Source organism: Anomalospiza imberbis, chromosome 7, assembly GCF_031753505.1.
Source record: "Anomalospiza imberbis isolate Cuckoo-Finch-1a 21T00152 chromosome 7, ASM3175350v1, whole genome shotgun sequence".
Classification (NCBI taxonomy): domain Eukaryota; kingdom Metazoa; phylum Chordata; class Aves; order Passeriformes; family Viduidae; genus Anomalospiza; species Anomalospiza imberbis.
Genome location: NC_089687.1, coordinates 21,450,091 through 21,571,986, shown reverse-complemented (window position 1 = coordinate 21,571,986; position 121,896 = coordinate 21,450,091). Strand labels below are relative to the sequence as shown.

General features: G+C 41.3%; 5 protein-coding genes across 12 annotated transcripts; 3 read left to right on the top strand and 2 right to left on the bottom strand.

Annotated features, from left to right (window-relative positions):
* Nucleotides 1-746: 746 nt before the first annotated feature.
* WIPF1 (WAS/WASL interacting protein family member 1) lies at nt 747-39,456 on the top strand. Its single transcript, XM_068195921.1, is given in 11 exon segments — nt 747-879; nt 4,181-4,292; nt 12,960-13,142; nt 22,534-22,622; nt 24,046-24,175; nt 26,761-26,934; nt 28,143-28,441; nt 28,443-28,902; nt 31,385-31,594; nt 33,240-33,353; nt 34,630-39,456. Coding segments are annotated over 8 exon segments (1,494 nt in total). The 5' UTR covers nt 747-879; nt 4,181-4,292; nt 12,960-13,142; nt 22,534-22,571; the 3' UTR covers nt 34,686-39,456.
* Nucleotides 39,457-40,165: 709 nt separating this feature from the next.
* GPR155 (G protein-coupled receptor 155) lies at nt 40,166-76,645 on the top strand. 6 transcript variants are annotated; one of them, XM_068195918.1, is made up of 17 exons: nt 40,166-40,381; nt 41,735-41,876; nt 54,255-54,760; nt 58,203-58,602; nt 59,942-60,107; nt 61,329-61,484; nt 62,521-62,604; nt 63,899-64,019; nt 65,295-65,379; nt 65,461-65,551; nt 66,521-66,794; nt 67,441-67,542; nt 69,140-69,273; nt 70,760-70,855; nt 71,720-71,784; nt 72,474-72,611; nt 74,637-76,645. In XM_068195918.1, exons 3-17 carry the CDS (start codon nt 54,301-54,303, stop codon nt 74,857-74,859), a joined length of 2,595 nt encoding a protein of 864 aa, XP_068052019.1. In that variant the 5' UTR covers nt 40,166-40,381; nt 41,735-41,876; nt 54,255-54,300; the 3' UTR covers nt 74,860-76,645. The 6 variants fall into 6 exon arrangements, 5 of the variants coding, with proteins under 5 accessions (XP_068052019.1, XP_068052017.1, XP_068052021.1 ...); XM_068195916.1 differs by lacking the exon at nt 40,166-40,381 and having other exon boundaries at nt 41,732-41,876; XR_011000853.1 differs by lacking the exons at nt 40,166-40,381; nt 41,735-41,876 and adding an exon at nt 49,754-50,042 and having other exon boundaries at nt 69,140-69,308.
* Nucleotides 76,646-79,360: 2,715 nt separating this feature from the next.
* SCRN3 (secernin 3) lies at nt 79,361-86,747 on the bottom strand. Of its 2 annotated transcripts, none has more exons than XM_068195923.1 (7): nt 86,510-86,747; nt 86,193-86,374; nt 85,223-85,422; nt 84,323-84,535; nt 81,637-81,799; nt 81,114-81,294; nt 79,361-80,266 (listed from the first exon to the last, which is right to left on the bottom strand). In XM_068195923.1, exons 1-7 carry the CDS (start codon nt 86,675-86,677, stop codon nt 80,111-80,113), a joined length of 1,263 nt encoding a protein of 420 aa, XP_068052024.1. In that variant the 5' UTR covers nt 86,678-86,747; the 3' UTR covers nt 79,361-80,110. The 2 variants fall into 2 exon arrangements, with proteins under 2 accessions (XP_068052024.1, XP_068052023.1); XM_068195922.1 differs by having other exon boundaries at nt 84,323-84,526; nt 85,211-85,422; nt 86,510-86,735.
* Nucleotides 86,748-86,781: 34 nt separating this feature from the next.
* CIR1 (corepressor interacting with RBPJ, CIR1) lies at nt 86,782-108,527 on the top strand. 2 transcript variants are annotated; one of them, XM_068195925.1, is made up of 7 exons: nt 86,782-86,943; nt 87,648-87,742; nt 88,348-88,421; nt 89,604-89,617; nt 89,711-89,766; nt 90,091-90,429; nt 90,600-102,949. In XM_068195925.1, the coding sequence occupies exons 1-6, from the start codon at nt 86,872-86,874 to the stop codon at nt 90,149-90,151; spliced, it is 372 nt and encodes a 123-aa protein (XP_068052026.1). In that variant the 5' UTR covers nt 86,782-86,871; the 3' UTR covers nt 90,152-90,429; nt 90,600-102,949. The 2 variants fall into 2 exon arrangements, with proteins under 2 accessions (XP_068052026.1, XP_068052025.1); XM_068195924.1 differs by lacking the exons at nt 86,782-86,943; nt 87,648-87,742; nt 88,348-88,421; ... (1 more) ...; nt 89,711-89,766; nt 90,600-102,949 and adding exons at nt 103,719-103,825; nt 105,275-105,360; nt 106,991-108,527 and having other exon boundaries at nt 90,287-90,429.
* A 5,737-nt stretch (nt 108,528-114,264) lies between these two features.
* SP9 (Sp9 transcription factor) lies at nt 114,265-118,329 on the bottom strand. Its single transcript, XM_068195909.1, has 2 exons — nt 116,987-118,329; nt 114,265-116,266 (listed from the first exon to the last, which is right to left on the bottom strand). Exons 1-2 carry the CDS (start codon nt 117,005-117,007, stop codon nt 114,911-114,913), a joined length of 1,377 nt encoding a protein of 458 aa, XP_068052010.1. The 5' UTR covers nt 117,008-118,329; the 3' UTR covers nt 114,265-114,910.
* Between the last annotated feature and the right edge of the window lie 3,567 nt (nt 118,330-121,896).

Genomic DNA, 121,896 nt, shown 5'->3' with positions numbered 1-121,896 from the left:
CAGCAGAGCAGTATCTCCTTGCTGACTCTGGTGTGACCATTCTGCCTCTACTGTGATGTGGTAGTCTTCAAACTTTATCTCCAGACTGTGTCAGGGCACCTGGTGGTGCACTCAGGGTTAGATTGCCTTTCCAAAATTTATGTGTCTTTAAAAATTTTTTTTTTATAAAGCACCACCTATTGACTAATCCTGTAAACATAGTACTCTAATAGAGGACTTTACTGTTCTTCTCTTTGTGACATATGTTCAGACCTGTTTGCCCAGTGCTAGATAACAGTATGTGGATGCACACTGATACAACTGAGAAAATCTCTACTCTTCTGAAGACATAAACTACTTTTAATAGGACTCAAACTTCTGTTTACTGTATTCAAATGAAAGTATTTCTGAAAATTGCTGATGACTGCATCTGTTTGAATTCATCAATTCACTACCACTCTGAACATTTGATAAACAAATACCCTTGAACTGAAATTTCCCACGCTTGCAGTGTAATTACATTCTCCACTACTGCATTTGTTTCCCCTTTAAAACAAGGGGGGGGAGGCACACTGAGTAGACTGTGGCAGAATCACATTTGGCATTTGGTATTAATATACAGTACAAAAAGGTCCATTGAATCATGGAGTGACTCAGAAGGCAGAGAGAAGGGCTTTTTGGCTATGCAGAAATGTCAGTGGTTCAACATTAGATCAGAAATTTCTTTAACATATTGTGAGGGACAGTTAGTTGTTTCATCTGATGTTAAAACGTAAGCAAAGCGAGTCTAGCAAGGTGCGGTGAGGAAGTGTGTGTCACATGCTCCTCCACAGGAAACGAGACTGGAGCTGCTGGGGAAGTTCAGAACTGGATGACCTCCAACAGATTCAAATAGCACAGGTTAGTTCTCTTAAAATATCTCTTTAGCTGTCCTGCAGGGGTTCTGCACATGTATTTTCACTGACTTTTGGCAGCAGTGGATGAGGAGTGCTCTGTATGGCAGTTGTGGTAGCGGGCAGTAAGCAGTGTGGGATTTCCGAGCAGAACTCTACAGCGCAAAAATAGGAAGCTCATCTGTGGGTTAGCTTGGCTGGTGCAAATCTTGGAGCCTGCCTTGCAGTACAACAGAAGTGTAGCCTGAGTCACAGCAGAAGTGTGGATGAAGTCTTCTCCATCTTGTTAAGACTTTCATAAAGTAAGTTCAAGGTCTGGATTTTCAATAGATGTGTTCAGTTTTAAATACTAGAAAGCACTTTTCCAAGTAGAGGTTAAAATCATTGACTATAGTGAAAACTTACGTTAGTTTGTTTTGGCTGTACCAAGTATGTAGCTCTTCTCTTTGATTTTACAGGCACAGTTTCTTGTTAAGGTGTTCTCTCATTCCTGGTGATTTCTGTTGAGAAATTGCATCACGGCTTTTCTGTGCTGGAGAGTTTCAACTCGGGAGCACATTGCATCAGGAACGAAATAAAGCTAGGTTGGTGCTGGAGAATTTGTGCACCAAATGAGACTCCTATTAAAGAGTCTCAGAGGGAGACTCTTTAATGGGATGTATGTTTTTTACCCCAGGACAAATACAGATTTGTTACTTTTAACATACTAGGCAATTGTGATTAATTACTAATCTTAAATGCAAAGTTGGAGTGAAAGTTACAAAGAAAACAACCTTCAGGATGATAAAATGTATAATACAATAGTAAGTGCACAGGATCTGAACAAAAACGAAATCCCAGTGTGGAGTCCACGTGGTGCTGGGAGAGCATGGGGAAGAGGAGGTGATGGCCCCACAGCCAGCTCCAGCTGGGGTGGCTGGAGGCCAAGGTGCTCGCTCTGCACAGAGAGCCCCCTGCTTGCCCAGCGTCACAACTTGTGAGGCAGAGGGGCTTGGACAGGGATGGTGGCAGCAATTTCACAAGAAATGCAGCTGCTGCTGGGGATGACAGTGCTGTAACAAGGCCATGCCAGGCAATAAAATCAGAGATCTGAGTGTCGGGCAGGACGCTAAAGCTGCCCATACTTCTTCCCAAATAGTAAAAAAAAATATATTTCTGGTCATGTAGAAAACCAGACTAAGTTTCACAGCTCTTTCCCCCTCCTTGTACCACCCAATGCCCTCATCCTGAGATCAGTGTAGAAACATCCGCATAAGATGAACGCAGCGGCTCATGGCGGGCCAGGCTGCTGCCGCCTCCTGCACGTGGAGTTGGATGCTGCACCTGGCCCTGCTGCAGGGCATGGAGGGTCTTGGCAAGCTGGGAATAGCAGGGCCCTGTTCCTGGGCCGTTAAACAGCTCTGTGGCTCAGCCTTGCAGAGCTTTGCTCTCGTATTTTGGGCTTTGGAGCTTTATATGCAGAGAAGGCTTTGGCCTTAGCTGGGCTCCTCTGCTTCTGTAAAACCAGCAAGTTTTCAGAGAGCCAAAGTTCTGCCCCAAATCAGCCTTGCTGATGTATTAGGGTTTATAGTCTTCACTGGAGCACTGTTTAACTAGGAATGTGATTTAAAAGCAATTTAGTAAAATCCCACTACAGACATTTTCATTTCAGCCTAATCCTGTCTTATAGCGGCTCATCTCAAATAGATTAGAAGTTGTTTTAAGCTAAATGTAATGGCTCGTAAATAATATATTTGAGCCTCCATGCAGTGGTTTGTGCTAGGTATTTTAAATGGAATTTAAAAATAAACTGATACACATTCCTAAACAAATAAACCATAACAGTTTTACGCTGCTACCAGGAGTGAACATAGGCAACCAGGATTGAAAGAGCAGGAGAGTTGTTGAAGGTGGGGATTTCTGAATGGGCCTTTTCCAGCAGCTTGTGTTATGAAAACCAGGGAAAGAATGTTTCTTCCTCTAACAAATTAAAAAGGAAATCTGTATAAAGAGGAAAGGAAATAAAAAGTACAGACTAAACAAAATGAATTAAAATTGCATTGGAATGAGAGAGAAGGAAACCAAAAAGAGAAAATAATAAAAAATGGAACCAGATGGGGACAAATGCTGTGCTTAGGAAACAAAGGGTACTCTTCTGCTGCACTTCAGAAAGAGGAGAGACTGTGTACATGTGTTTGGGCATATATTATCTGTGGAAGAAAAATTAATTTTTCTGTATTTTTTTTTAATTGTTTGCTTTTTTCTTTCCCTTCAGCAATGCTAATATAGCAGTTTATTGAGTTGAGGGAGCTTCAAATTTAGATTAAACCATCATTAATGAATCTTTAATTCTGCAAATAAATAGAATAAACCACTCAATATCACCTTAATCACTGGCCGGTTTTACTCCCCAAAAACAACATGGCTGCATTGCACTGTTGAACTTGTGTCCACTTGGATCCATAGCACAGGGTTATTCTACTCTCTGCAAGGGAAAAAGTAGGAGTTAAGATGTGCAGCATCAGCTAATGCAAACTGGAACTGCACAGGCCAGCTTCAGAGAGTTCACAGCAGAATACCCTTGTGGGTTGCATTTCGCCACATAGCGTATGCAAAGGTTGCATGGCTGTGAGGGACTGGGGTCTTGAGACTGATTTCTAAATAGAAGTAAATCTGTAAAATGCTGAATGGCTGCTGTTCTTATATTTTATTTTAAAATTACTGATTATTTAAAAATTTTATTTTGTTGGTTCTAATACTAAATACATCAAATGATCAAGTGTATTTTTTGCGGGGGCATTATTTGCAGCACATCTGTCACATCTTCCAGGCTGTTGCCTCTCCTTTTCTTCCTCCCACACATTTGTTTCAGCTTTTGCACGTGTTTTTCTCTAGCCCAAACTACAGAAACCTCCTAGTTACAAAGCTAGTTGTTGAACCATATCTCTTACTAGGAGCAGCTGTTGTAGTGGAGAACTCTGTTCAGTCATACCATCACATCCATGCCTTTTTATGCCTTTCTGTTTTCCTTCCACCATTTATATTGGCTTTTACTATAGTATGTATGCTATGCTGAAGTTGGAAGAATGGTCTTAAATTTGTTTGAGAATAAACTGGGTCCTCTGGCCTCAGTGGGCAATAAGGAGAACACAGTGTGTTTTCCTGTTCGGATTCCTCTTTAGAAGGAGAGAGGCTCTTCTTCACAGTACGCTGCCACTTTCTCATGCAGAATTTCTACTTACTCAAGGAAATACGTAATGGACACATGCTCAGGCTCTGTGATCCCCAGCAGTTCACAATTAATATTTATTTTCCTTTCTTCCTTGCAGGATTGTGCAACCTGGGAAATGTTATTGCAATTTAATTAACTTCAGAAGGTGTATTCTGGACTGAATTGACCAGATCTCCTATTCTATGCAAGCATCTCCTGCTGGTGACCAGGTACAGAGCCTGTGGGGTTTGCACTGATGGGTGGGAGTCATGGGGTGAGCAGCAGCACAGGAAGCTCCTCTGATGTGTGTCATTCCTGGCCTGTAAGAGTTGGAAGCCCCAGAGCCATCTCATGTCTTAGGTTGCAGTGTGACAGTACGGGAGTCATTCTCCTCCAGGGCAGGATTAATGGCAGTGCCAGTTGCGGGCATGCTCTGATGTGCCACACCTTTCCTAATGTCAGATTTAGGTGCCTTAGGTCACATCAGATTTTGTGCTAAATCCATAAGCTTTTAACATGTGCAGTGAGTTATTTCCTGTAGTTTTTTTTTTTTTTTCCATTCCAGTAGTACAAAGCTAACAGTGAAGGGATTTAAGGTTTATCGGGAGACCTAAGGTATGATATGACCAGGCACAATGAATCTGTAGTTGTCCTGACTTAGAGCAGATGACATTACACTTGAAAACTGCACAGTGAAGCCTGTAATGTTTACAGTTTGATATTAATGAGCAGGTATGGTATGAAAAGGTTCACTGAAACACATGGTCAGTAAGAAAGAAAGAACAGTGTGTTTACTTCTTTAAAAATTTTAGTTTAATTAATATTAATTGGATTTTTGGTTTAATTTTCTTCTCATTGCAGCAGAGGCTCCATCAGAAAGCATGGGCTATAGATAGGCTGCAGTGTACTGATCTAGAGCTGGTGCAGTCCAGCAGATCAAGTATTTCCTGGCTCAAAATGCTCTGGGTTGTAAACCCCAACTGTGGCTTCCTTATGGTTAGTGGGCCATGTAGAAACTGATGCTGGGAGAGTCCCAGAATGGTTTGGGATTTTGGGTCTCTGTAGACATGAGCACAAAACCATTCAGAGTTTCTTCTAGATTAAGTCTGTAGCTGGTCCAAGTGGGTTGATGCTTTGGTGTAGTTTCAGCAGTGCACTTGCTTTGGAAACCACAGTCTGGAGAAATCTGGGTGCTAGGCTTGGGAGATGAGAGAGGGAAGAGCTAGCCCCAGGAACAGACAAATGTCTCCCTTCATTTGTGGATCCACAGCTCTTACCAGGCATGATGGACTGCTGCTGGATGAGGGTTGGTGCAAAGACTATTATTTGGAGAGTTATTCCACAGGACTGAAAAAGGTGGTACTACTGTGTGGTCAGGAGTCAAACCTACCTGCTTGGGTAGGAAGGGATGGCCTGTTCAAAGAAGGGAGACAAGCAGATAAGGAAGATACCAGTATTTTTAAACTGGCATTTATAAACTTACAATGCAATACTGACATAAAGACGATGCATTGTCACTCTCACCCACTTCACATATGATGTGTGATTACGGAAGGCCCCAGGAGCAGCTGTAATGATGACAGCACAAATACCACCTGCGAGGAAAGACTGGGGGAAATATGATTTCTTAGCCTAAAGAGGAGAAGTTGAAAAAGACATGTAACCAGTTTTCAAATAACCATGAAGAGAAAAGGAATAAATTCTTTTATGCATCACTTGTAAATAGTGTGAAAAATAGTAAATGAAATTGCAGCAAAGTGAGGTCTAAATAAAGTACTAGGAAAAGCTTCATTAGCTGTTAGGATAACAAGATAGATGACAGGGATATTGCAGACTTTCCATCAGTGGAGATTTTTAGAGAAAAAAAGAGATGAGTACTGCCAGGAATGATATAATCTATGGTGACTCAGGGGAAGGAAGGGTAGATGCCCTCTTCGAGCCCTGCTGTCTGTTGTTCTGTATTTCAGTCTCCTTGTTGACAGTGACTTTGAATTTTTATGGTTATTGATGAAAGCTGAATAGTTATTTTAAAGGCAATAAACATTTCCACATGGATGGTACAGTGTATTTCATACTCCACTTTTCAGGGAGGGAATGGAAAATGCTGTTTCTGAGTTTCCTGAGGAGATCTTTCTCTTGGAAGTAAACAGATAAAATGAGTGCATTATACTCTGCACTGTGGGAAAGTATTGAGTTATCGTTAGCAGCTGGCAGGGTAATGACCAGGTCTGCTCCTGGTGTAAGAGGGGCACATGGAAAGGCAGGCCCTGCTGCTTTCTCAGGTGAACAGTTGTGGGAAGCCAGAAAACTGCTTCTTTATATCATAGATCTCAGAAGTCTGGTACTAATGGCAAACTTCGGATTCACGCTGGCTGCGTTGAGCCTAACAGCAAGTTTTGATGGATCAAGGCTCACCCGAAGAAGTGTCTGGCTGCAGAGTTGAGGCTTTGTTCATGCAGCAGCCCTGGTGCTGCTGTAGCCTCTCTCTGTGCAGAAGCAGGGCTTTTCTCTGTGTGGTGGTGCCTGGACTGGCTCTCCCTGCGACCCAGTCTCCTGTGAGCGTGCCTGCTCACAAGGGCCTTGGCAGATGTGGAAGAAAACAATGATCCCTGCATCATCATTTCTTGAGGACTGGCAGTCATCAGGGCTGCAGTTTAAAAGAGAAAGTAGACTTCATGAGAGTAATAATGTCTTATGACCTGATAAAACCAATCCAAAGCTTCCTTTCAGCTGTGAGTTTGATCCAGATACTACAGGTCTCTGAGTTTAGAAAAAAATTGCTTTTTATCTGGAAGCTTGTGACCTCAGATTTGAAGTAGCTCTTAACTCTCCATCTAATTACAAATTCTGGTTTTGAAAGCAAAGATGTTAGGAGTTGTAGGTCAGTCTGCCATATGCTGAATTTAGCCTTCAAATTTACTTAAAATAAAGTTTGGTTTTACCCCTGCAAGCTAACCAAATTGTTCAGCCAGTTTGATCAGGGGTATGGCTATATTTACAGGATTCAGCAGATGTGATGATAACTTTAGCTGGGTTCAACAACTGTGACAGCCACTCTTATTACAGATAAGGGGAAATGGGTTGCCACCCTCCAATACTTGCTGTTGCAGGGCACCTGCACTGAGCACTACAACCTGCAGTTACCAGTCTGTTTTCGCTTCTGAACTGCTGGTAGACTGGCACTAGCAAGGACAAATTACAGCAGTTCTCTGGAGTAAGAGGATTTGTTGAATGTTCTGAAGAGGAAGTGTAAGTGCTGAAAGATGGTATGTGGCTGCTTTTGGTTTTGTGGGTATGTTTTCATGGCAGTGGTATGTCACACATATTTTTTTTTTTAAGATTGAACTACACTAAATTACTACTTTCATGCAATAAACCTGCATTTGGAATACCAGCAGGAGCTCAGCTAGACCTGCTAGCCTGAATGGAGGCCAATAACCTTCAAACCGTACTGTTCCCTGCATCCCGGTGAGTTCCTGTGCCACCTGTGTGGTGCCACCTGTGTGGCAGGCTGCCTCAGAGCTGCCAGCTAACACAGAGGTGCCATGCTGGCTGGGCACCACTTCCAAAACACTGGCAAGAGCCAGGAGGCACTGCTGACCCTGGAGCAGCTGGATGAGGCACCTTGTCTCTCCTCAAGCAATGCTTGTGGCTCCTGCTGAGTTCAAGCAAAATGTGGATTTGTCCCTCTTGGCATATTCACCTTCCTGGCACATCTGCCTGGGCCTGAGCTGTGCAGTCCCTAGATGTGGCCTCACATGGGCTGTCACTACAGTGGCCTGAGCCCCCTGGTAAACCCATGCCCTCCAGGCAGGCACCCACATGGCACACTGCCTTTGGCTACACTTGCTTCACGGAAATGTTTTGTTGTTGAAGGTCATAGGAAACAGAGAAATAAATATTTAAAATAAAATGCAGATAACTGAGTGGAACCTCTTGGTTTTTACTCACCATGACTTGGGAAACACTCTCTTTTGACATGTGTTGACTGAACCAGCTTTATAAGCATAAAGTGGAGGGTTGCTGTATGTTTCCAGCCTGGGTGGCTGCAGTAGGCAGTGCAGCTGTGCTGTTTTCCCTCTCAGGAAGGCAGTCCAGGACGTGCCTTTGTGTAGGGGGAGATCGACTAGTTTGTGTCCTGAGCTGTGAAAGACTTTGCCCTCACTATTTTTTTTTTTTTGGCAGAATCCATTAATAATCATTCTTTCCAGCTTCTCCCCTTTGCTTACTAGCTAGAGTACTTGCCATGTGCAGCTGTAAAAAGTTGTTTCCAAAGAGAAATAAACTGGAGCAAAAACTTCTGTAATTGGAGATGGGGAGGAAAGCAGATGGGCGTTTCCAATTTGTTGTCCTTGGATGCTTTTTGTTTCATTTGTGCCATGCTTTAAACCAGAGCCCTTTACAGAACTGTGTGCTCTCTTGCTTCTGCAATCTGTGTCCTTCCAGTCCTAGCTGGAGCAGCACCAATTTGTCCATGTCCCTCGTGGGACCAGGGGGTAACTGGGGCAGTCCGCATCAGTCAGAGAGCCCTGCGCTTCATCAGCAGTGCCATGGCAGTGCATCAAGATAGAAATCTCTTAAAGTCTCAGACTTTGACAAGACATAAAATTACTTTCCCTCTCTTTTTTTTTTTAACCCAAACCCCATATTATTAAACACACACAAATTTTAGTGCCTCTCCAGGTAGATCTGGGAATTTAAATTCCTGCATGGTCTTTAATGTAACATTAGAATTGCTTTGAGTTTGAAGGAACCACAGACTGATGAAAAACAGAACTGGTACCTTGCCATCTATTAGATAATTGCCAAAACAAGTAGAGAAGCCTATTTCATAAATGAAATCTTCAGAAGCTATCTTTACTTATAGGGCTTCTAACTGAATTATGAAACCTTGGATTAGTCACAGACAACTGTGTGCCCTTACTGTAGGTGTTTAAATTGACATCACCTGCTGCAGATGTGTGCTGTGTACTCGGATGCATACATGCACATTTCACGGTCCCAGTATAGTTAAGTATTCCTCTAAAGGCCCAGGTGTCTAATCTGAAACCTCTAATTCAATGTTACCTCACCTATATTTCATGAACGTATGTATTACATAAATATCAAGTCCTGCTGCAAAAGCAGATGGAAGAATTTATGTAAAAATGGCTTTACAAAGCTATCGTGAGTAAAATTTTTATTGTGGCTCTGTTCTAGTAAATGAAACAAAGTGTAATTGTGGTTGGTCAATACTTTAATCTCAGCTTGGCTTATAATGATATAAATATGAAGAATATTAGTATTGCCTGGATTTTGTTCTTTGCATTTTGTCAGCTTATTTATGAAATAATTGAAACGTCTCTTAGCTGTACATTTCTTTTCCAAGTGACTTTTGACATTTTTTTCTTGCCAAAAGGCAGCGTTGGAAATACTTAACAGAAAAATTCATCCTCGTATTACTCAGGATGTTTTCCAGATTGGACCAAATGGAAATTGCTGGTGATAGGAACAGCACATGAGTATTGCTGGTGATTGCACACATGCAAACTCAGATGCTGAAGGCTAAGGTCTCGCCTGTAACCTGTGGAGAGGTGTTCAGTGTGCTGTGGGTTAGATTTTGACTGCTTTGCAAAGAGACAAACTAAATGCAAACAATGGAGGAAGAATTTCAGGTTTGTCCTTCCACTGCTTCAGCTGTGGAAGGGAATCTGAGTGAGCAGCCACCAAGGGCATCAGACTTCTTGCCTGGGGATATCTCTAAACACCAGTCCACAGGTTCCAAAAGCCCCTGGGCTGGAGCTGACCTTCTGCAGGGCACTAATTTGCTTTGAAGCTGCCCTTCCCAGGGACTGAGTTTAGAGCAGGAGCTCCTCTGCAGGGTTTCTGTACATTATTTCCATTAGGTAGCAGGCTTTTTTGTCCAGTAACTGGTGTTGGAGGCGGGAAGTGCTGGTCAGCTCAGAATAGGGCATGGATGGATTCAGCATGATGGATTCAGCCAAGTCAGTACTCAAGAGGAAAACATGAGTCTTTATTGTCCCTGCTGCTTGCCTGCTTTAGCCCTAGAATTTCAACTGGCAGCCCTCATCATTTATCATACAGATTCTCATTACTACTTTTGGATTGTATATTCCACTAAGTCTAAGAAGACATCTTAGGTCTGGAATGAAACCAGAACAGTTCCTATCAGCTAAGGACAGGTGGTACTTTTTTTTAAATGAAAAAATTAGACTCTTAAAACGAAGCTTTTCTTGTAGATGCAACACAATTAATATCAGTTTAAAATCAATGTTTTTTAAAAGAGATAAAATGATGGTCAGATTTAGTAGGTTTTTATATCAGCCAATGCAGAGGTAACGATAACCTTCAGTCTGCTTTACTTAATGGTTCCTTAATGGTTATCTGATCTGTTAGTTTTGTACAATCCATCTAAAGGTAGTTTTAAAGTTGTCTTATTGAACATTTTTTAATAGCAGTAATGTATTGCTTCCTCTGTCTATATCTCTGAAGTTGCAGGAGATATTTACTGCTGGATTCCAACCAGGCAGATAATTGGGTGGTGCAGGAACATAATATTTTGGCTTTGTTTTTAATATGGATTAGAGCAAGGCATCATTTACCAGTACTGCCAGGATATTAGATGATCATGTAATTTCAAATGTGCAATAATGTGTTTTCAGTGACATTGTTTTTCTTTGTTATTTTTAAATTAATCCTTTTCAAACCAAATTGTGTATAGTAAAATATTTAAGATTAAAATTCATCTCTTATCCTTGACTTACCTTCTGGTTGGGTTTTTTTTATTGCTTTGGATGCAATTTCTAAAGTTTTGTAGACCATTTAGAACAGATTATGAACTTTTGGCCACAGTACCTTGAGTAGTTTGGGATGAGTTAAGATTGGCTCCAGTGTGAAGAAGGGGCAGTTGAAGTCCCAGAGTTTGGGGAGGGGTTGTTTGCTCAAGAAAACCCTCTCTTTGCTTCAGATTACTTTTTGTCCCCTCTTTCCCCTCCCCTTTATTATTTCCATCCTGATTTTAAAGTCTCTTCGACAAATTTGTTTTTATATTGCCCAGAACCTTTAAAAATAATTCCTGAAACCATAGCAGCCCGTGTGAAAGCTTTCCGAGACACAGTATGAACTACAGAGCAGGCCAAACCTCAGAGTGCAGAGACTCTTTTCCAAACAAAGAAGAATGGATACTGAGAGTTTCTTTGGATGTTTGTGCAAATGGGTGCTTTGTTGTCCAGCTTCTGTGTGTGCAGATGCCCAGCATACATTGCCCAGCTTCACATATATCTGCATTTTGGGGGGTTGAAAGTGAGAGTCATTTATTACTGTAAGCTGTCATGTAAAATTCAAAGAGAGTTTCATTTTGTAGCTATTCTCAGAGGCGGATTATGATAAAATACCTACCTTAGTAAATACTAAAAGTACACAAAGTAATGGTATATTTTGTGTATATTCATTTTTAACTCGGTAAACTGAAAATTTTCATTTGCTTTATTGCAAACTTGTACTAATTCCTTACTCAATGTAAATTGTAAAAAAGTAACTGTTTTGTAGCAGCCCAGAGGTGTCTACAAAGAACTTTTCCTGGCCACATTACTGAAATAACCCATTAAATGGCAGATCAAATGCTGTTAATACAGCTTTTTGAAGTGGAGGTCAGAGAAGATTTGTGAACACAGGGGATACAAGGGATATGCAGAATGAGTTTTCCTTTAGTACCTAGTCAGTTAGTAAGATGTGGCGTGAGTTTCTGTTCAGTTTGTGGTTTGTGAGCAGGGCACGGAGAGTAAGTTACGGGGAGTTTGTTGATAGGTTGTGGTCCTTGCAGACAGATGACAGCGTATCTTGCTGGTTGTTCTCCCCAAGTTCATGGAGCAAGGTACCAGCAGTGCTGAACACAAGGGATGGCATCTCTGTGCAAACTGTGGCTGTGGTACTTGCTCCACCAGCCTTCCTGATCCAGAGGATGGTGTTGTGGGAGTCAGTGCCAGCCTTGCTTGCTGACTGTGGCACTTTTCAAATGTGCAAATGTGATTTGGTGCCTCACAAATGATCTGGTTTAATGACTAACCCCGAGCTACAAGGCAAATCCCTCCACAGGAGAAAACATCAAGGGACTTCATGGGATGCACTCTTCTTAATCTCCAAGTCTAATCTCAAAAAGTTTAAATGCTTCAGCAAAGTCAGAAGGTACAATGAGTCTCATACAGTAGCCTCTGAAAACTGGCCTGAGCCTTTCCATGACCTCTAATGAGAATAAATTCAGGCTCTCCATCTCTACCCAATCTAGTGGAGGTTTCTCACCATTTTCTGGCCTCAAATCATTCAAAATTAACTTCAAGAATGAAAAATTAGTTTTTTTTTTTTAATTAAAATCTCTACCAGGCCTGGTTGCCTGTTTCTCACAAAACTGATTTATGGGTCTTGCTGCATTGAACTGAGGCTTTTATTGACAGCAACCTGGCTCTGAGGTGGTGGTTTTTCTTCACTGTCTATGGTGGAGCAGGCTCTCTTACATTATGCAGATCTGGGGCTGGCTTTTGTTTTGTTTTTCCCACACTCCAGGCAGATCAATCTTTGATTGCTCCTCTAATGACAGGTATTCAAGTTACTCTAATTTACGTCAACACCTGGGCTGTAAAAACTCTGATGTTGTACTCTTGCTTGTGCAGTTGGTCTTTCCCTAATGACTGCCCAGACCACTTAGCTTTTTGTTTGGGCTTTTGATGTGAAATCTGAGCTGATCTCTGTGCACTGTAGTTTTTCAAGATTCTCATAGGAATATTGTATTATTTATAAGAGGGATTGGAAAACGAAGCTTTAAATTCATTCCACATGTCTTGCTCTTATATGCCTCAGATTTCCCCTTTAGAGGCACTAACTATTTTAATATCATTTTATAGATGCTGCCTTTAGTACAACAGCCACAATTCACTGCATGTTTAGTAAGACTTAGTTAATTGTGATGAAGAAAATGCTTTATATTAAAAAAGCCTATTTGAATGCTGAAGCCAATTGAATTCTAAACCTACATCTACTGAGAAATAAAATAATCTGATGGTGTGGGAGGTCCTTGATCCTTTTCTGTAAGTATCCATTATTGTTAAATCTTTTCGACTGCCACTTCATGTCTTCCTGTTGATAAGAGAAAGATGAATGAAGGCACCATCAGCAATGGTGTCGTGCAGGTCACATCATTATTCATTTAGTGCCCTGGGCATGGAGAGGATGTGGTGTGTGGTATCTCATAGCTCCCACGATGTCATCTGCAGCTCCAGACTGGCTCTTTTCATCCCAAGCTCAGGACTTGCAGAGATTTGCCCCTCTCATTATAACTACTGCTGTGAAGGGGACTGCAGCACACCTGTGGGTAGTTGTGGGCAGCAGAAGTCCACCAGCAAAATCCCAGAGCTTGCTCTCCATATTTGATTACTTTCTTGACTTTTTTTCTGTGTGTACTAAAAGTTGCAGCAGCTCAAATGTCCAAAAAAAAACCCCCTCCATTTGGACTAATTTACGGTACTTTTGGCCTGTTATGCTACAAAAAACATGGATAGAAGGGGAAAAATGCTCCAGGTTTCTGTCTATTCGATTCAAATAGCGGAATTGCTGTTGTGTTACACAAAGCAAACAAGTGGTCAGAGCTGTAACAACCTAGAAATAAAAGTGGAGCAATAGGTGGAAAGGCAAAAGGTGGATATGCTCATGTAAACAAAAGCTGTTTTCCCATGGTAACAAGCTGGGGATTCCAAAAGCCAGGCCATGCCTTTATGCTTCTGGGTCACCAGGTGTGGCTTGTGGGAAACATCCCTTCCTGCACCTCGCTGTTTGCTGCCTGCCACTGCCAGGCCATGAGTGACCCTGCCTGGTCAGAGATGAGTGGTGCCATGCTGTGAGTTTAAGATGGTGGAAAATGTCCTGGTCTTTAGTGCAATTATTTTTGTTCTGATTTAGGACTGAATAATCTGGAGGCAATACTCAGAAATCCCTAATTTCTGGACTAGCCTGTTCACCCTACCAACAACTCCTTGAGTTTAAGATGTTTTAGGGGAGAAAGCTGTGCTGTGCTGAGCAGCTACATGACACTGAGTGATCACTACTACAGTGATGAGACACTGGAAAAAGTAGCCCCATTGCAGAGAAGCTCTTGGGCTATATGTTAGGAACACTTCTTTGTGAACACAAAATGCTCACAAGGAGGAACAGATGAGAGAATAAGCTGGAGAGAGACATCAGGTCCTTTCTTGCCCTAAGTATGTTGTCGCTGTGTGGAGAGGTTGTCTCTGTGCCCTCTCCAGAGCACTGGGAATCTAGTGTCCCTTTCAAGGTCACCTCCAGCCTGTGTGAATCCTCCTTGGCTGTGCTGGGGCAGTGCCTGGATAACAGCCTCGTAGGTTGGTTCCAACACTCGCCTTGACGAGAGGCTGTGGTGGGTGGTAGATGGTGAAGTGTTGCAGGCAGCTCTGCTCTGGACAGCTGAAGGAGAGTTCTCAAACAGCTCATCCTTAACCATCACTTCTGTCTGGGAGAGGGGGTGAAGCCTTTTGCCCTAGGGCTTTCTGCAGAGTGGTTGGGGGAAGGGCCTTTCATTTTTTGGTGTGGGGGCACCGGTGGGGATGGGGATGGAGCTTTCAGAGGTTGCAGTGTCTGAGCATGTGTCCTCCTGTTCTGAGTACTGGGATGCAGCCCAGTAATTAGATTTTTCTGCTGAATTTGGCCCTGGCCTCCTGCTGAGGAATGACATGTGCCTGTTTTAAGAAGTATGGGCTCCCTCCCGAGGTGCCCAGTGCAGCAGGGGCTTTGCTCCATGTGTCCTTTTCAGGACTGAGGTCCTGTTCCCCAGGACCAGGTTGCTGTGGTGGGGAATGTGACCTGATCTTGGTTGTCTGAGCAGACAGGAGTATTTTTGTACAGCTCCTCTGGGCACACTGGCTGAAAAAAAGATAGGAGTATGGATTAGCAATGTGAGCAATTTCTGTTTTCGGTGAGTCAGATACTTTCTGCTATAGTGTGTTTGCTCTTACATTATCAGTTTTTCTCAAGTCAACATCTAAACATGTAAACTGACCAAAAGCTTAGCTGTTCTTTCCAAACAGGGACTATATTGGTTACTAGAGGCAGTCCTCCAAAGTTAGCCATTGCCTCTGATCCTGTGCATGTCTTGAAAAGTATTTCACTGAAAAAAAAAAAATCTTTTTTAAAATACTTGGTTTAAAACCATGTTCTGTCACCATAGCAGCCTATTTCTTAGCTGTAAGTTTCCATGGATGCAGCACCGCTGGCTTTTCTCCATATAACTCTTGATTGTGTTTGACAGATGAGGTTTGCTGGATGCAGCTTGCTGTGGACCATAGGTACATCTGGCTGTTACTGCTCTCAGCACCTGTGGTCATGTGCTGGCTCAGGGGTTTGTTGACTCACTTGTCACTGACACACACAGTAACCTGCTCTGTTACTGTATTCCTGGGGTGGTAGGAAGTAGATGCAAAGTGTTTTTTGGGGGTTTTAGGTCTCTGGGAAATTACCCAGTGTGAGTTGCAGATCATGCTGACTGGAGGATCACTGCACTTGGCTAGATGCTCTGGGATGAGGGAGTGAGCATGAGGCCTGTAGAGGAAGATGGAGATGCTGTAGGGTTGACAGAGCACAGGGGCATAATGTACATAGAGATGTGAAAGCACCTGACAGCATCCTCACTTTTTTCCCCCCTAACTAGTCATGTCTTTTGTTTGTTCTTATTATTTATCTTTACTGGTCCTCACTAGCTCCCCAACACCTGCACCTTTCACATACCTCTTACAACAGCATAACTGAGCTAAACTAACTCTGCAATTTCTTGAAAAGACTGTGTCCAAAACAAACCAAAAAATATCCTCTCTCTGCACCCTAAGTAGGGCAGGAAAAATGCTCACTGTGATACTGGCTTGACATGTTTCTTTCCCAAGAGCTACCCTATACACTTCTGGTAGAGATCCTTCAGGCTCTTGCCTTCCACTTCTCCCCTTTTTGGTCCCTGCCTGCAGCAGGATGGTGTTGCATCCCCCACATCAATCACTGCTGAATTGGAAAAGGTGCACTTCCCTATGGGAGATCCTGCTGTGTGTTGTTCAGCTTGGGCCAAATCCTATTTCAGGGCACATGTGCCTGTGAATAAAGCTTGTCATCCATCACCCCTCCAATGGATCTGGGCAAGAGCTCTCCATCACTGACTGGTATACCTCCTCTGCCCTCTCATTTGTGTAAGAGGTGGCATTTTTCAGTGTGGTGGAAAGTCATACTCAAACCACTCATTTCGGGTACTGTGGAGAGTTTCCTTGAAATGCCAGAAGTCCCCAGTAAAGTAGGCTTCCTCTCTCTGGCAGCAGCAGCTCCCCAGAATTTCCCTGCGTCTCAAACATCCAGAGTAACTTCTCCTCTGTTGGTCTCTCTTTTGGCTGTCCAGATCTCTGCAAGTGGTTTTAAGGGTGAAAAGTTAGTGCCTCCTTTTGCCACCACAGCTTCCTCCAGAGAGGATAGGACAACTTATATTTTCACACCCTTGTTATGTCCTGTCTCAGGCCACAAAGTCTTGTAATCCCTGCACCAGAAGGATTGTCTTCTCAGCCAAAAACTTTTCTTAAAAGACCATCACTGATGTTAAAGGACCCAAAAATACTGATAGTAACATTTTAGATGTCACTTTGTTCCTGTGGAGCTAGTGAGCTTCAGAAGTTTTATCCCAGTTAGGAGAATGAAAATCCAGGCTCTCCTTCTGAGAATAGGCTTGTTATGCAGCAGTCCCCAGTGTCTCAATTAAAACTTGTACCAGGTTACTTCAGTGCCAGATAGGCTTTTCACACCTCCATGTGCAAGTGATTGAGGCCAGAGAGTCTCCTAAATATTTTTTCTTTACCCTATAAGGGAATTCTTCAGTATCTTCCAGTAGCTTCATGGCCAACTGAATTTGGTTTGGTACCCTTGTTGAACTCTTTAGGGACTTAAACTCCTCTCTCTGTATATTTATGTACACTTTTCTGTATATTTAGAAACTTTAATAAAAAGAGAAGAAGAAAAACACCTGATTTTTTTCAAGAGGGGATTTACCAGCATGGTGTTGCATGGGAGGAGCACCTTCAGCATCCTCTGAAGTTCTCATTCACACTGTGCCACACTCTTGGACTGTGACACTTGGTGCAGGCCCCCTCTGGCCTTGGGAGACTGTGGTGGTGGAATATGGGACATGTAGGCTTACTAATGACTCAGGTCTCCCAAGGAAAGTGGGAGCAGGGGGGTTCAAATTTCAGGACATCACTGTAACTTTTTGGCAAAAAAAGTTTAATAGCTCAGTACTCTGTTAAAAAATGATTAATGAAAAAATATTGTGGTCTATATAAAACTGATTGTAAGTGATTTTCCAACTACTTTGTAATGTGTTTAGAGTTAGCTGTCCTCTTTGTTTTGAGAGCTACCTTACTAAAGTACTTGGTAATGTAGCCCAATTTCATCAAATTCAAATTTTAAAACAAAAAAATATTCCCTTCTTTCATTTGGAGAAAGTAATGGATTTTGAAAGAACTAAATGCACATTGATTTGGAAGTTGGATCCTTTTGCATAGAGGAGCAATCAGCATTTTAATTGGCAACTTCAGGGGTTTTTCCCCCTTAAATTTATACATTCTGGTTTATTTCTACAGTTGTTTGTTCCTTCCTCTTTTTTTTGCTTGGAAATTAATCATGCAGGAAATGATTAACCACAGTGAGCTTGTCTGTCTGCTTCTGACTCAATGTTTAAGAGGGAGGGCCTTCAAGCAGCTCAAAATGTCTGACCAGATACAAGCCATGCACTTGCAGTGTGGCTGTTCACACTGTCTATCCCACAATAAAGGTCATGTTTCTTTTTGTTTCTTTTTAGCATTTGTAATGCTCCTGAAATGATTTCTGAAATACCAAATTAAGTCTGAAGTGCCCAAAATGTGTGTTTCACTGATTCAGTGTAGTGCCATTTTTGCCCATTGCTCTTTATGTTACTCGGCAGAGCAAGGGGCTCTTTGCAGAATGCGATGTGTACCTCCTCTCTCCTCTGGTTTGGTTTTTAAATGAAAGGAGTCTTTATTGTGATGCATTGCATAACATAGGATTTTAATATCTTTCCTGGTGGCGGCTGCTGCATGTGCCTGGTAGTTTGCAGAAGTGGGAGTTTTCTTATGCAGGTATTCTTGGGCACTGGTGGAGCATCTCATTTGTTAGCGGCGCGGGCGGCTTTCTCCAGAGGCCGCACACGCGGGCTCTGTGCACTCCACTCCCGGGAAGGCTGCAGGGAGGCTGCCCCAGCCCCAGGGCTGTGGCCAGGGCAGGGCAGGGAGTGTGAGGATTGCAGTGGTGGGTTCCTGCTCCCGGCACGGGCAGCCCGGAGCGAGCGGGCTGCTGCTGTGGCCAGCTGTGCGGATCCTTCTCTCTTGCTGACACTCCAGGCCTCTGTGCTTGGGGCTCTCTGGCTGATGCTGCGCTTACTGCAATCCTTTCTGCCGCCCCACCAGCACTCACCTAGACATAACGCTCCTATATAGCTCCTTAAAAGATGTGATCATTTGCACTGGTGCCTAGAGAATACATTAGGACATGTGTCCTAGGTTTTCAAGTACCAATACACCTTCAGCCTTGGTCTTTTGGAATCAGTTCCTTTTCAACAACCCTGCAGCACCAAGCATTATAAGAAACTTGGTTGTTAACAATTCGGTGGGTAAAATTTATTACTAGGTGGATCGGTTACTATTTCAGGTATTTTATAGTGTCAGTCGTTAGCAATTTAATATAATAGCCTTTTCTTAAATTCAGCTCTTTCCCACTGACCAAGAGCAAATAATGACGTGAATCCATTGCAGAAATGTAGGACAGTAACCAAAGCTTTCCTCTAATGGCAGAGTTGCACTTAACATCTCGGGACATCTCTATGCTCTATGAGAAACAGTCATCCTGTGAATTGGTGATGAACAAAGCAGCTGCAGAGTTGAGATCACCATTGTGCTGACTCAGCTGTTTTGGTTCTGCAGCCCAAGAGGTACTCTCCTCCCAAGGGCTACTCCCAGCACTGCCCTATGCTGTAAGAGCAAGTCACCAGGTCACTGCATCTCTTCAAACCATTGTTTTTCTTCATATAGGCTTATATTGATCAAATTTTAAAATCCAGAGAGCACTTCTTTTATTTTTGCTTACAGCGAGTCAGACAAAGAAACAGATTGTACAAAATCTAACAACCAAATAGCAAGGATGAATTAGAGCTTCAAAGACAGAGGTGCTGTTTCTTCCTGCAAAGTTTCAGCTTGAGTTTCTAAAACTCTCTTTTTCATCAGCAGAAGCAGAGTGAGAAAAGAGTGAAGCAGTATTTCAGCTTAGGTTTTAAACTGAAATTTGACAATCTAGGATATTTTATGGGCTCTGTAAGTGTATGCATGATACGTTTTTGTGTGGGCACACAGGTTTCTCAGTCGTGCCATGTGATCTCCTGAAGTGTGTGCTCCAGAGCACCATGAGTAAACAACCTGCAGGATGCTCATGTTAAACTTCAGGCCAGTTTTGCTAGAGTTTGGTTTAATACAGAAGCTTGTCCTGTGCTTGAAAATGCTATTTTCCAGCCTGTCTCTGAGGGCTATAGGGCTTGTTCAACAGCAGCAAAATGCAAGTTCACCAGTGTGTACCTAATTTTGATGGCAGTTCAGTTGAGAGAACCCTTCAGTACCAGAAATACCAGCTAGTGTGCAGTGGTTGAGTACAGCTACATGTAATGTACATGGGATACAGAAGGAGGGAACACCTAGTGCCTTTCTCCCCACTGCCTCCTTGCAAATCATGTGGACAGAGAGGGTTTTGGAGAATCTGGATGGGTCTGTGGGTAGAGGCTTCCCCTTCGAGAACTCAGGCTTCAAGCATCACCTTACTTCCTCTTTATGCCTTAAGAAGGCATAGAAGAATTCCTTAAGAAGCTGATCTAAACCAATCCAGTTAAAAGGGAAAAAAAGAAGAACAGAGCAGCCCAAGAGGGAACCAATCTCTGACAGGGAGGTAGAGAAGTTATGGTATTTTACAGGAAGTACTTCACAGACCACCTGGCTCACTTGCTGCATTCAGGTCTGAGCTGCCTTAAGGGATTCATTTAAAAGTCGGATATCAAACCAAACTGTGTTCTGCCTGCTCCAGAAACTTTCATGTGACACATGGAGTGCCAAAGAGACTGATAGTACATTATCTACACTGCTTTGACTTCTTAGCAAAGCAGTGCAGAGAGAAGAATTTCTCTTTTTAATCTGATGAAGCAGTTAAAGGCTTGGTGAAATACCCTCATGGCAGAGTTAAGCTAGAGACAACTGCAGCTGTGAAAAGACTGTGTTAAGAAACAGGATGGTTGTGGTCTGCTGTAAGAAATAATTTTCCTGTTGACTCTTTTTTTAAACAGGAAGCTGAAGAACAAAGCAGCATTAGTCTTGTTGCTTTTAATAGGTTTCAGATTTCAAATATTGCATGTAGAATATGCTGATTGGGAAAGGATTGGTCTTTGTGCAGAGTTTTATATAACAACTGAAAGCTGCAAATTTGGAAGATGGGAATATCGCTAAATTCAAGTGGATGCTCTGAACATGAAGCTGTTGTTTCTCTGGAAGAGCTTAAGGTTCTCAGTAATGCAGCAGAGGACTGATGAGAGCAGGCTGGTCTGTTTGCAGGACTCTGAACGCGTGCATTTGCACAGCACTCTGTAGGCTTGGCTTCACACAGTTTCCTCTTTGTCAGTCACTCTGTCTATCCGCCAGCTTCCCCTCTGCTTTGCTCACTCTTTTGCAGTAACTGGAAGCAGTTTCTGCAGTATGGGAGAAGAAAACCTGCAGGCACTCAGGACAGCACTAATGCCTCACACCACTTTGAACTCGATGACTTTTCTAGATGGTCAGCCAGAGCGATGGGTGATGCATCTGACTCCTTCCTCCCTAAGATTTTTACACAAAATCCATTAAAGTCTTATTTCAGAAAATATTTCTTCTGAGGAAGGTAACTCAGCAATTTGAGGGGGAGAGGAGGGAGGGAAGGGGGGTTACAGCTGTATTCTAATTCTTTTGAAGCATGAGCATCTGATGAGATAAATCTGTACTTCTAAACAGTTTTTTCTGACACACATACCATGGATCGTGTCAGAGCCATTACAGACTTCGTAGGTGGTGACTCACTGCAAATGCCATTTTTTGTTTCATTCAGCACATTTTCCTAATGTTCATTTTAACTGTAAAGGGTACTGTACCTGGCATGATGTTGATTTGACAGATACTGTGCTATTGCACTTCCCCTTGGTTTCATCTAAAACAATTAAGTTACTTTAGAAAGTAAGAGCTGTGTATTCATGTAAATGACTGCCCTTGGGACCTCAGCCATCAGCCTGGGGTTGTCTGGAGAATTGCCCTTGTTCCTGTTCCCACTGTGTTTACCTGTCTTATGCAAACATTATATAAGTTGTGGGCAAATCATTGTTACCAAAGGTGGCTCAGGTGAATGGCCAGCATGAGTGAAAGCTCAGATAAAAAAAAGCACATGCTGAAATGCCATAGCACTATTAGAAATGCTCCAAAGTCCCTGATAGGCACAGTTCCAGTAAGCTGTGTGCCAAAATGCCACAAGAAGCCCTTGTGATTTGAAAATATAGTCCTTCACACTTTGGACTTTTTTTTTTTTGGTTGTTGTTCCATAGTTTGGCTACAATAAATCTCTGTATCTCAGGTGTGACCCTCCTAGGATTGCCCAAGGCTGAAAGCTTAGCTTAGGGTGGGGAAAAGTGGGAGTGTGGTCCTTGGCAGGGAAGATTGTGAAAAGCTGAGCTTTAGCAGCCAGGCTTTTCTGTCTAGAGCTGAGAGGCCAGTCTGCCTGCTTGCTCTTCCCCCTCAGGGAGAATATCTGGAACATGTTTGTGTGTGCTGTTTCTGAGGAGGAAGAAGGTGCATTCAGACATAATGATGGAACTTGGGATCTTCAGAGCAAGCAGTTCCACTCTACCTTTAACAGTGGAGGTGGAGGAATCTTTTAGCAACTAAAGGGATTTAACAAGTCAGCATCTCTTTCCGAGTATGATCCTAAATTATGATGCCTTCTTAAAGTACGGGCTGATAGTATAGCTATGAGGCTATCCTGAAGCACTTCCATGGAACAAGCTTGTTGGATTTAACAGAGTTCAATTTGGTTACTGCATTTTGTGCAGTGCCATAGCAATGCATGGATTGTGTAAGTGTTCAAAACTGGATGTGTATCTATGAATTTGTATGGCAGTGGGGATCACGTAGGGAGCCCCTGTTTAGAGATGCAGCTTGTTTCCATACAATTAAAGTGCTTTTTACCAATTATTTAGAATTCAGGAATGTAAAAGATAAACCTGATAGCTGCAAGGATGTTTTTTAGCTGAGTAGAAATGTATTTATTAAGATGTATTAATCTCTGGACTTTTTGTGTTTGTGTTTTGCTGTGCAGGTTTCTTAGCAAGAGCAGACAAAACTCAGCCTTCCACCATGCCTGTGCCTCCCCCTCCAGCTCCCCCTCCACCCCCAACACTGGCCTTGGTAAGTTATACAGGAGATAAACATGTGCTCTGCTGCTGCTTGTCACTTTGAATAGGATGTCCAGAGATACTGAGATGTGGATGAGGGTATCCATGATACTTGGGGAAAGCTGTCCAGCATATTGTTTATGGTTGATCATTGATCCTGCGAGAACGACCGTCACTTTTGCTGCCTCCCAGTTCTCACGATCCACTCTAAGTCTCCATCCTTTTATTCCTCCCATATGGTGGCTGATCTGGTGGAGAGACAACAGCTTGTCTAATGGGAGTTGAAGTCTTGTCTTTCTCCAAACCTGTACTCCCACATTCTCCCTGGTTCTACTCCAGTACTTCTGTGACTTGAGTTGGAAAAAAATAAATCCTATTGTTTAAATTTGGTAATGCTAGCTCTTAGCTAGCATAGTTCCCTCAGCCAGCCTGTGGTATCAGAGCACAGGATCCACTGCTGGCACAACATGGTGGGTGAAACTACATCGGACCTGGCTTAAACTGGGATAGAGCTTGTGCTGTGCTTGCCCTCCCAACAGTCAGTCACCTCACTGACAAGAAGCAAGGCTTCTTGAAATGGCATTTTGAAGTACCTAGATATTTTCAGATCAAAACCCTAACTGATTGCACAGAATGGGCTGTCTCTCAAGAGACTTTCCTTCATTTTCCACCTCAAGTAAGATACAGACTCAGCTTGGTCCCTCCATAACAACTCTTCCCACCTTTCAGGAAATCTCCATAACACTGATCTGATAAATTAGAAAATGTTTCAGGAACCGTTTCCTAGAAGAAAGAGACATATATATGTGCATATAAGTGTATTGTTTGGAGTTTTTTTGTTTTTTCTTGAAAAATGTCACCAAAACATAAAGTGAAAAGAGAGGCCTGTTGAGACAAACCTCTTATGTCCAAAGGTTTTATTTGGTCTATATGAAGAGGTTAATATTATTGAAGTGACAATTGCCATTTTTAAGTATTTCTATCTAAGCTAAAATAGTAGACAAATGTCCATCTTTGCTCTGATTTATCTAGAAATTGTATTTCACCACAACTTTCAAGAATGTCCACCTTCCTGTATAATCAAGTTATGAAGTCTGCTCTTGTTCTGTCTCCAAAATGGCACAGATAACCTTAGCTTTAAAAAATGAGAGATTCTAAATCATGTGTTTAAAAAAGTGAATTCACATAGAAGTGTTCTGTTTCTAATGAATAATGTGTGTTAGAATAGCAGTAGTGTTAGGGACTTTGAGTCAGTAACAAGGCCAGCTACCTTTAATATCATTCACAAAAGTAGACATGGCATGCTTCTTACCCACTCCAGTGCTGCTAAAACAGCCACTGAAGTCTCAAGTAACTGCCATATTTGAGCAGAACTTTGTATTTAGAAGTTGCAGTTTATTTTGCCTCCTCTTTTTTTTTTTTTTTTTTTTTTGTAGGCAAATACTGAAAAGCCATCCCTAAGCAGGTCAGAACAGGCAGGGCGAAATGCTCTATTATCTGATATTACCAAAGGAAAAAAGCTCAAGAAGACTGTTACTAATGACAGAAGTGCTCCAATTCTAGACAGTAAGTATGACTCTACATGTTGGAATTTTTGTGTGCATTAATGGTTCTACAGATCTGAAAGCAGAAAATTATTTTATATATCGGATTAAATGCCATGAGAGCAGATAAAAGAAAGTGCCAGAAATTGGCATGCAAAAAATAAATTCTGTTCATCATGAATGACCAGTCAGCTGAGAAATCAAGTACTGCCTATGAAATGTGAATGCTAATTTGTTTGCTAATTCTCAAAAAGTGATTTATTTTCCTGTTTGCTTATATCAGAAAAATATGCAAGTCCTACCAGGCGCTCTGCTGAGGACCTGCAGCAGATCAGGCAAACAAAACCCCATAAGGACTGAGGAGAGGACAGGGAATAAAGTGGAATTTCAGACTCTACTTTTGCATAAACAGTATAAGAATAAATGCATGCCTGGCATGACACCATTGGCTCCAGTACCACTTAGAGCAAAAACAGAGCCAGAAGTGACAGCTCTACCTGTGTGTCACTGCTGCGCGCAGTTTTGCCACTCCTGGAGTGACTCAGGGGTGTTATCTTTTTAGATAGCCCAGCAGTACTGTACAAGGCAGTGACTCTACTTACCTGAATGGAAATAAGGTCTCTATCCTGCTGTGCTGCTGCTGTGTCTCACAGCACATCTTGGTAGGTGCCAAGAGGAGGCTGGAGAAGCCCATGTAGCAAAAGTATTGGGAAGGCAGAACAAGAGAAGAGTGAGGACCACAGGCTTGTGCTGACAGAGGAACAGCATTCTTTTCCTAAGGAGAAAAGACACTTCTACAGACTGATTAGCAAATGTGATACACCTCAGTCTAGGTTTGGCTATGCAATTAAAGGCTGGACTGTGATAGGAACATGATGACAAAAGAAGGAAATGTCCAGAGGAGTGTGACCAAATAAAAATAATTTTTAAAAAATTAGATACAATCCTGCAGTCAGCCAGCTACAGTTTTTAAAGATTATCTCTGAATATGAAGTTACATGTCCTAGCTATAGTAATGAGCTGGAGGGGATTAAAGGAAGGGGGTAAACAGTAAGATAAAAATGATGCAGCCTATTATCTTATTTACATGAATTAACAAATCATGATGAAAGACTAAACCATGGTAGCAGCATTTCTCCAGAGGTTCACACCCTATCTGAGTCAGAGCTGAACTGAGCTGACATGCTTAAGAAAGAGAAGGATAATGTGAAACATTCCCCCATGGATACACTCTTCCTTTTTTCTTGGGGAAATTTTTAAAAGTGCTTTTCATCCACAGGTTTTAATTACTTTGAAGTCTGTGAAATTTTTACCCACCCAAACTTGTGGAAATCAGGATTCCAAGAAATTAAGCAAGTGATCTTAGCCTATGTGGCCTGGCCTAGCATCTGAGAGCTGATCTCCACAGATATTCCAACCTGTGCACCTGCTGATTTTGCAGTGATGCTGTGAATAAGGCTCTTCTGCGTATTGTAGTTGTGGAAACACTTTCATTTTACTTTTGGCAACTCAGTTGTCACAGCAGAAATATTGACATTGGAGAGAAAAGGGGGAGGGCTGATAAAATAATTCCTGCATGCTGGAAACGTTCACAGCTAGTGATCCTGTCACTGCACTTCCGAACCTACAGAAATGGCATCTCCTTTGTTACTAGGCTTTGTTTAAATAAGTAGATATGTTGCAATATCATAAATAATGAGAGAATTCTGTGCATCTCCAGCAGTGATTCCCAGAGACACCTTCAAGAAGAGGGACTTCCCTTCCCTTCCCTTCCCTTCCCTTCCCTTCCCTTCCCTTCCCTTCCCTTCCCTTCCCTTCCCTTCCCTTCCCTTCCCTTCCCTTCCCTTCCCTTCCCTTCCCTTCCCTTCCCTTCCCTTCCCTTCCCTTCCCTTCCCTTCCCTTCCCTTCCCTTCCCTTCCCTTCCCTTCCCTTCCCTTCCCTTCCCTTCCCTTCCCTTCCCTTCCCTTCCCTTCCCTTCCCTTCCCTTCCCTTCCCTTCCCTTCCCTTCCCTTCCCTTCCCTTCCCTTCCCTTCCCTTCCCTTCCCTTCCCTTCCCTTCCCTTCCCTTCCCTTCCCTTCCCTTCCCTTCCCTTCCCTTCCCTTCCCTTCCCTTCCCTTCCCTTCCCTTCCCTTCCCTTCCCTTCCCTTCCCTTCCCTTCCCTTCCCTTCCCTTCCCTTCCCTTCCCTTCCCTTCCCTTCCCTTCCCTTCCCTTCCGCCCTGTCTCTGCTTATGGAGAAGTGGAAGGGAAGGATAAGAGAGCAAAAGTACAAAGAAACAGGAAGAAGCAACTAAGGTGCTAACAAAGACTACATTATGTTCTCAGAGGTCCCATCCATGCCCAGTTCCAAATTCTCTGCAGCAATTTGCTCTTCTTTCCAGTCTAGAGCCTCTATAGTAAAACACAGAGGCTATGGTTATTGTGGTTATTGCACCAGCTCCTCCACAGTGCAGTGGTGGCGGTGATGATGTTAGCTGTGATGATCCAAACCTTGTGTGTTTTAAAAGTTCATCCATTTTTCCCCAGCTACAAGCATTACTCTAATAAAAAAGGTGACTTTGCAGGATTAATCCTGCTTCACTAATATGGGGGATCTTTTTTCCCAACAGAACCCAAAGGATCTGGTGGAGGCGGTGGCTTTGGAGGAGGTGGCAGTGGCAGCGGCGGGGGTTTTGGTGGTGGCAGTGGTGGCGGTGGCTTTGGTGGTGGTGGACCACCTGGCCTTGGAGGCCTTTTTCAAGCAGGAATGCCAAAGCTCAGATGTACTGCAAATCGAGATGCTGGTAAGAAAGACCCTGAATTCCAGTATGAAAAAATGACATTGCTTAAAGCCTTCATAGCACTGCAGTAAATTACCTGCTGTGATTGAGAAAGCCATCAAATATTGTAGGCTCTTAGGAAATGTAATTTTCAGCTTGAACCTTGTTTTATTCTTACTATTAGGTTTTAGGAGGGAGAAACCAGACTCCCTTTCCACTCATCCTCCTCGTTGTTGATGAAAGCTAAAGATCTTGGTAGTGTTGAATGGCTACCTGCAAGGTACAGTCAGGCAGACTACATCCTGCCTTAGCTGTTGGGTGTGCAGGACAAGAGGGGAACAGAGGAGGATCCAGGCTAATTCTTTCTTGTGCACCAGGAAAAAGATCTACTTTCCAAATGGAAAGTACTTGTGTCAGCTCCACAACAGCATGATTTGCTACTTAGGGAGTGCATGAGGCATCCCAGCTGGCTGGTACATACACTGCAGATGGAAGCTTGTCTGGAGTGTGCTTCTGGCTGACAAAACAGCTGCCCCAAGCCTCATGCCCCTTTAAACGAAGGGCATCTGAGGCCACTGAGTTTTTTAAGTTCAAGGACATAGGATTTCATACATGTTGAAGAAGGACTATGCTATGGGGGTTGTAGAGTGTTACAAATATTACATATTTTATAGCCTAACATAATTTTCCAGCACATGTACAAAACAGTCTCTCAGAGCTGGTATTTTCTATTGTGTCACAGTCTATTTTCGGGAACTTGTATTAATACAGAAGTTCCTGGCATCGCAGAATAGTACTTGTGAACTGCAGGGCCAGCTGTCTTCTTCCTGATGTGCACAACTACATCCTTAGATCACAGCTACTAGAAAGTACTGAAAAGAGCTTTTTGCTGAACTTTTGTTGTTAAATGTAATTTAAAAGTTAAGATTTTTTTGTTCTCAGGTTGATGGTGTTCAGTACTTGTTCTTCACCATTTCTTCCCTCCTTGTTTTATTGTTTGCTGTATGGTGGTTGCATCACTTGTGTTACTTTGTGGCCACTTAACTCGTGCCTCATAGGCATTATCAGGATGTCACCTGGTACTCTGGAGTGGTTTCCCAGCGGTACTGGGGTTGGGGCCGAGCCTCAAGGCAGGGGTGCCCCGTGCCGGGCTGCGGCCTAGCCGCTCGCAGGCCCTCGGGAACCGCAGCCCCGGTGCGACGGCGCTGATGCTCCCTCTCCTGTGTCCGCAGACGCCGGGGGAGGCCGGCCGCCCGTCCTGCCGCCCGGAGGCCGCTCCGCCGCCGCCAAGCCCTTCTCCCCGCCGAGCGGCCCGCCGCGCTTCCCGGGGCCGCCCTCGGGGCCGCGCACCGCCGGCCCGGACCCGCAGAGGAGCCGCGTGCCGCCGCCGAGGCCCGACGCCGGCTCGAAGCCCGAGGCGGCGCCGCCGCCGCCGGTGCCCAGCACGCCCCGGCCCATCGCCTCCAGCCTGCACAACCGGGGGTCGCCGCCGGTGCCGGGGCTGAGCCGGCAGCCCAGCTTGGGGCCCTCGCCCCCCGCCCTTCCCGGGCAGCCGGGGCGCGGGGTCGGCCGTGCCCCTCCGGCAGCCGGGCCCCGGCGCGGCGCCCCCCTTCTCGGGCCGGCCGCCGCTGCCGCCCACCCCGGGCCGGCCGGCGGAGGACAAGCCGCCGCCCCCGCCGCCGCCCCCCGCCGGGCACCGGCCGCCCGCCGCCCGGGAGGCGTCTCTGCCGCCGCCGCAGAACAGCAAACCGCCCGTGCCCGCCGCCCCCCGGCCCGCCCTCGGCGCCCCGGCGCCCCCGCTGCCCCCCAGCAGGCCGGGGCCGCCCCCGGTCCCGCCTGCCCCCGCCGGCGGCGACGAGATGCCGAGGCTGCCGCAGAGGAACATCTCGCTGGGGTCGTGCCCGGCGCCCGGCGGGGGCCGCTCCGGACCGCTGCCCCCGCCGCCCGGAGAGAGGCCGCCGCCGCCCGTCAGAGACCCGCCCGGCCGCTCAGGTAGGGAGCGGGGACAGGTGGCACGGGAGAGGATGCTTTGGCCGGCGCAGGTGGCATGGGGAGAGCGTGCTTTGGCTATGCCTGCGCCGGCTTCTCATGTACAACAAACACATCCCAGGATGACATCCCTGTTAGGCACTAAGAATTCTGCAATTGGAAGCGAGGGCTTGTGAGCGTCAGGGTGGCTTAAAGAAAGTCAAAGTGCATCACCAGTGTGCTCACGTGTACTTTACAGATCTTGGTAACTTTCATTATAGTCACTGTAATTGAAGACGGTTGCAAAGGGATTTCCCCATTATGTTCTTTGATGCAAAGAAGCTTCTGGTAAAGTGACAGCATCTGACTTCCTGAGTCAACCAGCATGAGTTAATGGTCGCGTTCTCGCAAGTGGAGGTTTGTGGAATCTGACCTTCTACGTGTTCAGAGACACAAACACAGTCAAATACAATAGCTTTAATAAAAGACCTAGCCAACAGTTGTTAAATGTAATAGCACTTGTTACAGCGTGACTAAGTGTTATTCTTACTGTATGTAGATATCAAATTAGACTTAAAGTAGAATTGTCTCCTTTGATCAATTTCATAATGTACTTTGTCCTCTGTGAACACTGTTCATAACTTCTGAGAATTGCACATCATAACTCAGTTCTCTGATACCTAATGGTTGTCCCTTTGGAGATGAGAGAATTTAGGCACAATCAAGCCCTCTAACATCAGGTGGAGAAAAGCATTGCACAGAAGATACCGCTGGGAAACTCCATGGAATTACCTTTAATTTCCTCCTTTGGAATAAACTCAGAAATCATCTCTAGCCTGCCCAGTCCTAGACAATAGAAATGCATGTCATGGGAGCTCCCACAGACAGCTATGTTGCTTTCCAGCTCTTTTAAACAGTCTGGAGCTCCAACACCTACAGCAGTTGTACAGAAAATAGTGGCCCTATAACTGTGCTTTGTGGAGCTGGTTGCCAGCCCAAAGGATGGCACAATGCTAGTGCAGTCTGCAGTAAATAAATCAGAAAAATTCCATTACAATTGACCAAATTGATGGATCAAAGTTGCTGAGATTGTCTGCAATTATTCAGTCACTTCCAAGAGTTTGTTCTGTGGTGGCCTTAGCTTCCACCAGTGCTTTCCTAGTTGACCCTTTTCTTTGGCAGATGGTTTCAGCAAACCTGCACTAACTTTCTTCTGGCTCAGGTCTGGCTCAGTAAGTAGAACCAAGTTGTAGCAATACATTCTAAACATGAATACATCTATTCTGCAGCAGTTCAGTATAGACAATGGAGTTTAGCTAGGTTTAGAGAGAGCAAGCAAAACTGTTCTGAAAGTTGCTGAATGCTTCTCATTCTTTGAAACCATTCCCTGAAGGCAAGCTTCAGTAATTTGTAAAATAAGAAGGGGAGCAAAAATACACAAAGTACAGCATATTTCTTGAAATGTTTCAATGCTTATTGCTGGAGGCACAATATCTACTGCTCTCTTTTTCAAAGTGCGTGTCTGTAGATAGATTTCATCAAGACGGGGAAGCATTTATTGAAAATTAACATAATTGTCAATTGCCCAACTGCACCAAACAGAGGTAGTGAGACTTTTGAATATGCGTAACTCTCCACGCCCTCTGCTTCACCTTCTTGTGTCCTAACCATGGGTGCTTCTCTCCCTGGCAGAAGCAGCTTTCCTGTCTTTATTTACTTTTTTTTGTAGAAGCACCCTTCCCTTGCCCTCAGGACAGCCCTGGGTCTGTATTATGTAGGCTGTGCCTTTGTATTTGACCTGTCACGTCCGTGCCAGTTACAGATGCACAAATGCTGGAAATGCCAGTCTATGTGTGAGGTCTGTTTCCAGTTTACAGGGAGATGGATATGTTCCAGCTACTGTAAAACCTGTCATGCAGCTCATTTGTTTATAAATGAGTGAGCTGATGAGCTGCTGCGTAACGCGGCCACTCCTGGGCAGAGCTCCCCTGTGCGCCATCACGCACCCAGAGGGAATCACCCTCATGGACAAAGAGCCTCTGAAGGTAGCAGGTGTCTTCTGCTACACTACCTCTTGCCTTGCAATGGTCCATAAAAAGGAAATGTGTTACAGTTTGGACCTCCACAGCACCCTGAATTCCAGCTGTGACTTCTGATTGTTGTGGCCACTGTTAATTTAGAGTGGTTTAAAAGTAGCTTCAAGGACCAGGACCTTTACAGAGGCTTCTGTAGCTGAGGGGAATAGGAACGTGGACACTGCAGTATGTTTATATTTAGATATATCCTGCTCCTCTGAGCTGTACTCTCCAAGTCAGCACTAAATCCCTAGAGAGCCCTGGAGAGCAGGGAAGTGGGTGCTGAGGGCTGTTACCCCTTGGGGCCAAGGGTGCTGAAACAGCCCTTTTTGTTAGCGGGCGGCCTTGGGATGCCAGCAGTGGCTTTCCACTGGCAGAGTAACCCCCTGGTATTAACAGCATTTGTGTGTTTGCTTCTTGCCTTGCTCTAGGCCCGCTCCCACCGCCTCCTCCCATAAGCAGGAATGGAAGCACTTCGAGGGCTTTGCCCAGCACTCCCCAGCTGCCTTCCCGGGCAGGGCTGGACAGCCAGAGAGGCGGAGCACGACCCCCGCTCCCCCCCGACCGGCCGGGCTCGGCAGCGCCGCCGCCGCCACCACCTTCGGCGGCTGTCAGAAACGGCTTCCAGGATCCAGGTGATGGTGAGCCCTCCTCCCAGCTGTTTGCCCTCCATAGAGACGGTGTAGTGGCTTTTGGCCCTAATACCTCACAAAAGGTTTGGGATAGAGACTTTGTTTCTAGTGCCAACCTTTGGTTTCTGACCAACAGAGGTGTCACTTGGGTCTCAATTGACCCCAGCAAGTAGGAACAGAATAAATATGCCATACATAGAGCAGAATTGCAAAGTCATCAATATAGTCTCCAAAATAACCCTTTGAAAAATACCCTGAAAAAAGGAAAGGAATTGTTCTAATATGAATTCAAACCACAGCTACACCGACACTTCAGAAATCGGAACAAGTTAGATGACTCAAAAGCTGAAAGCTGAAAAACAGATGAGGGAAGAGATTATCAGAACATTGCTGAAAATGTCAAGTATCTATTTCTGCTAGTGTTTATTAAAAAGATGAGGTCCAAGATTGCTGTGTTTTAAAGATTTGTCGTGCTTTTCCTTTTAATTGTTTTCTATTTGCATAGAACAGATAAATCCTTCAGTTAATTACGGGAGGCCAAAATTGGTATTCCTGACATTTATAAGGTTAGAAAAAAGCAAACAGAAAATGAAACTATAACTCATGCTTTTGAAACATCTTCACACATCAGGTAAGACAGAAGGATCACAGGCATATTTCTTCCTACTCAAGGGATTTGCAGGGCTCAGAAGATGCAGCTTCTTTACACACTGGCTTCTGATTGCAACCATTGGAAGTAAACAGAGAAAAACTGAATCCAGCAAATAATCACATGTAAAAATGCCAGGTAGAACTTACTCAGCTGTTCATTACATTATGCAGTAAAATACAGCAATATCTCGAGAAAGCTATGGTTGCAAAGTCCTAAAGCAAGCAAGTGAAGAAATGACAAAGTTTAAATTAGCCCACACTTTCTTCTTTAGGCTTTCAAAATCAGGTGCAGAACAGAGCTCTTGGAACATTTCCTATTATTTCAATGAAGAAACAGGTATGCTTGCTTTATTTAGAATTCTATAGACTGAGTAAGTACATCAAAAGGGCCCCTGTAGTCTAAAGAGATATAGCTTCAAGTGATATATTTTTCCATTTTTGACACTAGTTATATTCAGGAGTCTCTGTCATAAATTTTAGCATAATGGTTATTTTTTTTCTTCCAGTATAAATATTAAGAGAGAAAAAACAGTGTTTATAGGAGTGTGCTTTTAATGATGCTTCTGAGCTTGGTATATCAATGACACTTGAATATTGAATTCTATACCAGGAGCAAAATACTGTTCTGAATTAGGGGAAACAAGGCAGTTCTGGTAGCACATATATATATATGTATGTATGTGTGTGTGTTAAAAAAGCAGATCTATTATTATTATACATGGAAGGGAGAGTAGGACTTATTTTAGTGGAATTATGGCTGTTTTCCCAATCTGTAGTTTTGCATTAAATTGGCTATATGATCAGTTTCAGTTGATAGAAATTTTCATTCCCAAATTAACCTAAAGCATCATCTTCCCTGACTTCCTAAGAGAATGCTGCTTCAGTATGCAACTGTGTAAGCATTTTGCAATTTAAAACATGCATTAAACATGATGTCAATGTCAATTGAGTTTCCTAAGCTATGTCAGAAAACTAATGAGTAAATTTAATGGGATTTTTTCAGATGAATGGGAAAGCAGATTTTCTTTTCATCCAATATCTGATTTGCCACCTCCAGAACCATATGTACCCATGAACAGAAGTTATCCCAGTAAACTAGCAAGAAATGACAGTAGAGGTAAGTTGGAATTTCAGTGTATTGTCCTAAAACCAATGTGCATGGGGAAGAGTCTTGATGCTGAAGTTTCCAGACTTCTCAGGCTAGCAGTCTGGTCATCCTTCCTCACACAGAGGAAAAGCTAAATGCAAGTTCATAGGTACACGCCCTCTGAAACTTTTTGAATGGGGAATTGTTTGTTTTTTGTACTGTAAGTGACCAACTCTGCCATTACAGTCAGCTCTTCTGCTCTAGGCAGCTGGAACCACAAAATCCCTCAGGACTTTCACCTCATTTCCCATCTAAATTCGTGCACAACTCATTTATTTTTGTGCCAGCATCATCCTTGAGTTTAGTTTTCCTCTCTTCTTGTGTGTTAAACTCTCGATGTTTTTTAAGACAACAGTTGTATCCTACTCTCAGTTTTTGTTTTGCTGGGCTGATTAAATCTGGACGTACTACGCTCTGCTTCCAACCATGTTCTCTGATCATCAGAGCTGCTTAGGTATACACTTCTGTTTGTCTTTTCCAATCACTGTTACATGCTGTTCCAGCTCAGGTTACAAACATGTCTTCTACAGCAGCATGGATGTTTCCTATATTTTTTAGTGGTATTTTGCCTGATACACCCTAGGATCAATTACTTCTCTCACAACCAGTGACATTGGTGGCTCATAGTTATCCTATAATCATCTGTATATGCAGATGTTTCTCTCCTGTTTCCAGATGATGAAGTTTTTGTTTGAAGCAGAGATTCCTGTTGGTCTCTGACCGTTTACTTTGCCCTGGTAGCTTTCATCCCATTTGTATTCATCCGCAAAGGAAGGCAAAGTAACATACACATTTTTTTTGTGTTTCCTTTTATGAGTTTGCTATGAAAATTTTCATATAGGGAAAACATTAAGAGCTTTGACATTTACTGTGTTTAGAGCTTGCCACTTCGTTGAGATTTGCATGTATTGCAAGTAGCACTGAGAAGTTGTGTATTCACATGAATCAGTAAGGCTAGCAAGAGCTATAAGTCTGTTTTAGGAAGGGGAAAATGGACCAAAATATATGTGCTTTCCAGGCATTAGGGATTCCAGCATTAGTTAAAAATGTTATTTTACAGTGTTTGAAGTTCTGATATTCTTTAATAAAGTAACCAGAAACTCTACAAAGGTTTTTTTTTTCATGGCCACGCATAAAAATTAGATCTTCACCAGTTACTGAATTATTTGCTTGAATGTAAACTCTCCCTTCAAATGAAGGAGTATTCCAGGAGGAGTGACACAAAAAAACTTTCTTTCTCTTTTAGGTGGTTCTGTCCGAAAAGAAAGAGGTGCCCCCCCGCTCCCGCCTATACCAAGGTGAAATGGGTTCTGGCCCATCTTTGGGTGACATCTGTTCTCAAGTTTCCTTCGAGTCAGCTCTCCTGTCCCCATGACTGGAAAGTTGTCTGTCGTGATTGATTCCACTTTTGGCTTGTCAGCTGGAACAAACTTCAGTCTCTATTACAGAAGTAATAGATGTGGCTTATGGACTATAGTTGCTCAAAGCTCTGAATTTTATTCGCTTAAACTGCAGGCATTTTGTGGACCCTACAGAACATACGTGCATCATGCTTACCGTGTCCAACCCTGTCCCCTGGAGAGCTCCGTGGGAGGTCTGGCTTTGAATTTGATAGAGCTTGAACAAAGCAGTTTCATTCACTTTGGGTACAGTAGCTGTATTATTTTAATGATAAAGTATTTGATGTTTAAAAAAACAGTTGCTGGGTAAAAAGTGTAGCCAGGAGTCCCATGGATCCTTCTTTGCATGCCTAACTCAGCCTATCTGCTTCTGCAAGCCACAGACCTACTACATGGTGACAAAGAGTTCATCTTTAGCATTTTCGCTTCAGCTTAGTCAAGCAAATCTTAAACAATACACAACACATCCTGCCTCAAGAATAGTGTCCCTGGCCTTGTTTTTATCTGCAGAGAATCTTCCAAAGAAAAGCACAAGTGAAGAATTCATCAGCATAAAAATACATATATATTTTTAACCCTCTTTCCTATTTTTTTAATAGTGTTATGTGTTCTGTGATCTAATTCTCTCCTACTCTTTTGTGGACCAACCCACATCATGTCATCCGTGCCTTGGATTACTGTAGCACCCTCTGCCTGATACTGCATGTGAAGAGTCCTCAGAAGGTAGTCTGAGTGCAAACACAGCAATTATTGTAGTTGCAGGCTCCTCCTGTAAAGCATCACTAATGCCGGCGCTCCACAGAATGCTTTCCAGTTGTTCCTTTGGTACAACTAAATGATGGGGTTTGATTTAAAAAGCTTCTTGGCACTTAGGTCACAAGTCTCAGAGAGCTTGTGTTTGACTTCCATTATGGTAGAGCAGCTGAGGTCAAAAATGTTCCTCAGTGAAAGCCCTTCGATGTTGTGAGGGGGGTCCAGGGTTTGTACATTCAAGCGGGAGCATCCAAAATTTGCTGTCTGCACTGGTTCAAGAGAAATGGAAAGATTTGGTCTCCTGAGTTGGCCATGAAGTTTGTCTTTTCAAACTTTGTGAAAGAAGTCTCTATGGAGAGCTGCAAGGCTTACACTGATAGAAGAAAGAGTAAAGTATTCTAACATTGTGGCAAGTGGTTAATATGTTTAATGGCTTTTCAATTGTGTATGAGAAAAGAGCTCATTGTATGAGTGAATTTTACAAGTGGATCTAAATGCGTATAAAATGCCTTTGGAAATTAGAGGACAATTATAATTCTGGATTTGAAATATTGGTGAATGATAGTTCTTTGTTAATTGGACCTCTGAAAAATGTCCCCTCAGTCTCATGAGCAGTACATTTCTTCAGTGTTTTCCTTGGGATCCCTACCAAGCCTGTGTCGGCAGCTGTGCTTCACAGGGTGTTGCTGAAAAAAACCCAGAATAAAACATAGAAACTAGTCATGTAGGTTAAGAAAATATTTCTCTAGCATGGGAGATATCATCCTGAGTACACTCTGCGGCTAGAATGAGGTCAGTCCTTGAAAATCTAGGGAATTCAGCCAAAGAGAGTCTGGACCCTGCTGAAATGTCTGTGAATAGGGCTTTTTGCTCACTCTGTGAGCAGGGAGGGGCAGATCTGCTTTCTGCCTGGCAGCCTGGACATCACACTGAAGGGGATGAGACTAGAGTTGGATTTGGCCAGATAAAATTTAGTTTGGTCTTTTCAGTGTTTGTTTACAAAATCTTGTTAGCTGTGACAGCATTTGATTATTTACTTGTTTTTTACATTTTTGTATCTAATGACCTATTTTCAGTTACTGTTTATGGTCTCGAACCTGCAATTGAATGCGCAGGCGCAGGGATGTATCTACATCCAGTTGCAGGATCGTGGCTGTAAAGTATCTTAAACAGATACTGGTGGGACCTCCATGTGACAGGTGTACCTTGGCATCAAACCTGGCACAATGCTGAATTTGTATATGTATTTTATGGATGTCACTTAAAGTGCCTGTCTCTTTGGGATATTATTTTGTGAATAGAAGTCCAAATAAGATTTTTAGGCTAATAACTTAAAGGTTAAATTATTGTATTCATATTTTAAAACTGAAGCACTTAATACCTTTCTAAGGGACAATAGTTTGAATTTAAGAATACAATATTTTCAGTACCTTGACTTGCCAAATCCTTATTAATATCCAAATAGCTGTGCAGCCACAAAAAAAAAAACCAACCCTCCAGAAGTGATATCTTTTCTATAACTTACCTGCTTCCAACATAACTTATATTTTGGTAAGTCGATGAAAATGCTGCCCAGTGTTCTTCCGATACTCTGTATCGTGCAAAATATCTTGTATTTGATCGTTTCAGCAAGGTTTTCTGACCAGAAATCTGGACCACTACCAAAGACTTGGAAAACCAGCTTCAGTTTCACTTTAAATGTGGTGTGTAAAAGGCCCCCGGTTAACAAGCCAAGAATCCTGAGCTGCTTAGGTTTTAGCAATTATTTTTTACTCTAGAAACCTCCTCAGAAATAGATGTTTGGCATACATATAAATCAGCTTAATACTGCAGAAAGGGGCATTTTTGTTCACACAACAACAGCATTTCCATTTATATGTTTTGCTGTAAAAGTCCCTAGATATATTCCAGAACAATGCAGCATTTTATCATTCAATATATTGCTTCATGTAGCAGTAGCTATTTACAATAGGATCAGTATTAAAGTATTTATTTCACTATGAAGTGTTAAAAAAGAATAATACAAACCAGGTTGAATCAATGGTGCCTTATGACTTTTTTTAGTCAACTTTTCTGTGTCTCAACAGAAGAATTAATAGACATTGCTCTTCCAGGTCCTAACTAAATAGTGCCGATAGTAGCATTTTACAGTGTTTGAGCCAAGCCCTTCCGTTGTTGTGTGCTCAGTCTGCTAAGTCCAGGTGGAGCTCAGAGTATGGAGAGGCCACTGGGTCAGTGTGAGGGTGACATACGTGTATGTGGGCACTGGTTGGCTTCACAATCAATTGCTGGTATTGCTCTCAAAATTCAGACCTGTCCCAAAACCAGTGTCTGCTGCTGTCCACACAGCCCAGCTGACTTCAGTCAGTGTAGTTGCATAGGTTGCAGAAGTAAATTTGATTCACTGCTTGCATATAAGATTTGCTGGCTTTGTTTCAATGGCATTGTATTGTAAACCCTCACACCTCAACCTTCTTACGTTACCACTGAGGCTCACACTGCGTGACAGCGGCTATGGATGTTTGTTTTTGTTTAAGTCAACTCCATAAATAAGATGAGAATAACTTTTGTACCATGTAAAAATAATTTCTCCTCTGTATTTTTGGAAGAAAAGCACGTGTTATGTTTGTTATGACTTTCTGCACCAGCCATTGGGAAAAGAGGTCACAGTGATGAATGTTCAGAGTTGTTAAAGGAAACTCAGCTTGTGATTCAGGAAGTGTATATTTCTATAAATGAAATAAATAACATGGCAAAGTTCTTGTTTAAAAGCCAGCATTTCCCAACACTAAAAGAATCATAAAGTTTGTTTTTTCTTTTCTGCAAGACAGCACTGTGAAAGAAGTTCCTTACATTGTCAGTTAAAAACTGGGCAGTAGTTTCTCCTTGCAGCATCAGCTGTTTGCATGACACTTGTAGAAGTAGATCTGTCTTGGAGCAGGGGATAAAGGAGCTAAACTGCTATCATGCATCACATGTATTGTAACACAACAATCTTCTGTACAGAAGTATGGAAGTAGAAAGGGTACTTTTTGCCTTGGAGGTAAAGAATGGAATTGAGTGATCGAACAGATTATTTTAAGCAGAATGTCAAATATTGAGAGAGCTGGAGAGGGCCCCTTGGCCACAGAACACTGGAAAAGAGAAGATTGCTCAAGGAAATAAAAGCCAATTGGCTGAATGTTGTTACCAGTACTGGAGTAAAAAGTACGGTATAAAATGTGCATTTTGGAGTTCCACGTGGCAGTGGTGTGAACACCTTCGTCTCACAGCTCGGTGCAACAACCTGTTACAGCGGTACATGGACTCCATGTAACACAGATTGTGTGAGCTTTCATCTTTCAAACAGTATTCATCAGAAAGCAAGGAGAATCTCTCACCTAAGATACTCAGGAGCACTTTTAAGTGCAAATTCATGGAATGGTTCTTCATGTACTCAGGAAGAAAACAGGGATCTTGTAGCCTATAAGATGGATGTGTTTGGACCATTCAGTTAAAATCTAAACTGGAGCATTGGCAAAGAGGGGAGGAGTGGAATAACTCAGGCAGAAGCAGGGCATGTGTATATGGTCTCAGTGAGTATGCAGCAGGTGGGTATGCAGATTTAAAAAGCAAAAATGGAAACCGCTTGTCTTAAGGGAGTATCCTTTTATGTATGTTGCCATTTTGGAATAGTTTGTGGTAAATATTCCTTAGTGTAAACTAATGCATGCAGAGGAAGACTTTGGACTTCCACGCAAGAGGGAGGGAAACGTAAAACAGGCTGAGCAAAAAGTAACATTTCTATCAGATGCTTAAAGTTTGAGCTTTTTATAAAATATTAATCTAGTTCTGTGAATTTTTTTGCTTAACATTTATTTTGTAAGTGATTTTGTTCTTATTTTTCTGTCCTATACCAAATAAATTTTACTTTTATTTAATTGGTGGTGCAGACTGTTACATTGAGGACAAACACAGTTACTTCTTTGACAAAAGCACATGCTGGCTTTAGCAGGAGCATAGCAGTGAGCCTGGCAGGAGCTGGGGTGAGCTGTTCCCCTCCTCTCCTGTCTACCATTGGACAGCAGCACAGCAGTAATTTTCAGAGGACTTCGGTCCTGCATGCAATGAAGGACATCTGCAGATACGGAGAAATAATGAGTTTACTTTGGGATAAAGAATGACTGAAAACCAGTGCTTTGTGATGCTGTACTTGTAGGTGGCTGTTGGGTGAGCTGTGGCCATTGGCTTTTAGCAGGGCATTTGCCAGGGGAAGATGACATGGAAAATCACTCTAGTTAAGTGTAGATTTTTATTTGTTGTGTCTCCACTCACAAGGCAGAAAGCTGCCAGGGAATAAGAAGCAAATGAAACCCTCCTTTTGTCTTTGGAGCCCTGTTCTCTATCATAGGTGTTAAGCTTTTCTGATAGTTTGGACAAGGTTCATTAAGAAGGACCCTTTGGTAAAAGTCCACAGGAGGTTCAAATTCAGGCTGCACTTGCAGCTTCTCCTCAGAATTAGAAGGGTCATTTAGAAAGCTAAAATGCTCTGTACTATAACTCATCTATCTTGCAAAGAGTTTAGCATCAGGTTTACTCTCATGCAGGTTGTGGATCCTTTGACATCTGTGAGGACTGCTTGTTGACACCTTCATTTTACAGACTGACTGAGACAAAGACCACTCTCTTAGAAGATCACCAACTCTTGTGTAGCCTGCAGACCCAGCAATCCTGGTGCCTGGGCTATAGAAACAGAGAAACCATGATGGAGAGTGAGGGGAAGCTGGTGAGCTGTAAAGGAGCTGGCTCAGCAGGCTAAGACCTTTGCAGATCTCAGTGGCAATAGCCTTGAATGAGAACACAGAGGTATGAATCTAATCTTCAGCTAGTAGGACTGTCTATTGCATGTTTTACCAAAGAAATCATGCTATTTTCTGGTTTTCAAGAAATCAAATCACTTGCTTGGCTTCACAAAGAGGGAACTGAGCTGAGCATTCTGTGACCTTGTCATAACCACAATATAGTCCTTTCTTCATTTAACTCAAGAAATGCTGTTGATTTAAAAGAAACCCGTGGGCTACCCTGTAAAACAGTTCTGACTGCTCCCTGCAGTTGCAGGAAGGCTCATGTGTTGCACACAGCACACACATAAATGTGCAACTCCTTTGATCGTGGTTCAGCAGTTCCCAATGACCTTCCTGCCTCCTCTGCCTTCTCACCCAGTCTGACTCCATTTTACACTGAACATAGTAACTTGGTTCCAGCAAATGACTGATTTCAGAACTAAATATTGGCCCATACATCTCTGTAAAACACTTAATATATTATTTAGGTTAGCTAATGAAATAGGTAATTGGCAATCAAGCTCTTAACCTATCTAAAGATTTCAACAGCAGTCCAGGTACAGACACAATGATGAGAAAAGCATGACTGGTGCAAAAATATTTTGATTAAACACAGAGAATAAATTGGGTGGTTGCTGCTAACATTACCTTGTGTCCAATATCTGTCTACTGAACAACACCACCAGATGATCTCTTCTTTAATCCTGAAACATATTTGTGGTGTAAGATATATGACTTCAGCAAAAGCTACATTCAAAATGTAAAATAGCAATCTATCATGAAAGCTGTCTATATGTTACTTCAGTAAAGCTTTTATCATTCCCATCATTTTTCTTCTTTGTTATTACCACTCTTCCTGCAGATAAAAGAAGTTTTTTCTTCAAGAATGCTGAGATTTAGCCTACATAAATACATTTCCCATTTTCAAAATGGGATTCTTCTTGTTATTTATTTTCTCTTTTTTTCCCCCTTTTTTTTGCTAGCATACAGGAGATATCTCTGCCTAAGCACCTATAAGTTAAAGGTGGATAGGCAGGGCTGTTGGTTGCTGTCCATCCTTTCTCCCTGCAAAACAGGAACTGGTGATCTCTCCCTGTAGTTGGGGCAGGGCTTTATCATTGTGCAATGCCCTTCCCAAAGGGGAACACTGGCTACCTTTTGCATGTGCCTGTGTGCAAAAAAAATTTGGCTCCAACCTGGTGTGAACACTGTACAAGATAAGGCCTGTAACCAGTTCCCTTCTGAAAATGTTTTTGTGTTCATGCAAAGATGGCTGTTTAAGCAGTGGGTGTTGGGTGTAACCCAACTTGAAGGAAGCATTGATGTATACAGGGATGTGAAAATGAGTCATTCCTGTCCTTCTCCTTTCTAGCAGAAATTTTAGTAAATTCAGAGTTACTGGTGAGCCCTCGTGTGCCCTGTGGAGCAGCAGAGCCCCTGCATCTGAAGGCTGAGCACTACCGAGCCACGAGAGCCAAAGGCAGCTGAAGCAATCGGAGCACTTTGAAGAGAGCAAGGTAAAGGCTGTGGGTGAAAGTCCAGGCTGAAAACCCAGCCTCTGTCATAGGTATTTTGATACTGGGACTAGTGTACCTTGTAGATAACATCAGTGTTCTGTTTGTGAGAGATTGCAGAGCCCATCAGTACTTTCTGTGCTGTCTCAAAACCAGCCCTCACTGCAAACCGCTGAAATCCTTCTGTTGAAGTTTTTTCCCCCTCCTTAAAACAGAAACTTTCACTTCTGCTATTTGACCAGGAGTTTGGGTGCCTTATGAAACCTGAGAGCCTTTTTTTGAAAACATACAGCTACACGATCCTTTCCTCTAAATATATACTTTCATCTCCTGAGCTGTGCCTGCAGGACTACTGCTGTGCTTTCATCCAAGTGCCAGTCAACTGGGGGGCTGGTGTGTTTGCTCCAGTTTAGTTCTGTTTTAGACACAATACCCTGCTGTGTGCTTTAAGAGAATTACCCTCTCTGCCAGGACCTTCATTCCTCCCTCTCTTATGCGTATGGCCACTTGTGAGCAAGGGGAAGAATTGAAAATATATTTTTTAACTGGAAACGTGTCTAGTCCACGTCCAAGCATGCATCAGAAAATGAGAAGCCTTGTGTGTTTGTTTGTTTTTAACCAAGCAGGTGGGCACAGGTGTGAAGCACCCCAGGCTGGCAGCTCTCTCTCTCTGCAGTTGCTGCTGCCGGCGCGGCGTGGGGGAGCTCCCGGCCGCCGCCGCTCCGCTCCCGCGGCCGCGCGGTGTCGCCGTGGCCGCGCGGTGCCTCCCGCCCGTCCCGGCGGGAGAGGGTCCCGGGCGGCGCCGGGACCTGGGCACGGCCAGCCCTGCTCCTCGAGCCTAGCTACCCGCAGCTGTCCCTGGGTGGAACTACGTGATCTTTAAGCTCCCTTCAACCCAAACCGTCCTGTGAGGCTACGCACATTTCAGCATTTTAGGAATAAACGCGCTGTTTCACCACGGCGATTTCACTCCAGATGCATCCGGCCTGACTCTTCATGCAATTGCACAGTTCTTAGGCAAGTCAAGATTGGCATTTAAATGGTGCAACAGAATAATACACCTAACTGCTTCATTGCAGTTCAACAGAAAGCAGCATGCTATTAGACCTAAATAAATCAAGTCTTTAGCTAATAATGTTTAACTGCAGCTGGAGAAGGAGCTAAGAATTAAAACAAAACACCTCTTTAAATTGAAAATGCCAAGTGGAAGTAACAGAGAGCTGTAAGGAAGCTACTCTGTTAACATTGCAGTTTTAAAATCAGTACTTACTCAAATAGTTAAGAAAAGTAGTTCTTTGTATTGTTGTTGGCCATTAATTTAAATGTAGTGACAAACTGCTGGACATAATGAGGAAAAGGTACAGTAGCTTTCTGCCGGAGAATTCAGGAAGAGAGTTTGTTAATACAGTCCTGTGACACAGTAGCACAAAGGATTTAGTGGGGTAGTTAGTAGTGGTGAAATGAATATGAAATAAATAAACAGAAAACTATTGGATTTCTATCACAAGAGGCAATGCACTTCAATCTATACATTTGATGGACAACATTTAAGCTGTATTTGTGTAAGTAATAAATAGTGGCTTGCAAAATGGTGGGATATGGTGTGACCACAAATGGAAACTTAGTTTATGGAGAGACCTTATGGACATGTGGGTCACATTCTGAAAATATTTCCAAAGCTTTTAATTTGTGACACCAAAATAGGTTTTGTGGGTTGTTTGGGTTGGTTTGCTGGGGTTTTTTAAGGGGGGTATGGTATATTTGGTGGGATTTCTTTACTAATCAGTTGCTTGCTGAATAAGCAACAGCTGCAGCAGGTCACACACCAGAAGCAGTTTATTTAAGCACTGCAGCTTGCTTTAAAATGGTTTTCCTGAGCAAATCAGCATCTGCTAACTTGTGTGTAGCACTGATAGCTCTCCTGGTTTTGTTTGGTTTTTTTGGTTGGGGCATTGGGTTTTTGGGGTTTTTGAGGATTCAGGTCAAATTTGAGAAGTCTTTCAGTGACTGAGCACCCAGAGTACTGAGAACATTTAAGTAATAAGCTGCCTATGCCAAAATGAGTGAATAGGTTTTCTTAGGTCAAGGAAGAGCTGTAACTCTTATGCCCTGTTCTTAATAATTTCACCACATACTGTTAGTGTGTTAGTATGTGAAAATACTATAATATAAATATTATAAAAGTACTTAATATTTGAAGTGTCTACATACAGTAGGTACAGCTCTAATCATAATATGAGGCAAATGGACAAAACTTGATAATGATTTTCCAGATAAAGCATTTGTAATCTCTAAGTTAAAATAATGATTTTTTGTTTGACTTTTACATATTTTTCTCCAGTTGGACAGGTTAACTATGTAACTAATTTTTGAGTACTTGCATCTGAGTTTAGCACACTTACCTTCTTGCTGAGCCAAGTAAAATGTTGATGCCCTAGCATTAAGGATAGAATTTGTACATTTAGGAGGTCTCTTCCACTTTGTTTTGTCTTCCCTGAAAGCAGTTTCAGAAAAAAACTTCCAGTGTTAAAATCACATGGGGTAATTTTGAACTTTATTTACTTCCATGTAATTTAATTTGAACTTTTCTTTATTTTTTGCTTTAGAGAGGTGAATTTCACCATGCACAATGTTTACTGGGCCTGATTTCTAGAGCAGCCTATTTCAACACACCTGAACATACATAATTATTGCTAAAGTCTTAGTTTGACTTTCTGCAATTTGTCTGTACTAGCTTCATGTATTTTCTTTTGGCAGATACAGTGTTTTGAAGACTATAATTGCACCTTCAATTCTGTGGAATTGTCTCAGCCACAGAACAAAGTGGAAGTGAATGAGTGCAGTATGGTAAACATGGTTTCAAAACCAGCTTGGACATACACACTGTCTTACAAAAGATGCTATATGAAAATACCAATTAAGTTCCCGTAACCAACGCAGATAATGAGGTGGACTACTGTGAAATTATAGATGAGCTGATAAATTGCTTTCTTAAGAAGGAAGATCTTTTACAAAAGTGTTCCAAGGTAACTGAGGCGAATGTAAACATCTACTGCATCCCTCATCATTTCTGTGCTAACAAGCTTTAAGCTTATGAGTAACAGTATCTGGCATTCTCCTGATCTCTGTGTTATATTGTTTTAAGGACACTCAGAATTTCTTTCAGGTGTTGGATTTTTCTATCTAGGCCTCAGAAGTTTTAGAAATGCTTTTTGTTTGACACCACCCCCCAGAGACATAATCCAGGGGCCTGTTTCCTGTTTACAGGTTAATTTTCCTCAGGTTTCCCTTGTTGCCTAACTGCCTCATCAGCCATGTGTGTATTGTACACTGTAGTTTATTTGTCAGTAACCATGTGAGTCAGTGTAAGTGACCAGACACATCTAGGTATTGATAAGCACTTCACGTTCTTCCTGCACGCCCTACGCACAACTCTAGGAGAGCAGACATCACAAACCAACAAACTTTCTGAACCCTGAACTACAGTTTTAGGTAACCAAAGTTAGACATACATTTTTGGATGGAGTCAGCTAAGAAAATTTAACAGAGGTCGAGCACGGGTCCCTGCCACGTGCATTATATAATCCATTTATTTGTTAAGCAATGAGCAGTGCGAAAAGGGTATTTTTTCCAGTACTGGAGTTACAAAGCCACATTGTCTGTAGGTGTCAATCCAATGTTCATAAAATGTGTGGCTCATTGGCAATAACCAAGGAGCACTGAGGAAGTATTTTTACTGTGATTGATAAGGAGATTACCTAGGAAGTGCTAATGTCTCTATCCATTGTGCAATTACTGTGTTGGTAAGATACTTGGATTTTTCCATGCTGTTGAAAACTAGGTGCGCAGCTATCTGGAAAATGCACTGATATTATACCTGTAAATTTCCAGACAGATTTCATCCTGATGCATTTGCTGACATTCTTCTTGTCTTCTCATATTCTGTTGTTTTTTTTTTTGGTTTTTTTTTTGTCTATTCTTGGAAAATATGTTTTTCTAATACCCTACAGAAAGGTTATTTAGAGAAATTTTCCACATTTTTTAATCAATAATGCTGTTTTGAAGCTCACCTGACACTTGCTACTGTAAGGCAAGGCTGTCTTTCAGTTATCACTACACCCGAACAATTTGACTACAACTTCTATGCTAGTTCTCTAGAAAAAAAAATTAAAAATCCAATTTTAGTATTTTCAGAAACAAACTGGAGAAATGTACTTGCTTACAGTAAATTCTTGAGTGTTTATCTTCAGAATACCCCATCATTTCATGTTTTGCAACCCGTGCTTGAGTTTAGCAGTGAAGTAGCCTTCACACCTTGCTATGTTTACCAGTGAAGTAGCCTTCACACTGAGCACAAAGATACATTTGTGACTTCCCAGAAACCCTTCCAAACTGGCTCAGTTGTATGCCTTTGTAAAATGGCTTCATGGGGTCACTGCCAGTTCTTGAAAGGGACATTGTCCGAAACCTGCTCTCACTGAGAGTGAACAAGACTCTTGCAGCTCCTGTGTGGGCCCAGCCTGCACACAAATAATTGTGGCAGGGAAATGAGTATGATGAAGGCCACAGGATGACTCATGTAATGGTTGCTCCAGATGCTTTTCATTGGTTAAGCTGCTGCCCAGATCAAGAAGCAGAAATTGTCTCCCATATCATCTGTTGACTACTTTGGTGGCACATAAGTGCATGGAAACATCCAATTTGAGTGAAAAACAACAAAAATCAAGGGCAAGGGTAGTTAATGATTATACAATGTTATGTTGTTAAGGGAATGCTCAAGAGGACTGAATTAAAATTTTGGGGACAACTTTTAGCTTTGTGTTTGTTGAGTGGCTTTTGGAAAGCTTGGCTTTGCAATGGCAGTAACTATGTTTTCTGATCCACAGTTCAACTGCCAAAGCTGAGTTGCCAGTGGTAGAGGGTAGCTGTGATCAAGAGCTGATGGACTCTATAAACCTGTCCTCCCAGGAGTTTGTATACAAAAAACTTCCCTTTCCCATGCATTAGTCACACTGTTATAGCTGTGAGTATAGTTATGTTTGGGGGTTTAATTAATGCATGGGGGCTTTTTGATACTTCTGTGGGTTGGGTGAAACTCCATGAGAATTGATGTCCATGGCTGTCACCCTTAGTTTACAGAGATCTTAAAAGGAAAAAGAAATTAAACTCTATAATAAAGGCAGGATGTTGGAACAGAAAGATGCTCCATGGAACACAAGGGGATGTTCAAGGCCAGAGAACAAAGAAAGTGCCTATGGAGCTTTGATTAAGTGTCGAGGGAACAGAGAGGAGGTGTCAAACAGTGAGAAAATACTGTCCTTTGCTGTTCTGGGAAGCAGGACTTTGTATAGTCTTTGGATATGGTCAGGAGTATCCTGTGTATTGAATACTGCATTAGAAAGATTTCTTGACTTCAACATTAAGTTATCATTGCTAATTATCCAGACTGAAAAAAGCCAGAAAACCATGTTCCTAACATTTCCCAGCCAAGTGGAGAACTGGTCCTGTAATCTGGTGCTTGAGTTATTCACACTGCTGTTCTGGTGGTACAGTCTGGTTAATAATGATTTCATGTTTCTTAACAGGGCAAGGGATAAGACCCTAGTGTTCTTCTCTGTTCATCTCAGAAGAGGCTGCATGTCAATGAGAGATAGTTGCTAGGCTGCTTATAATATGCTTTAAAAGATTAAAATCTGCAAGAGGAAATATGCTATATTAAGTCCAATTTATATACTTTTGCTTCATTTATTTAGACCTCAGCTATAATAATTTTATTGTATTTTTTTATATGCCTTTGATACTACATTTTCATTCTTTCAAGTATTTTACTTTTTCAGGGGTTTGAGGTTCTTTACTATTTACTTTTTTTGAGTATTACACTTTTAATTTGTTTGTGTTCCCCAGAAGAAGACACAAGACTTGGGTCAAGTGTGCTTACCTGATTTAGCACACTGTGTATACCAGAGCTGAGGTGGATACACATCTCTGTCCTGTTACTGCTGATCCCTTGGGAAATCAGGCTGGTGGTCTGTGGATATCAATAGCATCAACGAGCAGCCTATCCAGCCAAATGTATGCTCTTTTCAAACAGCTGAAGGATTCTTGTATTTTAAATACTTTATTAAATGCTAAATCACAAATTATCTTTTCAAAGGGAAAAAATGCATTCAAGAGAAGGGAAGGCATACATTTTTACCAAGAGTTCTTAGTATGGTCTGATATACCTCCCTTGCTAGTCCCCAAAGCATGTCCCTCTAAGGTGTCATTTCTATAGGAAAGAATGAACAACAGAAAGCCAAAAAATCAGAAAGACCTTATTACACTGTATTTCCAAAACCAAATCCCAATCAGTCTGAAAGTGCTCTTTGTCAGGTGCCAAACAGAGAAACTTCAGGAGTGAAAAAATTAACAAAAGAGTCTTCTTTATTAAGAAGAAGACTTTTGTCTTTTGTCTTCTTTTGTGTTTGCATCAAAACAAAATCTCACCCTAACGTTACCAGTGGGTGAGTGTTACCCAACAGGCTGCACCACCTTCCAGCAGTAAACATACATAATAAACCCTGGCACAGCTTTGGAATAATCCCTTGCTGATCTTTTGCTTGGGCTGTGTTGGCCTAGAGCTGGGACACGATGTAGGCAGAAATGAGAGGCAGTGAGGAGTCAAGCACTGACACTGCTGCTTCATGTCAGGTTCTAGTAAGTGTATACACTTCTAGTGCAGAAAGTTAAAATTTAACTATCTTTAAATTAAACTTAAAAGCAGACATACGATATCAACAAGGTAGCACCTTCTAAAAGTTTCTAACATCCATGCTTATCCTTACAATTTTCTGTCCCTGTCTGCATTCTTTACAGGATTTTCTTAACTGTACTTCCAATTTATTCCCTTAAGTGTTATTTCTGTTATATTGCTACCCTTGCTATATAAGTTTCTGGTAAGCATTTCAACAGTAGACCTCGCGAACAGAAGTGACTATGGAAAAAATTCTTATCTGACACAACGCTTCATAAATTGTCAATCACATACTTTTTTGGTTGAGATAATTCTCCATTCTGTTTTGGTCTTTTTTGGGTGTTACCTGAAAGGGAAAGAGGTTTTGGGTTTTGTTTGTTTGCTTGCTTGCTTGCTTCCTGGAAGTTCCTTGGAAGTTGTTTTTTTTTTTGGGTACCTTTGAGGTTTTTTGCTGGAAGCTTGGAACGGGAAGCTATTGAGCGCACAGACTGGTCGACATTGCACCAGTCGGGAAAACTGCCTTACTCCCAGTGGGGCACCTATTGCCACTGCTTAACAAGTAAGGCAGGCTGGTTTGAGTCTGACCGGGAGGGGAGAATCAGGTACACTGAATTCACACTTGCTGTCTTTGCAGCAGCAATATCTGTCTTGGTTCCTAGGAAAAGGGCAGCTGGAACTGCTGTGCCCTCAATTGCATTACAAAGGGAAAGCCTTGAGAAAGCTGTGTCCTCGTTTTCTGCAAGAGAATCTTTGGTCATTACCAGTTTTTTCCTTTTTACCGGGGAAAGTACTGACTGGCCAAATCTGTTGAACCGATGGCACGTGGAAAATACGGGGGTTTATTTCTAAGCGCTCTGACTGCTAGGGAAATTTGGAATGGGTGTAGGAGGTTCGGGGACAGGCTGCTGCCGGGAGCCAGCGCCGCTATCGGGCCCGCCGAGCTGCAGGTGACGCTGGCTCGGGCCGATAAGGGGGGTGACCCTGCCCGGCCTCCCGCCCCGCGGGGCGCAGCTGGCGGCAGCCACGAGGGGCGCCCCGGGAGCGGCCGGAGCTCGTTCCGCTCTCGTACTGCACGGGAGGCGGCTCCCGAGCGCGGGGAGCCCCTCGGGGCCAAGGCGGCGGCGGAGACCCGTGCCGCCCCCCGCGCGGCGGCCGCCGAGCCGCCATCTTGCGGCGGCTCCCTCCCCCGGCCGCGCCGCCGCGCGGCCCCGGCCTGCCCGGGGGCCGCCCGCAGCCCGCCCGCAGCCCGCCCGCCCGGGGCGCTCAGCCGCCCGCGGGAGCGGGGCTGTCGCTGCCGGGGCGGGCCGGGGCGGGCCAGACCTCCCCTCCCTGGCCTCGGTACCGGCGGCCTCGGCCTTAGAGGGGTTCTCAGTTTGGCAGAGCACAAACCCTCTCCACGCACCCTTGTGCGGAGGCGCCTACCGAAAGCTAAGTAGGTAAGCTGCCCGCTCATTTCCCCGGCTTCTGGCGCTATTTTCTGAGGCAGCTGTCACGCAGGGCAGTGCTGCTGGCTTTTTTTCTTTGACTGGAAATGCGGTGTGCTCCTAGCTGGGGTGACCGTGGGAAGGAGAGCAGTGATGGGCCGGGAAGGGGCAGGCGAGAGGCGTTGGTTTTGTTGTAGCTCTCTGGCTGCAAGGCAAAGGATTTTACATCCCAATTTGGCAAGTGATGCAAGTGAGGTGCTTTTTAAGTGGTGCTGGCAAGAAAATGTTCTCTGCCTTTTGAAGAATGTTTTGCTGTTTACTTCAGAAGTATGTATCTATTTGTTGACAAGCCAAAAGATCAGCTTAAGTGAGAATTAAGGGGAGGTATGTTTTTCATTCATTTTCTGAGTTGACATTCGGTGCCGCTGGCAGCTGTTGCTTCATTTGCTGTTGTCTGAGCTCCTGCACTGCCAAAGGTTTATGGAGCTTGAAGTGTTGCTGTGTGAGCTGTGCCAGCTGTGTGCTCAGGGCAGGCCTCAGCTTCCCCAGGTGCCCAGGGCGTGCAGCTTCCCCTGCCGCTCCACAGCCAGGGGCTTTCTTGGAATGGCATCGTGGGAGAAGGATGGCAAAGGAAATGTGATCTTGAAAAACAACTGCTCAGAGACACATAAGGTGTGTGATGTTTCTTGTGGCATTGTCTAGGTTTCCAGATACAGGTGGCCCATTTCTTGTGCAAATTGCTGTTGCGATATTGTTCTCTCTCTGTTTTCTTAGCCCAGTAAAGAAAAAAGTAAAAATTGTGGTTAATTTGCAAAAATAGGAACTGCAGTAATCACTTCTTCACACTTACTTTTATCATTTTATCTCCCTAAAGTTGCTTCCTCTTTGACTTACTTCACAAATTTTTACATGAAAATGCGTGTAGTATACACTTGTTTTAGCTGAGAACGGGGTAGTAGAGCTGCTGTGAGCGGTAACTCTTCTTACCCCAGTTCCATTTTAGTCTTCTTGAGTAAAATAATGTGTCATCCTTACATTAAAGTAGGAGAGTTTCTGCATTGCATTAAAATAGGTCATGTTGTGGGTTATAATTTATGAGCAATGTGCATGGTCTTGCCAGTGTCACCATGTTATCCTGAGAGTGATTATCAGTTGAAAGCTTAAAAGTGAGAGACCAGAGGGGAGGTATACATTGAAGTTTTCTCTTTTATTCACTCATGCTGTCTTTGACATTCATTAGAAAAAGAAGATGAAAGGGATTTTTCCCTTCCTTTGGTGAAGGAGACAGTTTTTCTGTTTCTATACTTGGAGAGGAACCTGATATTGCTTAACTCACAGTTGCTGGAGAATTGAGTTTCTGGTCTGGTGAATTTTAAGACTTTACAAATATTGACAATCTACTAGAGAAATGTTTCACGGGGAGTTTAAACTGCACTTGTTACTTGCTCTGTGTCTGTTGTTGGTCTTCATACAAGGCTTCCTCTCATGCAAGCTGACAGTGTGGCTGCAAGCAGCTATGCTTGGCACAATCGACAGCAGATGAGGAAGAATTATTCCTAAAAGCTGTGTCTGTATTGGCCTGCAGTTCCCAAAAATGCAGCTGTGGCTGAGTTCTCAAGGATTCAAATCTCAATTCTCAATCCCTGAAGGGATAACTACAAATTGTATCTTCTATGGAGTCAAAGCTAAGTGCTTTCCCTTGCAACTGTATTAAATTTCCTTATTTTAGTGTCATTTGTCTGGTTAATTTGCTACATCTACTATAAGAACAAGCTAATTTCTGTGTAGAATATCCCAGGTTTTGGGTTTGCATGAGATCATTACCTCTGATTTCATTAAGAACTGTGAATTGAAAATAATTTCACTCTTGGGAGACGCTAGTTTGGGGTAAGCCTGAGGTGAAACAAGGCTGTATATTAAATCTGCGATTCGTCGTTACATAATCTCACAATAGTTATATAAATGTCTGTATCCTATAGAGCAAAAAGTGCTGAGATGGACTCAACTGTACTAAGCAGAACACAAAAGCTTGCGTTTCTGGAAAACACTGCTTGGCAAGAGATACTCTGTGTTAAGTAAGAAGGGTTTGGGATGTGCATGTCTCTCGAGCTGAAGAGATGATTCACTCTCAAAGCCCTCTGAGGAGTGCCAGTAGCAGCTTTTTACTGTAATGGAGTTCTTCTCTTTGAAACTCATGTGGTTTGCCAAAAATTTGTCTTGTATGACTTGACGGGGTCCCTTGTAATGAAGTTGAAGGTAGGCTGAAGGAAGGCTGCAGGAATCTATCTATTTGTCTGTCTCTTACAAAAGATGGTTTGGGATGTGGGGGTGTGTATCCATGTCAGTTTTGATCTAGTGAGGAAGATAGGGGATTTAGTATGTGCTATTGACTGATACAACATAAGAGTTAGTCATATTTGTTTAAGTCCTGAATTATGAAATGGGAATAAGGGCACTTCTATATTTTGTAGCAATTTGGTGAGGAGAAATGATGCTTTTAATACAGAAGGAAGAGAGGCTTGTCATTAGCCTTGAATAGGAAGCCACAGGAGAAGGAATGCTAGAATTTAGGGATAGATACAGTTGGAATACACTCCCACTACACATCAAATGTTGTATTTGGTTTAAAAAGTTTCAGCTGCATCTTATTGCTGAAAAAAATACCCTGAGAGAGAGCAGGTTGAACACATTACACTGCTGGGAGCCTTATCTCTATGCTGTGCTGTAAGCTTGGAGAATTTGACATGGAGCTGTACTGAAAACCTGTTTTTTACCTTGCATCTAGTGTAGAATGTGGCTGATTTATTTCAAGGATTAGTGTCTCTGATTCTCTTTTGGACATTTTGCAAATTCCAACAACATCCTTGAGTCTTTTAGTAGAAGAAATGGTTTGTTGTTTGTTTAATTTCCTGCAAGTTTTCCTATTTTTCTGTAGCAAATAATACTTTGAGCTCCTAGTCCAAATAAATCTAAGCTAATTTATCATCTGTAATATAAGAAAGTACAGCCTTTAAAATATGCTTTACTTGGAGTGAGACTCATTTTCTTTGGGAGAAGGGATAGCCAAGGCTACTGGACAGATTTGGATGATGCAGCAGCTCAGTCCAGATGAGTTACCACAGCATCATAGAAGTGCTTACCAAAAGACTCAGGCATAAATAAAAGTCATGAGTCAAAGAGTTGAAGCTTGTGAATATGTATATGCTGCATGCCAGGGTGAGAATTAGACCTTACAAGACCTCACCTTTGCACTGACTTGATTTACTTGCTTATTTACCTGGCTGCTGTGTTCTGTGCTCCTTGTGGATAGGATACAAAGAGGCTGGGAAGACTCTTAAAACAGTTGTTAATTTGCACAGATTGTACTGTACAAAGCATTGTTTGGGACTTGGCAATTTTGGCTTTACCACTGATGCCTTAAATAGCTTAGGGGAAATCAGTTCACCTTTGCCTTAGTTTCTATCCCTACAAAGTGAGGTAAGTCATCTTGACTTCCTAAACAAAGTACTTCAGGATTTAGTCACGTCAGAACTTTATGTGCAGAGTTACCTGATGGACTGCACAGGTTTCAGAGCTATATTGCCAAAGCCATGTGTGTTTCTGGCAGGATCTTGCTATTGACCAGTGAATATTTGTGTTTGATGTCCACTCTCTTCATCTGATTTGCAGACTTGATATGTCTGCTTGCATATAGAACCTGCAGTGTTGTAATCAGCCCTTTCAAAGGGAATTGCTGCTGACAAGTGAGGAACGGGGGTCAGCAGATATTTCTGTTGTACATAAATGCTTCATGCATGCTTAAATTTCACTGCTACAGGCCTAAAGAATTGTATGTGGATATATGGGTCAGCTCTAAGCACAATGAATTAGATCATTGGCTGCTGTGTCATGTGTGGATTCTTTACTAGCTGAAAAGTGTATCATTAGTACATGATATTGAAATGTTGGGAGAGGTCAAAGTTGCATAAAGCAAGGTACAAACTTCAAGGGTTGATATGATAATTTAAACTCTAAATTTTTCTGGAAGATAGAGAGGAAAGGACCTTGCCAAATGTTTTTGTACCAGAGTGAGAAGCTTTGATTCTTCATCAAATTTATCTTGCTTTCCTGGTGCTCAGTTCTTGTAAGAGCTGTTCTGGTTGTCCATTCTGTAATAATTTAAGAGGGCTTAAGCTTGTACTTAAAGGAATTAAGTTAATAAATGTACTTTTGTTCCTTTTACAGATGAGATCATTTCACACTCTTCTTTTGGAAGAGGTGGTCAGAGGAAATGGATAGCTATTCAGACTTCACTGCAAAGAACCTCTCATCTTCAGCTAATATGTCTCTTTCTTTGCCTGGACAAGCTGGACTCAATACCACTGGCAGTCCCCCTTCTATGTCAATAAGCAGGCTTTTCCCAGCCCTGCTGGAATGCTTTGGAATAATTCTTTGTGGCTACATAGCTGGAAGAGCCAACATTATCACATCAACTCAGGCCAAAGGACTGGGAAATTTTGTGTCCCGTTTCGCACTCCCAGCTTTACTGTTCAAAAACATGGTGGTACTTAATTTTTCTAATGTGAATTGGTCCTTCCTGTACAGTGTTTTAGTTGCCAAAGCTGCTGTGTTTTTTTTAGTCTGTGTTTTAACATTGTTAGTAGCCAGTCCTGAGAACCGATTTAGCAAAGCAGGTTTGTTCCCTATTTTTGCTACACAAAGCAATGACTTTGCTCTGGGATATCCAATAGGTAAGTATCTTTTTGTCTTTAAAATTAATTGTCACTGTTCTAGACATGTTTGCTTTTGTATTTCCATAATTTGAAATTGACTTCTGAATTGAAGTTCCATGCAATTGAAATAATTTCTGAAGTGCCTCTCAAATTCTCTTTGAGACTACTACTCGTCATCTAGGAACGGTTAAAACCAAAAAAAGAGCAAGTTAGTTCTAGCAAAACAAAAAGCAAGATGTTTGATTACAGAATTGAAAATACAATTACAAAGGAAAGGTCAAATATGCAATTCCAGATTATATGTAACAAGTAGATCCATATTTTAGATTACTTTAGGAGTTAACAGTATCTTTCTCCTTATTCCAAGGCAGCATGTTTAGGAGAATCCTCAATCTTTCTTATTCTTTTCAAATTAGCTTGATATGTATAAAATTTAGACAAATGCAATTGCATACCTTTTTTTTAGATTAAAATACTGTGTTTCCCTCAGTTGCATCTTCTGAAATTTATTCCTCTTGGAAGAAATCAGAAGTATGCCACAAATGGGGCTGTGAGAATTATATCTTTGTTTGTTGGTATGCATTTTAGATGCCAATTAGAGTTTATTTTTTTTTTTTTAAATATACGTATTTTGGGGATCTCTGAATGTATTTCCTTTGCATCCTGGTTAAAACATTCTTTCCACTTTTACTTTCTTGTAAGTTTGCATATTTCTTCAGGTGCTTCATGATTTATAAGATATGATTTATATTTTTTCTATGTATGATCTTGACAAAATCTACACCATTTAGAGCTTTACTGAAATAGTTACTGCAACAGAAACATTGTAGAATCTTGAGGTTTATTTCCTCTTGTCCTTTCCCTTCTCCCATCCCCAAACTTTTACTGGTGTTGGGTTCATGCGTTCACCTGTGCAAACTTTTTACTATTAATAAAATATTACCCAAGCTTCTCTGAAGTGTTTGCAGGACTGGTCAACAAAGAATGCCTTGCTGGTTTTTATGTGGTAGAGGTAGTGTTTTGAACAAAGACTGATCTCTGAATGAAAAAATATTTTTAAATGCTGTAGCAGTGGAAATTTGTAAAGGAAAAAAATCAATATTGACAAATTGTGCACTAAACCAACACTATTTAAAAAGGCATTTTGAACTCTTAATCATTCCTGAGTCTTCATCCCATGTAATTTCTTTAATACATTACTATTATTATTTATTATTTCTTTACTATGCTCTTTTTTCCTGTTTGAAAAGATTTGCACATAGAGAAATCAAAATGCGGGTCAAATTTTTTAAGCTTATCACTGTTTTTCTACAATCATGGTTATGATAGTTCTAGATTAAAAAATGATGTTGGGGTGAAAAAGAACCAACTGGCAGAGATGTTTGTTAGCACGCCTGTGGTGTAGTCATAATTACTATGATAAAAAGTTTTGGGGTTTTTAATTACAGGGTAATAATGATACAAGTCTGACAAACAGACTCAGGTATTCTCTAGAGCTTGTGTTAAAGCACAGGTGTAGCAAAGGTGCTGTGTGGATGACAGTCACTGTGACTTTAATCATACTCACTGTTAACAACTAGTGTGTGATTTATATGTACTTCTGAGCAGCTGGGACATGGAAAATTGATTTTTAAAAAAATTAAATTATCTTTGATTTCAGTTTTTTATTATGATCAGCAAGCAAGCACCGTGATTTAAATAAAAAGAAAACTTTTCATCAGTGACAGAAGTTGTGGATTATTTTTACTGTCTTAACAATTCCGTAAGACTGATTTCTTGGTTTTTTTCCACCCACTGACTCAGTAATCTAACTCCACTTTTTGTACCCAATAAAATGCATTCTGACATCATACGTGATTTAAAGTACTTATAGACCTTAATTTATTGTCTTAAGTATGCTGCTTCACTTTACCAGACAGTAAAGTTTTTTAAAATTTTTCACTCAGGCCTTAATTACACGTGACTTGTGTGGAGTTGTGTTTGAGTGACACGGGCATTCTGTATAGAGCAGTATAAACATCAGTCTCAGGTTGGAAGTTTTAGGAAAAGACCTATTTGCATAAAAAAGTGTCCAGCATGTTTAAAGTGGTTTTGATTACCAGGTTGTGTTTAATGCTTAAAACTGGCTTCTTAAATGCAGTAACTAACCCCAGACTTGGTACTTCTGTTCAGCAGTCTATTTAGGATTTTATACAGGTAGTTCTTCTACATGTATTTTAATAATGGCCTGTAAAAGTAAAAATGCCTTTGGTGCCTTTCTTTATATACGTAAGAAATGAGCTAGTTGAGAATGTCAGTTTATTTGCTCTAAAGAGAGAGTGTTCAAAGTGAGCACTGATTTAGCACTTGGAAGTTCCTGTCATTCCAGAGACTTAAATAATACAAAGGTAAAACTCTTTTGGATTTTGAAAAATGTAGTCACAAGGAAAAGCTTTTTCAGAAAAGGTTAATAATGTTGTTATTAATAACTATTAACTGCATAGCATATATCTAATACATAGTATATGTAATAATTATGATACAATTAACTATATATACATGTATTATAATTAACATACTATTAATACCTATAGCATATTATTGATAATTATTAATAACAAAAAATATTAACTATAACAATTATAGGTCAGGTAAAAGAGAACATTCTACTTTTAAAGCATCAGGGTGTTTTTTTTTAATTCACATTAGAATTTAATCTTTTATATGTTTTCAAGGTATTTTCATTATTTTTGAAGTGCCTTTAGTACAAACTCAAAATAAAAAGCAATTCTGCTTTGACTCAGAAGTATGTAGTAGTAATAAAAGCGAAGGCTTATGATTTAGAGTTCCTTGAGGGACCAGAACTACAGCAGTAACTCTTGTCCTAAGTAGTCCCAGAGAATGAACCAATAATTATGTCATAAACTTTTTTTTCCCGGTTGTTGCTTTGTTGTGTTGTATTGAATCAATGCAGAAAGATCACACCTGACTTACCCATTGAAAAGTGATTAAATTCCAAAGAAGTGAGACTCCCTTAAGATGGGAAGCAACTTGTATCCTGCAAAGGTGCATTTTATTCTCCACAACTGTCATGTGTCTGGGGAGGAAAAGCAAGTCAGAAATAAAGCCAAAATTTTTCCAGCATTTGGGATGACTCAAAGGAAACATAAATTGTTACATTGTTTTCTTTCTTTTTTTCTGTAAATGTTGGCTAATTGTAGGATGATTAAATTCTATTGGATGGTTAATCTTTGGTCTTTAATGTGTTCCTTAGATAACTGTTGCCTAATACAATTGCACATGCTTCTCTTCCTGCATTATCTTATATTGATTTTTAATTAAATGGATTCCTTCAGTTCTTTCTGGAGGAAACTTAAATTATTTTCTTTAGTTTTCAGAGAGCAAAATTTAATTTCAATATTTCAATGTATTTTTCTGCTAAAGTGTTGTCACTCATAACTCTTCATTTCCTGTCTTCTAGTTGAAGCTTTATATCAAACCACTTACCCAGAGTATCTCCAGTACATTTACCTAGTGGCTCCAATATCTCTTATGATGCTAAACCCCTTGGGGTTTATCTTCTGTGAAATCCAGAAGTGGAGGAATAATCGCACTGTGTCACAGAGCAAAATCAAAATAGTGGGCCTAGCACTCCTTCGAGTTTTGCAGAACCCAATTGTATTCATGGTCTTCATAGGAATTGCCTCAAACTTTATTCTTGGCCAGCAAATTCCTGAATACCTTGAAAACTTCCTTGATGGACTGGGCAGTTCATTTTCTGGCTCTGCACTTTTTTACCTTGGACTGACTATGGTGGGACAAACGAAAAAACTGACAAAGGGTATGTTTGTTGCACTGATCCTTCTCATCACAGCTAAACTGTAAGTTCAATTTATGTATTTTTATAATTTTGTTCTCTAGATGTTTTAAGCTCTGAATACCCTGGTCAGATGGCTTTTCTTTCAAGAATGTTATATTGGTAGTACACTTCACTTGGAGTATTTTGAGTGAGGTCTTCCCAAACTCCTTGATAGAATATAGCTGTTAAATTTTAAAGGAAATTTAGTAGACTACAAACCTGTCGTCAGGCTCTGCAGAGAAAGAAAATCAGGGGTGCTGTGCCTTCATGGACTGCCCGCAGGCCATCTGTCGTGAATTGGGTATTTGGGGAATTAGTAGCCTAAATTAAAATTTACTGAATAAATAGTTAGACAGTAGTGAGTTTAAGTATATTTGATTAGTATTTGTATTTTATTTGGCTTAAACAATGCATCTCCAAATTAGTTGTTTTTCCTTACTTTATCTATAAGTCTTTGAAACTACTAAACTGGAAGAGTGTAAAAACAGTCACTTAGTGCTCTAAAACTGCTTGACTTTTAAGCGTGAATAAATGCCAAGTTCTATTTAGAACTTACACTATCATTATCTTCCCTTGAATATATCTCAGGGAATATTTATTTATTTATTTAATATTAAATATTTTATTTCCTACAGAACTACATTTAACATAATAGAATGTTTGGTTTGTAAGTTGATATTGTAAAATTTGAAGGTGCATTTCAGTATTAAGTACAACTAAGCAGCAAAACTAAAGACTTAATCTGTGAACCAGCTTAATGACGAATTTTGTAATGAAAGAAAGGTGAAAAACTGTTCAATGTTGCCACTTTGCTTCACTGTATGCCTATATAAGGCTTACATTGAGTCTGTGTGAGGTCTGGGCTATTGCTGAAATAGCCTTGATGCCAGCAGTTTACTGGCCAAAACTTTTGGCATGGGGTACTTAAGCTTGAGCCCTTATTATATTTCAGACAGCTTGCAGGAAGGTGGACTGAATTTCAGAGCTGCTGACTGCTTATAACTACTATTACTGTAACAGTTGAAAAATGAGAGGGTTTTTAATGTTTTACCATCCTAAATTTGAAGTTTGTACAAAGAATGTGTCTGCACAATCAGGGTAGCTGCTTCTATACCTGAGTTTGTTGTCATGTTTGTCCTTTTCATTTTAATGTAATTTGTGATGTAAGATTTTTAAACAACTGGTAAATATTTTGATAACAATGAAGGCAATTGTTCAAAGTGATGCCAGTATTTTGCTTTTCATAAGTAGTATTCAAACAAGCCTTAAATCTCTTTTTTATTCATTTTCTGGATAAAGAAGAGTCTATTGTTGTAGGTTGAGTAATATTTTTTCAATTACTTTTTTCCCCTTTCTTGCAGGCTCATGATGCCATTTCTCTGTAGAGAGATGGTGGAACTCTTGGACAAGAGTGACAGCGTGGTCAATCACACCAGTTTATCAAACTATGCATTTCTATATGGAGTTTTTCCAGCAGCACCTGGTGTCGCAATATTTGCAAGTCAATTTAACATGGAAGTAGGAATTGTATGTAGTTAAACTTTCCCAAATATGTCCTAACTTTGAACTTAACTTCTTTGATGAAATAAATAAATAAGTAGTCTTGAAGAATTTGCTTTTCTGTAATATAGATATCTTAGAATTACTTGTACTCCCAGGATCTTTCCTGGTGTCTTAAGCGTCTTGATAGTCCTCATCCTTTTTTATTTTTTTCCATTTGTGACTCTAGTAGAAAGAGATAGGATAACTTCAGATATGAAGAGCTTGTATCTTTGTTGGTTTTTGGGGTTGTGTTTTTTGTCTATTTTTTTTCAATGACCTTATCTTTTAGATGTTTTTGTAGGGGAAAAAACAAATTACGTTACTGACTTCAGTAAGAATAGTGTCATAGCTGAAAATTTATGGAAGATCTTAAGCTTTAACTGATTCAGTTGTGCTGCCCTTCAGTTAAATCTTGTGATAGAAAGCATTTTACTTTTTTTTATATGTACATAGTAGAGGGTAGCTTTTCAACTTTAAATAGAAATTTTAGAATTGTTTCTTCCACTTGAAGTGATATTAACACACTTTTATTGATTTTCATTGTTTTCAATGGTTTCTGTTTTGGAGCTGTTTAGATGTATTTGTTTTTTTAAGAAAAAAGGATAATAAAAGTAAATCTTGCAAGATAATCTTGCAAGATAGAATTTTATACTCTACAAACTTAAGAAATTTCTTTAAAGCAGAGTCTCTAGTATAAGTAACAACTCACTTCCATCACTGTGCAAATTCAAGAAAATCAAAAGACAATGAGAAGCCAAACTAGAAATCACTTGCAAATATATATCGTTTCTTCTCATGAATTGGTGCATATTAATATTTACATAGCTACATGTTTGTTTTTTTTAGTTATTTATGGTGTGAATGTTTATATCCAAAAGCAAATTGTGACAGTGTAAATTCACCCCTAGACTGCAGTCATTAGTATATTTGACACCCATGAAAAAGCTCTGTAGAAATCTGCAGTAGGAAACTCTACTCCTGCTATTTCAGAAGCTTGTTAAAATTTTCAGCTTAGCTCTGTGTATAAACCAGATACTTTCTGGCTCAAATTCTAATTCATTTGTTATAGAAACAGCTCATTGTTTGTTAAAGGTCTATGTATGTTTAATTCAAAGGTCCAATTTTGCCAGTTGTTGTATTTCTGAAAGCAGATTATTTAGCTTGAGATGTCATTATCTGTTGCTGTTTCTGTTCGACTCTTGGCAGATTACCTCAGGCATGGTGATAAGCACGTTTGTGTCTGCCCCCATAATGTATGTTTCTGCATGGCTGCTGACCATCCCATCCATGGACCCCAACCCACTGGCAGCTGCACTCCAAAACGTCAGCTTTGACATCAGCATCGTCAGCCTCATCTCTCTGGTAGGTGCTGCTCGCGTGAGACACAAAGGAGCTCTGCTCAGGGCAGCCTGGCTGCGTAAGCACCAAACTGAGTCATTGGAGGAGTTGTATTTCCTCATCATATCCTGGTGCAGAGGGATGAGGAAGGAGTTAAAAATCCTGATTAAGCAGTGGGTCTGCTGGAAAGATGCACTGTACAGAAAGATGAGTGACTGAATTAGAGCATTTAGTGCAGGACTTGAGAGGTTTTTTTCTTAGGTTTGTTTTCTTGTTTTAATAACAGGGTGTGAGGGAATTAAAGTGGTAGCTTACACCACAGACACTAGTTACATCAAGCCAAGTGAAGTGCTTGGATATCACAGTAATGAAGGCTGTGTACAAACTTCAGCTCCAGAAATGTCAGTGCATATTTGTTTAATGAAGTCTTAATTAGCATTAATGAAATAGTTTAACCTGAAAAATGTATGTTTATCAAATTCCTTTACTAGAAATTATTTTCTTAAAAACTGGGTTGATAATCCAGAAGTCCAATGTTAATTTTGTTTTGGTTTTATAGAAAGTACAGATAGTATGATTATTTTATTTGCTTTTTAAAAATAAAAACATCCATGTTGGAAGGAGTTGGAATTTTCTGAAGTTGTTGTCTCACTGAAGTCCTCTTGTCTTGAAACTGTGCCTGAAGGGAAGCCAGAAGTGAATGCTAATTCTTGCTGGTCAGATAATTTTGGGAGATTCAGGGGAGGTGGGTGTGGATTTTAAATTCTAAATTGCCAGACTACACTGTGGTCATTTGTGTCCTGAAGAACGAACAGGTTTCTGCGTGCTCCAGGCAAGCACTTGGTCTTTCCTGAAAATACTTCACCAACATGAGAACACCAAGATGCATTGCTTTTTCTAATCACAACTGCTGAGGCAAAGGGGCTGGCAGCATACTGTAGCAGTCATGTTGCTAAGATCTGTTGTATATTTAATTTCACCATCATCTGCCAGAATACTCATCTTGTTCTTTTGGGTTTTGTTTTAGTCTTAAATTAATTTTTCTTCTTGTATGTTACAGACCTGGTCTCTTACTGTTGTTGTTCTGAGTAAGAAATACAAACAGATTCCTCATATGATTACAACAAATCTACTTGTTGCTCAGGTCAGTAGTAAGGAGAATGCTGTTGTGTGAGGTTTAGGGTTTACATATTTTCTAACCATTTTGGAAGTTTGATTTTTACAGTGATATCTTTATAGCCAGCTGTGGAGGACAGGTGAATCTAATGTGTGACTTGTCTAAACAATTTCAGTGCTGTGAAATACACCCTTGAAGAAAATGATAGTTAACGTGGGCACTGTGATTCCTAAACAGAACTATAAACAATCAGAATGGAGTAGCTTCTGAGATGTTTTCTGAGTTATTGACCAAAACTGTTGAGTGCACTTCTGTTTCAATTATACCCATCTGAAGCTGGCAATACCAGGAGCAGCAGCCTGTGTTTGACTCTATAGTGACCCTATTCAAGGAGCTAAATAGAAAAATAATCCCTATACTGGTTTATGTCCCTGAAGCTCTTGCTGAGAGATTAGCAGGTGCAAGGATGTGCAAGGGTGTGTGGGAATGCATGGCTGGTGGCTAGGGAAAGCCAAAGCCAAGTGGCTCTGGATTAATTTTAATTGTTATTTAATCTGAGAGAGAGTTACAGAGTACATGCTCCTTATTCCCTTGAAGTCAACTGCACAACTGGAGCAGCCGGTGCTTGTATAACATCTGTGTGGTAGTGCTTTCTGAAGTGTTCTGTAGATTTGGGGTTTTTTTTAATATGTCTTTATATTGTGAATTCTCTGAGCTCTGATCATCGAGTCACGTTTGAAAAATGTCATGTATGAGAACTGCAGGTGCTTCTGTTCTGTACCAACAAAGCTAGCTTTCATCTTAAAAAAATAGAACTATTGTGTTACTGTTTCCACAATACTTCAGCCTATCTTTTCAGATTCCTTCAGTGTTAAACTTAGCATATATGCAATATCACTGGGTGACAACTGGTGTAATTCTTGGCTGAACAAATACCTGTTGCCCTCAGTTTCATGTGCAAATAATTTCCGGTAAAAGGTTTGTACTTGCCAAAAACATCACCATTTACTTACTATAAGGTATGTAAAGTTGGGGGGTTTACCTGATTTGCCTTATTCCTAGTTTATATGAGTTATATACTTGCTGTCAAAAAACCCCTCCTGAAAATAAGGTAGCATAGTCAAGTGACACAACTGTAATATTGAATTTACTGTGGCAGTACTTTACTTCTGAATTAAGTATTCAGTTCATAAAAACATCCTCCAGTGCATTTGGGGGTGGAGTTTAAAGTTTACTGCAGGTATATAGCTTTCTGTTCAGTTTTTTTTTTTATCATTCTGCTTTCCCTGTTTAAATGATGGTATCTTACTTTTCTTTCCAGTTTATTGCTTGTATTGGAATGGTGGCATGGAATTTCACTGTTAAAGAGAAAGACATCACCATCCAGATCCTTGTATTTATATTCCTCTACAGCTCACTTTATAGCACCTACCTGTGGACAGGTATGTCTTTTCTAGGCAGAGCCCAGGTACTGTAATGAAAGATTAATGCCCTGAAATAACGTTAATTATATTCTTTGGAGTACTTGTTCCTTTCACTTGTTTGTAGTTCTACAGATGGGGATACCTGGAAGTTGTGCTGAGGTTTAGTGTTAGGCACTGCTGCTGCTGTTGGAAGCTTCTGCCTGGGCAGGTGTGGCTTGCCTTTGCTGGATACAGTAGCCTGGCTGGTGTGTGACCAGAGACAAGAGCCTGCTCTCAAGGCAGAAGCAACTACAAATAGAGTGAATATGAGGAGCTGCCCTTCAGCTAGTCAAAGTCTTAACGATGATTTTTAATTAATGCAGAGTTTAAGATTTTAATTATTCAGCAATATGTAGATTTAAAAACTTTTGCAATGAAAAAATAGGAAATGCAGAATGAAGGGAAATACACAAGTAGCTTTAACACTTCTTTCCCCTGGAAATTGTAGTTTCTAAAAACAATATGTGTGCATAAGATTAATGCTGGAATCGGAATAGAAAGAATTGAAAGATACTTCAAGAAGCTTGGAGAACCTTACATATAGGATTAAAAGAAAAGAGACTTTGGACATTCAAGATATTTTTGTCTGGAATCTACAGGTTTAATTCCTGTGGTGTTTTTCTGAAGTGAGTTATATTTGTTTAGCTAAAGTACATAGCTCATGATTGGTGGGGCCTAACATAAATACTAGCTTTGCTTCCACATGAGAATGTTGCCGAGCTGCTGAGGTGTGATTAGGCTAGGCAGTTCCAGAAGGTACTCCCAAAAGAGTTCTACACGTAAAAATATGCAAAACTTTTTAGTTAAATTTATCACTGACTTTACAGAGGACTAGTCAGTTTTTACAGAAATGTTATAACTGAATACAACACTATTTGTTGATTGCTAAAGGGTATTGGATAGAAAACTGCTGTTAATCCCTGAAGAAATTAGTTACTTGTATGTTAAATGTTCTTATGACATCTTTTTTACTCTTGTGAACCTTTCTTAGCATTTAGAAGTGACTATTTAATATAAAATGTCCTGGAATTTTTTCAGTGTTTCACTAGTAACATGTGTTTTTAGACTGTGGGAATTTCTAATTTACTTTCTCAGAATACAATCAGACAAATGATTTTGGAATATTTAAAGGTCTGAGAATAATATTTTAAGCTATTGAGTAGGTCACATCATAGAGTTTCTAGGCTCTGTACTTACCAGTTCCCTTTTTAATAATAAACAAGACATTTCTTTTGGTTTTGTTTGGTTTTTTAGGTTTTCTATCTTTTTCTTTGTTTCTGTTGAAGAAGAGAGAAACAGTAAAGATTCCCATTGGGTTTATCATCATAGCTGGATGGGGGTAAGTTAATTCAAATGCATCCCTGCTGAATTAGTGGGAGCATGATAAATATGTTATGTACTTCCCATTTTGTTCTTTCAGAGTCCCAACAGTTCTGGTAGGAATCTTACTAATTGTTGGTGAACGTAACAACACTAGTATTGACTCTGCCTTTTTCTATGGAAAACATCAGGTATGAACATGTTCTGTCCTCGTCACTTCAGACTTCTGCCATGCTACGTGTGCAAGTAGCTTTCAGACAAAGTACAGGCTACTATGATAAAAGTATCATTGTAGAATGCTTATGTTTGGAGAATGACCTTCATGTTTAGGCAGCTGTGACTGAGGAAAAAAGGGAGTAGGTTTCTTAAAGAAAGAACTTAGGTGTGGTAATGAATTACAAAGCTCTTTTCCTGGTGACTAATTTGTATTCTAGCAGGATAGTTATCTAAAATTGTTATTATCCAATATCTAATTAAGGGTGTTTGGTCTGTAATAGATAGGATATGCATCACCTGTGTAGCAGTGACTGCTTGCACTATGGTAGGCTTCTCGGCACAATCATAGGTTGAAAGACCCTGAACTACCATTTTTACCAGCAAATAGTTCCTCTTACCAGAGGATATAAAGTGTACTAGCATAGGTATTTGTTATGTTTTGTCCCTCTCTTTCTTATGGACAGAGAGTCCATGAGTCACTCAGGATTGTTCATGTGGCACTTTCACAGGTACTAAATAGCCTCAGTGTGGATTCTGACTAACAGTGCAGATGATTAGGAGGAGAGGCTAATTAATAGGGTGCTCCCCATTGGCTAAAGAATGTAAATTAGAGCACACTCCTCTTTGGAATTAAAAGGCACCTGAGCAGAACTTAACCCAGAACACCGGTGATCCTGAGAGCAAGGGGGAAGACAGTGAGGGGATGTTTTTGGATTGCATGGGAAACGGGGGTCTGCGCTTAAAAAAAACAAGCAAAAAAGCTGAGTTACTCAGGCAAGGAAAATTAGTCTCTTTTAGTGCCATGAGGTGCAAGAGCAGTAAATATAGGAAACATAGTCTTGTTCAGACACATTTGTAAGTGTATTTAGAAAAGTACAGAAGTTAGAAAGACATATGCCATTATTTTAATATTTTTAAGTGTATTTTCATTGCTTTCTTAACAGATAATTACCACAGCAGTGATACTGTTCATCAGTATATTGATGTCAGGTATCTCACTGATGTGCATGAACAGAAGTAGGCAAGGGTCCAGCTATGGGGTGTTGAACCCATACTCACCACGTAGCTCAGTGGAGGAGGTTGAAGTGGAAGGGAGTGGGCAGAATCACATTTCAGCCACTATGACTCAGTCTTCTCCAGAATCTTCTGCACAGTCTTCTCCGGAATCTTCTGCACAGTCTTCTCCAAGATCTTCTGCACAGACATCTGCAGAAAGAGGTAGACAAAGTATATTTGTATAAAGAATAACTGGCTTAGGGTGCTATAAACTAGTATTTCAAATGTATTTCTGTAATGTCCTGGGAAGGACAGCTTCAGGTATTAGATTAGAACAGAAGAAAATCTAGATATAACTGCCCAAGTATTTAGGTTTGTCTTTCTAATAAAAGTTTGATTGTTACCATGGTAAGTGTGGTGTAAGTGGACAAGAAGAAAACCCTGTGGATGATTTTTATGTAAGAAGTGATGCCTTGATAAGGATGTGATAAATGCAGCCCATTAGACGTTTTAGATTGTTTACCCACTAAATCGTCTCTCTGAGAATGAGTTAAATGCCAACAGAAACACTCAATGTGTTTCTATTCCTTTTTGTATGCAGCCTTTTTGATCACCTCCTGGTTTTTTGCCTATGACTAAAAGCAATTCTGTTGCTTCAATGATGGTAGTGTTATGTTAAACTATTAGTGACCTATTAGTATTGTGACCCATTTACCCTCTCAACAAACTGGAAAAATTGTCCGTCTTCTCCTTTTGGGTTATTTTTGAGCATAATAGTTAAAGCTGCATAGAATATATTGTTACACTTGGAAAATAAATTATGGTAGTGAAGGAAGCTAACTGTCCTATTACTGTATATATTTAATAGGTTGCTGTTCTTGTCAAACAACAAATGGTGAATTATCCTGTGCTAAAGACAGCAAAGCAGTGTCAAATGCTGTTGAAAGCAAGGTTCCTCCAATTGAGACAGGTAAAGCAGTAGTATCTCCTTGTTTTAATACTACAGCCTGTTCCCCAACATCTGTGTGTTATTCTCATAAAGAAGCAGTTGGAGCTATTGTTGTTTTGGATGTCACTTTTTTACTACAAAGCTACTTTAGTGTGTTCTGAGCATTCAGACTTTACCTCTCCATCGTTTTCTTGTTTGGATGCTGGGAAGTTGAATGCAAAACCCTACTTTGCATCAAGCTTTTAGCATAAACTGCTTTTTTACATCCTCATATTCACATCTTGCATCTTTTAAAAAAGCCTTTGTTGTAATCAGGCACAGGTTTTGAACACTAAATAAGATCTAGAGGAGCAAGTGCTTATTGCAAATTAGATTAAATGTCCATGCTACTGTGTACTATTTATGTCTAGAGAAGAGAGATGGAGAAAATCGACTAAGAGGGTCTTAGGAGTCACTAAAATAGAAAAAACTGGATTGAACCGACTGCTCAACACCTGTCTGGAAACTGCATGCCCAGTGCATTCTTACTGTACATCACTGTCAGTAATCAAAGCTAGCTGCCAGTACAACTTGACTCTTTTTTCTATTTTTTTTCTTGTTTTCATGCATTCTTAACAAGATGATCATATCCTTATGCTTTGTTTGCATGCAGCATAAATTTCAATAAATCTAAATATTGCACACTGAAGCATACTTTCAGTTATGTCTCATCTCACAAAATGCTCCCTTTCTACCTATTGCCAACTATTTTATCTATTTAGTAATTTAGGCAAGCACCATAAGAATGTCTTCAAGAATAGAGGAAGGCCAATCTAATTTTCTTATCCTAAAAGATTAGGTAGAAAATACCTTATGATTGAGTGGAAATTATTTCAACCTCCTGAGTGAACACTTCAAAACTATAAATCAGGAAAAGCAAATTGTAATGCATACACTTGTGTAACTTTGGCTGCAATAATTACTAATTCTTCTACTATCTCACTGAACTGCTTCGAGTTATCTGGTACAAATTCTTATGTATGGCCTTGCCAGGAAGTTTTTCACTGCCATCTAGAGGAAGAGTCTCAGAATTTCTTAGAACTCTGTAGCTGGAAGAAAGCATCCATTCTCTTTTTGTTTGACTCTTTTCATTGGTAGAATTATGATCATGTTAAAAATACAGTCACAGACCTGAATTAAATAGGTTTGTCTGTCTGATGTAGAGATAAACAACACTGAGATGAAGAGTAAAAACATTAGAGCTGACAGTATATTTGATTTTTTTTCAGAAATAAATTTAAAATTTTAAAAATGTTCAGAGAAATATTTTTTCATTATTTTCATTAATTCTAGTAGTATTTTCTCAATGTTAAAACACATTCAGTTTTAATTAAATCTTTGAAAGAAAAATTCTATTGGAAAAACCTTTTTGTTTTAGGAGCACATGTAAATTTCAACTGTTTCATTTGAGAGTAGATGTCTGAGCAGGTTCTTGTCAAAGCCAGTATTAAATTTTGTGCGTGTCACTTCAGTAAAGATACTTAACAAGGTATTTTGAATCAGCAGGTTACATTAGCAAGTTCGTTCATGGAGTTCTCAAGATAGAAGCCTAATGAAAAATTTCTGATTTGTTTTTCAGTGGATCAGTGTATGAGTCACTGCAGTGCTCAGACATGTGTGTTGGCTCAGGAAGAGCAGCTTCTACAGACTGGAGACAAACAGCTGGCCAGACATGTGCTGCTGTGCTTACTTCTTATTGTTGGCCTCTTTGCTGTAAATATTTTTTCTCCTCATGTTCACTCATTGAGGTAGAATGATTTTTAGGAAAGCTATGTAGACAATCCAGTAAAAATCTTCCAGTTGCTTAAGTAAGAATTAATTAAATAAAATGGAGGCTATATTTTGGTTCCTTACTGAAAGAGGCATGTCATAAAATCAATTTTTCTATGCCACATCATAAGTTCAATGCAAGTTAAGATTGATGATAGTGAGCAAAATACTGGAGAACCTTAAAGGGAAAAAAAGTGAAGTTATATCATTATATCATTCATCACTACTGCCCCTCTTCCCAGTTTTCTCAAGAGTTGGTCTTCTTCCCTAGACAATTATCAATTAAAAATATAAACTGAATTCTGCTTCTGAAGGAGACTACAAAAATTGTTCTATCTAATCAGACTTATATTGGAGCTTGGATTTCTCTGAGGTGATAAGAATAATTTTAAGATTATTTTAAATGGGAAAATGCAATTCTATTTTGTTGGTTTTAGTGATGTTTGGAGCAACAAACACCACTAAAAGTTGCTAAGTTAGTGTTGCCACTCATCATTACTGACTCCAAGATGCGTTGGTTGTTGTTCTGTGTACAAGTGTGAAATACCAGAATGTAATGCATTGGAGATATATTTTTAATTTTTAACCATGTCAAAGGCAAGAAACTGCTCTCTGAATGTAATACTCGGTTGAGTTTGTTGTGGATGTCAGTTGGGAGAAGCATTTTTATTTGAAATGGAAAATACTGTGGCACAAATATATAATACTACAAAGCAGGACAGTGTGGCACAACAATGTGGGTTAATAGCTACTGCTGTTGGTTTTGAAGTTCTGTTAAATTACAAAATGAAATATTTCCCTCTCAAATTTCCTGTATCAAGTATTCCATACTAGTATTTTTTTTACATCTTTTATATTTAACGGGTACCCCAACTGTTAGCCTATATTTTAGCTGTATCTGAATGGTTACATAAATACTATGAAGTAAGATCAGTTACTTTAAAGAATTAGCCTTTACACCCAAATGGGTTAACTTTGGAGGTTTCCTCCTTCTGTCAGGCATCTCAAATAGCTGAAGTGGTATGTGCTTCACCTTAACATAATCCTAAGTCTGCAAGAAATATGTAGAAAGCACTGGCCTCAGCCTAGCAGCCTTAAGACAAACACTGCAAATCTGTCTGTGTTATGTTGAAAACCTAAGTATGCTTGAGGCAAGTTCCTTACATAAACGTGTAAAGAACTCTTACACTGCTATGTTTTGCATTATTATGTTTAAAACAGCCAAGGTTCCCCCTCCTACCAAGCTGTTAAGCCTGAGATAATGTTTTAAGGTGTTTATTCCTCTTACTTTTCTTTATCTGAATAATTTGTTAAATAGAGACCATGAACATTGTGCAAGAATTATTAGCGTGTGAGGAGAAGAAAGCTTTTGATTTTTAACAGTCAGGTTATGTTTGTGGGTTTTGTTGTTTTTCTATTTTCTTTACAGAATCTCTCCAGTTGTTTGTGGTGGCTGTTCAACCAAGAGCCTGGAAGGCTGTATGTGGAATTGCAGTTCTTCTGTGCTGTGTTTAATTTTGGTCAGGTACTTACCAATGTTTATTCTGAAAATGACCACGTTAGTGGGTGTTGCAGCAGATAATGCACATCTTCTATGACCATGAACACTTTCAAAAGTGCAAATGACAACTGAATGCCAAATGTTCAGGGAAACTGATTAGGAATTTAGCCTTATTTGTACCAAAGCTTCACTGATGTCTCCTCTGTGGAGTTACATCAGTAGCAAGGCAGCTCCATGGATGCTTTCTCTGTAAGGTTTAAATGACTATCTCTGGTTTCAGTGACAGCACCATAGTGAAGAGCTGAAGATGGATGCTGGTTCTGGCTGCACCTGCCTGTTTCAGTGCACCTGACACAAGGCAGCTTTGTCAGCCATGAAGGTGAAAGCCAGGCAGTGTTAATACACACACTAGAGGAACATTTTACACATCCATGGCACGTGTGCCTACAGGATGCACTGCAGTATCAAGCAATGTTAGTTTTATATAAAAGCTGCAAAGAAAAATGAAGTAGAGAACATTCTAGCACTCAAGTTACAGTAAGTCTGTTCTTCCCTTGGCATTAAGAAATACAGATTTACATATAGCCAAATGCCTGGCTATGTAAGGTTGCCAATTATCCCAAAGTGTCAAGTGGCATGTCACAGCATTAGTTTTACTGAACTATTTCTTGAAGGTTTTATATGATGGACTGTTAGGTATTGATACATCTTTTTAAGGTCCAAATGAGAAATCAAAGCAGAAACAAAATGCATTTTGAATGATATTTAGAGAAGAGGGATACTGTCCATGTATACATGAAATGTATTTGGCACTGAGTTTTTAATTTCTGTTCTATAGAAACCAAAACTTTTGCTTCATGTTGCTTTTTCTATATTTTTTTTCTCCAGGGCTTCATTTGCTTTGGTATTTTTGGCTTAGATAAGCATTTAATCATTCTGCCATTCAAGCGAAGGTAAATAGAATCTTTGCACTTACACTTGTAAACCTAATTATTACTAATAATAATTTTCTCAGGGTGTTGAGTTTTCAGTGCTATAGTATTTGGTTTCCTATTTAATTAGTCTTGCAAATTTCTTTTCTCTCCCACTTGTAGAGAGGTAATGGCAGTTCACTGAGTGTGAGGTTGTTCTGCCATCCTAATGATGCTTTCAATGACTTAAGTCCTGCAGACTCCTTAGAGGTGAAATTTTTGCCAAATGAAGGATCTTCAGAAATAATTTCAGCTGATAAACTAAAACTTAGATCTGGATGCTGAATCATAATGTATCACTACTGTTTTAAAGTGCTGTGTTCATAACCCCATGCCAGTACTTTGTGTGGATGTTTACTTCCACAGTGGAGGAGTGAGTTGTACAAAGCTGCCTTTACCTTAGAGCTAACTGGCTGCCCTGTGAATCCAGCAGCTAGAGCTGGCTCCCAGCTACTCCCTGACTTTCCTTCTGGCCAAGCCTAGAATAACACCTCTGTGTTCAAAATCCATACAAATATATTAGGAAGATTATATGTAAAGTATTAGGCACAAAAAGAAGTTCTGATAAGCTTCCTGGGAGGTCCATTCTATTATTTGCAGTTTCAGAAGGAATGCTTCTGCTTGATTTGCTATCTTGATTTTTTTCTTTTTTTTGTGTGTGTGTTTTGTAGACTTGAGTTTTTCTGGGGTGGAAGAGAAGCAGCAGGGCATACAGATGCCTCTGTACCTGAGGAAATCAGGATGACCTGTCAACAGTTTGTTCGTTACCATAGAGATCACTGTGTCAAAAGTATTGTCAAAGGCAGAAGGTAAGGTTCTTCCCGGCACATATAACCTGTCACAAAGCACATAGCTCATCTTTTGAAACCAATGAAATGCAGTTAATTTTGTAGGTGATTCCTGTTGTGTATATTCATTCAAACCTCAAGATAAGGATTAAAAATTTAACTGTAGCAGAAATGTTTCTAGCCTTACATTGAAACATTGAGGCGCAAGTTATCAAATTATCCTACCCAGGTTTTAAATAAATTATAAAAGGTTTTGTATCATTTTGGGATCTCTCCAGGTTTTGCATTTAACTTCAGCTCAGAGAACAAAATCTTTCTTAGAAAATGTATACAATAAAACCTGTAGAAATGCATGGAGACCCTTTGTTTGTTTTGTTTGTAGAGTAAGACACTGTCCGTATTTGTAAGTAAATGTTTACTAATATGTAGCTTTTATAGGAGACAAAACTGTTGCAGCTGATTTTAGTGTGTACTCAGAGGCCACTCAGTGGTGAGATTGTAGTGGGTTTAGGACTTTGACAGCTTCCAAATTAATATAATTTCTTTTATTTATACCTCTAATGTGGCCTAAACTTCAATTTATGAGACGAGTAAAGATTTCAGAGGCAAATTATGTTACTTAATCAAGGATTATGATTTCAGATATGTGTAGGTAGATGAGAAGAAAAAAGTGGACAGAAGCAGCAGGAACAAGAAAAAGTTTCTGCCTTTATTTAAATATGTGAAATGGAGACTTTGACTACTCTTGTTATGTAAGCTTTTAAGTAGGACTAGCTTGGCAGGGATGGTCTTTTAATGGTCAGGTGATCCAAAGCCATATTGCAAAACTGTTTTAGACAGCATCATGATTTTGTTCGGTCTCTTCATAAGTCAGTAATGTCCCGTAAGAAAGATGTATCAGAAAATGTCTGTTGTGAAATAGAACAGGTTTTACAGCTGTTTTTCCTGTGCTTCTGCTGCTATTGTGGTTTCTTGGGCTTAGGGCTGTTCATTTAGTTGTACTTTGTGTTTTTTATTAATCATATTCACCTGAGAATACATGAAATGATGACATTTGTTGCCTTATTGTTGTAATAGCTTCGTTCATGTCTTATTTATCCTTATGAATTAAAACAATGCATTTATCTTGTAATTTTTAATATACGTCTAACTTGATCCTATCCTCTTTGATTTAAATGTGCTGTAACTGAAACGTTGTAACCATGGATTTTAATTTATTTTCATTTTTGCATCTGCTAATAGATGTTAACACTTGTTCTGTGTTACTGCTACTTTTAACTTTAAAAAAATAGGGGAAAAATTGCTGTCTTTTAGCTCTTAATCACATTTAGAAACCTGTGCTTGGGTCCCACACAGTAGATTTTAGATAGCCAGAAACATTCATTGCTGCAGGTAAATTTTTGCATGGTATGTCTGCTGAAACTAGGCAGATAATAGCATCGTTGCCTCATAAATACGTTAAAAAATAGACTTGTTGTAAAGGTTTTGTTTATTCTTAGTACTGCATGTGTGGTCAATGTTTAACAGGATATGCAAGTTATAAATGGGCTTTGTTTACAATATGTGCAAGCAGTTAGTGTCTGCTTGAAAGTGTTCAGAAATTATAAAAATAATTAAAATTCAAACAGAATCCCTGTTGCTGGGGGCAGGTTGCTCTCAGATCGGATATTTTGTTGCAGAAAGGGTCATGGTAAGAAGTACATGGGAAGTAAGTATCCAAGAAATAGAATTACATTGTGTAATTACATTTGTGTGAGGGAAAATGCTACTGATGTCCGCTGAATTTTATTTGCAATTTGAATTTTATTTAGAAGCCTAAAACAACTTTGTGTGTCCATATGGCTTCTCATTGAAGTGTCTGTAGGAAAAGGTAGTGAACACTGGCATGTCCCAAATATACAAAACTTGCAAATTCTTTTCTAACATGCTCTTAACTATCATGATGTCTTTCCTTGTTTCCTGGTATTTTTCCTTGCCTTGCCCCATCGTGCAGTGGTGATACCAGATTTACAGAACATGTGGGTGAATCATTCCTTTGACACACAGGTGTGGTGCCAAGATCTCCACTGGCATCTTCTTTGGCTGTGACCTGGTGAACTGGCTCATGCAAGTTGGCCTTGCCTCTGACCGTGGAGAAGCTGTGGTGTATGGGGACAGGCTGCTGAAAGGAGGCGTCGTGCAGCACATAACCAATGAATTTGAGTTTCGGGACGAGCACTTGTATTACCGCTTCATTCCCAAGAAGTCAGGCGCAGCTGAGAGCCACTGACCTGAGCATGCAGGCAAGGGACAGGTAGTTGGGGTGAGTGTGACCACCTCTTCTGCCTTCACTACTGAAACTGGAAGTATTTCTCTCAGAGCTCTCAGAGTACTGTGTTATTCTCCCTTGTAAAATTAAGAGATTTGGTTCTACTCGTGTCTATTCTGAAGAAAATGGTAGAAAGTTATATTTAGCCAGAATTCTAAGCAGAATGCTACTAAGCAAAACCAGATGCTCTGGATTTAGAACATTTTTTCCATTTTGAGCAAAACAAATTTTACTAAATGGTATGTGTCACTGTTGTATTTTAGAGGCATTATAACTGCAGCTTTAACTGATTTTACTGATGCCACAATGAGGAAAAAAAAAACCCATGAAAGGTATTTTTCATGTTGCTGGATGTTCTCCATATTTAGTGTGATGAAGTATTGATGCCTGTTTACAGTCAGCTTGACTTCACTGAAGTAGGATTTCTTCTGTGATACCTCAGAAGAAACTTTTTACTACTCTGCTCTTGTCTAACACCAGGGGAACTTTTTTTAGCTGCTTACACCTGAGATCAGGTGGGTTTTTTCTCCCTTAAAGATAAAATACTCCAATTAAAAAGACAGAATTGCTCCAATATCCAATAAATTCCAATATCAGGGGATTAGAGCTGGGCAAGTACTGAGTGGAATAAGTAATGGTTTTGTACAAATCTGCCAAATCTTAAAATCATAGAAATATTCAGTACTCTCCCAAAATGGGAAATTATATAATGGAATAAACAATTTGTTCTGAAACTTTGCCTTAAGGTGGTAGTGACAGCTTTATTAAGAGTAGATATTTACATTCTGAAATTAGCCTTTGCAGTTTAAAACAGAAGTGCCAGCCTCAAGTAAAGATTTTATGGAAGCCTTGGGTACATGTGCAAGTGAAGACAAAATTCTTTTTCAAATCATAAAACTTTTAAAATTATATTAATGACTTTTAAATCTAATATATAAAGAATCCTAAATGAACATTCAGATTAGGGTTTAGAGTAGATAAATATCCTAGATTTTAGTTGATTGCCTAACACAGGTTTCTAATAAACCTCAGGTATCCTCCTACTAGTTAGTGTCACTCAGATTCCTGTGCACTAAGGGCAGAATCTGAGGACCTGTGTGTCTTCTGCAATATTTTGAAAAGGCTACAAAGTATTGTATCTGATAGCCATTATGCTGTCATTTTAAAACTGCAGGAACAGCACTTAAATCTCTATTTAAAAATTTTATGTAGTGAGGGAAGGGAATCCAGGTATTAAAAATTATTTGCTCAAGCATATGAATAAGTCTTTTCATCCCTCTTTAAAAAAAGTCTTTCCCTTCTTTTTTCCCTTTTTTTTTAAAGTACACAGATTTCTATTACAGCTACTTTTGCATCTATTTTGTATTAAGAATTAGAAGTGATTTTAGCAGCATAAGCTACTATTCAACAAGCAGTTGTTTTATGGTTGCTATAATTTCCCGCAAGACTTAAATTGAAAAAATAATTCCTTTTACTGTCAGATTGCAGTGTGCACAGAAACATAACATCCTGCTGCTTATGTATGCTGTACAACCTGGTATATTTTAATGTTGTCCATCAGCAATAAAATTGATGTTTGTATCAGGCTGTGGCCACAAAGGAAAACATTTGAGCATTTCCATTATGAATGCTGAAGACAGCTGCATCAAATATTTTGGAATAATTAGATATATGTGACTGAAGAGCAGAAACTGCAAGTATGTCTGGCTTCTAAATACTGCAACTTGTCAATAAATCTGTTACTTGATTTCAGAGTTCTGAGCTGTGATGTGGTGTGTGCGAGGGTTATGTGTGCATGTCAAGGTTTATGGCAAATGTATCTTTTTGAGAGACTTGTTCACATCACAGTGGCTCTTGGGTTTCAGTCCTGGTATTTCTTAAATCCATCCTTGACCCTTTACAAGTAGACAAAGCACTTCTTATTGGGTGTCCACCCAAAGATACGTCCATACATTCTCATCTACTTACCAAACACAGTTTTTTAAATTAATTCTTCAAACATTCAAGAATTTGATCTTAGGGCAGTTTTACAGTTCTATTTATAGTCATTGTTCTTGCACATTTTCTTGCATTGTTCTTTCTCATTTTCATCGTAAATGTCCTGTTTCCCTTTTTATAATGGCTCTGCTTTTCCCTAGATTTAACACAACATATCTGTTATAAAAAAGAAATTGCTCAAAAATTCTGCATAGAAAAGGCTCTCTGTTACAAAGCTAATGCAGAGAACACCTTTGATTATCAACCAAAACCAAATTAGATTTACTGCTACAACATTGTGACTGCTGATATCATACCCATTAGTCTGACGAGTCTGCGATGATAATAAATAAAGAAGCTAGGAATCAAATACAGGATATAATACTTTATTTCTAAATCACTGGGTACTTCTGGAAGCCAATAATAGACTTTGAATTGTTTTAGAAAGTTAAGTAACCCTTTTATCTGGAAAATATTGCTTCCACCAAGGAGCAGTGGCAAGTTTTGAATGGTTGACAAGCTGATGTTCTGTCAATAGTTGATATACTGTTATGTGGATTCCTGGTAGTTAGAAACAGCTTTGCTTTAAAGAAGTGGTCACTGCTGCAATGACTTCCTTTATTTTGAAGGTGGATTAGTTTGGGATTAATCTCTTGGAAGCTAAATTCCATGAAAACATCTATTGAACAAGTCTAGGGCAATGTCCAGTGAAAAACTGGATCTTTTTTCTAGGACTAATCTCAAAATAATTGTCATAATGAACAGGGGTGGATGTTACACTTAGTTTTCTAGTATGAAATTTTAGAACTTTTTTATTTCAATAATGATCCTTCATAAAGCTCTAGACCTTTTAAAGATACATTCCTAGTTGAAAACCCATGAGAAGATTGCCCTCTAGGGGACATTCTGATTCTTAATTTTTTTTTTTTATATAAGGTTGTGGGAGGGAGGATTTGTTTCTCCTGATCCCATCTCATCTTTTTACACTGCATGTCTTCTAGGAGAATGAAATCCCAAGGAAAAAGGTACTGAAATATCCTGTACTCTGTTGGCCATCACTTTAACTGTCTCCACACATTACATTATTTTTGCTTTGTGTCCTGTAGACCAGCAAGGAAGAAGCAACACATAATAAATAAATAAGAGGCACAGTTGCACTGCATCTGCCTGCGTTAGGACTGGACCAGTGTGCTTAACCTTGTTCATTGCCACCCCATTATTAAGTGGCCAAGAACTTGGCTTAAAGGCCTGCTCCAACTTCACTACTGTTCTTCCTGTATAGCTTCAATCTTTGCACTGTAGCATAAAATTGTTTCACTTGGATTGCTATACTGCCTGAAAACTTGATTCATACCCTGGTTTCCAGCACAGTTTCACCTGGCATTTACTGATGCTTTGAAGCTGTCAGTTTAGAACAGCTCATGATCAAAAATAGGAAAAGATATATAAGTTAGATATGGACATCCCATAAGGAAAATAGATAAATACAGCAAATTTTTATTAAGTCTATCTTCCAGTTATCAAACTGGACTATTGAACTTCTATACTGAACCACTGTGCTACTGAACTTCTAAGAAATTTTGTTGTCAACAGAGGCACAAAATGTTCAGTCAATTCAAACATACTTTGTCTTACCTCCTACTCTTGCTTGCTGCTGCCACATAGTACACATTAGGTCACTAGAAATAGAAACTTCACAAGCCTTTCCTAACTCAGTAGTTTCTTGTTGTGAATCTGAACACAGCATCCCAAATTACTTTCTAGTCTTATTGTAGGATCAGAAAGAATAAATTCTACCAAGCTCTTAATTTTCATATTAATTCTGCAAACTTAATTGACTGTCTATTCTTTAGATTTAATTTTTTTTACCAGTGGGGTATTGAACAGTTTACAGAATGAGAAAACTGCATGTGAAAAATTATCAAAGAATGATCTTTCTGTGGTTTGCTGTGTCTGTGGGGATGCAGTGTCATGTCCCACATTGCTGCTGCAGTTCTAGTGCACCATTTCATATTTTCCTCTGAAGGTTTGCAGAAGTGCTGCATTTTGAGTGCTTTATTTTTGTTTTTCCTTACAGTCATGCTTATTATCCTGACTTATTGATCATGAGGTAAAATCAGAATCTTCTTTGTTGTTTGTTTAATTTGGCCCCTGCCACAGATAATAAAAGTGGTGTCATATATTGATCATTACTTTTAAACAGGATCAAGAAGAAAGAGTTTCTGGTAGGGCAAAAAGCTTGATTAAACTAAGTCCATAGACTATTAACTCTGGCAAAATAGTAATGGTTTAAAAGGCTTTATATAAAATGAAAAAAAAAAATTAAAAGTACTTTAAGTGTCCTGCTAAGTACATGTATATACTTGTGTAGCCCAACCTCTTCCTTTCTAGTTGCCCAATTTAAAAAAGTAACAATTCAAGAAACATTTTGGAACTCCCCCATGATGTTATAAAGTGCACTGCAAAATTAAATTGACAATAATCATCTTGTATATAAATATGTTTATTTTTCACTATCAGGGTGGGAAAAGTAGACAGGAAAGTGAAATATGTGGGGAACTTACAGAATGCTTGCATTGCTGAATTCCATGTAGTAAGATTTCACAATCACTCACAGCAAATTATTATTATTGTGACTGTGATTTGTTTTTAATACACCTTGAACTCTTAGCCTCATTTTACATTGAAGGAGTAGAAGGTTCGTAGATGAAATTATCTTAGAATGGTTTTACCAAACAACTGAGTATCAATCTTCTTTGGTTTGTGGGTCACTTTCTTCTTTCTTCAGGGTTCATCATAGCTTCTACATTTTAGAAAGTCTTCGGCATGGCCATTTTAATTCAGGTAGCCTGAAATTCTGCTACAGTTCTCCTGACTAGGAAAGCTATGTGTGTGTAGGCTAGAACTGGGTTCTCCAGAGCTGAGTTAGTGTTCTTCATCCAGAGATGGGGCTGATCACTAATTTAGTCAAGCTATTGCATTCTAATTGCATCTGTTTGTTGGCAAAATCAGTCTCTGCTGACAGCTTTGTGCCATGTACAATGCCACTGCCTGGCCCTTAGAAGCCTTTCCAGCATTCTTCTTATAATCAAAAGCCATTTGTCCTGAATATGAATCTGCATCTTTAAAACTGTCCATGCTATGTGATATACTGAAAACAGGATGTTAATCTATGTAGCCTCTTCATTAGAAAACCCAATTATAATCCAAGTGTTACCACATTCAAATAATATTCTTAGCCATATATTTTAAGTTCTTCTTCTACACACTGTGAAAAAAGATTAACTACTTGTTTAGTATCAAGGCATCCATTTTGCAGGATTGATTCCATTTGACTTATCTTCTGTTTCTCCAACTCCTGTATCTCTTTGAGCATTTCTTTACCTTTGTCCTGCAAAAAGAAACATTTATTGCACTAAAAACTATACAGAGCATGTAGTAATCACCCTAACAAAATTCTGTTCTACTGTCCTTATTTTAATCTTTTAAGAGTTTCTAGGGTACACATTTATGTTGGTAGAAATCAGTATCGTGACAGGTTTTCTTAGATATCTTTCCTAATACCTAGCACTCACTTCATCTCCCTTGTCTGATAGATTGAAGAAATATTAAAGCTCCTTTAGGTATTAGTTACCAAAACTTAAGTGGGCATATGACTTAGTTTTAAGAAGACGTATCTGAAAATAGGAGAGAATTTACTGCTAAAAGTAAGCAGCTACCTTCCTGCTTCATGCCTGTGTTCAGCTATCTTTGTCACCTTGTTTCCTTTCCTGTAAGCAGCTACCTTCCTGCTTCATGTCTGTGTTCAGATGTCTTTGTCACCTTGTTTCCTTTCCTGTCCATACCAAGCAATGGTCAAAGGCAAGCTCTCCTCTCCACCTGAGACCAGGGGCCTGAATAGCTGTAAGAACTCGGGGCAGGAGCTGTGTATTTGCCTGTGGCTGCTCAAGCATTTCCCATTACCTGACTGGTGTGGGAGTCTGTGGGGGGCTGCTCTGCAAGGGGAGCAGCACAGATCCTCGCCCAGGGCTCAGCCTGCCAGTACAGCACAGTGCTGGTTGCAATTCCCAGTGTTAGGAACATGTGCCTGCCAGATGCCAACACACTGGGCTTCTGGGGCACTGCATTGTTCTTTGCAATCCATCAAAGGGCATTAACTGATATCACATTAAAAAAATGTGGGCAAGGACCTTATATAAACCACCTGCTTGCATTGAAATCTAATTCAATCAACATACCTTGATAGTTTCCATAACTACAGCAGCACTTTCATGTTTTTTATAGAGCTCATGTCTTCGATCTGGCTTACTCTGAAAACGAGGTTGCTTCTTAACTGGATCATCATGACCAAATGTAGGGGATGTAGTTTTTAATAACTGAGTAATACCGGGCACAAAAATGAAAGGCTTGAATACAGATCTAGAAAGAAAAAATAGAACAGAGATCCTTTACTAATACCATTTTGTTAAAATTGTTGAGTCAGTAAATTGTATTTTTCCCATTCTTCTACTTGCTTAGTTTAAGAAGAAACTATCTAATGGTGTTAAAGTCATTGTCACAGCAGTGTTCCATTAAGTAGGCTGGTAGATACCATTAATATACATAATGCACATTTATGTTCCTCCTTCATTTTGATTGTGCTTTTTCAGGAGGAAAAAAAAAAACAACCCAAAGCAAAAAGGAATATAACTAGGCAAACTGCAACAGTTTTTCATTTAGATATTTACAATTTTTTATCCAATTTACTTGCTGCTACATCACCTGGCAGGATCTGGAGTTCCAGTAAAGAAGTGAATACAGGGTAGATTAGGCTGCTGAGGCAGCATAGACACCATGCTGCCAGTTGTCATAAATCCACCTTCCATGTTAATGCCACTCTCTTTGTCACGAAGAATTTCCATCATTATTTCAGAAGTGATAGATCCTATTCAAGATACAGTACAATTATTTAGCCACAGAGCTAATATAATACCAACTGAATGACATGTTCCCTACAACTGACTGCTTTTTCCTTTAATAGGCAGTGCCAGCATTAGTTTGTCTGTGTTGGCAGGGGGAAAAAAAAATCATCCTAATGGCAAACCTTAATATGGAATACACTTGTATTGCTTTCCCCAAAGTATTTATTTCAAAGAGAGGTGTAAGAACATGCCTTAAAAAGGGGGGAGTAGAAAACCAAATGTTATTTCCCAGAAAGGTAAATTTCATGGGGCTAGCAAATGGTCATTCACAAAGTAACTTTTGAGATGAAAATTAGCAGCTTGGATTAAATGCTGAACTTGGATCTCTCTGTGGAAGTAAGATAAATCATTATACTACTTGTTGGTATTTGAACAGAGTTAATAACACTATGTTGCTTTGAAGTTATAAAAATAATAACAGCCATGCATGGATTTTGTGTGAAACTTTGAAAATGAAACACCAAGACTGTCACTTGTTTGGGGGGGGGGGGGTTGGTGGGTGTTTTTTGTTTATTTTCATCCTTTTCAAGGAGGCACTGGAGTGGCATTACGCGCTACACTCAGAAGCCACGGTAGTACATCTATTTGTAGAAAAGTCTTTATCAGCAAGCTGTGTGAGGTTTATCGCCAAGTGTCTATGAAAATAAGTCCTGCTCAGGAGGAACAAAACCCTTTCCACATCTGTCTGTTCAGCAGTATCACTGTTGCTGTATAGTGTACGCTGAAGCTCAGATACTGGCATGGTATCACCAAACCATCCAATATTCCAACAGGCAGCTCTTGCAGGATAGTTTTCTTTTCACATTTGGTGTACCAGTAGAGGGTATGTTTATGGCAGAAAAACATTAGTTCATTCACTCTTTATTTTTTATTGGAAGGTATTGTCTACTACTTTAATGTTTTAGTGTTTCCCTTACTGAGTGCTAACTGCGTACATTTTTTAACTACCTTGCTGTTTCCTCTTAAAATAGTTACTCTGCTGCTAAGTTACATGTCTCCAATATTATTTTTTCATACATGACCCAGGTTGCCTGTAGACAGGCATGCAGCACTACATTTTGGCAAGAAGACACACTTAAGTATTCCTATAGTTGCCTGGGAAGGTCAGAGAATTAAAGAAATCAGCAAGCTAGATGAATCAAAGAAATTAAAAGAAGCAATGGTCATTTTGTCAGCTACAGCTTGGCAACCTGTCCAGCAGGGAAGAAGGTACTGCATGTTTTACACGAGACTGTTATTTTGTATGCGTGAAATACATTCCCTATTTTTTGAAATATGAATAATATTTCTCTAAAAAATGGCCCTCACATAGTAGACAGCCTGGAAAAACCCCAGAACTGTAATGCTACTGACTGAAAAAGTAAGGAAGGGTAGACGAAGAAACCAGTGATTTTACTGATGCTGTAAACCAAATAGCTCTTAGTTAAGGCACCTATTTAAAATAAATCTAAACCAAGTGAACCATATGAGACTGATAACCTGAACACCTAGTGGGAATTTAAAATGCTCAGGTAAGTGCCTGGAAATAGGGATTTAGAATGAAAACACAGATACAGTCTCAGCATTGTTATAATACAAGTAAATACAGGTATTATGAAAATGCTTTCAGTATTCAGAATCTGCAATTCCCAAAATGAATGCAGGATTTATATGATCACTAGAGCAAGATAGCAGTGGTAATTCACTCTGATACATTAACTAAATGCTAAACCTGGTCTGGCAGAGTTCAGCCAAATAAATAAAAGAAACAAAGGGGTGCAATGTAATCTTGATTCAGATTAATTATTTCAAATGAGTACGTGAATACAGCTACAGCAAAAACCTGCTAGATGGATGCAGTTAGAAGTGAAGTAATAGGTTCATTCTTTAGGAGTCTGAAAAGTAAGCGTTTGAATTAGTGACTGCTTAGAGTACAGAAAATTATTTTGTTCTGCTCTTGGTGTGTTTTAGTAAACTACACAAGTGTAGAGCAGCCATTACAGGTGAAACGACAAAGATTTTTAAATTAATGTCAAAAATGAATGCAAGACATATATCTGCATGCTGTGCCGTTGCCTTATATAAATGCTACCTGACTGAAGCTGTTCATAAGGTTCTTTGTGGCTGCAAACAGCTGGGAATTTAGCCTCTAGATTTTTCCTTAGCAGTACAGTAATAATATGTAGCCTATCAAAATGTTTCAGAACAGGTCTTACAGGGCATTTAGTGATATGGTCATAATGTGACCTCTCAGGGTTGTTACTGTAGCTCTGTATGTTTGATATTTGATCCTTGTTTTAATTTTTCCTTCTCAATAAATTAGCAAAAAATGGATAGAAATTTCCAAGTTCAGTGCTTCTCTTTTAGGCAAAAAATTATTCTAGTAAGTTGTGGTTCACCAAGTCATGTGAATGATTGCCTCCATCAGATGTATAATAATTTATGATTTGAATTAATGTAGCTCGCTAAATATTGTGCATATCTTGAAAAAATATTCAAAAGGATACCTTTGTGTTTGTTCAGGAGTTTATAGCCTTCACAATATCGGCCTCCAGATGTGGTCATTCTGGCAGTATTGACGTAAGAATATGTGGCAGCAAAATCAAATTCCTTTTCCCCATCCCACCAGCCATTGCTTTTGGCATATTCCTTCAATTCTGGGTGTTCCCTGTCAATCTTGGTTGTGATAGAGAGCTGGTTAGAAATATTACGTACACCCCCTGTTCGTAAGAAACAGAAAGAATTGTTTTAATACATTGAATGATTTTTCTTAGTATTTTGTTTACAATTAGCTTAGTAAGGCAAATTAGCCCTGAAGAGTTTCCTACAAGATCTTCCTACAAGATCAGTGAGTCTGGTGATTTATTTCTGGCCTTCTCTCCCCAGCTACATGTATTTTTCTGATTGAATTTTCACTGCCACTCATTTCTGACTCACTTGCTTCTATTGCCAACATTGTATTTCAGGTTCTGTCCTGATTATTCCCACCTTTACATTCTTCTTCTGAGACATCCAAAGATCGAGCTTGTCCTCCTAAGTCCTCTGGAAGAATCAGCCACTTCAGGGCCCAGTACATCAATCCTGTCCCCAGATGAAATTGTCATGGATTGCTACCATCCTTAAGACCACGCATACTGCTGTCATTCTCATGCTTTCTTGCTGCCCTCTGTTTTCCTCATGCAGGAGTGGCACTGTCTCTGGCTCTGAAAAGGCCCCTGTCACTCAGCTGCTCTGACAAACTGCCAGCTACTCCACACTCATGCCCCAGGAAGCAATGCCTGTTGTTTACAGGCACATGTATGCAGCTCAAGGTTAGTTTGATGCTTAATGAAATGGTAAATGAAAACTGGAGAACTCCAAGTGGTCATTGCACTTGAAATGTTTAGAACAAAGAGCATCACCCATACCTTCTACTTTTTCTGCTGCCCAGTATTTTCCTGATGTCTCCAGCACCCATGCTTCCTTTCTGTCGGCTATCAGAAAACTGTTGTGGTATGTAAATGCCATGTTGCTCTCCATACAGTTTCCTCCCTGTCCATATTTTTCCAGCAAATCAACTATGACACTAAGAGCCTTTTCAGCTGTGTCTGCTCTCTCAAGTCCAAGCCTAAAACAAAAGGAAAATGTTATTTTTGGAACTGTGAACTCCACATAGAACTATTCAGCCTGAGTATTCTAATTGACCTAGAATGATATTTCTATATGCAGCTGCCAGCTGTATGATCTGGTAAGGGAAAAACACAAGCCAGGTAAAGGGCTTCTTTGAAGTGGGTCCTCTATGAACTTGACATGGGGGTAAACACCAAATGGAAATACAGAAAGGCAGGGAGAGAGATCCTACAGAATGCTTACAAGTCCTCTGCAGGTATTAGACTGGGGGGAAACTACCAAAAGAATCGACTGACTGCTGTAGGAAGTTACGCTGGCACCTGTAGTGTGGGAACATGAACTTGTTATTTACATGGAAATAGGCATCTGAGACCAAAACTTAAAAATAATGTGTGTGAAAGATGGGGGAATAGGAAAGGAGTACAGACCCTAGGAAAAGGCCCAAATGGTAGTGCCTGAAGTCCCTCTGTGCTCTTGAAAAAGTCTTGTTTCAGTTCAGTATAAATTTTATAGAAAGAAAAACATTTGCTAATTTCTTTGACAAATTCTGGTCTAGTGCCTGATACGTCTTATGGGCTCCTGGCAGAAATCTAGTGCTTGTGCCAAGAAGTATCTACTTCTAGCCGTGGCTAGAACAGCGGAAGGAGTGTCTTCTGAAAGGGAAAGCACCATTTCCCCATATAACCCAAACGACATGTTTCCAAGTAAATTCCGAATTACCAAAAAGGAAATTAAAAAAACCAAAACAAAAAAAACGCTTGTGCACACCTTACGAGGTCCATGCCGAGGAGAGCTTCCCCGTCGCAGACCTCTTCCCTGCCCCACACCGCCTCGTTGCCGATGCACACGCCGTGCTCGTTGGCGCCCATCTCGGCCCCCCAGAGCCAGGAGGGGCGGCTCAGGACCACGGCGTGGGTCCTCTCCACCTGCTCGATGCTGATGTAGGTGCACTGCAAGAGGTCAGAGCACACATGGAGTCACCGTCCCCAGTCCGCCGGCCGAACCGCGGGCTAAGCACGCAGATAAAGGGCTGACAGCGGAGTTTCGCCGCCTGCTGCAGGAGCGCTCCTGCCCCGCGCCCTCACCTCCAGCGCGGCGCCGGGCGGGTGCGCGGCGGCCGGGAAGTGCACGACCTCCTGCACCTCATCTGCCGGCCGGTCCGAGTTCTTCCCGAACACCACGCGGCCCCCGGGTGCGGCGGGCGGCAGCGCCACGAAGGTGTCGCAGGAGAGGGGCGGCGGCCGGGGGAACATGCTGAGGGCTGCGGGCCCCCGGCGCGGCGCGGGCCCGGAGCGGGCAGCGGCAGCTCCGGCGCGGGGCGGTGCCCGCGGAAGGGAAGGCCCGCCCGCCGACCCGGAAGGCCCGGCCGAGGCCGACCCGGAGCGCCGCTGTCCCTGTGCCTGGCCCTGGCCGTGCCGGGGCCGGCGGCTCCCGCTCCGCCGGCGCCATGGGGAAGTCGTTCGCCAACTTCATGTGCAAGAAGGATTTTCACCCCGCCTCCAAGTCCAACATCAAAAAGGTGAGGGCGGCCCGGGGTGCCCCGGCGGGTACGGGTTGCCGGCACCGCAGCGGCCGAGTAGCGCTCCTCGCCTTCCTGGGCTGGCGCCGGGGCTGGGGCAAAGAGGAAGGAGGAGGCAGGGAAATAGTTAAGAAATACTTGAAGCTTCGGGTTTTCTTGTTCCCAGGTGTGCATGACCATCACATTTCCCTGGCTCGGGTTTTTCAGCACCCGATTCTCAGAACAAATAGGCACTGTACCCCGTTCAGGAAAACCCCACCTGTCACGATGTGCCTTTGCTTCCACAGTGTTTCATGCCTGCCTCGAGCTGGTCGCAGGTGCCCTCTCCTGAGCTGTGCCCCATGCCAGGAATGCCCGAGGGGACCTGGGCCTTGCGGTCTGTCGAGACTTCGCCGGGCAGGGCTCTCTACAGGGGAGACAGTGGCACCCACCGCGTATTTTCTGAGCCTGCTTTCCCTTTTGAGCTACCAGATTTTCTCCTGTCTTTTCAGTGTGTAAATGTTGTTGGAACTTAAAGTTTCTCAAAACTACTGCTGTGGGAAGTTCATTTGTTAAAGTACTGAATGAAAGTAATGTATTTTATGGAATTAGAATGGTGATCGTCCCTGATTAAGCATTTTCAATTGGGTAAACCAGTTATTCATACACTAATATATCTTGTAATCGTTTTTGTATTTAAGTACAAGCTTAATTATTTTAACTAGGTGTGGATGGCAGAACAGAAAATCTCATATGATAAGAAGAAACAAGAAGAATTAATGCAGCAGTATCTGAAAGAACAGGAATCCTATGATAATAGGTGAGAATTGGCTTAAGATTGCTCAGTTCTTCTGTCTTGTTTTCATGGTAGTGAAAGCTATATTGCTATGAGCAATTTGAAGTACTGTCTCCACTGACTGTAGTAGTAGGAGAGGGCAGTGATTCATTAAGTGATGTCTGATTAAGCAGAAGCCACAAGAACTTCTTTAGTGGTTTGTGCCTGTCTTCTGATTAATTTCAAAATATGCTATATTTCACAGAATAGTCAGTAACCTTGTGTAATAATACATTTTTATCACACAGAAATCTGTTTTTCGTAACTTTGGACATACTGCTTTTGAGCTGAGATTGAAATGTGTGATTTTTGTGTACAGTGAATCATGCAAAACTTTGACTGGTCTGTCAGGTTTTTTGATACTCAGATTTTGTTACATTAACAAATGAAAAAATACTACTTATCACAACAGCTCCATACTGGGTGGTGGGGTTTTTTTTGGGTGGTTTTTTTTGGTTTTTTTTGGGGTTTTTTGTTGGATTTTTTTTTGTTTGTTTGGTTTTTGGTTTTGTTTTTTGTTTTTTTTTTTTGTGAGTGTTACCAGTGTGACTGTTTCGTGTGTAACACCCCAAACTGCCCTTTTTATTTAGGTTGCTTATGGGTGATGAGCGTGTGAAGAATGGTCTTAATTTCATGTATGAGGCCCCACCTGGAGCAAAGAAAGGTATTGCAATTTCCTGATTGTGGGCAGATACTACTGCAAAGCTAAAAACCTTCTGAAGAAATAAGCACAATGTATGTTAAAATAAAATGTTCATGGTGAGATAATGATAGGAGGTGTGATTTTTTAATTCTTTCTGTGAGAATATGCAGACATATATATATAGTATGTAATAATTTTGGTCTCACAAAGCTTTACTTTCTTTCGAAAAGAATGGTTGGGGTTTTTATAAGCAACAGTTCAATATGAAGGGAAGACCAGATAAATACCTTTCCAGTAAACAGCATAAATTCTGTCCTCGACCAAGGATGCTTCTTTAGTCAATTATAAAACCATGGGATGAGGAGGACTAGACCTTACCAAGGCAACGACTCAGACAACACAAACCTGTATTTTGGCCAGCTCTCCTTTACAGAAATAGCAGGTTGCTTTTATTTAAAAGTTACACCCATAATTCAGCTTGGTGCTTGTCAAACATAGGAAATACCAGAGCAAGAAATTAATTATCAGAAGTTATAAAAATAATAAATGCTGAAATTTAGTCATCTAAAGTGCTGCCTGATCTGTGTCTGGTGAGTCTGTGACTGTTTAGTAGTGTCATAAATGGAAGTGTCTAAATACCTGGTGGACACTCATATCAATCACTTAATTTTAGCAAGATCTGAATGTAAATAAAGAACTAATAACATACATTTCCTCTAGGAGGAAACATATTCCCTTTAAAATGCATCTTTCTTATTTGCATGAAATCACTTTCAAATGCTTGGGTGGACTCATTCTTGTAGACCAAGTTTTGCAATTATTTAACTTCAGAAGCTCTAATAGTAATCTCTTAAGCTTAGAGGAAATGCAATTTCAAAGTAGCAATGATTGCTAAACTTCTTTTTAAATATCTTTAAAATAATTGTTGCTACTCTTGCAAAAAGTGAAGTTTTTATTTGTGGAACAAATCAGCATAGTTTTAGAAGGTGATTCTGGATTTACAGGATGTAAAGCTATATACTAGAGGCTGGTTATTTGTAAGTGCACTCTTTATATAAAGCTACTTCCTGAGTATTTGCAGTATTTGATTAGTATAAACCATAAAATGTTTTTGCTTTAGCTTAGGGGGGAACACCATCTGGATTTTACATATATAATTAATGCATCATTTATTTTCTTTGCATGCTTTCTGAAAATTCAAAGAGGAAACAAAAGAGGTATTTAATTCTATTATTTCTTTATGTTTTCTTCTTGCTTGCTTAAAATGTATTCTGAAAAACTTCACACTTACCATGTTTTCTGTTTTATAGCAAGAAGGAGAGACTGAATACAAATTTGAATGGCAAAAAGTTGCTCCTCGAGAAAAGTAAGATATCTGGATTTTTTTCTTATACTTTTATTTTTTGTCCCTTTTTTCCCCTGTTTTATTTTTGAGCAGGTCACTTGTGTGATCTTGTCACGTCCTGACACTTAATTAGCAAACCCTGTTAACCTGGAGCTATTTCCTTGCTCAGCTTTATCTTCATTTGATTTTTACATCCATATTTGAAAAGGCATTAAAAACAACATTTACAGATATTATATCTCTGAAATGGGTGCACACTTATCAACAAAAGGTAGTTTTGTATATGATGTCTTTTAGAAAATAGTAGTGAATGGAGTATTTGTTTTCTCTTGTGTTTGTGTACAGATATGCTAAGGATGACATGAATATCAGAGATCAGCCGTTTGGTATCCAGGCAAGTTCCTAATTTCACTCTGTGGATGTCTGGGGTGTATTTCAAATGTTGTCTGACTGCAGAACTTTCACATGGACTTTCTTAATTTTATCATCTTTTTTTCAGTGGGTTTAAAGGCTTCTCTTATGCCTCTTGGTGATTAAATTGTGTCAATTGGCTTTGTTGCCTTTAGGTGCGGAATGTGAGATGCATTAAATGCCACAAGTGGGGTCATATAAACACTGATCGAGAGTGTCCCTTATTTGGCCTTTCTGGAATCAATGCAAGTTCAGTCTCCAGTGATGGTTCAGGTAGGCAGTGAATGGTTTTTAAAGTTCTGGTTAGACATATGGGGGGAGCTTATCATGTTTCATTTTAGAGGGTTTAAATTTGTCGTATTTCAGAGAGTTGATGAAATCTGGAAAACAGTGAATTCCAAAGGTAGGATCCACAAGGTTTAGTTAATTATTTCAGATTGCAGGGACCTAATTTTCTAATTAGTAATTCATTTAAAAAAGATTCTGTATTGCTTTGATCCTATCTGTGCTTAAAACTGAGAAGCTGCAATGAGACTTTAGATCAGAATGACAAAATTTGTGTCACCAAAAAAATGAATGGATTGTCAAAGACTGTCACAGTTCAGATTTAAGCAAACTGCTTGGATAAGATGGAATATATCATTATATCTTTGTTAATCACTTGGTAGAAAGGAGAGGTTTGTGGGCTTTTTTTAAATATGTATTTATGTAACTGGACAAGCAATTGAAACCTGGATTTCCAAATTTCTGGTTTCCCTTCATCTGACTTCTTTTTGCTTCTCGAGCTACAATTTTTTTTCTTCTATTAGCTCTCCTGTTACACAGCACAGTTAGTGCTAGATTATGTTTGAAGAAGTGGGTATGAACATTCAAATTGAATATTTTTTTTGCCTACAGTACTTTTTTCCTGTAAGTTAACCCAAGTTGCTTTTAAATTTCTGAAAATTGGGGCACATTAAAGAAACATCAGGTAGCATGGATGAGTCTTCAGCCTTGATGTACTGTGCTTTAAAGTCACGTGTTGTGTCTTGGATTTTGCAGGGATGCCATTACATCGAGTTGCACACGCTCCATGGTTTCTGCTTTTCTTCTGCCTTCCTTCAGGTTACCTATTTCATGTAGCAGTTCCTAGTTTTGTTACATATTTAGGCTACCTACAATCTTGCTTTTCAGATTTAGGTCACATAGATACATAGTTTCTTTGAAATTAGGCCTGGAAGAGTCCAGTTAAAGGAAGTGGTGCCTCTTACTCTCCTGTCTTTTTAGGCATTATCTGATGATTATGCCATTGTATTACTCATCCTGTAGTTGACTTGCTCAGCCTTTCTGTCCCGTTGGTTATAAGGTTAAATCACTTTCTTGCATAAGTCTTATCTTAGAAAAAAATTGTGCTTAGAGCATTTGTTGGTGGTAGAATTATATGGTGCAGCTCTTGCATGTCAGAGATGCTTTTGTGCTACAGAACTCACTGTCCACACCTCAGTTCAAATGATGTCGGTCAATTTTAGGGGTGTTTGGTTGAGAAAGCAAAATATTTGTATGTGCTTGCACAAACCTGAATGTGCATTCCTTATTTTTTGTTACAGTGTAATACAGACACTCTGCGATGTCAGTAGAAGAATAACTTCTTGTTTCAAACCTTACTGAACTCTCTATATAGGTGTAGGCAACGTTTGACTGCTGTGGGTGTTTCCCACTTGAAGAGATGTCCCCCAGATGGCTTTTCAAACTGTCTTTCTAAGCATAAAGAGAGCATTTAGCATATATGATGAATTTTGCATGAAGGAAAAGGGTGTTGAAGAACTTAGATGTTCTCAGACTATGCCAGTGCTCTCTCATTTTCGACTCTGGAACTTAGAAGACAGTGTGCTATGCTGCGCTTAGACTCTTGTGGGCTGAGGAAGGATTTTTAGGGAGTAGGGGTGGGCGACAGATCAGGATTTGTATATATAATTTGTAAGACGCTGTTCTTGAATTTGAATAGTCAGCTGTAATGATACTGCTGCTTTCTCTTTCTTGAAGGGAAACTATGTAAGAACAATGTAGGTAAAGCTTAAAGTTCTTGATTTAATAGCAAATACAAGGTTTAGAGAAAGTGGTAATATTAATTACAACATCAAATATAAGGTTGTCTGCTTTTTCTAGCCTCAGGAATACAAACCTTTCATCAACTTTTCTAAAACTTCATCTGATTTAATAACAAGTTAAGTTACACTCCTTTGATGACTTCTGGAAATGTGTGTAAATGAAGCAGTACAGTTAAGTGACAACACAAATTCTTGAATTCACTGCTTCTCTTAAGACTCATAATTCATCCATATGGTATGTTAAAGTGTATGCCACATATTTTTAAAATAAGTATGTTTGGGTTTTTTTTTGGTTTTTTTTTTTTTTTTTTTTGTTGAAACCCTGACAGCAGTCCTGTGTTGGCTGGATGGGAGCAATTACTTTGCGTTGCTGAGAGTTCAGCCCGGTTGTTACAGTGCTGTAGATCCACAGTTAGCTCTGCTCCATCTGTTTCCACCTTCAAGAACTTTCTTCTGTTGCTCTGTGCTGTACACCTCCTCAAGCTCTGTTTCTTCCTGCTTCTCTTTATCAGTAATTGCATACACTCCTAAGCTGCTTTCTAGACGAAATTCCTGATTATTTTTTATTGCTTTGTAGTACTGCAAAAATGTCCATTGCCACACTATTCTTTAGACTGGCTAGAACTCCAGAAAATACTACTTTGGAAGGGACAGAGACTTTTTATGAGATCATCCTTTTATGAAACCGTTCTGTGTTTTGTGAACTGATGATTAGACGATGATTTAAAAAAATCCCTTGCACTTGAAACAAGTTGAATTGCACATGAATTGCTTCCCAAGGACCCCCTCCTCCACATGTCACAAGTGTTTCCTCATGCTTAGAAAGCTGGTAAAAAACATGGAAATAGTCCACAGTATTTGTTTATTGTGGTTGTCAGCAACAGGAAAAAAAAGTACAAAACTCTTCGGCTTTTAAGGTCAGGTAGAGTTCGTTCAGTTTTTCTGAAGATTTTTGTTCCTTTCTAAAATATAGAGGTTAAAACACATGTCTCTGAACAGAGCAGTGAATAGGGATTTCAAGGATAGGCAGTGATTACTGGTAGTATGCAGCAGGTCTGGAATATGTACTAAATTTATTTGTCTGGGCTTTTTAATAAGTGAGTGTGTAAAAATACATTTGCAATGAGCTCTCAGAAAGTTGAAAAATATTTGGCTAAAATATTAGCGCATATAGTACTTTCAAAGGTTAGGAAGTATTGCCATATTTAGAAAGCAGTTGAAAATTTCTTTCTAGATGGTGTTTCAGGAAATTGAAATATAAATATTGTCTCATAAATGAAAGGGTACAGCTAAGAAATACAGATATAATGAGAAAGAAAGGTGAAACAAAAGTAAAATTTTAGTACAGTAGTCAGTGTACAAGGATTCCAGTTAGTTTATGAAATTAATTGTATTCGGAGGACCAAATTTAAGTTCCAAATAACTAAACATTTTTTTTTGAAAGAGCAAATATTTTGGGTTTTTTTTTTGGTATTCTTTGGAAAGAGCTCTATTGCTTTGAAGTTACTTACTTGGTAGTGCTTTATTTCTTCTGATTTATAATATTTTCATCCTAATAGAAGTCGATCTTACATCCTTTTCATGCAAATTGAAATGGAATAATTTTTTTTGGCAGTGCGTGGTAGTTAGCCTAACTAAATTTAAGTTAGAATTCTTCAAACTTTGCAAATACTCTCCCTTGCTAGAGCACGCCATGCATCAGCACAGTGCTGGAAGGCTCTGGTCCATGTGCTGCTGAGCATCCTGGCTGGTGATGAATCTCTGCCCAGTCAGGGCGTAGGAACATTGGGCTTCATGGTTCTGAATTTGGTGTGCTAAGGACACTGGCATCACCAATTTCTGCAGAAGTAGGTTTTAAAAATGGTCTGGCTTCCCTGTCAACTTGATACAAGTTCAGTTTTTGTTTTGTTCTAATTTATTCCTGCTTCAGAAAGAGAAACAAAATGTCTTGTTTGGAGTCATTATTTTTTTCAGCATCAGAGGAAACCTTTGACTGCAAATAAATGAAAGTGAAACTTGTGTCTGATTTAGTTGACTTATCTAAAGTCCCTGCTCTGTTTCTTCATAAGGAAAAAGAAGAATTATTAACTGAGATTTTTTCCCCCTGTCACATCTTGTCCAATATAGGCTTTTTCTTTCCCATAAATCTTATAAGCTGTGATTCTGTCATTTCAGCAGAAGAATAGCTGTCTTTTAATCTGATGTGAAAACTACATTGTAACATTCCTCTTGACACATAAAACTGGTTGGCAATTGCTGTGTCAGATTTGGTGTTGAATATTCCGTGTGCAAGGACCAGTCACAGCCTTCAGTTTCCTCCAGTGAAACTGTTTCAGGGCAGAGGATGTCTGTGGCACAGAACTGTGTTCTGCTGTCTTTCAGGATCTGACATACAGTGCAGTGCTTCAGCAAACAAAAATAGTTACAATCAGTAGCTTAATTTGGGCATTGGTTATTTTGCTTCTGGGACTATTTTACTAATCTAGCTGGTAATTCATACAAAAAATAATAATCTTACCATTAAAAAGCACCTATTGAATAATATCTCACCAGTGACTAGAGATTATTTTTTCAATAAGGCAATTTCAGTGGATGTGGTTATCATGGGATAATCACACCCCTGGGGTACTGCCTTGTCTGTAATCTCCCAGGAGTGTAATTATTGCATGATAACTGCACCCCCTGGTGTTGCATTATTTCTATTATGAAATTCTTAGTTTTAGATATAAAGTAACTTACTTTGATCACTGAAAACTGCAAAGTAGTGTTAGAATGTTCCAGCTGTGAGGCTTATGGAGACCAACTTAGAAGATTTGCTTCTCCTTTACAAAGGTAAATTAGGCAATCAAAATGCTTCTTTGGGCTAAACTGATTTACAGAGTGTTTTACTGATAAAATCCTAACTTTAAAAGTTCACGCAAGATGAAAGTATCAGTTGTGCTTCTGACTTTATGTGCCAGTGTGTATATATGCATGTAGAAAATATGGAATGCATACCAGCAAAAAAAACCAGCTCACTGGCATCTCAAAGTTTGTCTGTTTTTACGGTCCTTTCTTATTATTAACCAGGAGCATCTGTTGGGGTTTGTGAGGTTTTTTTGTGAGTCCTGAAAAGCCATTAACTTGATATGAACAGAGATCATTAGGTGTCCTGTACAAAGTGTTTTGAAATAATACTGTTATTTTGCTTCAGAATTGCCTGCGACTTTCTCAGTCAGGTGAAGTTAGGACAAACTGAATTTTTTTTTCCTTTCCCTTCTTCCCTGCAATCTGTCCTGTTCAATGATGGTTTGGGCAGATGGGGGGAGGGATTACTAAAAAGCTATGAAAGCTTGAATGCTTACAACTTTTATTATATGGTTTTTAGAACAAAGAACCCACTATGGAACTGTTCCATTCTTATGAAGAGAGGTATTCTATCTTAGGAAGTGAGGCTAGTGTCTCAAATTGTATGAACAGCATAGTTAGAAGTGGGTTGGTAAGGTTAAAAGGTGTTCTAGCACTCTTGGCCTATGAAAGCTAAGCCTGGAGAGTGCTGGGCATCCTCCTCTGCTGTGGACTACTTTGCATTTCTTACAGCTGACTGGCTCTATATGTGATCCATGCCATGGAATTACTAAGGAAAAAGTACTGTAAAGTGCTTAGCACGTTATGGAAAATTCAGGCAAATAAAGGTGAAAGTCTAATGGAGCAATGTGTATGTGTATCTAGTGTCTTATGGTCTAGCAAGATAAAGCCACTCTAGCTATAGCTGTGCAGGTGCAGCCTTCTAAAGGCTCATTACCCATTTCTGGGGTTTGTACCCTCTCTTTTCATCTCCTGAGTGCCCCTAAGCTAACTGTGGGTGTTGTTTCCATCTACCTATGACTTAATGTGTTCCACTGATATTAAGCTTTTAAGTGAAATATCTTTCCAGAGTAATCATTGAAATTATCAGTCACATGGAGACAGCAAAAAATGAAATCTATGTTTATGTTACATTATGTCTGCATCTCACTGCAGTTTCCCAATGACAATTATGGTACCTTTTTTCCCAACAGAGAAAAGTCTGCATTGTATCAGGAATGCAGGAATTTTTTTAAATGTTCTTTTGAATTTGTAATAACCAAGAAAAGGTATTTGAATATGTTAACTGTGAATATTTGTATAAATGGTCATCTGTAGAAACGTACAGTGTGTGAAACCTTCCTTTATGGTCTGCAGCTGAGACCTTTGATTGTGAACAGCAGGAACTTTAACTAAATCTTCACATAGTTTAAGAACTGTCACATTTTAGAATAATCCTCCATTTATGTTTCAGAAGCCTTGGTATTTGTTGTGAATGCATAAAATACAGATTCTATTAGAAATCTTGTGCTTAGCATTTAAGCGATAAATATGGATTCCAATAGCAGTTTGATAATGTTAAATGGTTTTTACTACTCCAAAAAAGTAAGAAGGATACTCTGGTTTCTCTGAAATACCGTATCACAAAAGCATGGCAAATTACACTGAAATTCTGTGCTAAAGTGTTAAATACAGTTAAACTGCAGGCCCTCTGAAGGAGAGCTAATTAAAAGCCAGAGGTTTTAGTCATTGATTTCACTCAATGCCAACTGCAGCAGTTGCTTTGAAGTGTAAATATGGTCTGAATGCACTCATCTCTGAAATAGATGAAAAAATATCAGTAAAAGATGATTGATTCTGAATTAGTGGAGGCAGCATGAATTTACTGTGTGTCATGATCACATAATTTTGATAATAGTTCTTTGTCCTGTAGATAAAATAAGTGTCTACTCTCATCTCTATCACAACTTCAGTAAAAATTCATAGACTATGGAATGTGATTAAGCTTGGTCTTAAACTTGTAATTTTTTTTCCATTTTTGCTCAATTTATGTATTAACAAAAGCCATAGAAAACTTGGTGGACAGAACAAGAAAGTATGTGGATGTATTGACACAACTATCTATTCTAATTTTAAAGTTAATTTCTCTTTTAAAGCAAAACCTAAAAAGCATTGTATCATGTTATGTCTTTACTACCACCCAAGAAAGGTAGCGTTCTGCATTCAGAGTACATTTATCCTTCATGTGGTTGTGTGCTAGATTGAAACCCACCATCAGAATGTTTTCTGAAGCCTAGTTAATTCAAAAGAGGTGGTTTTGTACTCTGCAGGTATTTATTTATCTACTTTTCCACAGCAAAGCATGGCTTTAGTACCACTGTTGTGTAGAAAACCAAATAAATTTCAGTTTGGAGGAGTTGTGGCCTCACGTGGTCCAAGCTGCCTATGAGAAAGGTGACAACATGCTTTAGGCCTACTTTGCTAACAAAAAATGTGTAGCAATAAAAGAGAAGCCTTGAGAGTATCTTGTCCTTAATTCATAAATTAAGTTTTAAGCATAGTAGCATGGAGTTTACTGACATATACTGGCAAATTGATAGCAGATACAAATTTGCTATGTTTACATTTTCATGTAAATTACCTCTCTTACCAAGTCAGGAGAAGTGTGATGATGTGATAATGGTGATGTTTTTAGATTAAAATGATCACATTTGTAAACTAAAGATATCCCATGCCAGAACACCTTTTCAGAAGGGGAGAAATGCTTGCTCTAAAAGCCATATTCTAAATAGTCTGTTTTGATGATATGCAAAATGAGCAGTAGTTGAAATAAAGGTAAATAGTTGTAATTAAAATTACACCGTGAAGAATCTACTTTTTCCAGTATTTTCTACAGTTTTCCAGTAACTTTTATATAGTGTACTCTATTTAATTGTGTAACAATACATAGAATACAAAAAAAACCATACATACAACCTTAAATATCATATAGTTCTGTAACTGCAGCCACAATGTAAATACAACTGCTTACTGTCATTTCCCCTGCCAAAGATGGCAGTAATGTTTACAGTATTATTGCTTCTTATGTCTTTGCTTTCCATTTATATTCCACAATAAAAATCCATTTAAAACTTGATTGATTGTAAAGAATAATTCAGTTTGCTTGTCTGCAGTGGTGACAGTAGTGAAAGCTTTTATCAATAAATTGGGCAAATACTGTCAAGACTGTGCATCATGAGTAGGTGGAAGTAAAACTGCTATTTTTGGTGATACTGGCAAACATAACTTGATGGTCTGTCCTCACTGCCACTGAAGCTGTTGCAGAAGAAGTGGTATTTAATCACAGTTGTTATGACAAAGTGTTTTAGCATACTGTTCCCTCATATTGAATAATTAGAAAAATGTGCTTTGCAGGTTTTAATGGAGGCCTGCTAGATGGCATGTTACAGCTGGCATTGCTCTCCTAAGGGTGCCCATGCCTCCTAGAGAAAGCATTCTGAAAACAAGAATGTTACATGCACTCTGCATCTGTAGTGTCAAGAAAAGTACAGACAGAACAGAAAATTTATTGCAGCTATAGGTTTCTGTGGTTTCTGGGACAGGTGTGGGGCAGTAATGCGGGGTGGGAGAGCTTCCTGTAAGGCAGGCACTTAAGTAATTGAAATCTAGAACTGTATTCCCCTCCTGATGGCTTAATAGAAGCAGAACTGATTCTGTTAATTCATGTCAGTTGTGTGATGAGAAATTGCAGTGCTCCTTGTTCTAAAAAAGCAAATTTACAATATGTTATAGAAATCCTAATATGATATTCTTCTGCAATCCAGTGTAATTGATGCTCATATATGCCTGAGAAAAAAACTATTTACATCTCTTCTTTTTATTTAATTTTACAAGTATTATAAAGATGCACCAAAAGCTGTCAAGCTAAGGTTGTACTTGGGTAGTGCTTTGTGAAGACTCGGATCTTCACACTTCATTGAATGTTTTGAGTTTCTAGATTCTGTACCCCAGATTTTGAGTCAACTGAGCTATCTGAATTGTATCCTTAAATAGAATCTTGAACAGAAGATTACAGAGAGAATTAGTGCAGCAAAAATTTCTGTGGAAAGTAAGAAGCAGGAAGAAACTGTAACCTCTTTGCATAACAACACTGTTTCTTGAGAATTACTATAGCCAAAAAAAACCCTTTGAAAATCTATAACTATTTAAGGATGGAGACGTTTTTGTGCAAGCCCTTAGTATAATGTTAAGTACCTGTAACTACAGAAAATATAAGAAGTTGTCAGTTGTCTTAATGCATAAAAATAAATGTCATATTCACAAGCAGTTAATTACACTATATGACAATAAGTTTTTCCAAGACTATTGAATTAGTTCTAAAGCAGATAAATGGTTTAGTTTTAGCCTGGTGGTGTCTGGGAAAGTTTTAAAGATCTTTTTCTTTTCTTTTCTCTTTTCTTTTCTTTTCTTTTCTTTTCTTTTCTTTTCTTTTCTTTTCTTTTCTTTTCTTTTCTTTTCTTTTCTTTTCTTTTCTTTTCTTTTCTTTTCTTTTCTTTTCTTTTCTTTTCTTTTTTTCTTTTCTTTTCTTTTCTTTTCTTTTCTTTTTTCCTATCAAAATGCAAATTTCAGAAAGTAACCTTAACAGTCATATTCAAAAATAGCAAGGTACTGTATTTGACTTGTTTCAGGAAGAATAAGAAACAGATGATGAAACATTGTAACTTTGAACTTATTTTTAGTTTGCTTATGAAAGAATACTGATAGACTAAGTTGTCAGAAAGTTAGCAATCAGCTATTTTTATAGGATTCCTGTATCTAAAGTTCTGCCAGCTTATAGTATATCTAGATGTTTTCACCTGTATGAGGTCACAGAGGTAGCTTCTTCACAGGCTGTCTCACAAGTCTGTAAGGAATGCCTGTATGAGGAGTTTGATTTTCATAGCACGTAAAGGATTTTTGTGCCTGACGTAGGAGTGAGTCTTTGCAAGTTGATGGGTGCTGTTCAAGAATAATAAGCTATCATCATAGCCAAAGATTTTAGCCAAATGAGAGCCTCTCAGCTCAGTCTTACCATCGTTTTACTGTTAAACGATGGGGCATAGGGCTGCCAGGTATACCTAGTACTGCTTTCTCTGACAGTCTTGGAGGGTGAAGACACAACTGTGGTCATAAGCCAAATGCGGGCTGAAAAGATTTACCACTTTGGGTTACCAGGCAACCTGCTGGTATCAAGGTTTAAGCTTTAACTGCTTAGTAGGGAAGCCAAGGACACTTCTGAGAAGTTGCTTTTTTCAAATCTCTGTTAAATGAGGTTCAGTTTTTAGGCTTTCTGTTACAGGCTTTGTCTCTCCCATTTACATTAGCCAGGAGAAATCTCCTATTACATTTTATAATGTGAAAATGAGAATGTGATCGTTTACTCACAGATATAGGCATCTTTTAGAACTCTGTGAAAAAGCATCTCAAAAGGAAGCATGTTACATGCCTCAATGCTGTCACATAAAATAGCTGTGCCAGGAATCCTGAGAGACCTCAACCTGGTTTTCAAAGAAAATCAGATCTACTTATCAACATCATTAAAATATAAATCAAAAGCAGTCTGTTGAGGTATGGATGGAAGAATAAAGTCACCAAGCATTTGATTCCTTTGATTCCAAGCAAAGGAATTTAATTATGAGAATAAACATTTTCTTGATTCTTGTTCTATTGCAGAAAGTAGGTAGTAATAGAGGTTTGCAGTTAAGTTGTGCAGCCATTGTCAAATATGATGTCTTAATTGAACTTATCAGCCTGGACTTGTTACCAAGTAGAAAACCAGGTAGAAAACATTCTCTTTAGATTTCCCACATCAGAGTTTGTTTTCTCCCTACTGTGTCTCTACAGATGTCTTGTTGTCATTGGGCGGCAGAACTTCTGAGAAGCCCAGTGGCATCATTGTTTAAAAAAAAAGTGTGAGCAGGTTCATCTGTTTCATCCTCTCAAAAATGTTAATGTTTTCTAAACTGCAAAGATGCCATACTGCAAGGAAGTGTCTTCCATAATGAACCACTCTGGACAGCTGCCCATGTCATGCCTGACTGGGGTCTCCACACACAAGGGTTGTCAAATAGGATTGTGTTTTGACTCTACTTCCATTTATGGGGTTGGTTTATTTTCTGAATCTCATTTCCTAGTGTTTACTAAAACCTTTAGTTATAGTAAAAATAACATACTCAATAAAGCTTCTTGGAGATTCTTACATCTCCTCACAAGCTAGGCTGAACCTAAATGACTGCTTCCCTCACAAATGTAGGGGGACCAAAACAGGAATAATTTATTTCATAAACAGCTTTAGTCTCAAGCTTCTGTGGGTACATTTGATGCAGCTTGTATACGTCCACCAAACAGGAATAACAATAGTTTGGTAACTCCTTCTCATGGTAATACTGCGTTGCAACTAAAATACTGTAGGTGGTGCTATGAATTTCTCATTGACGTCATTAATATACGAGGAAACAGATGCACAAAAATCAGTAGTGTTGGGCATTCATTACAAGCTTTCTCTTGAAGAAATAAATTTGATTGCCTCTTGCCAGTGATATGCACAAAGAATGCCAAAAATGGTTTGTTTCTGGAAAATAATTTTGAATTGTGCTTTTGAAGGCCAATGTGCCTCCATGTCTCTCTGGTCCCAATTCTGACCATGGTCCTCATAGGGACCCACAAAGTTAGGGCTTCTGTCTTGCTTCTTTAGCAAGTCTGCTGCATAGATTAGGACAAGTTGCATTTCTCTGTTGATCTAATGACACTAATGAGAACAGTTAGGTATTGGATACACACCAAGATGTGTACAATGCTGAAACACAGAAGAGGAATACCTAAGAAGTTAGTTAAGTTACTTCTGCAGGAAGTGGCTCTTTGAATAATAGGGAGGAACTGCCTTTGAATAATAGAGGTATTCTAGGTTTGAATTGGTCAAGCATTTTGATTTCTTTGGTGTGAAGAAATCTTTCATGACTCTATGCTTTGTCTCCATTTGGCTTCCTTATACAGGGTTTTTGACTGAATTGTATGGCTGTTTTATATGGACTTTTCAAATCAAGGCCTGTTCTGGTACCAAATTCTCTCAGTAGGTGTCTGTCTAATGTTAGTTTCTGTTCCAGTAGATTTCAGCAAGCACACCAAGGTGTGAAATTTGAAATATGCCAAAATGTGGACACTAGGGCCTATACGCATTCGTTAATTGTGAGCTCACAATTACATTATAACACATAAAAAGAAAAACCACTTCGGGTAGAGTACACAGGGGATGGGAAATAACCCCCTACTTAGGAAAAATGTAAACTCATGGGAAGACTAAAAGGTATCTCATTTGAAAATTCTTTTGCCTGGAAAAATAAGAAACTTGTGAAAAGGAAGTAATTTAAGGGGCTTCTTAAACCATTTCCAAAGTTTTGTTTTATTCCTTTCTGCTTTACATGTAGACCTGTTCATTTCTGCTATGCAATATATTATACAGGAAAATTAAGAAAAAAGTTACTTCTTTTGATAAACTGCTATATGACTTTTCATATATTTTCTATAGCAAAAATCTCACTTTATTTTTCCATACTTGTCTGTGTTAAAAATCTATGAGTTTTGTCACTCTTCACAACTAAGAAAGTCTTAAGCCACAGAGCAGGATTAGTACATTTAATAAGGCTAATTAATGTTATCATTTACAGTAGTTTACTGAAATAACAGTGAATGTGTGCTCCATGCCCTGATTTACATTCCTTTTAATTTAGATTTACCTTGCACAGTTTATTGACAGTAAGGTTAGTGAAGGAACTGGGAAAGAAATTTACTGAAAGTGACCTCACAAGAGAGTGAATATTTAGGGTGAAGAAAAAGTACCTAATCAGAAAAGTACATGACATTAGGATGATCACAGGGATTCAGTTGAAGCATAAGAGTGAGTTACAAGGTTTGTAAATTATGCAGTCAAGTCTGAATGATACATAATACATCCCATATTTTACTCCTTGTTAGATTTTTGGAAAGAAAGAAATCATGTGCCCAATGCCAACACCTACTGTAATGAAAAATATAGCACAGTTTTTAAGCTAATAAAACCAGAAATCTCTGAGGAGATAACAGTCTAGAGGCTACATATATTAGGCAATCCCTAGAATAAGTAAGGACATAGATTTTTTCATGTGTTTTTATATTCCATGTGTATTCTTCTTATGTTACTTTTTACATTGAAGTTCAAAAATTTGTGTCATTATGAAAAATTAGTTATTAGTGACATGTTAGAGGCACATTTTCTCATTGTTTTAAAGGAGAGGAGGTACCTGAGTCTTATTTAATATGCTTTATTTAGATCTCCTGTGCTTTTTTACTATAATAAAAATATATTACTAGACTTATCTAATATATTGTTTTTGACATGACAAAGTTACATAAGAGAATCCCCTTGTACTTAAAGAAAAATGCAATTATTTTCCATTCTGAATCTTCAGACTGCTGTTTTAGAAAATCATATCTGATTATTTGCTCAGCAGAAGATTATTGAGTTGATTTAGCTGTGATTTTACTTAACAAAGCTTCAACTGAATTCCTACTGTGGAGTCCAAAAAAGGTAGAGAGATATAAATGATACATTCAAACTGTGATTTTTGTGAACAGGGCCATCAATGCACCCCTCGGAGTTAATAGCGGAGATGAGAAACAGTGGGTTTGCACTGAAACAAAATGTACTGGGGAGAAACTTGACCGCAAATGATCCATCACAGGTAATATCTTTTTACCAGTAAGCTGAAAATGTCTGTAAATCTAAATGTGATTGCTTGTGAATTGTTACTTAATGTTTTCAAATATGCATATCCATAGGAAAGCTGAATAGCTATACTAGTAGAAAAATGTCAAAAAACTTAGTTTTCCAGCTTCGTTTCATACAGAATGGTGAATCATAAATTACTTCTTTTAAAACCACATATAATAAATTAAATTCCTATTCTGGGTGACTAGAAATTGAATTTTCATAAAGGGGTGCTTAGGGCTTCTGCTGCATACTTGTAATACAGTGCTGCCCTTTGGATGAAGTTTGAGGCAGTATGCACAAATAATTACTGCCAGGAATGATATATCTGAAGGGTTTTTTTACTTGATTCATTAGTGTTCCAGTTTTTGTTTTTTTTTTTTTTCTGGGAGTGAAAATGGTTCAATTGCCTTTACTTAGACTGCTCAAAGTATATTGCTAATTGAGGTGCTTAAATAAAAGTGTAAAATGAAAGATTCATATACACTCCTTGAAGTAACCTTTGTTCATATGGCAGGATGGTCAAACCACTAGTAAAGAGGGGATGACTGCAAGCTGGTCTTGAAATCTTCAGTAAATCAGCAGTTCATTGTGTCTCCACAGATAGATGAACCTTTGCCTTTGCAAAAGCTATGTACCCCCAAAAATGTATCATATGAGCACTGTTAAATGAATCTTATTGATATCAGTGTGTTTGCTTTATGTTAGGTGTGCTGGGGTTTCTTTGTAAGAGCTTTTTAATCTTTATTTCTTCTTTTGTCTTCTGAGTATGGCTAAAATTAAAAACATCACTGTGGAGAACTGTAGTGTACCAGATGCACATAATTTGAGGAATTCAAGGTCTTCAAAGTAGTTTTGCTTTGCTGATTGTGTTACTCTATGTAGATTATATGATTACCGTATTTTGCAATGCTAGAAGACTTTGTGCACATTTAAAGACTAATAACACAACAGTGAAGTAGATGTGTTACCCATTTTCCTAATGACTAAACCGAGACAGAAAAGTAATTTGCTTAAATTACTCTGAGTTCGAGCAGGACTAGCATCTAACCTGTTCATCCAAGCGTGATAACAATGGAGTGACTTATCCTGGGGAATCGTGGGCTTCAAAATCAGCTCGTTTTTATTAACTATTTGAGAAATGTTTCTTTCCCTAGCAGTGATTTTTTCATATGTTAGTAATAACTCCTGTTGTATAGCCCCCACATTATAACACCCACTCAGCCCTGAGAGAATGTTGGGGGTTTTTCACTTGGTAGTGGGTATTCTGTTCTAACCAGTGTCTTAGGCTGACTTAGTAACACAAATATATTTGTGTCTGGGCAAAAATAAGGTATATAGAGGCACCACTTCCAAAACAGAAACCTGAAGGGATATATTATTTTTATCTATAAGAACCTAACGTCTTACTGCATTTTTCTAGGAGTTTGTTACAAGTGAAGGAGATGACGATCCAGAAGTTGAATTTTTAAAGTCACTATCAACTAAACAAAAACAGAAACTTCTAAGGTAGGTCTGGTACCTAGTGGAGGGGATATGTATCACCAGTAGTTCTGACTACATCCATGATTGCCACTGTAACTCTTTTGTACCACTTAGCACCATCAGTACAGAAGAAAATCAGCTTAGTTTAACATACACTTGACCACAAATGGCATTATGTAGCATGATTTTTAATCTACTTGTTTTATTTTAATCTAATTTTGATACCTTTGACTGGGGCTCATTTCCAGTTTAACTGGGATACTAAAATACTAATTGGCTCACTAGAGATACTGTGCTGCTATTTTAAAATACTATTCTGGACAATGTTGTTTACAGTATCTTCTTTTGTGATAATAAATTCTATGCTCTTGTTCACTGGTTTACAGCTTGACAAAGTTTATCTTCTCCTTGTGGCTGAACTGAACCTTACCTTGTTACCCCAAGGCCAAGGTTGGCCCAGCTGCACCCTGTGCTGGTGTCAGGGCTTGCAGCTTACTGCTCCCTGTGGGTCTGAGTTAATGAGGTTCCTGTGCTTTGCTTTTATCCAGCTGATGTTGTGTGCCAGGTGACTTAACGGTTTTTTTGTTTCTTAATTTGCAACATTATCCTGAAATAATCTCAAAATGTTTAAAATCAAAAATACTAACTACTGGCAGGTAGATCCCATAGAGGCATGCAGAAAAAATCAGCTTTTAGGATAAAAGATGTCACATGTGTGGTGAGTGGAAGGGGAAGGGGGAAAAGGTGAATGGCTAAGCAGGTAATGGGTAGGTACATATGGTATTATATTTGTAATAATTCTCTGAAAATAGTTGACATGTTTTATGTTCCTTTTAAGTAAGGAATGTGTACGTAGTTAGAGTAATTTAAAATTTTATTTTTGTTTGAACTTCTGCTGGCCCAACACATTGAAATTTTTATAATTCTTTATATTTTAGAAGTTGAAGTTTAGTAAATATTTGAGTCCTTTAGGGTTTATTAGTCTGAAGGGATTTTTTTTAATACACTGGAAGCAGTTTCACTATTCATTCACTGATTTTCTGAGCATAAATACAGAAAGCAAAATAAAAACTACATGAAAGTAGTCGAATAGTAGTGAATGCATGTGCATGATGGAATATGGTATATTTACAGACAGAAAACGTAAGTTTCTAGTTGTGAAAAAAGAGGTTACTGGAAATATCTGTATTATTTGCCTGAAGAACTCAAAGACTTATGTTTTAGTCTCAGTTTTCATCATTAATAGAAAGTGAATACTAATTGCATTTTTTTCATTTTTAAAATATCTTTTTAAAATGCACAAATAAAAGCAGCAATGATTTTCTAAAGTCTCCAGAGCAACATGACAAGGGGAAAAGAAGCACTACTGAATGTATTTATTCCTAGTTACAAAGCCCAAATTGACATCTCTTACTTATCTTTTTGAAAATTAAATAATTAAAAAATCATATTATTCCAGTTTTGAGGGAGCAGTGTGGATTACATACTACAAGTAATGCAGGTTAGAAGTTTTAAAATGAAACTTTGCTGAAAAAGAATTCAATGTGTTTTTTATAAAAATGAATGTATTTACTGTGTAGAAAGACAATGACTTTGTAATCTAGTATATCTTAACATGTCTGATTGTGCCACTCTTTTATTTTGAAAACAAAAGGAAGTTGGATCGTCTAGAGAAGAAAAAGAAAAAGAAAGATAGAAAGAAGAAAAAGCAGCAAAAGAAAAAAAGCAAAAGTAAACACAAGAAACATAAGATGAGATCCTCTTCCTCGTCCTCCAGTAAGACTTCAGTAAGCAGCAGTGACAGTGAGACTGACAGCAGAGATAAAGCAGCACAAAAGAAGATGGATTCTAAGAAAAGAAAAAAAGACAAGTTTTCAGAGGCTAGCAGCAGCGATTCAGAAGGAAAGGCAAAAACGAGGAAGGAAAAACTTTATGAAGATCTCTCCAGTAGTCACGGTAACAAGGACAAAGACAGGGAGAAGTACAAGCTTTTAAAGCGAGATAGTTCTGCAGAGAATGACAAATGGAACTCCTGTGAGGGGGAAAGAAAGTCCACAAGCAGATACCATAGCACGAACACGAGAGACACTGAAAGAAAGGAGAAGGATAGTAGGAGCCAAAACATGAATGAAGGGAGCAGGAGAAGCCCATGCTCAAATCACAGCAGTTCCAGGCAAAGGCACATAAGAAGAAGTCCAAGTCAAAGCCCTGGTGAAGAGCGGCACAGGAAAAAGGAAACCAGAAGCCCCAGCACAGATGTACACAGAGAAAGGGGAAAATGTAGAGAAGGCTATGGGGACAAGTGCAGTAAAGTGGAACACAGAGAAAGGAGCAGACGCAGTAGAAGCAGAAGCAGAGAGAGGAAAAAAAATCGATAGTATAGGGGACAGGTGCAAACAAGAATTTCTCTGGGTTTTGATGAATACCTTTTAACAAGGGCTCATTACATACTGCTGTTCATTTTCCAACCTCTGTAACTAGCATTTCCTACATAAAGCCAACAGCATCAATTCTATCGTATTGGAATATTTGTAAATTAGGTATAAATGTTAAGGTATTTTTTTACTGTCTAAATATGCTTATTGGCAAATACCTCTTGTATACATGCAGTAATTCACAAACCTGATTTTAGGATTTTAAAGTATTTAAAAGCAGTATGTTTTGTGATACTCTTGGTTTCATCCATGATTTCTGTTGAGATGCAATTGTGAGGGGGAGCAGAGAAAGCATTTGAGATAGTTCTGAATAAGATCACTGCTTTAGATATCAAAGCATTGTCTTGTAGAGGGTTTTGTTTTTTTCATACCGAAACATTTTTCCTAAAGTTCCCTGTAAGAGATCAATTTCATGAGTTAAAACAACAGAGAGACATAGTTCACATAAGTGTATAGCCAACATTTTTTGGCCTCCTGCAGTGTACAGCTTGGTCAGGGCTATCTAAACATCTTGAACCCCTGTTGGTATGTGTCAGTACAATGTCAAGTTATTGTTCAATAATCTCTCAAGACATGAAAGGAATATTTACTGCCTCAACTGTTTCAGGTATTTCATTGTTTGTGGTTGTAAGTCAGTGTAAATAGTCATCCTTTTGTTTTCATGAACCTTTTTGTGGTTTTAGTGATTGTCAGTCATTTTCTGCATGCGTTGTTATGAAGTTGAACTTCCATAATAAAATACCTTATTCTTTAAAACCAGTAATAATTACCATCTTCTTCAGAGTTCTGAGTCAGTACAAATGCACAAGGCAATACTTCACAAGGTTTTTATTGCAAAGGAAAGGCTTCTCTGCTCTTTCAGGATGGCAGATGGAAGCACATTCATTAGTGGACATGTGAAACAGTCACTGTGCTCAGTATTCCAGCAACTTTCTTACCCTCCTTACTCACAGGACAAATGGGACTATCTTTTATTACCAGTCCACCACCACTTCACTCAGAAGATTTTCAGCACTGCAGAGAGTATAATAATACATGGTGAAAGTGACCTGGCTTATCGTTTAAGTGCATGTGAAGAGTTTGAAAGGGTGAACCATTAAGAGATGTCACCTTTTCAATGTGTCTGCATTAGGTTGCTCTGGGTATTCTTGCTGAAGTAGCTGGGAGTTAAAGAGTCCCTGCAGTAGAGTCAGTCCCCCTATATTGATGTGTGGAAGCTCTGGTTTAGAAAGAACAGGGGGAGACTGCAAAAAATGTCTGTTTTAGCAATCTAAACAAAACCTCTGTGTAAGAGAGGACAGAGTAATGTGATAGGGGAGAAGGCATATTCTGGTAGAACATTTTTGTGTTAAGTGCAGCAGGAAAGATAGGAGTAACTGGAAAGTGCCTCCGTTTCAAAGAAGGGTCTCTCCAGTTGTTTTGTGTTTGGCTCAGGAATCCTGCCAACTACAATGCAATTGACTCCCGCCTGAAGAAGAGTGGACAGCTCGACATCCACAGCTGTATGGTCTTTTGTGGGCTCTGCAATTTACTCTGTCCCATGTAGTTAAATAGTGCATCCTGCCTTTCCACATAGGAAGAAACTGGCAGAAAAGTAATGATATTTTGGATTATCTGTCCTAAACTACCAGGGGAAGGTTGGCGTGGCTGTGCAGGCAGTGTCTCACCCCCGGTACCTTCCCTAGGCCAGTCTGTGTCCCCTCGCCGGTACGGTAGCGACTTTCGGGGGCCCAGAGGCCAGCTGCGGGAGGGTGGGGCCGGCCCAGGTGCCGCGGGCAGCTGGGGCGCGCCGGGGCCAGGCCGGGGCGGTGTTGGGCCGGGGCCAGGCCGGGGCCGGGCCGGGGCCGGCCCGGGGCGGTGTTGAGCGGGGCCGGGCCGGGGCAGGCCCGGGGCGGTGTTGGGCCGGGGCCGGGCCGGGGCAGGCCCGGGGCGGTGTTGGGCCGGGGCCGGGCCGGGGCAGGCCCGGGGCGGTGTTGGGCCGGGGCCGGGCCGGGGCAGGCCCGGGGCGGTGTTGGGCCGGGGCAGGCCCGGGGCAGGCCCGGGGCGGTGTTGGGCCGGGGCCGGGCCGGTGTTGGGCCGCTGCCCTCACGGGCGGCGCGGGGCGTCTGCGCGCGCCCGGCCCCGCCCCGGCCCGCGGGGCCATGGGGCGCCACCGCCCCGGGCCGAGCGCGGCGCTCGGCAGAGCCGGCGGGGCCCGGCAGGAGGTGCTGTCGCTCCGCGGATGGAGGTAAGAGCAGCTCTAGCGGTATCGTTATTCACTTCTTTATTTATTTCCGTAAAAGTCGCGGAGTAGGTTTAGCCTTCTGCAGGGCTGGGCGGCGGGGGCCGCGGCGCCGTGAGGTGGTTCCCTCGCCCTGGCGGGCAGGGACACCCGTGGCAGGGACTCCCCGGCGTCGGAGCGGGGCCCCGCGGCTCTCCTGGGGCGGGCGGCTGGCTCTGCCGGGCGCTCTTCTGCTGCTTGGCCTGGGGGCTTGGGGCTGCATCGGGACGGGGCGAGCCGGGCTCCCGGCCCCGGCGGGGCCGTCGGGCGGCTCTCGGCACGGGCCCGGCTGCGGGGAGCTTCGGGCGAGGGGTCCCAGGCCGCTTTTCGGGTGTGCCACCCCGCCGGACTCATGGCTTAGAATTAACGCCGGGCAATAAATTATTGCTACTCCGAAAGTAAATAGACGGGTTACTCCCAGATGGGGCTCCTGCTCGGATCGGTACAATAAATATCCCTGAAGGAAGCTCTCTATTTATGTTGTCATTGATTAATTCTCGCTACCTCATTTGATTTCGATTTAGAACGATTTGATTCTAATTTAATTAGCATGTAATTTGGATGTACATAATTACTGTAATTATGACATTCAGGTGAGGCAGCTTTAGGCTGAAAGGCAATTTCAAATTTTCTAGCAGCCTACTTTGTGCCGGGGAGCGGACAGGGACCCCGCGCCCTGCCAGCCAGGTACCAATTAGCCCATCTCGGGAGCAGCGCTGCCGCTCGTTTGTGGAACAACAGCGGCGCCGAGGCGGCGGCGGCGGCAGAGCCGCGCCCGGGGCCCGCCGGCGGGTGCCCGCCGGGAGCCGCGCCTGGCCGCAGGTGCGGGGCCGCGCGGAGATTGCGGAGCGGTTACCGTCGAGGGCCCGGCCTCCCCTCCGGTTGGCGGCCCGAGGAGCGGCGGGGCCGGGCCGGCTGCCTCGGGCCGGGTGTACGCGCGGTCGCGGCGGGTCAGTCCCGCCCCGCCGTCTCCCATAGAAGTTCCCGCTAGCCCGCCCGCTCCCAGGGGCCCACCCCAGCCGTCGCGGGCCCCGCGCTCCTGCCGCCGGCTCCTCGCCGCTGCCCGGCCCGCGCAGCGCCGCCGCCCCCGCGGCCGCCCCGGCCGCGCCCGCCGCGGGAGCGCCTCTAGGTGGCGCCCGGCAGCCGCCGTGCGGCCCCGCGCGGGGCAGCGCCGCGAGCGTCCCGGGGCGTGCGCTCGGTCTTGTTCCTGCTCTCCTTTTTGTAATGTGTGAAGGATGTTATTCCTTGAGGAAATTTGTAGCTAAATTATTCTCACTTAAAATAAACACTTAGCACAGCAATTACTCAAAGGGGCGGGCTGTCTGTTAGCTTCCCTTCATCTGCGTTTTGGAAGGGTGGGAGAGGATCCTGGCGAACAGATAATGGCTGCAAATAAATTACAGCTCCCGCAGATAAAGTTTCCATTTGAATTAAAAGACGCAATTAAGAGGCTGTCCAGGCACGAGATCGGGTGTTTATATATTTTCTCATTAGAACAAAAACATTAATGTTACCTTTTAAGTGTAAAACGAGCCGTTGGGTCTGTAACTCGCCGCAGGGGGCAAGGGAGACGCTTCCTGCGAACGGGGGACCTAGCGATCGAATGTCATTTAGTAGATAATTTTTCCTGACATTTTACCTTCTGCCGTCTGTGGTGGTTGCCGTCGCTGGCTGGTTGGTTGCCGTGTTTTAACAGGCTCTCGGAGCAGGGTTGAAGTTGCTGTCCGCAAGGTGTGGAAATGGGCAGCAATAGCTGGACCGGGATTGTAAATGGGAGCGAGGCTCAGCTCACAGGCAAACCCGGGGCGAACGGGACCAAGGCGACAGGGAGCCCGGCTTCCCCTGTGCCTCCCTTTCCGCCGGGGCCCGAGAGGGCACCCTTCTTTTTGCCGGTGCTCTCCCGCTCTCGGGTTGGCGTCCTCTTACTAAAGAGGTGAACTACGGATCCAAAGACCGAAATCAGATTTATTTTTCGGTTCTCACAACGTTTGTTCTTTAGGTTTGTTGTTTTGGTGTGGGGGTTTTTTGGGGGTTTTTTTTTGTTTTGGTTTTTTGTTTTTTTGTTTTTTTTTTTTGTTTTTTTTTTTTTTGTGTGTAGAAGTTCCCCAGACCATATAATTATCTCCAACATTTACGAAAGAATGGTGTAATTTATTTTTTTTAAAGGTGACACGCTTTCTATTTTCTTGGTTAAACGAACCGGCTCTGCGGCCCAGAGCTGGCTCTTTTCCTCGATTCTGGGGAGTCTGTAAGTGATGGACGTTTTCTGACCCGAAGGGGCAAAGGCAATGCAAAAAGGTCCTTGATCACTGAGCTGAGAATTGTAACCCCGGCCTGGAAGAAACTGGACCTGCATGGTGTCCTTTGATGTGTTTTATTATAAATCGAAAACAAAGCTGACTTCTGCCCAGCACCCCGCGCGGGTGCATTCCTGCGCAGCCCCCAGGCCGCCCGGCAGGGAGGAGAGCCGGGTCCCGCCGCCCGGCCCGCTCTGTGTGTTACCGCCGCCCGAGCGCGTCCCCCGCTGCCCTCCCCTGCCCGCCGGGAAACCTGCCGGCACCCGCCCGGGGGCGGGAGGAAAGACACCTTGCCGGGATGCTTTTGGCCAGGAAAATTCCGGAGCGGTTCTCGGGGAAGGTGCTGTCGGCAGCTGTGATGCGAGGTGCCTCTCCCGGGAGGCTCTCTTCCCCCGGCCCGCGGAACGGCCCGCCGGGCTCCCGCCGCCGCCCCAGGGCACAGGCGGTGTCGGAGCTGCCCGGCCGCTTTTGTGCAACAGTGGCGCGGAGGAGGTGGGACGCGGTTATTAGTATTCACGGCAGATGTATTTTCTTTAACGCAACGTCTTTATTCCAGTTGGTGGCCGACAGCAGAATCCGTTTCCCGATGCTATTTGCATTCCCTGTTTTATGGAGGATTAAAATATTTGTATTCATCCAATCTGTACCGGCCATAGTAAATTAACTTTTTTTTTCCTCACCCTCTTCTTTTTTTTTTTTTTTTTAATAACACAATTATCTCATTTAACAATTTGCCTTTAAAAATACTGTGGCTTTTAGGTTGGTGGTCAGGAGACAAAGGGAGTGAAAATAATTTTCATTTCAATAATTGCCTTCTGGTCAATTTAACTGTGCCTTATTTTGAAAGAGCCTGTCTAAATGAGATTCCTGTCCCAAATGTGTTCCCAGGCCTTAGCCCAGCCTTTAATTATTCCTGAGTTTTTTTTCTTCAGAATAAGACGCTGCACTGAGTAATCACAAAGAAGTCAGAGAGCATCCTTGAACCTTTTCAATAGCAAAGCCACTGATATTCAAATAACATGCAAGGACCATTTGACTGCATGGGGACATAAGCATTTCCAATTCACTATTTGCATAGATCAACTGTCTTTGAAAAGGAAAGGAGCAGTTGTCTTCCATAACATTAAAAAGCCTAGTTATCAAATCAAGTGCTTAGTTTGGGGCTTTTAAAACGTTTACATTTTATCTTAGGTTGCCCTTTACCGTTTGACATGCAAATTTGGTGCAGTTAATTTGGACAATTAAAAGGATCTTCAAGGGAGCTTTGTCACCGAGAATATTCGGAGTTTTCCCCGTGGACCAGCTGAGATAAAGTTGGCCAGAACAAATGATGTCTAGGAGATTAATTAGATATTTGATAAGACATGAATCCCTAATAAGGGAATACAAGGCACAGGGGGCTGCTGTGTGCTCCAAGTCAAAATTAATAACATTTAACAAGATTTTCATTTAGGCATGAAATGTCTTTTCCGGAGTATTGACTCTAGCGATTTATTCCCCTGAGATCACCTCCCAGCCTAGGCAGCCTTGTGGCGCTGAAGGCTTTTAAAATTAAATAAATAGTTCCTCAGCGCAGTTTGCCTTCACTCGATTTTGGGGACCGTTTCACCAAAGCCACTTAGGTCTCAGCATGGTGTCTGGCTGTAGCACAGCTCGGACTCGGTTAAAATTTGTTGGTTTTTTGGTTTTGTTTTTTTTTTTTTTAAGTAAATCAAAGCAAAGGCGGTTTGAAAAGCGCGAGCAGAGTGGTTCAGTGCGCCTGGCTCAGGGGCCGGTCCCATCCCCTCCCAGCTATATCATTGCTGACTGTATTTTTAATCACAGTGACTGTAAGGACGATGGAAAGGGGTGCGAGGGCTCCTACTCAAAAAGTGACCCCTGCGAGGACGGGGCGGGGGGGAAGGAGGGGACACGAAGAAGAACAAACCCGTGAGTATATTGTTCAGAGTCCTTTAATAATACCAAAATGAAAATATGTCAAGATTTTTTTCCATACAGATAAACGCATTTAATTTCTTTAAGAGACCTTAACTTACGTGTATTTGAGTGAAGTGTTAACTCAACATTTTAAATATCTTTTACATATATACTGACTTCCACAAAGTGCATCAGAAATTTATAATTAAAAAAAAAATCAAAACCCCAAAACCTCCCTGAATTTCAGGAATTCACCAATTAAAAAAAAAACAAACCCAACCCCCCTATCAGATCAACATTTACAAGAAAAATAAGGGAACACGATCTGGTTTTCTTTTTTTTTTTTTTTTCCTGTTTTTCTTCTTTTTTGAACCCTATTTATACAGATGTTTATGAGATACAGAGGGACCGTCTCAGAGTTGCAGCTGCATTTCTCACCTTAAGCCTCTCTTAGGATGCTTGCCTTCCAAGAGAAAGAGAAAAGGGAAACGGAAGAAAGTGTCACTCGGTACCTACTGGCCGGGCGGGACGGGGGCCGCGCCTCTCCGGCCCCGCCGTCCACCGGCCCGCCCCCGCTGCGGCCCGGGGCGCCGTCGGCGGCGGGGCGGCTCGCGTCCCTCCGGCCGGCGCGGGGCACAGTCCGAGCGGCTCCGGCGGCGCTGCCCCTAGGAGTCGCCGGGCCCCGCGGTAGGTTCCTTGCCCGGTCCGCGGGCGGCGGCGCCCACCCCCTCGTGCAGGATGAGGTCGGGGGACTCGGAGCGCGGCGTTTCCAGGTTGCTGGCGTCCGTGTCGCTATCGCTGCCCTTTTTGCCCCCGCCGCCCCCGTTGTGCGTTTTGATGTGTTTGCTCAGGTGGTCGCTGCGCATGAAGCGCTTGTTGCAGACGGGACAGGCGAAGCGCTTCTCGCCCGTGTGAGTCCGCAGGTGCCGCTGCAGCTCGTCGGAGCGGGTGAAGCGCTTCCCGCAGAAGAGCCAGTTGCAGACGAAGGGCCGCTCGCCCGTGTGCCAGCGCAGGTGCGCCTTCAGGTGCGAGGTCTTGCCGTACACCTTGCCGCAGCCGGGGATGTGGCAGCTGTGCAGCCCCTTGCGCCGCAAGCTGGCCCCCGCCGGCCCAAGCCGCTCGGCCTCCTGGCAGTTGGGGCAGTCGCAGGTGGCGCGCCCCGAGTAGCGGCGGGCGGAGCGGGCCGAGCCGCCCCCGGCGGCGGCGGCGGCGGCGCCCGAGATCATGGCGCTGGCCGCCGCCACCGCCGCGCTAGAGTCCGTGTAGGAGGGCAGCACGGGCTTGAAGCCCTCCTGAGTGAGCAGGTGCTGGCTGGTGGAGAGCAGGTGCGAGGCGGCCGTGGAGCCCAGGCCAGTGGAGCTGAAGGCGGAGTGGGTGAGGGAGCTGAAGTCGGGGTTGTAGGTGCCCAGTTGGGAGTGCAACGAGGCCTGGGGGGCGCCCGAGTGCAGAGAGCTCTGCAGCCCCCCCGCCGGGTTCTGCACCTCAAGCCAGGAGCCCGGGTTGGTGTGCACATCCCACCAGGAGGAGGCCGCTCCGTTGGCCACCTCGCCCGCCGAGAGCGTGGAGTGGAAGCCCGACTTGTACCAGGACTCGTAGGGGTGCGCCATGCCCACCCGCGGGTAGAGGCTCTCGGCCGCCGAGCTGTGCACTTTGGAGATGAAGGCCGACTGCCCGCCGGGCTCCTGCGGGGACACGCCCGCCGCCGCCGCCGAGTTGGAGAAGAGGCCGCCGTAGTCGCTGCTGAAGGCCGAGGAAGTGGGCGAGGTGGAAGCCAGGCAGAAGGCGCTGTTGGCGGTGCCCGTGCCACTGGCCAGTCCGTTGGAACCCCTACTCGTGGCCACCGTGAAGCCCGAGAGGCTGGAGCCCAGGTTGCAGCTGGAGGTGGAGCGTTTCCAGGGGTGGAAGCCCCCTTTGGCGAAGGCGCTAGACTCGGGCAGGGTAGTCAGGGGACTAGTGTTGCCGATCTTGTTGCAGGTGGCGGCCAGCATGGCCAGGGGAGTCGTTCCAAATCTCGGCTCTTCCTGCGGGAAGAGACAAAGCCGGCCCGTCAGCCTAACCCTTGCCACCTCGCCAGGCTCCCGCGGGGACACGGCAGCGCGGGTAGAACCACCGCGCAACGAGCGGTACCGGGGAAAAGTTTTCTCTTATTTTAGAGGAAGGCTCCAGCCCTGCCACGCTCGGCACAACTCGTTTTCCGCCGGGAAGCGGTCTCATCGCCCGAGAGATTTACATCGCAAGCGGGTCCCGACAGGGACAAGTGACACGCGTGTTCCGAGAGGGCTGCTCGAGCGTACCGCCGTTAAGCCAAAAATCCCGTGGGAACGAAATGCGGCGTCTCCTCGAGCAACCGTACAGGAGCGACGGAAAAAAAAAAGAGATGGCAGCAAGGCGAGCAGTGCGCGGAGCCTTCCGACTGTCGCCTCGTGCAACGCCGGGCCGGCGAAAATCTTTGGAAATCGAGCGTAGTTCGAGTTAAAAAACAAACAAAAAAATCCCAAACCAAATCAAGAACTAGACAAAAGAAAGCAGAAGCAGCACAGCTTCTCTCCGGCCCAGCGAGTTTTCAGGCTAAACTCTTTGGGAACGACCCGATGGGCAGCCCGCAATGAAATCCCCCGAGGCGGGCCGGGATCACCTCCCATCCGCGGGTCCACGCGATTTCGGCAAGGGGCAGCCACAACGCGGCGGCAACGACAGTTTTTCCAGGGGGAAGCCGCGAGGAAGCGCGCGGTGCGACTTACCCCGAGGATAGACGTAGCCATAGCACGTCCGTGGGCTGGGCGGTGGGGCGGAGGGGACGGCGCTCGGTGAGCGCCCCGCGCTGCCCGGCGGCACTAAGGACACTCCGGCGCGGCGGGGCCAAACTCTGCCTAAGTGCGGGCAGCGCCCGCTTTGAAGTACCGCTGGCGGCGGCGCTCGCCCAATGAGGGCGCGGGCGGAGCGGCCCGGAGCGGCCCGGCAGCCAATCAGGCTGCGCGGAGGTGCCGGCGCCGGGGCGCGGGGCGCGTGCCAGTCAGCGCGCGGAGAGAAAACTCCCCGCTCGGGCCCGCGGCGGCCGCGCCGCAATTACCGCCGGCCCCGGCGCCCCGGGCCGCGCCTCCCGCCGGGCCGCGACTCCCGCCGCCCCCGCACCGCCTGCCCGCCGGGGGAGCGGGCCGAGCCGCAGAGGGCAGGAGTCGAGAGCGAGGTCAGCGCCGGCGGAGGGCTGGTGTCACGTCTGACACCGCTCCGCCGTCTCCTGTAAACTCTGCAGGAGGTGTCCGATGCGCTGCTGCTGGTGTAGTCACCTGCGATCCTCGCGGCCCGTAAAGCTTACCTGCTTCGCTTTTATTCCACAGGCCCTTTGCCTCCTTTTCAAGCCATTTGGGAGCCGTCCGTGTTGGATACAAATAACCTAACAGCGCCTAATGACATTCTGTGAAAACACGTTAAATTTTTTTTTGTTTTGTTTTCTTTACTAAATGCCAGAAGTGATTTCGTACACAACGTATTTCTTCCTTTCATTGCAAAAGGAACTGAGGAGGCTTTGTGGTTATGTAAAGTGCCAAAAGATTCCAAAGGCAGGGAACCGCCAGGCATCTCTTTGCTCTTGTACCAGGGCGGGAGAGGCGACGAGGGGCATTTGACATCCTGTCGCTTAAGATAGAGGATATTATTTTACAGAGTAATCGCCAGCAAAACACTTTGAAAGTCAAATTCGCAGCCTGCAGCACGTTTTTCAAGCCTCATATACTCCCGTGGAAGCAGTGCTGGTAATGGCAGAAAGCTTGCTCCCTCCTAGCAGTGCTAGGGCGCTGCTGGAATAAGCCGCCCTAGCACTTGCCTGTGGCCTCTGCACTGTGCACACTCCACGCACCCAGTGAGCGACAGAGACTATACCTGCTCTCTGCATGTGCAAAATGTAAGTCCAAACCTCGGCTCCTCAATGTCTTGTAAGCTACTCCCTTTGATTTGTAATTATTGGAGGCTTCTTAAGTAATTGGTTAGAACTTGCCCGTACTCTGCCCGCGGAAGATCAATAGAAGTGCAACTTTTCATCATCGGGGTTGGCTCTGTGAGAATGGGAATAGGAGCTTTTCCCCTTCCTTTTTTGCCGTTCCCAGTGCAGCTGAATACAATTCTGAACCAGAAATATGATGAGTGCATTCAGCAATGCCGGGCCCTTGCTCTGCATTTCAGTCAATATTTCCTTCTCGGTGTCGCCTCAGCCATCCAGTGTAAAACCTTCTAGCAGATGCAAAATAGGCTTCGCTTAGGAGCAAGATGGAGAAACCAGGAATTTGAGATTATGATTTTGCTTTTCTTCACAAGCTTTTTAAATATATATATATATATATATATATATATATATATATATGCATACTCTGTGTGTGCTTAAATAAGGTGGACATTGCGGTTTTTTCTACATTGTGTTATGCAATCTATAGGACGACTGCCGTGGATGTCCCTGGAGATTATCTTTTATTTAAACATTTAAACGTCTAAGGCTATTTTCCGTGGGCGCTCGCCTTTATGTTGCCGGGTATTAAACAGAGTCGGGGCAGTAGGTGAAAAAAATACTGTTCTGTGCTTAATTCTTTCCACATTGACTCGCAGCCGGCGCAGGGGTCCGGGTAGTGCATGGCAAACCCTTCCCTCGAAAGGTCTGCCCGGAGCAGATCCTGAGCGGCGGCTGTACCCAGGGGGGCTGTAGCGCTCGGCGGGTGGAGGCGGCAGAAAGGCGGTGGCGGGGGGAGCGACATAACCCCCACGGGTGAGGCGAGGAGTCCGACAGGGGCACCCGGGAGCCATCGCCCAACAGGTGACTCCTTCCTTCCCTCCTTCCTTCTTTCCCTCTTCATTTTCTCCGGGGAAACCCGCTCCTTCCCTTCCCAGGAGCCTGCCATGGTGGCCGTCAAGTGGCAGCGCGGCGCTTCTGGCCAACCCTAGGGCGGCGGGGGGAGAGGGTCTTTCCTCTCATCCCGGGGAAAGTCATCAATAAAATACGACTGGAAGGCAGATCGAGAGCGTGACGTTTAAAAATGTTGCCTCTACATCAGCGAGTAAAGGCATCCGTTGCCCGCTTGCGCTCCCACAGCAAAGTAGGGATTCTGCTGTGCCTGAAGACTGGCGGGCGGCTCTGCCTGCCGCACATCCATCTCCTCGCCCCTTTGTAGTCGGAAAAGTAACTAAAACCCGCAGGAACGAGGCAGGCAGTGGAAAGGCTGAGCGAACGGCGGCGGAAGGGGGAACACTGCAAAAATCTTTAGGGGGTCAAGTATTTTCTGACAGATTTTTTTCATACTCCAAAAATCGAGTTTTTAAACAAAGATCAATGTGTTATGCTAAAGTGTTGAGCTGACTGTTAAAACATTTGGGGGGATAATGACAATGTAACAAAGGCCTGGTTTGGAGTGAATCATCACCCTTTTAAAAGTTAAAGCAATTTTCAGGAGAATAGCTTTCAGCAAATGCTTTACATTATTCAAAACGGCCAAATAATGCTCTATTATAGAGCCTGAATGCTGCCAGTCAGCCCATAAGTGCAATTTGTGCAAAGGCTCGGTGCCTTATCTCCACTTCTTTATAAAGAGGTGAATATAAAACAATTTCTTCCAAACCCAGACAGAGAGCACGAAAATTGCTTCCCTTTCTGCAATCAGGGCAATTTAACTGGAGTGCAATTAGCACTATTAAATGTCGATTCTGCATAAACAAATCTGACTAAGAAGCGAAAGTGGGGTGAGAACCTCATATAAACTGAAACTGATTTTTAAAAATTATGTATCCGGGTCCTTTACAATTGATCCGTGACGTTTTCATCTCAGAATATATTTACATCATAAATACATTACAGTTAAATCAACGTAAATCTAAAAAAAAAATCTCAATATGAATGCTAATAAAGAATAGGCTAATTAAATGCAACAGTTCACTTTCTTTGAACAATATTGTTTCCCATCTTCTCTCTACGAGTGTCTTTTGATCTATGCAACTACTAAAGTTGCTGTCTTTAGGAGGTAGAGCTGGGAAACAATTCTTTCATTACAGATGGTTGGGAAGCTCCTGGGTTTATATTCAAGAGCATCAGATGAAATGGCTCGTCTGTTCAAAAAGAGCTCTGGGAAAGAGCTGCCAAATATTTTCCAAATAAATCGATTTAGCAGCAGTTAAATGTAAGGTTGTTGTAAAATTTCCCCTGCATTCTAGGAGGGGCACGGAGTTTTACCCAGGGTAGTTATGGGAAGGAAGGGGGCAAACCCTTCCAAGTTTAAGAGAAGCAGCCTAATTTTCTGCCAGACAGAAGGGACATGGGCAGGAAACAGGCAAACTGCTCATTGCCGAGATAAATAATTATGTCCTGCCAGATTTTTTTTTTTTTTTAGCAACAGTTCTTCCGTGTGAAACCCCCTCCCCCCTCAATTACACTCTTCATTTACGTGATCTAGAAGCCAGCATTGATTATCAGAGCAACTCAGAGGGGTACCTGGTGATAAATTAATAACTTCAGTTAGGAAAAGGCTTCCCTGCTATTCTGCCCAAGACTAGATACTACAAGGGGGAAGTACATTTAGAGATAGCGTTAAAATACAGACCTTGGTGCCTGTTGAGTCCACTGAATTCTTTCCACCACAGAGTTTTTCATTAGTGGGTAAAGATGAAGTGCAGCTTTTGATTAGAAGGAAATCTTTTATAGTTAATAAAAAGGGAATGAGCACTGGGATCAAATAGATAATGGAAATTAAATGAAAATTATGGCACTCTCCCACAATTTCTGCTTGATCTTTCATATGTTTGTTATATGGTGCACTCCCCTCTCCTCCTGCCCCCCGCACACTGAGCCCCGAGGTGGAGCATCAGGCTGGTCTTTCATATTTTCTCGATCTTTAAGGTGACGCTGTTTAGGAGTAGCAGGGAGACCCATATTACCCTGTGTTTAAAAAATCTGCACCATAGTTTCAGAAATCCCGTCGTTTACTGAACGCAGTCAAAAGCGTGTCTTTGGAATTAATTATCTTCCGCTAAATTTATTTGGACTGTGAATTTTAAAGCTCCCTTGTTCTGTTTATCTCAGCCGGAGACACGTTAACAATTCAAGGGAAGACTAGTGTCAAAGGAAGGAAGGTGACTGCAGACTGGATGATGATTTTAATTACTACAATTATTGGGAGATTATTCAACAGCATCATAGATTTGTTTTCTGCCTTGGTATGAACGTCTGAGGAACATTGTGCGAGAAGCGTTGTACGAGGATTTTACCTCTTGGTTCACATGCTTTCCAGTGCTGTTATGATGTATGGGTTAGGCATGACAAGCACAGACTGCAGCAGGTTGGAAATTCAGCCAGTGCTGGCGTTCAGAAACGTTCTTAAAACGCAGGTGTTTCTAAATAGAAAAAGTTCAATTAGCAAACGCTCGGACCCAACGTTTATAGAGCGTAAAACCGCGTTTCCACACAAGTCCATTAAAGCAGCTTTGCTGACTCGGTAATGAGGTGTGTGCGGTGAGCAGGGCAGCGGCGGCCGGGCCGGCGAGCTCGGCGGTCCCGGGCAGCGCCCGGCCCGCCCCGGCCCGCCCGGCTCCTCCGCCCCGCGGCTCCCCCGGCGGCGCCGCTCGGGGCGCGGGGAGGCGGCAGCACCGGGCGGGCGGGCAGGGGAACGGGCGAGTGCCT

Excerpts from the sequence above, each read along its gene's own strand:
- GPR155 (XM_068195918.1), top strand. The coding sequence starts at position 54,301 with ATGGATAGCTATTCAGACTTCACTGCAAAGAACCTCTCATCTTCAGCT. Across the intron at positions 62,605-63,898 it reads CAAATCTACTTGTTGCTCAG|TTTATTGCTTGTATTGGAAT; the intron begins GTCAGTAGTAAG and ends TTTTCTTTCCAG. Across the intron at positions 69,274-70,759 it reads TTATTGTTGGCCTCTTTGCT|AATCTCTCCAGTTGTTTGTG; the intron begins GTAAATATTTTT and ends TTTTCTTTACAG.
- CIR1 (XM_068195924.1), top strand. The coding sequence starts at position 103,727 with ATGCACCCCTCGGAGTTAATAGCGGAGATGAGAAACAGTGGGTTTGCA. Across the intron at positions 103,826-105,274 it reads CCGCAAATGATCCATCACAG|GAGTTTGTTACAAGTGAAGG; the intron begins GTAATATCTTTT and ends GCATTTTTCTAG. Across the intron at positions 105,361-106,990 it reads CAAAAACAGAAACTTCTAAG|GAAGTTGGATCGTCTAGAGA; the intron begins GTAGGTCTGGTA and ends TGAAAACAAAAG.
- SP9 (XM_068195909.1), bottom strand. The coding sequence starts at position 117,007 with ATGGCTACGTCTATCCTCGGG. Across the intron at positions 116,267-116,986 it reads TGGCTACGTCTATCCTCGGG|GAAGAGCCGAGATTTGGAAC; the intron begins GTAAGTCGCACC and ends CTCTTCCCGCAG.
- SCRN3 (XM_068195922.1), bottom strand. The coding sequence starts at position 86,677 with ATGTTCCCCCGGCCGCCGCCCCTCTCCTGCGACACCTTCGTGGCGCTG. Across the intron at positions 85,423-86,192 it reads CTCGGCATGGACCTCGTAAG|GCTTGGACTTGAGAGAGCAG; the intron begins GTGTGCACAAGC and ends CTTTTGTTTTAG. Across the intron at positions 80,267-81,113 it reads TAGTTATGGAAACTATCAAG|GACAAAGGTAAAGAAATGCT; the intron begins GTATGTTGATTG and ends TTCTTTTTGCAG.